The sequence below is a fragment of the Oryctolagus cuniculus genome, chromosome 16, assembly GCF_964237555.1.
Source record: "Oryctolagus cuniculus chromosome 16, mOryCun1.1, whole genome shotgun sequence".
NCBI lineage: Eukaryota > Metazoa > Chordata > Mammalia > Lagomorpha > Leporidae > Oryctolagus > Oryctolagus cuniculus.
In genome coordinates this window covers 61,081,829-61,224,316 of record NC_091447.1, presented here as the reverse complement: position 1 = coordinate 61,224,316, position 142,488 = coordinate 61,081,829, and the positions used below count along the sequence as shown (strand labels likewise).

The 142,488-nt window shown below is 47.0% G+C and overlaps 3 protein-coding genes, 4 long non-coding RNA genes and 3 pseudogenes across 12 annotated transcripts; 5 read left to right on the top strand and 5 right to left on the bottom strand.

Annotated features, from left to right (window-relative positions):
- The first annotated feature begins 12,248 nt into the window (after positions 1 to 12,248).
- LOC103345689 (uncharacterized) lies at positions 12,249 to 18,316 on the top strand. The gene is made up of 4 exons (XM_070059314.1): positions 12,249 to 12,331; positions 12,686 to 13,458; positions 13,533 to 15,242; positions 15,955 to 18,316. Exons 1-3 carry the CDS (start codon positions 12,249 to 12,251, stop codon positions 13,718 to 13,720), a joined length of 1,044 nt encoding a protein of 347 aa, XP_069915415.1. The 3' UTR covers positions 13,721 to 15,242; positions 15,955 to 18,316.
- Positions 18,317 to 20,160: 1,844 nt separating this feature from the next.
- LOC100350703 (5-azacytidine-induced protein 2 pseudogene) lies at positions 20,161 to 21,543 on the top strand (annotated as a pseudogene).
- Positions 21,544 to 37,392: 15,849 nt separating this feature from the next.
- On the bottom strand, positions 37,393 to 40,933 carry LOC100350453 (tRNA (cytidine(32)/guanosine(34)-2'-O)-methyltransferase). Of its 3 annotated transcripts, none has more exons than XM_051837865.2 (2): positions 40,778 to 40,933; positions 37,393 to 39,949 (listed from the first exon to the last, which is right to left on the bottom strand). In XM_051837865.2, exon 2 carries the CDS (start codon positions 39,659 to 39,661, stop codon positions 38,660 to 38,662), a length of 1,002 nt encoding a protein of 333 aa, XP_051693825.1. In that variant the 5' UTR covers positions 39,662 to 39,949; positions 40,778 to 40,933; the 3' UTR covers positions 37,393 to 38,659. The 3 variants fall into 3 exon arrangements, with proteins under 3 accessions (XP_051693825.1, XP_051693823.1, XP_051693824.1); XM_051837863.2 differs by having other exon boundaries at positions 40,572 to 40,824; XM_051837864.2 differs by having other exon boundaries at positions 40,382 to 40,784.
- A 33-nt stretch (positions 40,934 to 40,966) lies between these two features.
- On the top strand, positions 40,967 to 72,507 carry LOC138845632 (uncharacterized). 4 transcript variants are annotated; one of them, XR_011382835.1, is made up of 5 exons: positions 40,967 to 41,193; positions 47,273 to 47,420; positions 55,529 to 55,648; positions 56,956 to 57,188; positions 72,108 to 72,507. It is a non-coding gene; the product is annotated as an uncharacterized lncRNA (long non-coding RNA). The 4 variants fall into 4 exon arrangements; XR_011382834.1 differs by lacking the exon at positions 72,108 to 72,507 and adding an exon at positions 57,476 to 57,920 and having other exon boundaries at positions 41,040 to 41,193; XR_011382833.1 differs by lacking the exon at positions 47,273 to 47,420.
- Positions 53,436 to 54,075, bottom strand: LOC100348196 (OCIA domain-containing protein 2 pseudogene; annotated as a pseudogene).
- Positions 61,866 to 62,612, bottom strand: LOC127488460 (protein-L-isoaspartate O-methyltransferase domain-containing protein 1 pseudogene; annotated as a pseudogene).
- Positions 72,508 to 72,865: 358 nt separating the features above from the next.
- LOC138845631 (uncharacterized) lies at positions 72,866 to 80,217 on the top strand. The gene is made up of 2 exons (XR_011382831.1): positions 72,866 to 76,816; positions 77,728 to 80,217. It is a non-coding gene; the product is annotated as an uncharacterized lncRNA (long non-coding RNA).
- LOC138845630 (uncharacterized) lies at positions 77,308 to 80,369 on the bottom strand. Its single transcript, XR_011382830.1, has 2 exons — positions 80,227 to 80,369; positions 77,308 to 78,664 (listed from the first exon to the last, which is right to left on the bottom strand). It is a non-coding gene; the product is annotated as an uncharacterized lncRNA (long non-coding RNA).
- A 4,118-nt stretch (positions 80,370 to 84,487) lies between these two features.
- LOC138845629 (uncharacterized) lies at positions 84,488 to 104,390 on the top strand. Its single transcript, XR_011382829.1, has 2 exons — positions 84,488 to 86,052; positions 101,490 to 104,390. It is a non-coding gene; the product is annotated as an uncharacterized lncRNA (long non-coding RNA).
- LOC138845882 (female-specific lacrimal gland protein-like) lies at positions 87,311 to 95,443 on the bottom strand. Its single transcript, XM_070059766.1, has 7 exons — positions 95,369 to 95,443; positions 95,100 to 95,239; positions 94,307 to 94,377; positions 93,622 to 93,732; positions 92,864 to 92,965; positions 92,360 to 92,478; positions 87,311 to 87,484 (listed from the first exon to the last, which is right to left on the bottom strand). The coding sequence occupies exons 1-7, from the start codon at positions 95,441 to 95,443 to the stop codon at positions 87,311 to 87,313; spliced, it is 792 nt and encodes a 263-aa protein (XP_069915867.1).
- Positions 104,391 to 142,488: the final 38,098 nt, after the last annotated feature.

The following is a 142,488-nucleotide window of genomic DNA, read 5'->3' as shown; positions in this document are numbered from 1 at the left end:
GAAATAAATAAATAAATCTAAGGAAGGAAGGAAGAGAAAGAAAGAACAGGTGCATCTCTGCTGTCTCACAGAGTGAGCACTTTTTTTTTTAAAAGAATTTATTTATTTATTTGAAAATCAGAGTTACACAGAGAGAGAGAGAGGAGGAGAGGCAGAGAGAGAGTGAGAGAGAGAGAGCTAGTGAGTGAGAGATCTTATATCCTCTGGTTCACTCCCCAAATGACCATAATAGCTGGGGCTAGGCCAGGCTGAAGCCAGGAGCCAGGAGCTTCTTCCAGGTCTCCCATGCGGGTGCAGGGGCCCAAAGACTTGGGCCATCTTTTACTGCTTTCCCAGGCCATAGCAGAGAGCTGGATCAGAAATAGAGCAGCCAGGACTTGAACCATCACCCATATGGGATGCTGGCACTGCAGGCAGCGGCTTTACCCACTACGCCACAGTGCCGGCCCCTGAGCACTTTTTTAAAAAATAATTTATTTATTTATTTGCAAGGCAGAGCAATAAAGAGAGACATCTTCCATCCACTGGTTCACCCTCTAAAAGGCTGCAACTGCCAGTTCAGGGCCAGGTTGAAACTCGGGGCCAGAATTTCCGTCTGGGTCTCCCATGTGGTTGGCAGAGGCTGAAATACTTGAGCCATCTTCTGTTGCTTTACCAAGGCAATTACCAGGAAGCTGGATAGGAAGTGGGGCAGCTAGTGTTCGAACCAGCAGTCTGATAGGGGATACAGGTGTTCCAAGTGGTGACTCTACCTGCTGCATTAGACTGCCAGCCCCAAGTTAGCACTTCTCAATACAGAAGATCCACAAAGGGCTCTGAGTGTCCCAGGACAGGTGCTACAGCCCAAACAGCATCAGGAATAAACAGATACTAAGCCATCTTGCCCAGCCCATCAAGGAGTATGTTTGACAAACTTTTTTTTTTTTTAATATCTTAACTACTAGGTCACAGGCAATGCATCAGAAACTGGGAATAAAATAAAATATGGGGCTGGCATTGTGTCATTGTGGCATCGTGGATAAAGCTGCTGCTGCGATTGGTGCCAGTTCGTATCTTGACTGCTCCACTTCCAATCCAGCTCCCTGCTAATGGCCTGGGGAAAACCGTGGCAGATGGCCCAAGTGTTTGGGCTCCTGCACCCATGTGGGAGACCCAGATGAAGTTCCTGGCTTCAACCTGGCTCAGTTGGGAAGTGAACCAATGGACAGATCTTTCTCTGTCTCTGTAACTCTGACTTTAAAATAAATAAATAGATCTTTAACAAATGAATACAACACCGTTCCTAATTCAAGGAACCCACAGTGTGGCAAGAGTAACAAAGGCTTGGGTGGGCTAAAATAGATTATCTCTAAAGGCTTCCACCCTACAGAAACCTCCAGTTACTCCAATTTCTTCAAGTGCAGACCCAGCCTGACACCAATATACCCACAAGTGCTCAGAATAGTGTTGAGGGGTCTAGCACTGTGGTGCAGTGAGTTAAGCTGCTGCTTTGACATTGGCGTCTCATCAGGGTGCCAGTCTGGAGTCCTGGCTGTTCCCTCTTCCCATCCATCTCCTTGTTAAGATGCCTGGAAAAGCAGTGGAAGGTGGCCCACGTACATGGTCCCCAGGCAGCCATGTGGGAGTTCCTGGCTCCTGGCTTCAGCTGGCCCCAGTCCTGGCTGCTGAAGTGAACCAGTGGATGGAAGACCTCTCTCTCTCTCTCTCTCTCTCTCTCTCTCTCTCTCTCTCTCTCCTTCCCTCCCTCCCTCCCTCCCTTCTCTCACTCTGCCCTTCAAATACACACATATTTTAAAAGAACAGTGTCTGGCACTTCAGGAACATATAGAATCATTCTTACTTTCCTTATCTCATGAATCTGAGCCCTAGGTCTCCCTCTGCTGGGGTTTTCTTCCTTCTCACCCACTCTGCAGCCACTTCACCTGTAGTTTAACTCTCATCTATGCTAATTCTCGCTTGTGTGACAAGGGGAACTTTGCTTAGTGATCCTTTGGCTTGGTTTCCTCAATTTTAAATGGAGGCCGGCGCCGCGGCTCACTAGGCTAATCCTCCACCTTGCGGCACTGGCACACCGGGTTCTAGTCCGGTCGGGGCGCCGGATTCTGTCCCAGTTGCCCCTCTTCCAGGCCAGCTCTCTGCTGTGGCCAGGGAGTGCAGTGGAGGATGGCCCAAGTCCTTGGGCCCTGCACCCCATGGGAGACCAGGAGAAGCACCTGGCTCCTGCCTTTGGATCAGCGCGATGTGCTGGCCACAGCGCGCCAGCCGCGGCGGCCATTGGAGGGTGAACCAACGGCAAAGGAAGACCTTTCTCTCTGTCTCTCTCTCTCACTGTCCACTCTGCCTGTCAAAAAAAAAAAATTCTAAATGGAGACACCTAATTCCCGTGTCATAAAGGTGTTATAAAGATAGAATGCATGGTCACTTTCAATGCACTCAGGACAGGGTCTGACACCGAGACGGCACTCAAAGGCTGGGAGCTATCCTTATGAGGAGTGGCACAGTGTCTGCCTTCTCCTGCTCTCATTCCAACTGTAATAAAAAGACTGAATTGCAATGCATCTGCTCTGGTTCTTTTAGGGAGCATTGGACGTCTCTGGGACTAAACAGCACAACAGGTGCCCTGGGATATTGGAGGAGTAACCCTGGCACTTGCTCATCAAGGTCTTGATGAATGAAGCGGCTTCTTAAAGGTCTATTAAACAATCACACAAGGAAGTTTTACACCCAAGTAAAGCCTTTCCCAAATGCTTGCTCTCTCCAATCCTCCTGGCCCAGCTGTGTGACTTCTAAAGATCCCACCTAAGGCACAAGCCCTTCCAGATCTCATCTCATTACAGTGGCCCAGCACAGAGCCCAGCTATGCCTGCAGCCTAGGAAAGATCTCTAGGGCAGATTCTCTCTCCATCTGAGCTCTGTCTGTCATTCCTCGGGCCAAGGTGCTACAAACAGGAAACGCATCACAGACCCTGGACACAGAAAAACCAAGGTGCTGTGATTTCTATCGAGGAGAAAGTCAAAGGATGCGTTCATCTCAAAGGGGCTGTGACATAATCAAATGTCAGCTGAGATGTCACAGATCTGCATGGAACGGGGTCTGCTCACTTGCATTCACAAAGTCTCCAAAAGGTGCAGAATTCTGCCCCAAACCACCTAGGGAAGAAATGCTGTCCTAGGGTCAGGGACGAACTCTCACTGGTAGCCCAGTGTCATGTAAGAACCACAGATACGAGGGCTCCCTCCAAGTCATGTACTCAGCTGATGCAGACGCTATTTAGTCCCCTAATCTCCCTTCATTTTGGAGACATTCTGTGTGTGTCTGTGTCAGCACTCATATCCATACACATAGGGTGTATCTGTGGTGTGCATTTGGTTACTTCTAAGTTACAAAACACACCTGTGAAGCAAGCCTGTTAAGCTACCATCCATGGAGCCAGAGTGCCATTTTAAGTCCTGGTGGTTCTGCTTTGGGTCCGATTATCTGCTCATGCACCTGGGACGCTGTGGAAGACGGCCCCAGTACTTGGGCGCCTGCCACCCACGTGGGAGACGCAGCTGGACTTCCAGTCGTGTGGCTTTGGCATGGCCCAATCACAAGTTTTATGCAGACATTTGGGGGTTGAACCAGCAGATGCAAGATCTGTTTTTCTTTGTCTTTCCTGCTCGCTCTCTTTCTCTCTCTCTCTCACTCTGCCTTTCGAATAACTACATCTCTAAAACAATAACTGCGATAGCTTTTCCAACTCAGCAACCTTGTAAGGTATGGCAAGGATTATGCAACACCTCTCATTGTATATATGAGTGACTGGGGCTCAGAAAGACAAAGCGATTTACCCAGAGTCACTAGTGAGTACTTGACAAGCCCATAATTTCTTTCTTCTTTAAAATTATTTATTTATATATTTGAGAGGCAGAGTTACAGGGAGAGGGAGAGACAAAGATCTTCCTTCCGCTGGTTCACTCCAAACATGGCTGTAAGGGTAGGAGCTGGGCCAATCTGAAGCCAGGAGCCAGGACCTTCTTCTGGGTCTCCCATGTGGGCGCAGGGGCTCAAGCACTTGTGGCATCCTCTGCTGCATTCCCAGAGAGCTGGATCAGAAGTGGAGCAGCCGGCACTCGAACCAGCACCCATATGGGACGCTGCCTCCCCAAGTGCAGGTTTAGCCTACTATGCCACAGAGCTGAACCCAAGCCGTGTCCCTGAAGTGTTCCCCTCTTGCTAGGCACCACTTCCCACATGTCCATGACGTAGCAGGTGCTCAGCCCAGTGATTAATCCACGGAGAATCCTTCACACCATATCAAAGGGGGCGGAGCCAGCACACGACTCTCAGCAGAGCTCAGCAGTGTCAACAGAGACCTGGGGCTCGTGTATTCTTATGCCAAATACCTCTTGGGCCAGGCACTACATGAGGTGACACACTGGACAGAGTCACACAAGGAGACGGACAGGCACCCATGGGAGAGATCCAATGAAGCAACTAATTACAATGAAATGAGATAAGTGTTTTCCAAGAAGACAGGAAGTTAGTCTGGGGGGAAAAAAGTCCACCCCAAAGTCTAGACGCAAGGTTGATGAAGGCAGCCCCTAGTGCACCTGTATCTAGCCAACAGAACTTCACCCTGAGCCCTTTCTGTGGTTCCTCTAACTTTCCACCAGAGGGCACTGTCTCCAGAAAGGTGAAAGCTTGGAGCAGAAGGCCAAGCAACTTATGCTTGGGACCAATACTCAGAACTACTTCTAACCCTCCAACCCTTATTTCTCTACAGATGAGCATTTGAAAACCTAAGGACTGGCAAAGAGAAAGAAACAGCTGGCAAACTGTTTCCCCCCTCCTCCACCCTCTCCTGGCAGTATAATGGTAGCCCAAGCCACAGCAAAGTGTGCCCAGCCTCCCTCACATCTGGCTAAGCCCCCCGAGACCCTCCACGGGGCCACCTTCTAATTACAGTATGGCACCAAGAAGAGGAGGTGGAGCAAGCACTCAGCTTGTCAGCAATACAGGAAGACAACAGATCTGCATGTGGAGAATCAATGGCCACAAGGGGGCGACACTAGGCAGTTGGCCAGATCCTCCCCAGGACGGGAGGCTGGGTGGGCAAGACACTGCTAGGAGCAGGTTCTTCATTCTCACCCTTCCCAACACCTTGGTGGAAGGGCATCTTCTTCCTCTCCACTCTCCTCGTCCTAACTCGCATTCCTAAGGGGTTAAACTCATGCAAAGCCTGCCCTTTCACGCTGTTCCCACAGATGAGTGGCCCAGAAACCACAGCAGCCATCGCATCCCTGCAGAAGGGCACTGGGCAGCACTCCCACGATGCTCTGCAGGAGGATGAGTGCGGGCCCTGGGAATCTGATTACGCAGGACGATCCCCACACTCCCAGCCCCCGTCTGCACCACCACCACCACACATGACCTGAAGCCGGCAGTGCTGACATCACAGGATGACGCCTGCCCTGATGCTCAAACCCTTCCTGTCTGTCATTTGCTGTGGCCATTTCTTCTTCACACCCATACATCCTAGCTACTCACTTAGACCACTGGGTTCCAAGGAACTTGGAACTCTTTTGACTACCATGCAAAAATCATTAGGAAGAGTGCTCTCCACACAGGAGCCCAGGAAAGGAAAAACTACGAGATGGCAGAGTCAGAGACCTCAGCTGGGAGTGCCAGGCTGGAACAATGGTTTCCGGTGCCTTCTTTTTCCCTTTTCTTCAATGCTCTCGGCACTACACACCTGACCTGCCCCCTGTGAAAGTCAAGGCAGAGCAATGCACCTCCTGTGGAGAGCTTTGCCATGAATCCTGGGCTCTATACGGCTTTAGCTGGTGGCTGAGTGAGCACTCCAGGTCCTGAGATCCAGCATGTTTCTCTGTAGGGCAACACAGAGAACTGAACACGAGCTTTAGAAAAAAGACAGGACCCTTCGTGCACCTCAGTAACCTCAGCAGGGCAATGCCCTCCTAGACAGAACGTGTATTTCCTGAGCGTCTCCTCCGGGCCAGCTGTGATGATCACGAGACCATCCATCATCGGAAAGCGACTCCGGGTTAACAGTTCCTTAAGAGAGACTGTCGCTGGCGCCGTGGCTCACTAGGCTAATCCTCCGCCTTGCGGCACCGGCGCACCGGTTCTAGTCCCGGTCGGGGTGCCAGATTCTGTCCCGGTTGCCTCTCTTCCAGGCCAGCTCTCTGCTGTGGCCAGGGAGTGCAGTGGAGGATGGCCCAAGTGCTTGGGCCCTGCACCCCATGGGAGACCAGGAGAAGCACCTGGCTCCTGCCATCGGATCAGCGCGGTGCGCCGGCCGCAGCGGCCATTGGAGGGTGAACCAACGGCAAAGGAAGACCTTTCTCTCTGTCTCTCTCTCTCACTCTCCACTCTGCCTGTAAAAAAAAAAAAAAAAAGAGAGAGAGAGAGAGAGAGAGAGAGACCGTCTCTGGTGCCGGGTCCCAGAACCATGTCACACCCAGTGGAACATTCTGGAGCAGGGCTGGCTGCAGGATGGGTGCTGCAGAGATTCACATTCAGCTTCAAGCCCTGGCAGGGGGCAACTTTATCCTCATTACTCATGAGCAATCCTTGACAGATCTGGAGTTCTTATTTATTAATTTGAAAGGCAGAGACACACACAGAGAAAAGAGACAGGTCTTTCCATCCACTGGTTCACTCCCCAGATGGCAGCAATGGCAGGGGCTGGGCCGACCCAAAGCCAGGAGCCAGGAGCTTCATCCGGGTCTCCCACGTGGGTGCAGGGGCCCAAGCACTTGGGTCATCTTCCACTGCTTTCCCTGGTGCGTTAGCAGCAAGCTGGATCAGAAGTGGAGCAGCCGGGACTTGAATTGCATCCATATGGGATGCCGGCGCTGCAGATGGTGGCTTAACCTGCTACACCACAGCACTCGCCCACCTCAAATAAAATTTTAAGATCTTTAAAAAATGGAAAGAGAGGGGCCGGTGCTGTGGTATAGCAGGTAAAGCCGCCGCCTTCAGTGTCAGAATCCCATATGGGTGCTGGTTCGAGTCCCCATAAAATAAATAATTTAAAAACATGGAAAGGGGGAGAAGACCCACAGCAAGGCTGGCAGTTGTGCTGTCCCCCAGCAGCCTTCCGCCTTAAATGGGAAGTCTCCAGCTTAGAGACACGGACTTGAACAAACCACACTCACCACGTGCAGAAAAACCAAAGATGAGAAATTTACAAGGCAGGTTGATTTGACGATGACTCATTGAAGAAGTGCCCCAGGTCAAATTCAAGGTACACTGGGCTTAGGCAGCTGCCTTTCAGCACAGCGAAGTTTCACAGTGTCTCGTTCAAGGAGACAGCCTGATGGCGCAAGGAGCTGCAGTGTCCCTGTGATTGTTCCCATCATCATAAAGAGAAGAGAACAAAGGGGCCGGCGCTGTGGCATAGAAGGGTAAGTCTCCGCCTGCTGCACCGACATCCCATATAGGTGCCTGCAGGAGTCCCGGCTGTTCCGCTTCCAATCCAGCTGCCTGCTAATGCGCTTGGGGAAGCAGCAGCTGGTGGCCCAAGTGCTTGGGGGGGGGGGGGCAAACTCAGGGCAGACACATACTTAAAAAGTAGGAAATCACAAGTGGCAAAAGTGCCCGCCACCCCACCTTGCAGATGGAACAGAGAGGCGTAGGTGTAGGAACCACCAGTTTGAACGGCATATGCACATCCCAGTCTACACAGACAGATACACACACTGTGGGCTCATAGCTGCTGACAAGGGCATCACAGTCCTTGTCATGGATGTCATAGCCCACAGTCATGGATGTCAAAACCATCAGGGCTGAGGATGCCAAAGCGTTGGGAAAGAAGGACAAGTTATCCATTTTAAAGGTGCTGAGAGGCCTCTTGAATCAAAAGCATTGAATATTCCCGGGGAGTCATTCCCTTTGCAGATAAACAGAAATGGTAATGAGAAAGAGAATGGAGGGGCAGAAAAAAAAGGGGGGAACCTCAAGTGGCTGAGCCGCCATCTTTCTGGCTTCCAGATGTTCAGGTGAGAAACATCACAGGCCTTAGGAGCCAGTGGGCAGTAGCAGCACAGCACTGTCACTCAGGAAAACCCACAGACAGCGTCCTGGGATCTACACACAGCTGGCTTTGGTCTGCACACATTCCAGGTGAAGCATGCCTTAGCCAAGCAAAGAGGCAAATTCTCAAACCTTCCAATATGGTATTTCTGAAGAAAGTGGGTTTTACGAGGCCCAAGTCGCCCAGGAGAACAGGTGGGGGTCTCTGTGCTGGGCCTGATATTCAGAGCCCAGTTTCCAGCTGTGTGGTTCCCTGACCCATGAATCCTCTCTTCATCTCCCCAGACAAGGTCCAGACACGGAGGAATCCCCACATCACGCTCGTCTGCACAGGGAACATCTGTACATGGGAGTTGGCACCAATTGTACCCATGGACACCTCATACATACTGGCACAGACATCAACACACATCTTCCCGTGTCATCTAAGACACCCGTTTTCAGAAATAGCTCATACGTGAGCCAACAAATGCATTACTTTTCATGCACAGCCCTCTCTCATCACACAGGATTCCTATTCCTCTTCTTCTGAGAAAGAACAAAGCCCTTTCAATGCAATGCCTGGCATCTCTGACAATAGTTTAACGCGGGGGCTGGCGCTGTGGCATAGCAGGTAAAGCCACCACCTGCAGTGCCAGCAGCCATCCCATATGGGCGCCGGTTCGAATCCTGGCTGTTCCACTTCCAATCCAGCTCTCTGCTATCACCTGGGAAAGCAGTAGAAGATGGCCCAAGTGCTTGGGACCCTGCACCCACGTGGGAGACCCGGAAGAAGCTCCTGGCTCCTGGCTTTGGATCGGTGCAGCTCTGGCCATTGTGGCCATTTGGGGAGTGAACCAGCAATGGAAGATCTCTCTCTGCCTCTCCTTCTCTCTCTGTGTAACTCTGACTTTCAAACAAATAAATAAATCTTAAAAAAAAAAATAAGTGTATGGTGTCTTAGGCCTGTGTTCTCCACAAGTGTCTGTCTTCCAGAGGTTTAGTAATTGTACTTACTCATTCCCTTGAACACATTTGTAAATTGCCTTTGGGTTTGCCATGAACATTTTGCAGGGCCAAGGAGACATTTGCATATTTATGACCTCATTCACAGGCCACATAAAATCATCAAATTAAAAAGTCATTGCTCAGGACTGCTGTTGTGGTGTGGTGGGTTCAGCTGCCACCTGTAATGCCAGCATCCAATATGAGCACTGGTTCGAGTCCTGGCTGCTCCCCTTCCAATCCATCTCCCTGGTAATGTGCTTGGGAGAGCAGCAGGAAATGGACCAGGTCCTTGGGCCCCTGAACCCATGAGGGAGCTTCTTTTGGGTCTTCTGGCTCCTGGCTCCAGCCTGGCCCAGCTCTGGCCATTGCGGCCATTTGGGGAGTGAACCAGCAGATGGAAGACCTCTCTCTCTCTCTCTCTCTCTCTCTCTCTGTCTCTTTCTCTCTGTAAATCTTTCAAATAAATAAATCCTTAAAAATAAAAAAAAGGGCCTGGTCTTCAACACAGAGCCCAAAATAAGAAACCTCAGTGGCCCTCTTAACTGAAACAATATGGATTGTAATACAATTAGCCGAGTGCAGCACTGGAGTGACTGCACGGGCGAGGCGAAGGGCACGGCCACTCTCCTGCCACAGCTTAGCCATGCGCGGCATGAAATAGCTCCACTTATCATCGCCCCAAGCAACCAGACTTGCATTCACTTCACTTCACGTCTTCACTTTGCAAAGGGATCAGTGGCAGGTAATAGCAGTGACACCTGCGACAGGAAGACAGAAATGGAAAAGCAGCCACATACATCGTCGGAGGTGGTCCACGCACAGGGCTACCGCACACCCTCCCCGCTGCTCCTGCTAAGAGAAAGGACAGCTGGAGCTCGTAGCTGCCAGGTATGCAGACGGGGACCCCCTCCCTCGGATCCCCCCCACCCGCAGCGGGCAGATCCTTGTCTGATCCTCGCTACCCTGCTGATGGCCATCCCAAGACCCGCACGGGATCCGCCTGGAAGCCCCAATCGAAGTGCGTCCTGGCCACCAAGCCACAATGGGAACCGGGGAGCTTCTTAAAAGTTGGGACCACCGGCATCCCGCTGCTTTCCTTCGCTGTCCTCTCGCCTCCTCCGCTTGTCCAGGTCCCCTCGCCTTGTATCCGCTAAGCGAAACGCATCAAGGAAAGGCTGAGCGAGGTGGTTCAGAGGGGGACGCGCCGGTCGCGGCGAGACTGGGAGGCGGCGCTTGCAGACGCGAAAGCCGGGGTCTCAGCTCCTGCCCCTTGCTTGGCGGGAGCCATCCAGCTCGCTGCGCAGCGCACCCCGAGAGCGAGCCGGGTCCCCCAGCCCAGCCCTCTCCCACAGGGACGCGCACCCACGCCCCTCTCAAGTCTCTGTACTTGCGGTGGAAATCCACCCCACCCCAGGACTGCCCGGAGCCAGGTGGAACGTTTGGGGCCGGACAAGTCCTTGGCACGTGGCACCTGTGGCTGCAGAGGCGGCGGAAGCGGAAGGAGAAGCAGAGGTGGGGGCGGCCGGCCGGGTTGTCTGCTCGCGCACTGCCCTGGGCTTGCAGGTGCAGAGCTGCCTCTGCTCAAAGAACCTCTTGCGGTCCCGGGCACCTGCTGCCAAACTCTTGGGCGCGCGCGCGCGCGCGCACACACACACACACACACACACACAAGGCACTGGGAGCCAGGGATACACCAGGTCACCTAGGGCCTCTGGGAAGTGGAGTCCAGACCCAGCAGGGTCCTAGAGAACAGACCTGCTGCCCCTCCCTGAGGGCTTGGCAGACTCAGCAGGTGGAGGTAGAATGGAAACTCAACGCATGTGCTTTTGCTAACACCCCTCCTCCCCCTCCCAAATCTCGAAGGTTTGGTTGCTGTTCTTCTTCCTGAGTTGAATCAGAATCTTGAAATAGCAACACACCCGCTGCTGCTAACCAGCAGCATCACCAAATCCTGGCATCTTCATAAACTCTGCCGTCTTCCAGAAATATCTTACCTGCTGCTTTGTGCCTGGAAAGCCTCTCCCGGTCTTAACCTCTAAGGATCAAATGAGTGTGAATACGATGGAACTTCTACAAGGGGTGCAGTGGGCGTGGCTGAGCCTCCAGATTGAAGAGTGAAAATTTCCTTAGTGTTTTCTGAAGTTTCTAGTTCTCTTCAAATTAGTTGACATCACTTAATGCTTTCCCAGGACATCAGCAGAGAGCTGGATTGGAAGAGGAGCAGACGGGACTCGAACCGGCACCCATATGGCATGCTGGAGCTGCAGGCAGAGGCTTAACCTACTGTGCCACAGCACAGGCCCCCTTTGATGGACTTTTAATGGAGAGAAGGTGACCCTCCACAGAGTGTATAAACTGCTACATTCATTACCCTTCCATCACTGTATTCATTTTTTTTTTCAAATGACAATGACCCAAATGCCTACCTCACAGTGAATGTTCACAGCAAAACACTTTTGGTCTGCTTTTAGGTTCTTTTGCTTTTGGGATTTGTTTATTTATTTGAAAGGCTGAGTTAGAGAGAGGTAGAGAGACAGAGAGAGGCAGATACATAGACAGAGGCTGGGACCCAGGAGTTTCTTCCTGGTTTCCCACACAGGTGCAGGGACCCAAGCACTTGGGCCATCTTCCACTGCTTTCCCAGGTGCATTAGCAGGGAACTGGATCAGAAGTGGAGCACCTGGGGCTTGAAACAGCATCCCAGGCAGTGGCTTAACTTCTTGTGTCACAATGCTGCACCCCCATGCTTTTAGAATCTTAAGGAATTAAATAGTCTTTCAAGATATTTAATGTATTGAAACATGTTTAACATGTTGTTGGCAGTTCACAAATGTTGCCTAAACTGGGTAGCAAAAGAAAATGTAAAACAAAAAACAAAAACAAAAACAAAACAAACCACAAAACAAATTTCAAGCAAAGCAAACTTGCCAAGGACTAGCTGCGTTTATGTTCATTCAGCCCCATGGAGGTGAATTTTGTTTCTTTCCCTTCATAAGACTGGGGCACTGTGGGTATCAGGGACTTCAAGCTAAGTCTGGGCATGGTGCAATGTGCCTTCTCTTGGCTCCATCAACCATCCCAACATGGAGGCTCCAGCTGCTCTGAGGAGAGGGATCACATGTTTGGGTTCTGAATTCAATTGAGACCTAAAACCTAAAATAAGTGTTCATAACTTACATAGAAAAAGTGTAGGCATGCCACACATGTTTGGGGACGAATGATGAAATGGACAGCTGTGAGGACAGACGTCACTTACCTCAGTGCCAGCAGAGTGGAGATGCACCTGCCTATCCCACCATTCTTGTAGGTAGACCTGGTGATGATACCTGGACAGGAACCCTGGTTGCTCAGTGAGTCACCATATACTCAGAGTCCCTCTGCCAAGGGATTCAGCGGTGAATAAGACCAGATGTCTCTCCTCAAAGAGAGAGGGTGGAGGAAGAATAGAAAAATAGTTAAATAAGTAAATCTGTATAGTTCCAGAAAAGAAGCAGAGCAGCAGCCCAGCCTTGAGATTGGGGAGGGGCAGGAGAGGAGGGATGTAAACAAAGGCAAACTCCCTTAGTTTCCATTCCATTGCTCCCAAACTCCTTCAAACCCTTAGGGAGCACCGGCCAGCTCGCTAGGCTTGTGCTGGGTCTGGACTCCATTTCCCAGAGTTCCTCGGCGCCTAGTGCGTGGGTGCACGTCGGAGCGCGCCTGCGCGCTGGTGGCTCCGCGTCCCGGGGCAGCGGAAGTTCGCGCAGTGTTCAGAGCCGGGGCTATTGCTCCACACGTGCTTGCGGGGGTCTTTTGCTGTACACCTTCCATTCCAGGCAGTTTGCGAGCGCAACACCCGGCCGGCCCCGCTGCTTCTCCTTCCGCTGCTGTCGCTGGGTCCGAGGCCACCCCCACGCGCCGGGGACTTTGCCTGCCCCTCACGCTCCGCCTTGCTGCACCTGCGTGTCCTGGAGCGCGCCGCCGGGCTCCCCGCCAATTCCCCCGGCAAGTGCGGAGACCAGGGAGGGGCGTGGACGCGGGTGCGAGGGCGGCTGGCGGCTCGGGGACCCGGCTTTGGGTGCGCTGCCCAGCGAGCCGGCGCCCCGATCCGGGCTGTGGCGGCTCCGACCGCAGCCTTCCAGCCTCCCGGCGCCCCGCGGGCCCCGTCCGCTGCTTCCCTCCAACTTTCCGTCATGCATTTTGTTCTGGGGGAGCCTGGCAGGCGAGAGGACGGCGGAGGAAGGCAGCGGGACTCCCCTCGTCCATATTTTCATCGAGCCCCGGTCCCACTTTGGCTTCGTGGAGAGAATGCCCTCTGGCCGGGCTTCCTGGTCAACCCTGCGGCGGTTCCCGCGGCAGAGCGGGGCTGGTGGCCCCCAGCAAGGAGCCCGGGGCGGCGGGCAGATGGCTCAGCCTCGCTGCCCCCACTCCGCACGCGCACAGCCCGCAAGGTGGGGTTCCCACGGGCACTCGGGGCGGCTGGGGCTCCGCGGGCTCCGCTGACTTTCCCCCCTGTTCTTCACAGCCCCCGCAGTGCCACTCCCCGCTGGTTGTCCTACAGTCCCTGCAGCTGGAAGTAAGGGGGTCGCCGAGTTTTCTTATTTTCTGTTCGGTGCCAAAGCCCAAGACATTTTTAGCATTGGGGGCGCATTAACATCAGATTTGCACAAGGACTGTGGTCTGCGGAAGCCTCTGGACAAGTTGTTGGCGTGACATGTAGATGTAGCAGGAGACTGATGGAGGGGCGGGATAGCGAGGCTCTTAACAGGAAAACAGCTTCATTCATTCATTGATGGGTGGATGCTCGGCAGACCCAGAGGGGACTTTCTCCAGAATCTGGGCTCTACAAACAACTCTAAAGTTTGGCCTTCGTTTATGTTTCTTCAGTACATTTGGTTACATATTGACTGGATAGTGGCCAGCTGTAGGACTGCTCATACAGCCATTACAGCTGCCGGCATCAGATTAACTTCCGCTGACTAGTTGTGTTAATTGCATAGGCGGTGGTTCTCAGAAAGCCCTGGCTGCCCTACCGTTTCTGCCTTTAGCCGCTTTTTTTTTCTACCTAAGGGGAGAGAGTGTCCCTGCCATCATGAAGAGGTAAGAAAGAGGGAAAAGAGAAAAGTGCCTGGCTCATCCCACAGACACTTACATCGGATAAGCTATTGCTGACTGATTTTCTTTCTCTCTCTTCCTTTTTTTTTTTTTTTTTAATTTATTTATTCACTTGAAAGGCAGAGTTGCAGAGAGAACGAGCAAACTCTTCATCCACTGGTTCACTCTGCAAATGGCCGCAGCAGCTGGAGCTGCGCCGATCCGGAGCCAGGAGCTTCTTCCCTGTCTCCCACTTAGGTGCAGGGGCCTAAACACTTGGGCCATCTTCTACTGCTTTCCCAGGCCATAGCAGAGAGCTGGATCAGAAGTGCAGCAGCCGGGACTGGAACCAGTGCCCATGTGGGGTGCCGGCACTGCAGATGGGGGCTTTACCTGCTGTGCCACAGCGCCCGCCCCACTGACTGATTTTTGGTATAGCAAAGTTTTCACCTGAATAAGCAGGTTTGAGTGATTCACATGTTCTGTTAGAGTGCTTGGTGCTGTCACCAGATGGCTAATGAAAAGATTTATTTATTTCAGAGACAAAGGTAACAGAGAGAGAGAGAGAGAGAGGTCTTCCATCTGCTTGTTCACTCCCCAAATGGCCACAACGGCTGGAGTTGGGCCTCTCTGAAGCCAGGAGCTTCTTCCACGTCTCCCACGTGGGAGCAGGGCCCCAAGCACTTGGGCCATCTTCCACTGCTTTCCCAGGCCATAGCAGAGAGCTGGAATGGAAGTGGAACAGCCAGGATTTGAACCGGCACCCATAGTGGATGCCAGCACCACAGGTGGAAGCTTAGCCCACTACGCTGCAGCGCCAGCCCCTACCAGATGACTGATTTTTGAAGCTCAGTGAACAGGGTAAAGCCATCAGGGAGTCAAAATAGAAAGGTGCTCCTGGATTGGGGCGTGCTGTGGTGGCAGCGTGCCGCCGCCTCTCCGCCCTGGTGCGTTGTTTTTGTTCTTTTCTGCAGTATGTTTCCCACGGCAGTGCTCGTGTCCTGCTACTGTGTGAAGAGCTGCCTAGAGACAGCTGTCGGCCCACCTGCTGAAGAAGCGTATTGCATGGATGTTCATCTGACTGGGAGACGGCCGAGAATAGGATGTGTCAACTTGGCAGTTGTGCTCCTGGACTTGCTAGGCAAGTCATGTAACATCTGGGAGAGAGAATTGTTTTTTTTTTAAAAAAAAAAATGAGGTACATAATCTGGTCATTCAACATTGATGTCTCCAAGATGTCAAATGAGGAAGCCGTCTGATGATGTCCATTCATCTCCCCATTAGTAACAGTCATTTTTTTAAAGATTTATTTTATTTATTTATTTGAAAGGCAGAGTTATAAAGAGAGAGGGAGAGACAGAGAGAGAGATCTTGTATCTGCTGGTTCACTCTCCAGATGGCCACAACGGCCAGGTCTGGGCCATGATGAAGCCAGGAGCTTCATCTGGGTCTACCACATGGGTTCAGGGCCCCCAGGATATGGGCCATCTTCCACTGTTTCCCAGGTGCATTAACAGGGAGCTGGATAGGAAGTGGAGCAGCCAGGACTCGAACTGGTACCCACATGGGATGCTGGCATTGCAGGCGGCGTCTTACCCCATCACACCACAACGCCAGCCCCATGGGTTTCACCTAGAATGGGTCTAGACCAGAGCCAGCTATGTGTGGATCCCAGGAAGTTGTGGGTTGATGTTTTCTGAATGGGAATCCCCTGTTACTGCTGCCCACTGGATCCTGAAGCCTGTGGTGTCTGTAAGCCAGAAACATGGAGGCCCAACCACTCAGGGCTTCCCTTCTCTCTGTGGCTTTCTTCCCCGTCTCTCATTCTCTGCTGTTTCTGCTGGTCTGCACAGGCGGCCTTCACCCTTGTGATGCAAGACACCTCTTGGCCTCTCCACCTGGGAAGACTGCATCTGTGTGACCCTGTCCACTGGCAGAGCCTCTGATGGACTTGACACCGGGCACCTTCAACACGGACAACTTGTCCTACTTTCCCAACGCTCTAGCATTCCCAGCCTGGATGGTTTTGGCGCCCCTGGCTGAGGTCAGCCGGGACACTTCCAGGCCTTGTGAGCAGGCATGAGCCTTTGGTGAATCAGTCTTTGTAGACAACCACGCGTGTGTTCCATCCACTGGTGCTTCCTCTGCCTTTGCCTCTAGGTCCATCAGTGAGGTGGAGTTCCCAGGCACTTTTGCCGATGGGGATTTCCCCCTTTCCTGACTATATCTTTGCCTTCAGTTTGCTTCCCCAAGTCTAGATGGCACTGCAGTCAGCATGGTAGGGGTTTGCCATCCCTTTTCTTCCACTAAGGACCGGACAAGCTGTCAGTCAACTTTTATGCCAGAGCTGCTGTGAGCAAGTCCCCCCGTTTGCTCTTCTAGGGATATGGCTTGGGGTCACAAGTACAATCTAACTCCTCTGTTCAGCTACGTTGGTGAGCCCCAGATACTCTTATATAAAATGGGAAGTGGCAAATGATCCTTGCCATACCTTACAGGGCTACTGAGTTGGAAAACAGTATACAGATTTAAAAAAAATAGATATTTTTTAATTTGAAAGGCAGGCTTATAGAGAGGGAGAGACAGAAAGATCTTCCATCAGCTGGTTCAATCCCCAAATGGCCACAATAGTCAGGGCTGGGCTGGGTTGCAGCCAGGAGTCAGGAACTCCAGCTGGGTCTCCTGCATGGGTGGCAGAGGTCCAGGTAATTGACCCACTTCCAGTGCCTTCCCAGGCACATTAACAGGGAGCTGGATCAGAAGTAGGGCATCTGGGACTTGAAGTGTGTTTTGTAATCTACAAGTAACCAAAAAGCAGCTGCACATATACACTAAGTGTTTGGATATAAATATATACACACACAGATATGCTTGTCTAAAGAACAAAGTGGGGCTGGTGCTGTGTCTCAGCGGGTTAGTGCTCTGGCCTGGGGTGCCGGCATCCCATATGGGTGCCAGTTCAAGACCCGGCTGTTCACTTCTGATCCAGCTCTCTACTGATGGCCTGAGAAAGCAGTAGAAGATGGCCCAAGTGCCTGGGCCCCTGCACCCACGTGGGAGACCTGGAGAAAGCTCCTGGCTTTGGATCAGCACAGCTCTGGCTTTTGCAGCCAGTTGTGGAGTGAACCAGCGGTTAGAAGACCTCTCTCTCTGTCTCAACCTCTCTCTGTAACTCTTTCAAATAAATCTTTAAAAAAAAAAAAAAAAGAAAAGAAAAAAGAACAAAGCAGTACTTGGGGACTAAAATAGCTTCTGAAACACCTGAGTGTAAATGTGCAGGGAGGCCTCTTTTTTTTTTTTTTTTTTTTTTTTTAAGATTTATTTATTTTACTTGAAAGAGTTACACAGAGAGAGAGAAGGAGAGGCAAAGAGAGAGAAGTCTTCCATCCAGCGGTTCTCTCCCCAGTTGGCCGCAACGGCCAGAGCTGGGCCAATCCGAAGCCAGGAGCTTCTTCTGGGTCTCCCACGTGGGTGCAGGGGCCCAAGGACTTGGGCCATCTTCTACTGCTTTCCCAGGCCATAGCAGAGAGCTGGATTGGAAGTGGAGCAGTCAGGACTCGAATTGGTGTTCATGTGGGATGTGGGTGCTGCAGACGGCAGCTTAACCCGCTGCACTATAGCACCGGCCCCAATGGTAAATATTTTTAAATAATTCAAAAAATGCTGGGTTATAAGTTGTGGATCAATTCAAATATAGTATGAAGTGTTTATAGACTAGATAGATTAACCATTTGACCATTTATTCATGATTGTTAATGTGTTATTTGCTAACATTTTAAATGATCTAATTTATTCTATCTAGTTTTAACTAGCATATCTGTGATTATACATTATTAAATATGTATTATTCCTATTTTTATATTTATGCTGTGATACTTATACTGATTACTGCTGGTATATGTGTATTTCTCCTTGCAGTAGTATGTGTTTGTGACTCATGTAATTTGCTACCCTGTTTAGGTGCATACCTATTAAGAATTACCAGGTATTTGGAGAACTGCTTGAATCACTACATCCCATGTAATTTCCCTTAAAGTCTAAGCCTGAAATGGATATAGCTAGTCCAGATTTATTTGGATTAGTGTTATTATGGTATATAACTTTTCATCCCTTCAAAATGCCTATCTACCTTTTTAAGTTTGTCTTTTATTAAATTTTTTGTTAAATTGACAAAATTGGACATATTTGCCATATTAAAATGATGTTTGAAAGTAAGTATACATTGTGGAATGGCTACATTCAGATAATCATAGTCACTACATCACATCCCTATCACTGATTATGATAAGAATACTAAGAATATAATCACAATATTTTCCATAGAATACATTTTTAATAATTATTGTCACCATGTTGTACAATGGGTCCTTAAACATATTCTTCCTAGGTGACTGAGGTTTGTTAACCTTTGATCAACATTTGATGACTATACATTTAAAATGGGTTGCTCATTAGCTGTTGAGTAATACTACTTTTGATCAATGTCTAAGAAATTTATTTCAATCTCATTCTTTTCCTTAAGGCCTAGCAGTCAATTGAAATCCTTCAGTTTCATTAAGATTTTATATTTTAAGTAGTTCAATCAAGAAAAGTGGGTTGGAATAGTTTGCTGTTTGTAAGAGTAAGAAGTAAATATTCTACCTACTTCATCTAATCTTGGGCTAATAGATAGTTAACCCCTCATAGTGCTCCTGGATAGCATAACAAAGATGTGGAGCCACCTACTAATCTGTTCAACACATGTTTCAGGCCCCCAAATGATAGCAATGTTTTTCAAACATAATCAGTTTGTTGGTAAGGGAACAGTAAAATGAGCATTTTCATATGTTATTAGTGGGAGTATGTATTAATTATACTGCCAGAAAGCTGTCTAGGGGCTGCTGCTGTGGCGCAGTGGGTTAACACCTTGGCCTGCAGTGCCGGCATCCTATATGGCACTGGCTCGAGACCCAGCTGCTCCACTTCCCATCCAGCTCTCTGCTGTGGCTTGGGATAGCAGTAGAAGTTAGTGCAAATGCTCGGGCCCCTGCACCCATGTGGGAGACCCAGAAAAAGCTCCTGGCTTTGGATTGGCCCAGCTCTGGCCGTTGCGGCCAATTGGGGAGTGAACCATTGGATGGAAGACCTTTCTCTCTCTCTCTCTCTCTCTCTCTCTCTCTCTCTCTCTCTGCCTTGCCTTCTCGCTCTGTGTAACTCTGACTTTCAAATAAATAAAATTTTTTTAAAGCTGTCTAGAAATATGTCAGTAATTCCATTTTTCAGGTAACTATAGTATAAAAAAGTGAGCCAATGTAAACCAGGATTTGTGTACCGTTATTCATTTCAGCTTTGTTAACAAAAGCAAAAAATGTGTATTATCCTACACAGCCAGGAGTAAGATTAACTAAATAAAATAAAATACATAACGTGCCAGCACTGTGACACAGCAGGTTAAAGCCCTGGCCTGCAGCGCTGACATCCCATATGGGCACTGGTTCAAGTCCTGCCTACTCCACTTCTGATGCAGCTCCCTGCAAACGCACCTGGGAAAGCAATAGTAGAAGATGACGAGGCCGGACCACACGGGCTGGCCCGTCCAGCGCACGGGTTGCTGGGTACTCTCACGAGGCCAGCCAACACGGGCTGGCCAGGTCGACACACGGGTCGCTGGGTACTCTGATGAGGCCGACCAGCACCGGCGGGCAGGCCCCGCACGAGGGCTGCTGGGTGCTCTGACGAGCCGGCCAGCACCGGCGGGCAGGCCCCGCGCGAGGGTTGCTGGGTACTCTGACGACGCTGGCCAGCACCGGCGGGCAGGACCTGCGCAATGGCTGCTGGGTACTCTGACGGGGCCGGCCAGCACCGGCGGGCAGGCCCCGCGCGAAGGTTGCTGGGTACTCTGACGGGGCCGGCAAGCGCCGCCAGGCAGGCCCCGCGTGAGGGCTGCTGGGTACTCTGACGACGCCGGCCAGCACCGGCGGGCAGGCCCCGCGCGAGGGTTGCTGGTGCTCTGACGAGGCCAGTCAGCGCCTGTGGGCCGGGTCTCGCACGCGGGTGTTGCTGGGTAACGGGCCTTAGCTGGCGGCTCCTGCCCCGCTCGCCGCTCCTTCCAGAAGCTCCAGGGCTCCTGCCAAAGGGCGGGTCCGCGGAGGGTATGGAGCAGCGGCAGCTAAAGACATGAGCGTTCCTCCACGGCGCACCTACAGCAGTCGCCTTTGCTGGAGAAGCGGCCTGGTCTTCCAGGAAAGCGTGAGCCCTGGTGGCCCTTGGCGACCCTGGGTAAAGGAAGCCCGGTGGCCTCACCTGGGCCGCCGCAGGCTGTCATGGATGCGCTCGTAGACGATGATATCTGCATTCTGAATCAGGAGAAAGCTCATGAGAGAGATCCAGTGATTCCAGTCTCAGTATATTCGGGGGATGAATCTGTCGCTTCACGCTTCGCCCTTGTCATTGCGTATGAGGATATCAAAAAACGCCTTAAAGAGTCAGAGAAGGAGAACTCGTTCTTAAAGAAGCGAGTAAGGTTTTTGGAAGAAAAGCTTATAGGCACTCAGTTAGATGAAGAGACGTATTCTGTGGGACGAGAACAACTAAATAAGGCTTATCATGCATATCGAGAGGTTTACATTGATAGAGAAATTTTGAAGAACACGCTGGATAAAATGAACCAAGACAACTCTGAACCTCTGAAAGCATTGAATGAACAGCTACAGTCTAAAGAAGTAAAACGCCTTCAGCTAAGAACAGAAGTAGGAACTCAGTAGGTGATGAGAAATTCAAATCCTCCTTTAAGGAACTGGGAATTGGAAAAGTTGAACTGTGACCTGATGATCCATGGTTTAGAAAAAGAGCTGGAATTGGTGAGGAAAGAATGTAGCGATCTCAAAATAGAGCTACAAAAGGCCAAACAAATGGATCCATCCGAGGAAGACAACCTGAAGAACAGTGCTCTTCGAAGAGCAAGCATTTCAAGGGATAATATGCAACAGTGTACTGGGAACTGAAGAGGGAAATGTCTGACTTACATCTGATGACTCAAGTACAAGCTGAACGGCTAAGAAAACTGAAAATGCCAACTGCATTCAAGAAAGCCTGTGCCCCACTAACCTGCGCTGAAGACCTTGGGAAAGAGCACAAAACTCCACTTGACAAATTTTACTGCATCTTATAAAAGACATGTCTCTCTATCACCAAATAGCAAAGCTGTTTTCACACTACTTCTTCCCCTTTACCAGGAGATATAAAGATTTTATCAAAAAAAAAAAAAAAAAAGCAGTTCTCCAATCATGGATAGATAATGAGAGATCTATTCCTAACGGTAGAAGATAACTCTTGGGTGTTCCCAAGCCCTCCTAAGTCAGGTGAGACAACATTTAGGGAAACTAAAACTCTGCCACTACCCAATCTGCCATCATTGCAGTTCCTTGGATCGACATAATTAAAACTGCTTTTATAAGAATGAATTCTGAAGAGATTCCTGATTGTATCATGAGGATACTTTATTTCTCAGTAGCTCTCCCAAGAAATTATTTAGCAAACTGGATTTTTGAGTAAATTTTTGCAGGGTTCTTCAGTGTATATGTTTGAACACACTGCATATTATATACTTGATTTTTCCATTGTGAAAGAAGAGTCCCCTCCAGCTCAGTATTCAAAGAATTAGATATGTGTTACTATATTAATAAATAAGGTATGTTTCAAAAAGGCAGTTCTGCCTTTGATTATAATTGTAAAATTTTGCCTCAAAGGAGACATTTTTAAAAAAGATTTATTTACTTATTTGAGAGGCAAAGTTACAGAGAGAGGGAGAGACAGAGAGGTATTTCATATGCTGGTTCACTCCCCAAATGGCTGCAATGGCTGGAGCTGAGCCAATCAGGAGCCGGGTACTCCTTCTGGGTCTCTTGCATGGGTGCAGGAGTCCAAGCACTTGTGCCATCTTCTACTGCTTTCTCAGGCCATAGCAGAGAGCTGGATCAGAAGTGGAGCAGCTAGGACTCGAACCAGTGCCTGTATGGGATGCTGGCATTGCAGGTAGAGGCTTAACCTACTATGCCACAATGCCAGTCCCAGTAGACATGGTTTTACAAAGTGTATGAAATCCCTAAATATCCATTTATGAAAGTAAAAAAAGGCATTAATACAAGAAAAAGTGTGTATGTGGCTTCTGATTGCATATAGATCAAATGGGAATGCGATTATATTTCTGTTGACTTCATAATGCATAGGTATGAAAGATATCATAATAGAATAAAATATATAGGTTCAAAAAAAAAAGAATACAGGAACATGAGGATCTCAAGTCAAAAGCTACATCATAGTGAGACGCCTCAGTGCTGGCCAAATGTCTCCTGCTTACTTTTACTTTTCAAAAACAGGGGTCTGACCTTCGTGTTCTCTCCCACTCCTTTCAATATCCTCATGGGCAGCATCCACCTTGGCCACCCCAGATTTTGTCATGCTCTCTTTCCCAACACCACATCCTCTCTAATTTGCACTAGCTATTGATAGCTGTGTAGAAATATCATCCTACTACAGAATCAAGGGAAAGCAACTTAAGACTTTCTGTCCTCAGTCATCCCTCAGCCCTGTTAGACACCAGAAAAGTGAATCCCCCTAGCCTGTGCCCACTGACCTGGCTGCTATGCCCACCTTTTCACTCCAAATCCTGGTGTCTCTGACCCTAGTACAGTTGACCAACCTGGGAACACTAGGATGAGACGTTCTTATGCCTCTGCACCAAAGCTGTTTATAAGCACAGGGGATGTTGAATGGGCTGTAACAAGCCATAGCCAGGGCAGGAAGGAACCCCATAAATGCTACGAAATCTCTAAAGACCCATCTCATGATAAAGAATACCAAGGACACTCTTCATTTTGGTTTCCTGTGGCTGTGGAGTTCATTGGGGTAGTAGAGTGCAAGAGGTAATTATGAAGACCTGAGATAATCAAGGAAGCATATTTTGGTGGTTCTGGTGAGTGAATAGCATCAATGTGGTGGTTCATAGTTCAGGAGAGAATCATCAAAGGTTGCCATGGTTGGTGGATGGGGTTGTAGGAGGATTGTGACATTGACATAAACTCAGACTGTCTCCCCTTAAATACCATAGAAGTGTCCATACTGGCATGTCTAGATTTGAGGCTTCACTCAAGCTCCTGCCTCCAACTTATTGCTAATGCAGACCCTGAGAGGCAGAAGGTGATTGCTCAACTGTGTGGTTCCCTCTCACCTATTTGGGAGAATGGAGTGATTTCCTGGCTGCCAGCTTCAGCTCAGCCAACCATGGCTATTGTAGGCAGGTGGAGAATAAACCAATGGATAAACATTTCCTTTCTGCTTGTTTTTGTTTCCTGTCCCTTTCCACACAAACAAAATATCCTCCTTTACATTGAAGTGAAAATAGTCTGTGTGTTCACAGAGAATCCTGACAGAAATATCATCCATCTATCAAGTTCCCATCTCTAGTGGTAGGTGGGTGGGGTGACCCAATGTGGGCACACAGAGCTGGTTTGTCCTGATGACATAGAAATTCTCTTCTCTGAGTTAGACATTGGGCAGATCTGGGTTTGAATCATATGAGCTTGTTAACCTGTGAAGGGCAAGAAAGTGAGGGAGAAGCTTGAGATATGTTCCAGACTAAAGGGAAGAGGACCAGTTGGGAGGGAAGCGTTGGCTCAGCTGATAGAATTTTTCTGGGACCATCAGTTGAATGTGTGTTGAAATGATGATGTTTAGATTACAGGGTTTGATTACTGAAGAGAGTGTTGTATTTTGAGGCTATCTGCCCTATATTGAAGGGGCATATGTCAGTTAATCATGTAAACAGGGCAAGGGGCTTACAGGAGTTTATAGTAGAGCTACTGTGATTTTCCTATAGATATAAATTTCAAATGAAATATTTTCCAAAATAACTCTCTCACCACAGTGTCAGCAAGGCAGGAACTCAGTTAAACCCTGTTACGGAGGCTGAGTCTTACCCATGTCCAGTTGAACCAAAGTAATGAAACGTGTTGCCTTGAAATCTGAATGGGATTAATGAGATGATGCTTGGAGGGTAGATTAATGGCCACTATTTGTTCAGTGTCCAGGATGATTCTAGGATGCTCTAGACTGGTGGCGCTTTTCAAATTCCATTTTGCCACATGTACCTCTTCCTTTAAAAGGTATGCTGAGTGCTGCCTGCCTTTCGGCTCATGTGACAAGTGGCAAGCAAGGGTGTCTACATTACAGCCTCTCTGGGTAATGAGCCGTTTCACCCTAGGTACCCTTGTTCCATTTTCATCATGAACCTCAGACTTCTCAGTCTTGCATCTGAATTTTTGTGGACTCTGCTTTGTGTTCTCTCCTCCATGCAAACTTCATGGGTAAGACTCAGACACTTGGACAGCTTGTGAATCCTCCTGGTAGGTCTTTCACCTCAGTGATTCTGCTTTCATAAATTTCTCTCCCTTCATGTTGAAAATTTCTGCTTGTGGCCGGCGCCGCGGCTCACTAGGCTAATCCTCCACCTGCGACGCTGGCACACTGGGTTCTAGTCCCAGTTGGGGCGCCGGAATCTGTCCCGGTTGCCCCTCTTCCAGGCCAGCTCTCTGCTATGGCCCAGGAGTGCAGTGGAGGATGGCCCAAGTGCTTGGGCCCTGCACCCCATGGGAGACCAGGAGAAGCACCTGGCTCCTGGCTTTGGATCAGCACAGTGCGCCGGCCGCAGTGCGCTGGCCGTGGCGGCCATTGGAGGGTGAACCAATGGTAAAGGAAGACCTTTCTCTCTGTCTCTCTCTCTCACTGTTCACTCTGCCTGTAAAAAAAAGAATAAGATTTCTGCTTGTCTCAGCCTCCTTTAATATACCTCATAGTTTTCTAAGGTATGCATATTTCCAGTGTGTATCATCCTTTGGAGAATCTTTACTTGTTACTTTGGCAGACAAGTGCCTTCAGGGACACAAGGGATTAACTTGATAGTGATCAGACTTCTGTCCCCTCACCCACACTCCCACCCATAGCGTGGAGATGTGCTTCTGGATTGCAGGAGGTGGAATCAGTCTTCTGTTCTGGGTAGAGATGGAAGACAGTGCTATTTCTGCCTTGAAAGCTTGTGGATGCACAATACTTTCACCCACTTTTGGAACTGCAAGGGGGAGAATCATAACCAGAATTTTACTTTGTTCTTATAAAATACATTCTTGATTGTTATGAAGATGGGAGAACTGGGCCCAGTACCACTGTTGTCAAGGAAAGCCAGCAGTTCCAAGTGTAGGTCTGTCGCTCCCCCTCTTCGTGGAGGAGTGACACTAAACCCTGCCTAGGCTTCATATCCGAGTCACGGCACCATTATGTCGCTCCCCCTCTTGGTGGAGGAGCGACACAGGACCCTGCGCAGTTCTTTTGTCTGCTCGGCCCTCCCCGGGTTTGCTGCTGGTTCTTTCTGGGTTGGCTACCGTCCCTTCCACCTCCGTGGAAGGGCGGTTCCCCCTGCCACTTTCCCCACTTCCGCGGGGGAGCGGCACACCACCGGCTGGCTCTCTCGGGGGCTGCACAGGTGTTCCTTCAGATAGATGTTCCTGGTGCATGTTGTCTCTCTCCTCCTTTATAGTCCTCTTCCACCAATCCCAACTCTGCTACCCACATGCCAAGTACGCTGCTCTCCTCCAATCAGGAGCAGGTCCTGCTGTTTATTGGTTGAACTGGAGGCAGCTGAGTAGAAGCTGTTTCCTCCTCTCCCAGCGCCATATTGTGGGAGAGCAGATGCATAGAATAAGTCTTAATTCCAGTAACAGTCTAGTCCGAGTTGCTCCCCACCAGGTCCAGGGCTTTGACCTTCCAGGACTCAGGTAATAGTGGGTCAGTCCAGTCCTGAAGACTTCTTTTTCCATTGCTTAGGAAATAGACTTTTAAAAGAATTTTGCACATCATGGGTAAGCAGCAGGTTGAGTAGAAAGATCATAGTAGTCAAAATGCCAGGATTCAATTCTAGGGGTCGCTTGGGAAGCTGCATTATCTGTCTACACCAATATTTTCTTATCATTGACACCTCCTTTTCCATTTCATCAAGGATTCCCCTAAAATTTGCCATGTGCCCAAAGGAGTTATATTTTCATTTTATTTATAGAGATTATATACTCATAAATGTATGAATATCAAATATTTGAAAGATTTTTGACCAAAATAAACTCACGTTTTCATTTTATTGTACCACAAATTTTTGCAGTCCGCTCAAATAACCTTGATATTCTTATGAGGTGGCTTTATAATTATTAAGTTATATTGGTATTGAATTATATATCTACATGAAGATGAATTTAGTGAGGAGTTGAAATATTTTTTAAAATATTCATTTTTGTTTAACAGGGATCACATTTCAGTTAAGTTTCAACACTTAAAAATAACTGTGTATTAATTACAGAATTAAACCAGTCATATTAAGTAGAACAGACAAAAAAAAAACTACTAAGAGGGATAATGTATTAAGTTGTTCATTAGCAGTCAGGGCTATGCTGATCCAGTCACCGTTTCTCATAGTGTCGATTTCACTTCAGGAGGTTTCCTTTTTGGTGTTCAGTCAGTTGTCACCGATCAGGGAGAACATATGGTTTTTGTCCCTTTGGGACTGGCTTATGTCACTCAGCATGATGTGTTCCAGATTCCTCCATTTTGTTGCAAATGACTAGATTTCGTTGTTTCTTACTGCGGTATAGTATTCTAAAGAGTACATATCCCATAATTTCTTTATCCAGTCTACCATTGATGGGCATTTAGGTTGGTTCCAGGTCTTGGCTATTGTGAATTGTGCTGCAATAAACATTAGGGTGCAGACCGCTTTTTTGTTTGCCAATTTAAATTCCTTTGGGTAAATTCCAAGGAGTGGGATGGCTGGGTCGAACGGTAGGGTTATATTCAGGTTTCTGAGGAATCTCCAGACTGACTTCCATAGTGGCTTGACCAGTTTGCATTCCCACCAACAGTGGGTTAGTGTCCCTTTTTCCCCACATCCTCGCCAGCATCTGTTGTTGGTAGATTTCTGTATGTGAGCCATTCTAACCGGGGTGAGGTGAAACCTCATTGTGGTTTTGATTTGCATTTCCCTGATTGCTAGTGACCTTGAACATTTTTTCATGTGCCTGTTGGCCATTTGGATTTCCCCTTTTGAAAAATGTCTATTGAGGTCCTTGGCCTATCTCTTAAGTGGGTTGTTGGTTTTGTTTTTGTGGAGTTTCTTGATCTCTTTGTAGATTCTGGTTATTAACCCTTTATCTGTTGCATAGTTTGCAAATATATTTTCCCATTCTGTCGGTTGTCTCTTCACTCTCCTGACTGTTTCTTTTGCAGTACAGAAACGTCTCAATTTGATGCAATCCCAATAGTTGATTTTGGCTTTGACTGCCTGTGCCTCCCGGGTCTTTTCCAGAAATTCTTTGCCTGAAATGTGATCCCTGTTAAACATAAGAGCAGGAATAAGAGAGGGAAGAGATGTACAATTTGGGACATGCTCAAGCTGACTTGCCCCAAATGGTAGAGTTAGAAACATACCAGGGGACTCCAGTTTAATCCCATCAAGGTGGCATGTACCAATGCCATCTCACTAGTCCAAGTGATCAATTTCAGTTCACAATTGATCATAATGAAAGGACTAAGAGTCAAAGGGAGCACATAAACAAGTCTAGTACCTGCTAATACTAACCGATAGAATAAATAAAGGGGAGAGTGATCCAACATGGGAAGCGAGATACTCAGCAGACTCATAGAATGGCGGATGTCCTAAACAGCACTCTGGCCTCAGAATCAGCCCTAAAGGCATTCGGATCTGGCTGAAAAGCCCATGAGAGTATTTCAGGCATGGAAAGCCAAGACACTCTGGCAAAAAAAAAAAAAAAAAAAAAAAAAAAAAAAAAAAAAAAAACAACACCCTAAATGAAAGATCTCTGTGAGTGAGATCCCAGTGGAAATAACATGTCTTCAAAGAAGGAGGTACCTTTCTCTGAAGGGAGGAGAGAACCTCCACTTTGACTATGACCTTGTCTAAACAAGATAAGAGTCGGAGAACTCAAGGGGCTTCCATAGCCTTGGCAACTCATGACTGGTGCATAGGGAGATTACTGATGCCATAAACAGGAGTGTCAATTTGTAAAGTCAACAACAGGAGTCACTGTGCACTTACTCCTCATGTATGATCTCTGTCCTTAATGTGCTGTACATTGAGGCTTAATGCTATAACAAGTACTCAAACAGTATATTTCACTTTGTGTTTCTATGGGGGTGCAAACTGTTGAAATCTTTACTTAATGTATACTAAACTGATCTTCTGTTAAAAAAAAAAAGAAGAAATTAGCAATTCCCAACTTGACTCTCACTGGGATTAAACATGACAATAGGTCTGATCTGATTTCATCATCATTTAAAAAATCATCTATTATTTTTCACTTTATGTTTCTGTGTGGGAGCAAACTGTTGAAATCTTTACTTAATGTATGCTAAACTGATCTTCTGTATATAAAGAGAATTGAAAATGAATCCTCATGTGAATGGAAGGGGAGAGGGAATGGGAAAGGGGAGGGTTGCGGGTGGGAGGGACGTTATTGGGGGGGAAGCCACTGTAATCCATAAGCCATACTTTGGAAATTTATATTCATTAAATAAAAGTTAAAAAAAGAAAACCTTAAAAAATATTCATTTTTGAATATATATGTTTATTTGAAAAGCGGAGTGTCTCTCCCTCTCTCTTTCTCTCTCTCTCTCTCTCTCTCACACACACACACACAGAGAGAGAGAGAGAGAGAGAGAGAGGAGGGAGGAAGAGAGAGAATTTTTTTCTGGTTCACTTTCCAAATGGCCACAAAGATAAGACCAGACTGAATCAAGGAGCAGGGACTTCCATCACTCATGTGGGTGGTAGGAACTCAAGTGTTTGAGCCATCATCTCCTGCTTGACAGACACATTAGCAGGAATGTGGATTAGAAGTTTAACAGCCAGGATTCAAACCAGCACTCCAATATGGAATGCAGGCATACCAAGTGCAGCTTAACCGCCGTGACAAAAGGTCTGCCCCACCACTTCAAACACTCTTAATTAATATAAATGTCTGGTTCAGAGTACAATATAGTTTTGTGAATTAAAGCATGTTATGACTTACATACAAATGTAATTAATAGTTTATTTATATATATGAAAATGTATAAATATATATTTAAGTAGAAGAACATTACTGTTGGCTTCACTTACTAATGTGTTATTAATTTTATTTTGCTATTTTCTTATTTTTAGTATATATAGAATGTATAATGATCATATTAATTAGCATATTCATCACCACAAATATTTGTCATTTGTGTTGGGGACATTCAGAATCCTATTAGCTATTTTGAGACACACCATTAATTAACTTTTTAATCAGATACCTCACTGTGCTGCAATCATTACACGTCACTCCTCCCACCTATCTGCACCCTTGTACCCACCAGCCAATGCTTCTTCAGTTCTCTCCTCCCCTTTCCAGACTCTGGTAATCACTGTTCTACTCTCTCCTTCTATGAGATCACCTCTCTCAGCCTTCACTTGTACGTGGGAACATACAGTAACTGTCTTTCTGTGCTGACTTGTTTCACTTAATACAATGTCCTCCAGGCTCATCTGTGAGTTCTTTGCTTATAGATGAGTATTATTGCATTGTGTATACATAACCACATGCTCTTCATCCATGCATGTACCAATGAGGCCACTAGGTTGATCCACACCTGGCTGTGTGGGCAGTGCTGCACGAAACACTGGAGTGCAGGTATCTCTGACATCCCGATATCCTTTCCTTTGGATTTATACCCACAGTAGGATTGCTGGGTCCCATGGCAGTTCTAGATCTAGATTTCTGAGGAAACGCCATGCTGTTTCTCACAAGGGCTGCACTGATTTACATTCCCATCGACAGTGTACGAGAGTTCCCCTTTCTCTGCATCCTCACCATCATTGGTTTTTTGTCTTTTTGTTAGTAGCCATTCTAGCTGGGGTGAGACAGTATTTTTTTAAAGATTTTATTTAGGGGCAGATGCTGTGGCAGAGCGGGTTAACACCCTGGCCTGACGTGCCGGCATCCCATATGGGTGCTGGTTCAAGACCTGGCTGCTCCACTTCCAATCCAGCTCTCTGCTGTGGCCTGGGAAAGCAGTAGAAGACGGCCCAAGTTCTTGGCCACTGTACCTGCATGGGAGACCCAGAAGAGGCTCCTGGCTTCGGATAAGCACAGCACCGGCTGTTGTAGCCAATTGGGGAGTGAACCATCGGATGGAAGACCTCTCTCTCTGCCTCTCCTCTCTCTGTAACTCTTTCAAATAAATAAATGAATCTTTAAAAATAGCTTTTATTTAAGGTACACAAATTTCATGTATTTCACATATATAGATTTAGGAACATAGTGATACTTCCCACCTTACCTCCCTCCTGCCCACACTCCCACCCTTCTTCCCTCTCCCTCTCTTATTCCCACTCTTTAATTTTTACAAAGATCTATTTTCAATTCACTTTTATACTCAAAAGATTATCAGGGAGCTCTGAGCATGTGGAGCCACACACAGTGATTGTCCAGAGACCCAGCTACCCCCTGCACCCTCTCATGCAGTCACAGAGCTCCCACAGTCTCAGCATACAGGGCTCCCACTGTTAGGGTTAGGGTTAAGGTTAGGGCAGAGAATCCACTCTGCCCCACTAGCCTGTCCCATCCACAGAGAGGCTGAGAGGCTCCCAGAGCCATCTGCCTGTAGGTGTTTCATTTAGGTGGTATGTTGAGAGGTTGGGGACACCTCAGAGTCATATGTGGGTGCCTGACCTCCTGTCAATCCTCCCAGCCAGACTCAAAGTCAGTGGGGAAATGGATTTTTCCCTCTGGCAAAATCCCTGGATCACAGTGCTTGCACAATATCTGCTGGCCACAGCCCTACATGTTTCACAATCATGCCTTCTCCCCACCAGTTCCTGGGCATGTACAAGAGTCTCTGCATGGGCCAGCACTGTAGCGTAGGAGGTTAAGCATCCGGCTGCGGCTTCAGCAACTCATATGGGTGTCAGTTCAAGTCCTGGCTGCTCCACTTCCAATCCAGCTCCCTGTGGATGGCCTGGGAAAGCAGTAGAGGGTGCCTCAAGTGCTTGCGAACCTGCACCTGCCTAGGGGCCCCTCAAGAAGCTCCTGACTGCTGGCTTCAGATCAGCCCAGCTCTGGCCATTGCAGCTGTTTGGGGAGTGAGCCAGAAGATGGGAGACCTTTCTTTCTCTCCTCTCTAAGTCTGCCTCTCAAGTAAGTAAATTTCTTTTTTAATGTCTCTGCAGCTGGTACTGTCAGAATGGCTCTTTCTCCCCACCAATTGCTGGGTGCTTGCACAAGAGCTGCAACAGCTGTTATCTACTAATATCCAAAATGGTGCCCACTGTCTCTCAGCTGGTTGCCTGGCACTGTTGTGGGAGGAATGGGGAGAGAGAGAGAGATGTGCCCCTTTTCTTTTTCTCTGGGTGAATGGGCACCCTGATCTCAGAGCTCTGGGCTGGACTCAAAGACACTGTAGACTACTGAGCTCTGCCTCTGGCTATAGCACCAGTGGCATGGGCCACTGCAGTCTGATCTCACCTTGCTCTCCAAAGATGGTGCTCTCGCCAGCTCGGAGCTGCCAGGGTTGTGTGTTGTGTCTGTGCTGGTTGCTGCGTGTCTGCACCTTCCACAGAATCTCCACTGCAGCTTTCCCTCCAACTCTCCGAGAGTGCACTTTCTCCACTTTTTTTTTTGTTTGTTTTACTATTTTCCTCTAGGCTAGAGCAGTCTGCTTTGTCTCTATTCCACCACCCTGTAATCACCCAATATTTAAATTATTTAAACAATAGTATTTTTTAAAAATATTTTATTTATTTGAAAGAGTTACAGAGAAAGGGAGGGAGGGAGAGAGAGAGAGAGAGGTCTAGAGGTTCACTCCTCAGATGGCCGCAATGGCCGGAGCTGTGCCAATCCGAAGCCAGGAGCCAGGAGCTTCCTCTGGGTCTTCCAATGTTGAGTGCAGAGGCCCAAGGACTTGGGCCATCTTCTACTGCTTTCCCAGGCCACAGCAGGGAGCTGGATCGGAAGACAAGCAGTTGGAACTAGAACCGGCGCCCAAATGGGATGCTGGTGCTTCAGGCCAGGGCTTTAACCCACTGCACCACAGGGCCAACCCCTAAGCAATAGTATTTTAACTGAAGCTGAATAAAATGTGCCATGGGGAAAACATGATAGTGTTGCAAACTTCAGGGGCCGGTGGGTATCAGGCAACGTGGGAGGATATCTGGACATTTAGTTTTTTGTTTGTTTTTGGCTTAATGCTCTTTATTATTATTATTATTTTTAATTTTGACAGGCAGAGTGCACAGTGAGAGAGAGAGACAGGGAGAAAGGTTTTCCTTTGCCGTTGGTTCACTCTCCAATAGCCGCCGCTGCCGGTGCACCGCGGCTGGCACACCACGCTGATCCGAAGCCAGGAGCCAGGTGCTTCTCCTGGTCTCCCATGCGGTGCAGGGCCCAAGAACTTGGGCCATCCTCCACTGCACTCCCTGGCCACAGCAGAGAGCTGGCCTGGAAGAGGAGCAACCGGGACAGAATCCGGTGCCCCAACTGGGACTAGAACCTGGTGTGCCGGCGCCGCAGGCACCAGCTTAATCCTTTCTATTGAACACGGCTTATCCCCCTGCAACTCATGGGGAAATTTAATCCCAATTGTAAGAAATTAAGAGGTGGGACACATGGGACCTTATATGTAATGACTGGGACAAATCCAATCATGTGATTAATGGGTCAATGGGTTATCTGCAGCGGTGTGCTATAGAAGCCACTTTGCATTGGCCTCTTCTGCACTTCCTTTTATTTGGTCACATGGGCTCAGTGCCACTCCAGGCCTCGGCCAACCAGAAGGAGGACACAAGATGCTGCCACAGAACCTTGGTCAAAAACGTTGCCCCAAGTTCTAGCGTATGTGTTGTGTGTGAGAGAGAGAGAGGAGGGGGGGAAATATCTTCCATCCACTCGTTCACTCCTCAGATGGAAGCAATGACTGGGGCTGGGCCAGGAGGAAGCCAGGAGCCAGGAACTTCATCCAGGTCTCCACGTGGGTGGCAAGGGTCCAAATAGTTAGGCCATCCTCTGCTGCTTTTCCCAGGCCATTAGCAGGGAGCTGCATTAGAAGTGGGGCATCCAGGACTTGAACCAGTGCTCATATGAGATGCCAGTGTCACAGGTGGTGGCTTTACCTGCTATGCCACAATGCTGGCCCCACATTACCTCTTTTTTTAATTTCTCTGACTTCACATCCAGAACAATGTTGAAGAGAGATAGAGGAGGGAGCCTTCCAGGGAAACAGCCTTAAATGTTATGTGTTTATTATGCTATTTGGTATACATTTTTATAGACAGCCTTCATCCAAATAACGGAGTTGCTTATTTTTACTACTCTGCTAACAGTTTAATTTTATAGTGATATGCAAATAATAAACTAAATGTAATTTAACATTTAATCTAAATGATCATGTGATTTTATTCTTGTGTTAGTCACCCACTTGAATGACTTACATCATTTATTTTGGAATGCTAACCATCTTGTAGTGTATCTTGCTTGTCAATGATCTATTATGTTTTCATATTTGCCAAAAATTTTCCTTGAATATTTTAGCTGTTTTTATAAAAAGAGATTTTTTTATGTTCTTTTTATTTCCTGATCTATGTCATCTATGGAATGCTGGATTCAGAAAGGAAATTAAAATGTTTCTGCTTATTGCCATTGTGGGGAAATCTGTGAAATTGAGAATCTTTTTCGTCCTCAAAAGTCTGGAATGTTCTGTATGTTTGGCCCTGAAATTTTGTTTATGGAATTTTGTTATTTATTGCTTATTTTGATTTTTCAAGCACTAATTCAACTTATTTAATTTATACAGGAGTTTCCTATATTTTACAATATTTGGGTTTTGGTAGGTTGCCAACATTTAGTGACTTTTTTTTTTCTAAGTTTGAATTCTTAGAAATTTTCTTGTGTAATTTCTACTGGGCTAAGTTGATTTTTCATTTTAGATAGAAGTCTATTCTGTATGTTGAGTGAGTTTGTAAGATAGATGCAAAGCATGTGTCTCTTCTCTTTTTCCACGTGGTCATCCACTTGCACCATCCCCACTTGCTGGAGAGACTATATACTCCTCAGGGACTGCCCCTGTTCCTTTGACCAAGATCAGTTAAGTACAAGTATTTAGCTATTTATGCCATTCCACTTATCCACATGCATATTCTTTGTTCAACACCAAAGTCTCTTGATTACCACAGGTTTATGATGAAGCATGAAGTCAGGAATTACCTATTCCTCAAGGTTGCTCTTATTCAATATTTTCTAGACTTCTCAAGGTTTGGAAAAGTGTCACTTATTGGATTGCACCTAGATGGGAAGAATGGATATCTTAATAGTGTTGTGTCCTTTGGTCATTAAAAAGGCATATATTCCACCAATTTACATTTTCTTTTGACAGTTTTTCAAAGTTTTGCCATGTATATTTGTATATATTTTCCTGGATTTATATTTCAATATTTTTCCTCCTCCTTCTTCAACATCATCTTCTCTCTATATCTGTATCTGTATCTGTATCTATATCTGTATCTGTATCTCTATTAGACAGACAGATATAACAGCAGACCAAGATCTGCAAGTGACTCTGATGGAGGAAACACAGTTTGCAATCAGTTTATTTTTCCTACAAAGATACTCCCACCCTCTGGGGAATTATAAGGATACCATTTGTAAACAAGGTAAAAGACTTTTAGCAGCTTTGATGTTCCCCCTTTACATGCTAACTTCATTTCAACTTTTGTACAATTTTGAGCATTGTTCCTCAAAACATTTGCAACAAGAAATAGTTCTGCTTGATCAGCAAGATCCATGTTGTACCAGTGTCATCACATTTACAGACTGGTCATGTCTGCGCTGTGTTGTTTTGGTGTCACCAGCGTTTCTAGACATGTGATGCCAACTCATAAGTAAAATGAACTCTTGGGGGTTAATATTTCTCTGCTTTCTAATGTAGAGACTACTTATCTGTAGCTTTTGGGAATGGTTAGTGTTTTTTGTCTGTTCTGATAAACTGTTGAGAAAACCTATGCAGTAAAATTAATATTTTTGATTTTGTGCAATGAATTTAATTTTGGGTAATTTGGCAAATATTAAAAAAACCAGATCTCTACTTTTACATTATATCACTTTATATACCACATAATATAAATAAGAACTTACTTTTTTGGGTTATTTTTTTCATGAAAGACTTATTGAAATGGAAATACTCATGTGTAATTTATTAAAGAGACATGCTTTCTTAGGAAGAATATTTGACACGTTTTAACCTCTCTGTGTTTAGTGATTCATTTTATACACAACACTTAAACCATACTCTGTAAAAAAGATAATGCAGTTTGTTAAATTAAAGATGCCCACACTTCAGGGCATCAGCACTGTGGAGCAATGAGTTAAGCTGCTTGTGTTGTCCACACCCCTAATCAGAGTGCTAGTTTGAGTCCCAGCTACTCTGACTCAGCTTCCTGAGAAGGTGCCTGAGAAGTCAGCATAGGTCCAGTTTCTTGGACTCCTGCTACCCATATTGGGGGGCAAGATGAAGTTCCTGGCTCATACCTGGCTGTTGTGTACATTTGGGGGTGAACCAGCAGATAGAAAATCTCTCTCTCACTCTCTCTCCATCTCACCGCCCCTTAATATAATAATAAATATTTAAAAAGATGCCGTACATTGGCTGGTGCCGCGGCTCAATAGGCTAATCCTCCGCCTGTGGCGCCGGCACACCAGGTTCTAGTCCTGGTTGGGGCACGAGATTCTGTCCCGGTTGCTCCTCTTTCAGTCCAGCTCTCTGCTGTGGCCCAGGAGTGCAGTGGAGGATGGCCCAAGTGCTTGGGCCCGGCACCCGCATGGGAGACCAGGAGAAGCACCTGGCTCCTGGCTTTGGGTCAGCATGGTGCGCCGGCCGCAGTGGCCATTTTTTGAACCAATGGGAAAGGAAGATCTTTCTCTCTGTCTCTCTCACTGTCCACTCTGCCTGTCGAAAAAAAAAAAAAAAAAGATAAAAAGATGCTGTACAAATAGCAGAAGATAAGCCCCATTTGAGGAAATGTAGGCAATGCATTTAAAATTTATTAAGAATTTACTCAACAATAAGAAAAATAAATTCCCCAATTTAAAACTTGGTATATATATGAAAAGTCACTTTTGCACCAAACACAGACCAGAAATAAAGAAATAAGATGTGTTGAATTAGCAAATTATGAGAAGGAATAAACTGTGCATTAAGTGACTGCAAGTTAACACAGCAATGAGACAGATACACTACACATGTATAAGGGTGTTTATAATAAAAAAAAAAAGAAATAAACACCCATGACAATGACAATGGTTTACAAGGATAGAAAATATCGGGGGCCAGCACTGCAGCATAGCGAGCTAAGCCTGCAGCGCCGGCATCCCATAGGGGCGCCAGTTCGTGTCCTGGATGCTCCTCTTCTAATCCAGCTCTCTGCTATGGCCTGGGAAAGCAGCAGAAGATGGTCCAAGTCCTTGGGCCCCTGCACTCATATGGGAGACCCAGAAGAAGCTCCTGGCTTGGGGCTGTTGCTGCCATTTGGGGAGTGAACCAGTGGATGGAAGACTCCCTCTAACTCTACTTCTCAAATAAAAAATTAAAAAAAAAAACTTTTTTAAAAAAGGACAGAAAATATCATAAAAATCTCATTCATTTCTGCTTAGAATGTACAGTGGTAATTTACAAATTTTTTGAAAGATTATTTGAAAGGCAGATTAGTGAGCAACACACACACACACACACACACACACACAGAGAGACAGAGAGAGACATCTTTCATTCATTGGTTCACTCTCCAAATGGCTCCAACAGCTGTGGCTGTGCTGAGAAGAAGCCAGGAGCCAGGAGATTCTTTCAGGGCTCCCCCATGGTACAGAGGCCCAAGAACTCGGAGGCCCAAGAACTCAGACAATCCTCTGCTGCTTTTCCAGGAACATTAGAAAGGAGCTGGATCAGAAGTGGAACAGCTGGGACACAAACTGGTGACCATAGGGGATGTCAGTATCACAGGCGGCAGCTTGGCCTGCTATGCCACGACACCTGCCTGATTTCACAAGGTATCTTGACATGTTGTCATGAAGCCTACAATAGCATCACCATATGATGTAGCAAAGATGTCCTTCTACTTTTATCCAACTGGTATAAAAACAAAACTTAGGCCTCAAACAACCTGACATTAATAGGATATCTATAAATATACATACAGTACATAAAATGGCTTTATTCACAATGACGAAAGCTTTAGGAAATCAAGATTCCTTCAGCAGATCAACAGATGATCCAATTGTCACAGTAGTGAAGACTCCTGAGGCAGATCAGGGGATACAGACACACACATTCTGTGGGGTGAAGGCACCTGGCATGGGGACCAACAGGAAAGGCAGAAAGATAAAGACAAACTGGCTACAGGTAAATCGACCTAGAAGACTGGAATAAAAAAAAGATAACAGCAGGCATTATGAAATACAATAAAAACAAACAAGAAAAAAGGAGTTCTTAAAGCTGACACAATACTAACAAAAACTAGCAAACGTGATTAAGGAAAACAAAGAGAAAGGTAACACAAATAACCAATTTCAGGAATCAAAATGAATAATTATTTAGAGTTTATAGACCTTCACAAAGTACTAAGAGGATTTTCTTCACTAGGAGTAACATTTTTAAAACAGACAAAAATCTACTGAATTTTGGAAGCCAATTTATCAAAACAAAAATATACAAAGAACAGGAAACTCATATAAAGTAAGTTTAATCTATATTGGAAAAATCACAGCAACCAACTAATAAAAACACTGACCAGCAAAATTTCAAGGGTAGAGTTACTGAGCGTTCCAAACTTTTTTTTTTTTTTGCAATAACATTAGTTAGAACATCAAGTTATAAAATCTGCTATCATTCAGAGTGGTGACAAATATGAACAATATTGTCATACACATCCAACTGGAACATAACATAAAAATGGTATTTTGTTTTCGTGGGAAAATCACAGGTACTGTTTTTCCTGTTGTGATTTGTTACCAGCAACGGTATCACAGGCGGCAGCTTGGCCTGCTATGCCACGACACCTGCCCGATTTTACAAGGCATCTTGACATGTTGTCATGAAGCCTACATCATAGGCTATTATTATGATGATGCCTATTTAGCATCCGGGAATCAAGCTAAATTTCAGTCATTCATGAAAATAGGTAACTTTTTCCTCCATCACATTCACGCATACCCTGATTTCCATCCGGCTGAAAAATCTGTGCTTTCAGGGGAAACTGTGGACATAATTAGGACACCCTGGAGAGGCAGAGATCAGGGGGAGGCCTCAGTCTTCAGGCTACTTCTTTCCTTAGCGTCTTCATGGTGGCCTTGCAGATTCCAACACGTGGCTTGTTTTTTGGACCCCATGATGACATGATCTTGAAAACAGGCTCAACTCCAGTTCTGGCTTTCCTGATAGCAAGCAGCTTTGGCGTTGTTATCAGCTTGCCAGCTGACCACGCCAACATGAACAGTTTGTTTCAGTTTCATTGCCTTCCATCTCAGGGGCTAGCTGGGTGTCCAGGGGCTGGGGCATTGTGGCTGCTCTGCTGATGGGGCCATCCTCAGGGCGGACCTCCTTAGCTAGCCGGCCCATCTTCTTCAACGTGCAGGCCTCCTGGTATGGGGGTGAGATGGGGGGCTGTGTGGGCGGGGTGTACCTGTACTTGGAGCCATCCTGTAGGTCCAGAGGGTAACTGCAGTCCGAATCATAGGCGCTGAGGTCCCCACAAGTCACAAAAGGCACAATGACACGGGTGGGTCCATCCAACTGGTTGAAATCTGGGTCGTATGAGTGGTCCAGCAGGGGCTTGCTCAGGTCTGGCTTGAAGCCCTCAGGAGGGTCATAACCCTGGCAGACAGCGAAGGCCTCGATGCTGGAGTTCCGGCTGCTCTTTGGCTTGGCACAGAGCACGCTGGAGAAGAAGATGCGCAGCTGGCTGTAGAGCAGCGTCACATCCCGGCCTCGGAAGATCTTGGCCACGAAGCAGCCCCCCGGCTTTAGGACGTGTGTGGCAATGTTCAGAGCTGCGAGGAGGAGCTGGGCCTGCATGTACTCATCCACGTCATGCAGGCCAGTGACGTCGGGAGCCCCGTCGCACACCACCAGGTCTGCAGGGCAGCCCTGGAAGTGCTGGATAATCTCCTTGGCAGTGGACAGCTGGGTGATGTCCCCCTGGATCTGGGTCACACCTGGTAGTGGAGCCATAGCCTGCAGGTCCACAGCCAACACTTGGCCACCCTCCTGGCCCCCAGTCTTCTGGCTCAGCACCTGGCTCCAGCCGCCCGGGGCTGCACACAGGTCAACGGCCCGCGTCACACCTCGGAAGAGCTGGAACTCCTCATCCAGCTGCAGAAGTTTGAAGGCACTGCGGGCACGCCAGCCGTTCTCCTTGGCCAGGCGGTAGTAGACGTCACGCTTGTCTTTCGAGGTTCGCCCCATCTCACGACACTGCTTGCCCAGGCACCTGCGATGGTCAGCGGATGCCACCCTGGCTCAGTAACCAGGTGACTCTGCCACCACCTACTCTGGGGGGACTTGTACTACCCACCAGGTAGCAGCCCCCGAGCCTCAGCAAGAGCACAAACAGGTAAGAAAAGGCAGGGCTTTGCTGGTCGCACACACCTAAAGGTTATCGTGGCTGGTCTAGTGGGGCACAGTGGGCAGCCCACACAGCAGCGAGACCTGGTCCCAACCTGAACGTAGTGCGTATGTTTTCTGCGTTCCAAACTTTTAAGGAAGAAAAAAAGACATTCATAAATTTCACAGATTCACCCAACGTGGAGATAAACAGAATATGTCTGACTCTCTTCTGTGCATCCAACATCACACGGATGAAACCATCAGTTCAGGACATAAATGGTACTTAAGGAACAACTGTTTTTATAAACAGAGCCGTAACTATTTTAAGCAAAATATTATTTTAATTAAAGCATATGCAGATGCATAATAGACTAATAGCAAAATGGATACAGTAGAAAATGCATACGTGGATTACAATCTAAATTATATAAATCATCCATGTAGATGGGAAATAATTATGTAAAAATAAATTATGTAAATAATAGTTAAGTCATGATAAAATAAATTTTGTGAATCTCCCACGTGGATGAGAAATGCAAGACACATGGTCACTTGGACTAAATGTTCTAGAGAAGTTACCTCCTGTCGCTCTCCTTAGCATGTACTGGAGTCGTCGCCAGGAAAATAAAACACAAAGGAAACTTAAGAAAACCAGTCAGTGAATGCGGATGACACTATTACATAATCCCACATAATCCAAAGTTAAAAAAAAAACCACCGATAACAGAACCAGGCGAGACTACATACAAGCAAGCGGGTTACTACGTACCAGCAAGAAACAACGTTAAACGACCAAATACAGACTAGGAAAGAAATGAAGGATCCGCCGATGTAATATATTTAAGCACTATTCAAATCGCTATGTAAAAAAAAAATCAAAACAAAAAAACCTTGTAAATGGCCCAAGAGAAAAAGAATCCTGGAAAAAGAAGGGCTCTGAACCCAGCAATCAAATATTTGGGAATTGTAACTCACCGGAAGCGGATTACCAGACACCTCCTCCCCGCAAGCTCACAGGTAGTGAGGTCGTCAGGGAGGTGATGGCGCCCCCTGCCGGCTGGAGGCCCGCATCCCTGGCGGATAAGGCGGCTTCAGACAGGCCTCCTCGCTCACCTCCCCGACCCGGAAGACACCTCACGGGAACCGCCCCCGTGCTGGGGGCGATGCTGATTGGCTGCGTCTTCCCTGACGTCGTGCGTGCTCACGGGCTGTGGAAACGGGCCACTCAGGCGCGCCAGGAGGCGGTGCTGCGGTAATCCCGCGAGATCTTCCTCATCATGGCGTTGTCCGCCTGTACAGTTCAGAGGGGACTGGGTGGCCCCGGCGCTGGTGTTCTGTGAGCTTCCCGCGCTGCCGGAAGCTGCGAGGAGCATCCGGGGGCAGCTTGGAAGGTGGGAAGTCGTGAGTGTGTGCGGCCGGGGCCCTGTGGGCTGCAGAAAGTGAGCTGGGCCGGCAGCCGGGACCCCGCCCCGGGCGATTTCAGCTCAGAACTAGAACTTTCTCCGTGCTGCCCGGGGCGGGGGACTTGTGAGCTGCGTCCCCCTTGATATGCGTAACTGAACTTCTGTATATGTTTTTTTCCGCCAGAGAATAGCCAGCAGCTCTTTGGAAAGTTTATTTTCTGTTGGTGCGCATTTCATGGGAGAGAGAGGCCGAGCATACCCATGTGATGCTACAGCGTTAAAAAAAACTCTTGTGGTTGAGCGGATGCTAGATAAAGGCGCTGCTTGGCGTGGCCACAGTCCTGTATCGGAATGCCCGAGTTTGAGTGCTGGCTCTACTTCCGGTTTCTGCTAACAGGGCTTGGCCTGGGAGACAGGCCGGTGAGGATGGATCGAGTTCTGGGGTCCTTTGCTGTCCACGTGGGAAATGCAGATTTTAGTCGTGAGCGCCTGTCTGCAGCCGGCCCCAGATTTGGCCCTTTGGGGAGTGAGCCAGTTAGATGGAAGATCTCTCTTTGTCGGTGTCTCTCTCTGCCTTTCAAGTAAGCAGAACTACATTTAATCTAAAATCTTTGCCCGTCTCCCTTTCCTTAAGGACAGACACTTCATAGAGGGGTATCTCGGCAGCACACCTCTCTTTTCCTTGTCTCAGGTAAAGACATCATGATGTGATGGTGCAGGATGTCCCAAGGGGTCAGAGTCCCTAGGAGTTTGGAGTGATTGGCAAGCCCCTGTCATTCTTGGGGAACGTGGAAGAAGGAGAGGTTTTCGTGGGAGTAGCGGTGCCCTGAGCCCGGGGCCTCTGCTGTGTCCCTTCCATCTCTACTGCTAACACCTTGGGAAAGTAAAATTTCTCCTCCTAAATATAATCCCCGTCCTTGGAGACATATAATTATCAGCTACCTTAGCGGATGCTGGGATTGAAGGGGAAAAAAAAGCCGAAAGTGGTTCATGGAGTCTGGATTCTCTCAGCCTTGTGAAGGGAGGAAAAACTTCCATGAAGATGGAAAAAAACCCACCCCAGTTAAGTGACGTGAGACCCGAAAAGCAAATGCACTCTGGGCACACAGCAGTTTGGTTTTGCGTCCATGGAGCTGGTTCTGTCAGGATACAGTTTGTGCCAATTGGGAATGTCTGGGGAACATCAGATTCTGATGACAAAAAGTTTATGAATTTAAGAGGTTTTTTTGGGGGGAGGTTTCTGGTCTAATAAAATATTTATTTGGATTTGCCCTCACTTTCTGGCACAGAGATCCCAAGTCCCATTGAGTTTTTTGAGTGATAGGAGTGGCTCTGATTCTACCTAAGACACACCCCTTTCAGACAGTAGCTAAGCTTGCATTAGTGACCTGGTTGGATGGGATCCCTGGATAACTTTGGAATGAGGAGAGGGGAGCAGAAAGAGCCAACACATGGACTGGACTGCCCTCTGCGTGGGACTGTGTGGTGGGAGTGAGCCTTTATCCACTGCTAAGTCTAGGTGGACTGGCATCCGCAGTGGCCCTTAGCCACTGAGGTCCCTGCTGAATCTAGCTGGTGTTAGAACTGCATTGCTTGGTGATTGGTGGGAGTGGGAGAATCGGTGGGTGATCAGCCAGCATCACACATTGAGTGTTAAAAGTGATGTCAAACAAAGGCAGCCCTAGGTGAGAACCTTAAGCTGATTTTGGGTGAGACTTGGGGCCTTCTAATTCTGCTTTCCCCACTGATTTCTGAATTATGTGCCGTGATTTGAGTGTTGGATTTTTATTTTCTTGCATGGAACCTGGGTTTACTCAATAATGCCTGAAAAGGGAAAGAGAATTCTTGACATCTTTCTTTTCTGCTGATTTTCAAGAACGATATAAACACCCGTAGAGTTGCCACCCAAGTGAATACATGGGCCTTGGTCAGTTCGGGTGGCTTCCTGCTCTCTTCTACCCCTGCCCCCAGGAGTGACCAAGCCCTGATTCTTTTGGTGTTTTTTCTAACTTATTGTCTGTTTTTTCCAAAGGAGAGGTTTGTTTGTTTTTTTGCCTTTTGTGAATTTTCAAGGCGTTGATGTTACCTTTTGATACTATACTCTTTATTATTATTATTATTATTATTATTATTTTAGCTCAGGCTTTTGCGTACACAGCATGCTGCTGTGGTTGTGAGTCACCTAATTCCTTCACTGCTTCTGCTGTTTACGGAACTTAGATTGTTTGAAGTTTATTTTTGATGTTGGTGACGATGTCTGTCTTTTTGTTTTGATTTCTTAAGTGTTAATGCATAGTATTTGTATCTTTTTACATAATGGGAAAATATTGTTTTTTTTAGATCGTAAATAAATTCAGGCTTCAAAGGAAGCGTTAGTAGAGTAGGTGGATTAACCATATAACCTTCAAACTTGTGCAGTTTTTTTATTTTACACTTTGGTAAAGTTTTGAATTTGTTTATTGATATTTTTTTTCCTTGCAGTGGTATCTGTGTGATTAATCATTGCTAATAAACACTTAGTGTGTATACTGGTGTATTTATTTATACTATTTAGATACTGGTATATTTATTTTTCTCTGCAGTTCTATAAGCTTTTGCCTTATGTAGTTTGGTACTCTGTTATGTTCAGAGACATAAAACATTTTAATGTCTTTTTAGAGAACTGCCTGCTGCATTTTATGTAACCTTTTTATATTTTTCTGACCTAAATCCTGATTAGTCTGAAATGGATATAACTATTCCAGTTTTCTTTGGATGGGTGTTTGGTTTTTCTTTTTTGATTTTTAAACAATTCTATTTAAGCTATACAAGTTTCATGTATTCCATCTATACAGATTTAGGAACATAGTGATACTTCCCACCCTACCTTCCCTCACACCCTTGCTCCAACCTTTCTTCCTCCTGTCTCTCACATTCCCACTCTTAATTTTTACAAAGATCTGTTTTCAGTTAAAGTTAACCCTACACTAAGTAAAAGAGTTCAACAAATAATATGAAGAAAAAAAACACTGTTCCTCAACGAAGAGACAAGGGCTATAAACAATCATCGAATCTCAGAATTAGACTAGTGTTATAATGGTGTATATTTCTGTATATATTTATATTTAATCTGTGTCTTTTTTTTTTTTTTTTTTTTGACAAGCAGAGTTAGACGGTGAGAGAGAGACATAGAGAAAGGTCTTCCTTCCGTTGGTTCACCCCTCAAATGGCTGCTACAGCCAGTGTGCTGCGCTGTGCTGCGCTGATCCGAAGCCAGGAGCCAGGTGCTTCCTCCTGGTCTCCTATGTGGGTGCAGGGCCATCCTCCACTGCACTCCCTGGCCACAGCAGAGAGCTGAACTGGAAGAGGAGCAACCGGGACAGAATCTGGCGCCCCGACCAGGACTAGAACGCGGGGTGCCGGCGCCACAGGTGGAGGATTAGCTTAGTGAGCTGAGCCACAGCACTGGCCTAATCTGTCTTTTTAAAAGGTTTATTTATTTGATAGGCTGTGTAACAGAGAGACAGAGATCTTCCATCCACTGGTTCACTCCCCAAATAGATACAACAGCCAGGGCTGGACCAGGCCAAGACTGGGAGCCAACAGCTTCTGCCACATCTCCCACATAGGTGTAGGTGCCCAAGGATTTGGGGCCATCTTCTGCTGCTTTCTCAGGTGCCTTAGCAGGAAGCTGGATCAGAGTGGAACCTGAGCTGGTGTCACAGGCAGTGGCTTAACCTGCTATGCCACTATCTAGGCCCCTAATCCATTTATGTTTATCTTTTAAAAATACTTATGTATTTTAAGTTTACAAACAGGTCTTTAGCATATAAAATGAAATTTGGAAATATTTATATGCTGCAGACTAGATAAATCAAGCTAATCATGATATGCATTTTTTCACATAACTTTTTTTTTTTAATTTATTTATTTGAAAGTCAGGAGCGACAGAGAGCGAGCGAGCGAGCGAGCAATCTTTCTTCTGCTGGTTCACTCCCCAGATGGCTGCAATGGTTAGGGATGGACCACACCAAAGCTAGGAGCCTGAAACTCCATCCAGGTCTCCTACATGGGTGGCAGAGGCCCAAGTATTTAGGCCATCTCCTGCTGTTTTCCCAGGTACATTACAAGGGAGCCATAGCCAGGATTTGAACTGAGGCACTCCAGTGAAGGACCCAAGCTTCTTTGCTATTGGGCTAAATATCCACCTGCAATCTGTGTTTTAACTGAGAGGCACAGATACAAGGTTGAACGCCCTGCCTGTAAATTGATAGCAGTGTTAACAATGAATAAACAGCATAACCATCCTTCCATCTGGCTTCAAGATTAGTTTTAAAATAGTGGCATTTTCAGAATTTCAGAATACTTAGTTGTAAATCATATAAGGGCTAATCAGAAAATTTAAGGGGCTGAGAAAGCATTGTGACAGAACAGGCAAAGCCACTGCCCAAGGTGCCACCTTCCCATATGAGCACCTGTTTGAGTCTTGGCTGCTCTGCCTACAATCTAACTGCCTGCTAATGTGCCTGGGAAAGCAGCAGACACCCTTGCCACCCACATGTAATGCCCAGATGGAGATCTAGGCTCCTGGCTTTGACCCAGTTCAGTCCAGGCCTGGCAGTTGTGGCCATTTGAAGAGTAAACCAGTGTATAGAAGATTTTTTTTCTCTCCCTCACCCTCTCTCTCTGTAACTCTGCTTTTCAAATAAATAAATAAATGTTTAAAAAATAGAAAATTCAAGAGAAAATTCCACCTTGACTTACTGATGATAGAACTGGGTATTTGATTAACTCCCTGACAGTACTGGTAGATATTGGCTCCTAACTGATAATTTATACTGTTATAAATGGGATTGTTTTTCTAATTTCTATTAAAGATAGTTCATTTGTTAGTATATAGAGATGCTTCTGATTTTTAAAACATTTATTTAAGCAATTTTTAAAAACATGCCCTACTTTTACATTACTATAGGATATTGCACAATATTTGTTTTTAGAAAATTTTATTTATTTGAAAGGTAAAGGGGCTGGCATTGTGGCATAGTGGGTTAAACCGCCGCCTGCAACACCAGCATTCCATATGGACACTGATTCAAGTCCTAGGTGCTCCAACTCCAATCCCTGCTAATGCACCTGGGAAAGCAGCAGAAGATGGCCCAAATGCTTGGATCCCTACACCCTAGTGGGAGGCCCAGAAGAAGCTCCATGAAGCCATGGAGCCAGCCCCTAAAAGTAAAATCTTAAAGAAAGATAGAGTTAGTTAGAGTTAGAGTGAGAGTGAGTGAAGAGTGATAGTTAGAGTTAAGAGACAGAGATCTTTCATCCACTGGTTCACTCACCAAATGGCTGCAATGGCCAGAGTTGCAAATGGCCAGGCTGAAATCAGGAGCCAGGAGCTTCATCTGGGTACCGCACGTGGGCAGCAGGGACCCAAGTACCTGGCTATCTTCTGCTGCTTTCCCAGGCACAGTAGCAGGGAGCCAGATCAGAAGTAGAGCAGTCAGGACTTGGACCAGTACTCATGGGATGCTAGCAAATTAGGCAGTGGCTACGGTGCCAGCCATAGTGCAGTATCTGAACATAAGCTTGTATTGAATATAAGCTGACCAAGCCAGATACCCAGCCTTTCCATTTTCGACTAGCTCCTCTCCTCCAGTTTTTCACACAGTATAAATATGGTGAACTGTGGTCACTATATTGCACCATGGAACACTAGAATTTACTTCTACCTTATTGTACTTTGGCACCTGAGAGCCAACCCCCTCAATCCTCAACCCCCAGCCTGTTCCATGTTCAGATGCATTATTTTTTCACTTTCCTATATGACAAACAACGTGATATTTGTGTTTTTGTGTCTGGCTTATTTCACTTAATGATCTGCAGTTCTACCCATTTTGCAGCATTTATGTCTGAATAATGTTCCCTTATCCATATCTTTGATACATTGATTTCATGTCTTTCTGACACACAGTCAGCCACAAGGTAGTTATGCCATATGTTAGACCAATTTTTATCCTTATTTTATGAATGTGCTGTTCTCCATAATGCCTGGGATAATTCACATTTTCTTTTCTTTTTTTTTTTTAAGATTTATTTTACTTATTTGAAAGAGTTACAGAGTGATAAAGACAGAGAGGTGGTCTACCCGCTGGTTCTCTCCCTAGATGGTCGCAACGGCTGGAGCTGTGCTGATCTGAAGCCAGGAGCCAGGAGTCTCTTCCAGGTCTCCCACGCAGGTACAGGGGCCCAAGGACTTGGGCCATCTTCTACTGCTTTCCCAGGCCACAGCAGAGAGCTGGATTGGAAGAGGAGCAGCTGGGACTAGAACCGGCGCCCATATGGGATGCCGGCACTTCAGGCCAGGACGTTAACCCGCTGTGCCACAGCGCCGGCCCCATCCTCTATTTTGATCTTTGATTCACTTTGAGTTGACTAAGTGTAAAAGGTGTAGGGGTGTAGTTTCAGTTTTGTACATTTGGATTTTCAGTTTGCTCTGCACCATTGGCTGAAGAGACTGTTCTTCACTGTATTTTTGTTCCTTTTCTCTTTAATTAATTATTTATTTGAGAGGCAGAGTTACAGAGAGAGAGAGGTCATCCATCTGCTGGTTTACTCCCCAGATAGCTGCAGCTGCCAGGCCCACAGGCTGAAGCCAGGAGCTTCTTCTGGGTTTCCCACACAGGTGCTGGGGTAGCCTTCTGCATGTTCCCAGGCACATTAGCAGGGAGCTAGATAGAAGTGGAACAGCCAGGCCTCAAACTGACACTCATGTGGAATGCTGGCACCACAGACAGAAGCTTAATCTAGTAGGCCACAGCACTGGCCCCTTGGTTCTTTTTTATAAAGATCAGTTGCCTGTGGGTATGTGGGTTTGTTTTGGGATTTCTGTTCTGTTTTGCGTGTCTGTTTTTATGCCAGTGGTGATACTACCTCTGTAAGTGTATTGAAAACAGATATTGTGGTGCTTTCAAATTTGTTACATTGTTCAAGATTGCTTAGGCTATTTGGGAGTTTTCTGATTCCGTGTGAATTGTAGGTTTGTTTTTTCTAGTTCGTTGAAGAATTTCTCTTAAAAAAAAGATTTATTTTACTTATTTAAATGGCTGAGTGAGAGAAAGAGAGAAACAGACGTCTGTCCTCTGATTCAGTCAGCCACAATGGCTGAAGCTATGTCAGCTCAAGACCAGGAGCCTGATATTCCATCTGAGTCTCCCACATTGAAAGCCAGGCTGAAGCGCTTGGACCATTTTCTGCTGCTTTCCCATGGACATTTGCAGATAGCTGGATCAGAAATGGAGCTGCTGGGACTTACACTGTTGCTCTGATATGGGATGTTGGCATTGCAGGTGGCAGCTTGGTCCACTGACCCGTAACACTGGTCCCTCTGAAGAATTTCATTGGTGTTTTGACACAAATTCCATTAAATCAGTAAATTATTTTGGATAGCATAAAAACTTCAACCATAGCAATTGCAACCCAGGAGCTTGGGAAGTCTGCAGTTTTTGTGTCTTTGTGTCTTCCTAAATTTTTCTTCTTCTTTTTTTTAATAGCTAGGGGCCATGAGTTTGCTCTCTTGCTTTTTTTATTTTATTTTTTTTTATTTGACAGGTAGAGACGTCTAGAGAGAGAGACAGAGAGAAAGGTCTTCTGCTGGTTCACTCCCCAAATGGCCGCTATGGCCGGCGCTGCGCTGATCTGAAGCCAGGAGCCAGGTGCTTCCTCCTGGTCTCCCATGTGGGTACAGGAGCCCAAGCACTGGGCCATCCTCCACTGCCTTCCCAGGCTACAGCAGAGAGCTGGACTGAAAGAGGAGCAACTGGGACTAGAACCCAGTGCTCATATGGGATGTCAGTGCTACAGGCGGAGGATTAACCAAGTGAGCCATGGCGCCGGCCCCCTAAATTTTTCTTATGAAGATTTATTTATTTATTTATTTGACAGGCAGAGTTACAGAAAGGCAAAGGGAGAGAGAGATTGATTGATTGCATCTGCTGGTTTACTCCCCAAATGGCTACAGTGGTTGGAGCTGGGCTGATCTGAAGGTAGGAGCCAGGAACTTCTTCCAGGGTTTCTCACACAGGTGCAGGGGCTCAAGCACTTGGGCCATCTTCTACTGCCTTCCCAGGCCATAGCTGAGAGCTGGATTGGAAGTGGAGCGGCCAGGCATTTGGCACCCAATATGGGATGCTGGCACTGCAGGCAGTGGGCTTTACCTGCTATGCCACAGTGCCAGCCCCATATCCTCTTAAATTTCTTTCTTCAGTGTTTTGTAATTTTTATTATAGAGGACTTTTGCAATTTGGGTTAAATTTATTCTGAGGTATTATATTTTCTGGTCACTGTGTAAATACTGTACGTACAGTTTATTTTCTCAGTGGGTTCACCATTGGTGTACAGATGTGCTACTGATTTTGATTTTGTTTTTGATCATGCAATTTTATGGAATTAATTTATTCATTCTAGCATTCTTCTGATGGTGTTGCTAGGTCACCCTGTATATAGATTCTGGTCATCTGCAAACAAATAACTTGAATTCTTCCTTTTCTGTTTGAATCCATATTATTTCCTTCTGCTACCTAATTGCTTTGGCTAAACTTTATGGTGCAGTGTGCAATAACAGTAGTGAGAGTGGACAGCTTTGTCTGGCTCCTGATCTTACAGGAACTACTTTCAGCTTTTCCTCATTCAGTGGGATACTGGCTTTGTGTTTGTCACGTGAAGCTTTTATTGTGTCTAGATTGAAAAGTTTTGTTCAGAGTTTTAATCATATATAGCTATTGAATTTTATTGAATAGTTTTTTTACATCTATTGTGATAATTATAATTTTATTTTTCATTTTATTGATGTGATTTATTTGGTTTATTGATTTTTCTGCTTTTTTAAAAGAGTTATTTATTTGCATGGTGGAGTGAGAGAGAGAGACACACACACACACACAGAGAAAGATCTTCCATCTGCTGGTTCTCTCCCAATTGACTGCAAAAGCTGGGGCTGAACCAAGCGGAAGCTGGGACCCTGGAACTCCATCTGGGTCTCCCATGTGTGTGACAGGGACCCAAGTAATTTTACCACCTTCTACTGCTTTTCTAGGTAGAGTAGCAGGGACCTGGATGGGAAGCAGAGTAGCTGGGACTGCAACTGATGTTCATACAAGACACTGGCACCACTGGTGGTGGCCCAACCCACTGTGTCCCAATGCTGGCTCTTTTTTTTTTTTTTTTTTTTTTTTGACAGGCAGAGTGGAGAGTGAGAGAGAGAGACAGAGAGAAGGGTCTTCCTTTTGCCGTTGGTTCACCCTCCAATGGCCGCCGTGGCTGGTGCGCTGTGGCCGGCGCACCATGCTGATCCAAAGGCAGGAGCCAGGTGCTTCTCCTGGTCTCCCATGGGGTGCAGGGCCCAAGCACTTGGGCCATCCTCCACTGCACTCCCTGGCCACAGCAGAGAGCTGGCCTGGAAGAGGGGCAACCGGGACAGAATCCGGTGCCCCGACCGGGACTAGAACCCGGTGTGCCAGCACCGCAAGGCAGAGGATTAGCCTACTGAGCTGTGGTGCTGGCCTTAATTTCTTTTTTTAAGATTCGTTCTATTTATTTGAAAGAGTTACAGACAGATGCAGAGGCAGAAAGTTCCTCCATCCACTGGTTTGCTCCCCAAATGGCTGCAGTGGCCAGAGCTAAGCTGATCTGAAGCTAGGAGCTTGGAGCTTACTCCGGGCACCCCACATGGTTGCAGGGGTCAAAGGTCTTGGGCATCCTCAGCTGCTTTCCCAGGTACAATAGCAGGGAGCTGCATTGGAGGTGAAGCAGCCGGGGACCCAAACTGGCGCCCATATGGGATGTGGGCACTGAAGGCTGGAGGTTTTTTTTTTTTTTTTTTTTTTTTTTTACACCAGGCAGAGTGGACAGTGAGAGAGAGAGAGAGAGAGAGAGAGAGAGAAAGGTCTTCCTTTTTGCCATTGGTTCACCCTCCAGTGCAGGCCGGAGCTTTAACCTGCTGTGCCACAGCACCTGCACACACCCCCACCCCTTTACATATGCTGGTACATCCCTGTATCCCTGGGATCATTCCCATTTGATTAGGATGCCTGACCTTTTAGATAAATGTTATTGGATTCAGTTTGCTATTATTATAGTGAGAATTTTGGCATCTGTGTTCACCAGGCATATTGGTCTAAATTTTTATTTGAAAGAGACAGAGAAAGATTGAGAGAAAGATTGATTGAGTGATTTCCCATGTGCTGATTCACTCCAATTTTTGAATCTGGGAAGTGTCTCAGTGTTTGCAAAGGTTCCCTCATTTCAAATTTTTGGAATAGTTTGAGAAGGATTAATGTGATTCCATTTTTAAAATTTTATAGAGATTGGTAGAAAAATCCCATGCTACTGTCTATTCCTGTATGGAGACTTTTCATTCAATCTTTTCATTTTTTAAGATTTATTTATTTATTTGAAAGCCAGAGTTACAGAGAGGCAGAGGCAGAGAGAGAGACAGAGAGAGGTCTTTGATCCATTGTTCCATTCCCCAAATGGCTGCAAGGGCCAGAGCTGCACCAATCCAAAGCCAGGAGCTTCTTCCAGGTCTCCCTTGGGTGCAGGGGCCCAAGGACTTGGGCCATCTTCTACTGCTTTCCCAGGCCATAGCAGAGAGCTGGACTGGAAGTGGAGCAGCTGGGACTACTAGAACAGGTGCCCCAATGGGATGTTGGCACTACAAGTGGTGGCTTTACCAGCTATGCCACAGCGGTGGCCCCTAATTCAGTTTTCTCATTCATTATTGAGCTGTTCATATTTCTATGTCTTTGCAACTCAGTTTCTGTAAGCTATATGTATCTAGAAATTAACCATTTCTTTTAGGTTTTCCAGTTTGTTAGTTTATAGTTAGTTAATAGTTCTTATTGATCTGTTGTGTTTGTGTGGTATCAGATGTAAAATCTTATTTTATTCTTTGATTTTATTTATTTGAATCTTTTCTTTTTTCATTATTGTAGCTAAAAGTGATTATTTTGTTTCCAAAAAAATCAACTCTTCATTTTATTAATTTTAATAGCATTTAAGATTATTTCTTGGGGCTGGCGCCGTGGCTTACTTGGCTAATCCTCCGACTGCAATGCTGGCATCCCATATGGGCGCTGGGTTCTAGTCCCAGCTGCTCCTCTTCTGGTCTAGCTCTCTGCTGTGGCCAGGGAAGGCAGTGGAGGATGGCCCAAGTGCTTGGGCCCTGCACCCGCATGGGAGACCAGGAGGCTTCGGATCGGCGTAGCCCCGGCCGTAAAGGCCATTTCGAGGGTAAACCAATGGAAAGAAGACCTTTCTCTCTGTCTCTCTCTCACCGTCTAACTCTATCTGATAAATAAAATTAAAAAAAAAAACAAAAACAAAAACAGATTATAGCCGATGCTGCGGCTCAATAGGCTAATTCTCTGCCTTGTGGCGCCAGCACACCGGATTCTGTCCCAGTTGCCCTTCTTCCAGTCCAGCTCTCTGCTGTGGCCAGGGAGTGCAGTGGAGGATGGCCTAAGTGCTTGGGCCCTGCACCCACATGGGAGACCAGGAGAAGCACCTCGCTCCTGCCTTCGGATCAGCACGGTGCACCGGCCGCAGTGCACCAGCCACGGCGGCCATTGGAGGGTGAACCAACCGCAAAGGAAGACACCTTTCTCTCTGTCTCTCTCTCTCACTGTCCACTCTGCCTGTCAAAAAAAAAAAAAAAAAAAAAGGTTACTTATTTCTTATTTTTCCTAGTCTGATTTTGTTTTCCACAGGGCAAACTTTTTTTTTTTTTTTTAAGATTTTATTTATTTATTTGAGAGGTAGAGTTACAGACAGTGAGAGGGAGAGACAGAGAGAAAGGTCTTCCTTCCGTTGGTTCACTCCCCAAATGGCCGCAACTGCCGGAGCCACACCAAACCAAAGCCAGGAGCCAGGTGCTTCTTCCAGGTCTCCCACATGGGTGCAGGGGCCCAAGCACTTGGGCCATCTTCTACTGCTTTCCCAGGCCATAGCTGAGAGCTGGATCCGAAGTGGAGCAGCCAGGACTAGAACTGGTGCCCCTATGGGATGCTGGCCCTGCAGGTGGTGGCTTTACCCTCAGTGCCACAGCGCTGGCTCCCCTAACACATTATTAACAGAGCAGGGACACAGATTGTGCTTCGTTCTATGGACGGCCTTCCACAGAAAGCCTTTCAGTGGAGTGACAGATTCACAATGTTTTTATTCCTCTACAAGTATATTTTAAAGTGTACTTGAAATTTTTAATGCATCCAAATTCAGAAGTTTAAAATCTTCAAAAGCCGTGGACACAGTTTAGGAAGCTGCTGGCTGTGAGTTCCCTTCTGGCTTAATCTACGCCTTGTTTTGCATTTCTCACATTTAAGCAGGCATGTAAGCCTGTTGTGATGTGGACTATATCCAGCCCCTCACAGCTGATTTTCAAAGGAATGGAATTTACTCTGGCAGACTCCATGTAGGATGCCTTTCCCGGGCCTAATCCCAAGATACCAGCAAGTGCCACTTTAGGCAGTGATCCAGATCTTGGATTCGCTGCTAAGTAACCTTGGTGGACTAGTCCCTGGGTGACAAGCGAGCTTACAAGAGAAGTCAGAGCTGTCTTCCAGAGACTTTGTCCTTGACATTCTCAGATCTTTGCAGCCTCTCCATTTTGGATCTGCGGTTCTGATTTCGGACAAAACAGCAGGCTCTTCTTGTTTAATGGTGGCCAATGTGGACTTTTCTCCCGGCTTTCATGAGTCGACACGGATGCCATTGTGATTTGTCCTGGCTGCTTTTCTAGCTGGGTGTGCTCTTGCTACTCCCTTACTCTTTGAGATGGGTAGTTAGGTTGCTTATTTCATATCTTTTTTTTTGTTATTTTATTTTTAGGTGGCTACCTGAATTCGTAATTTTTAGTTCCTGTATTTTCCTCATAAGAGGGGAGACCTTTTAGGTGACTGGAGGAAATGTTGGCAAAAATGAGAATGTATTGATTTGCCAACAAAATACCACCAGCTGTGTGGCTTAAATCGTGGAAATTTGATTCTCTTGGTTGTGGAGTTTGAAAATTCAAGATCAAAGTCATGGCGGGTTTGGTTTCTTCAGAGGCCTCTCTCTGTTCATGGCCACCAGACGGCCATCAGCCTGCTGTGTTCTCACATGGTGTTTCTCTGTGTGTATCCTTCCTGTCTGTGCTTATAAAGGCGTGGGCCAGTTTGAATGATCACTTCACATGTGTGATATCATTTGACTTCAGTTACCTGCCTAAAAGCTCTGTAGTTAACACTTCAGTGTATGAGGTTTCTTTTTTAAAGATTTATTTATTTGAGAGACAGAGTTACAGAGAGAGAATATCTTCCATCTGCTGGTTCACTCCCCAGAAGACTAATGACTGAGGCTGGGCCAGGTTGAAGTCAGGAGGCAGGAACTTCTTTCAAGTCTCCCACGTGGGTGTGGGGGTGCAAGGACTTGGGTCATCTTCTGCTGCTTTCCCGGGTGCATTAGCAGGGATCTGGATTGGAAGTGGAGTAGCCAGGACTCAAATTGGCACCCATATGGGATGTTGGTGTTGCAGACTGAAGCTTTTACCTGCTTAGCCACAGTGCCGGCCCCTCAATGTACGTGTTTTAAGGAGACAAGTTTCAGTTCATAGCAGTGAAAAGGGGCCCAGTGGTTTGCCCCATAGGCAGCTGTCTCTGAGGAGGACTTAGTTTTTGGAGTGAGTGTTAAGAGTTTCTCACAGTGTTATTTTCAATTCTGTCTTCTTTTGGAGTGAGTGTTAAGAGTTTCTCACAGTGTTATTTTCAATTCTGTCTTCATCACAGCTTGAATATACGTGCACACACACATACACATGAACATCCATACACATGCTGACGTTGGAATACCCAGTGGCTCTCTGTAGGTAATATCAGTATAGTAATCCATAAGAGGGCATACTAGCAAACGTTAAAACAGGAAGAGATCAGAAAGAATGATAATAAAACCTGCAGTGAAACAGAAATATATATGATATTCGATATTTACAGTTGCTAAAAGAAAAACATTGATGTATGAAAAATGAAATATAAACCTTACAGGTTAGTCAGCATCAGGACGTATTCTTAAGCCCTTTCAAATCTTAAATCACTGTTACACAGAACTAGAATTTAAGACTGTAATACACATAGGAGAGATATATTCTGCAAATGGTCAATCTAGTGCCATTATAACAAAGATTTTAACAAATGTTTCTGATTTTCTTAGCATTATCTACTAAATCACATTAGTGAGTCACTGTGGGATTTTCAGTTCTTTGACAGCCTCTTATAATACTTACTAGTTTATCAAATCTATCATTATTTGTGTTTTCCAGCACGTGCACTGGGCTTACCAGATTAATGAACTTGAAGATGCCTGTTAGAGGATTTAAAATAAAAATTTTACATCATCTGTGCACATCAGAGCACCAGGATGAAGCAGGTGGGGCTTCCAGGTGGGTCATGATGGGCTTGGTGGCTGCTGGCAAGGAGGCGGGCTCAAGCTCTGCCCCAGAGTCCCTCTTTCTGCCTCTGGCTCCTAACTAGGGTGTGTGAGTTTTGGGGGAATGGGATGTGGGTGGACTTCAGGCCCCCAGGGTCTCTAGGGAAGCCCTGAGTATCTGCTTGCTTCCTCCTCTGGCTGTGGACTTCTGTGACTGCCCCCAGAAGGGGAGGTTGATCCAGGCTTAGAGGTGGCTGGGCCCCTACCCACCCAGGAAACTCAAAACCTGCACCAGCCGCCAGTGGTGGGTTAGGGCAGGTACAAAGCGGGCCTCTGTGCAGCCGAGCCTGACTGTCAACTGGATTCTGGGGGAGGAGGCTGGCGCTAGTTTCTGTCCTATTCTGCTTCCTGTGAAGATGGCTGGAATGCTTGGAACTCTGGCCCAGCCTGGTCTGTCCAGCCCACCCATGGGCCCCTCCCCTGTGGTTTCCTGGGCCTTGGGATGCAGCTCCAAACTTGTCGGCATTGTGGCCCTAATGTGGTTTGCCCAACTTTGAGAGCCACCCCAGGGCCCATGGAAAACCTAGGAGCTCCCCAGGCTCAGAACTGAACTGGGTCTCCTCGTCCTGCCAGAGTCCCTCCATGTGCCTAGGAGCTAAGGTTGGAGTGCCAGGCCCAGGAGTCAGACAGACCTGGGTTCAAATCCTGCCTCTGCCACTCGTTGGCCTTGGTGACCCTAGGCAGGGGGCTTTACCGCCCTGGGTCTTAGTTACCACACCTGTGGAATGGGGCCACTAATAGATGCAGGGTTGTAGAAAGAGTCCGATGAGTGAATGCGGGAACGTGTGAAACAGTGCCTGGCAAAGAGCGTGTGCCAGCACTGGGACCTGCAGAAGTGGGTGGGGAGGGCCTCCATCCTCCTGGGCCCCTCCTCATCCGAGCTCAGGCTCAACCCTGTGCCCCTGCTCACAGCCTTGCTCGCCAGATCTGCTTCCCCACCTGCAAACCACATCGCAGGAGGTGTGCCCACCCCCTGGGGCCCTCCCCCTGGTACTTGGGGGTTGGCAGGGGTCAGTATCTGTATATATGTACACACACACACACACACACACACACATAACTCTGTAACTATGCCTCTCAGATAAAAGAAAGTGTACAGGTCATAGTAGGAGACACTTTAAAACTCCACTGAGATTTGAAAGCAAGTGACAAGTAGGAGTACAGCCAAGACACAAAACGGAAGTAGTGAGTAAACGTGGAGAGGTCTCCAGTATTAGCTTAGAATTCCCGGTGCTGATTTTTATTGATGTTTCCCACCAGGCCAGGGCACAGCCGAGCATGCTGAGTGCACAAGCTGACTTGTGAGCTGGAGGAACACATGGGACTTGCCCGAGCCCAGGCTGTGCCCATCCCAGGAGAGGAGTTGCAGAGCTATGGCTGCTCCCACCCAGGAGCTTCTTCCCCACAGGGGCTTCCTGCAGGCTGTGGAGCTCTAGTGCTGGAGCTGGGCCGATTCGAAGCCAGGAGCCAGGAGCTTCCTCCGGATCTCCCACGTGAGTGCAGGGGCCAAAGGATCTGGGCCTTCTGCTGCTGCTGTCCCAGGCCATAGCAGTGAGCTGGGTTGGAAGTGGAGCAGCCGGGACTTGCACCGATACTCATATGGGATGCTGGCACTGCAGGCAGCAGCTTTTACTCGCTACACCAATGCCAGCCCCAATCCTATCACATTTTCTAAATTCATTGTGATTTCTTCTATGACCTGCTGGCTACTTGGGAGTATGCTAGTTATTTTCCATGTATATTACAACTTCTCAAATATCCTTTGGGTTTTGGTTTTCAGGTTTTGGAAAAATTTTTTCTTTAAGAGCCGGAAAGACAAATAGATGATCCATCTGCTGCTTTGCTCCCCAAATCTCCACAACAGCTGAACCAAACAGACCACACTGGGAGCTGCGAAATCAATTGAGGCCCACACATGGGTGTAAGGGACCCAACCGCCCAAGCCACCACCTGCTTCTCAGGGTTTGTGTTCAGAGTATGCTGGAAATGGAGCAGAACTGGATTTGAACCCAGGCACTCTAATGTTGGACACAGACATACCAGGAGACACCTTTACCACTTGGCCATGCACCTCTGAGTTTCAGTTGAACTCCCTTGTGTTCAGAGAAATGCTTTATGGTTTAAGTCCTTCCAGATTTATTTAGGCTTTTATATGATCTAGCAAGCATTCTTCTCTGGAAAATGTTGCATATTCACTTGAATATAAATATTCTTTTTTTAAAAGATTTTATTTATTTTAAAGATTTATTTATTTATTTGAAAGAGTTACAAAGATGCAGAAGCAGAAAGAGAAAGACAGACAGACAGACAGATATCGTCCATCCATCCGCCTGTTCACTCCCTAGATGGCCACAAGGGCTGGAGCCGTGCCAATCTGAAGCTAGGAGCCAAGAGCTGCTTCTGGGTCCTCCACACAGGTGCAGGGGCCCCGAGCATTTGGGTTATCTTCTGCTGATTTCCTGGGCGCACCCGCAGGGAGCTGGATTGAGGTGGAGCAGCCAGGACTCAAACTGGTGCCATGATGGGATGCCGGCACAGCAGCCAGTGTCCTCATCTGCTACACCACGGTGCTGGCCTGAAATTCGAGGCTGTCCATTGTTTGCTTGTACAGCCGTCACTCTTACACGTTGGCAGATTGTTTTTCATTCTTTTAACTTTTGAACCTTTCGTATCTTTGAATTTGTTTTCTCTTGTACATGATAGCTTGCTTGATTTTATCTTATTTTAATTTAATGAGACAAAATTAGCCTCTGTAAAAGATTTGAATGATGGAGTGACACTGAGAGTAAGGTGGGGAGGAGGAGAGAGAATCTTTCATTACTGGTTCACTTCTTTTTTATTTGACAGTCAGAGTTAGACAGTGAGAGAGAGGGAGACAGAGAGAAAGGTCTTTCTTCCATTGGTTCACCCCCCCAAATGGCCGCTACAGCCAGCGCTGCACCGATCTGAAGCCAGGAGCCAGGTGCTTCCTCCCGGTCTGCCATGCGGGTGCAGGGCCCAAGCACCTGGGCCATTCTCCACTGTACTCCTGGGCCACAGTAGAGAGCTGGACTGGAAGAGGAACAATTGGGACTAGAATCTGGCGCCCCAACTGGGACTAGAACCCGGGTGCTGGCGCCGCAGGTGGAGGATTAGCCAAGTGAGCCATGGCACCGGCTATTGGTTCACTTCTCAAATGACCACAACAGCCAGGGACAGGACAAGCCTAAGCTGGGAGACAGGAGCTCCATCCAGGTCTCCCACATGGGTGGTGGGGGCCCAAGTACTTGTGTGATCATCTACTGCCTTCCAGGTTTATTAACAGGAACCAAGATCAAAAGCAGGAAGGGTCTAGAACTCACGCCAGGTCCTGAACTGTGGAAAGTGTGTATCAAGCAATAGCTAACCTCACTGTGCCACAACACCTACCCCAGTTTTTGCCTTCTTAAAAATTTCATTTTCAGCTGTAAAATAATTGTATATATTTGTAGGCAAAACATGACATTTCAGTGAATGTGTTCTGGAATTATCAAATCACGCCAAGTAATATATCTATCCCATTATCTACTTTTAAGTTTCGTTTATGGTAGGTATATTTAAAGGCCATTTTAACCACTTCGAAAGATGCATTACCACAGTCTCCTGCTGTGCAGTGCGGCAGGGGAACCCATTCCTCCTGCCTGTCAGAAACTGTACCCTCTGCCCAGTGTCTCCTTTCACCCCTGGCCTTCCATTTCTACTTTACCTTGTGGTAGCCACCCGTGTGCTCTCTGCTTGATGAATTTGTGGTTGTCAGAGTCCACATGTTACACAGAGAATGGATCTGTCTATCTGGCTTGCTTCCCTTAGACAATGTTGTCCCTTTCCCTTTAAGGTGGCAATTTTTTTCCTCCCATGAGACCATCATCTCTCACCACAGCATTTATGTCCTGTTCTGAACACGTGTTCTCACGTTTTGGAGACTTAGGCTGAGAATTTCTCAAACTTTTACGTTCTCGTTGCAGTTCGCTGTCAGTTCCTCCGATTCATGGCTCTCCTGCGTCTTACTGTAAGTAGTCAGGGGAGATCAAGCTGCTGCTTCAGTACTCTGCTTAGACATTGTCTCAGTTACATGTAGATCTTTATTGCTCACGCTAGACCTTCCACAGAGGATAGAACCAAGTTGCTTTAGAAGAAATGCCTTTCCTCCAGGTTTTGCTAACATGTTTCCCATTTCCTTCTGAGACACATGTGAATCACCCCCATGTCCATATTTCCTGTATATGCCTTAAAATCCTTGCAACCCGGATACCAGTATCCAGTTTCGGAGGCACTTCCTTATGTTTATGTAATTGTGACAAAAATACCTTACTTTTGATAATGTAATGTTTCTTAATCTACATGGACTGCCAGAGCAAAATACCATAGGCTGGGGTGTTTTGACAAAAGAAATTTTTTTTCTCACAGTTCTAGGAGCTGGGCAGTATGGTATGAAGCTGCTGACTGATTTGGCTTCTCATGAGAGCCAGGAGCTAGGCGCTTTCCCGTCATGTCCTCAGAGGCTCTTTGGGATGTGTGTGCAGTGGAAGGGTAGAAAGTTCTCTTTTTTCTTATACATCTTCTTCTTATACACTAATCCTACCAGGAAGGCCTCACCTCATAGCCAGCTATAACATGAATTCCCTTACAGAGACTTCCTCCAGATACCAGCACCATCGGGTAAAGGGCTTCCATTCATACATGATGGCACAGCCATTTTTTGGTGAAAAAATGAAATAAAAAAGTAAACTCATTTTGGTGCAGAGAATTCTGTAGCCATACATGGTTTTTCATAGTAAATGTTTTTCATGAAATTTTTGGAAAATCTTTTATATATGTGGATATGTGGATCCAATTTTTTTTTTTTTCAGCAAAATAAACATATCTTTGAATTCTGTTGTCCACAGTTGAGTTGAAGTAGCCGCATATTTGTGCGGGGCAGAAACCTTCCAGGAAAGGTGTGCTTGTGGTGATCCTGATTGGAGGCTCAGGGAAGGGTGTCATGATGGGAGCCAGCGGAGTGGAGTCGGGGAGGAACTGGTGAAGAGACCCTTTCCCCTGGGAGTGGAAAGTTTACTGACAGGAGACAACTTGCCTCTTGAAAGCACCATTGACACTGGCACAGAAAGGGCAACTCCTACCAGATTTCTCCTTTAGGGGTGGGATCATGGGGTCTTTGTATTGGGAGAATTCAGAGTAGACCAAGAGCACGAGCAGTTGCATAATATGAAGGCCACACTGGATGTGGGAGACGGGTTTGCAGTTTCTAGATTTCCAGTTGGATCAAGTTCTGTACTTTTCAAAAATGTGTATAACACTTCTGTAACTAGATTTTTTTGTTGTACTTTGTACTCTTGTGTGTGTGTGGCTGAAGTCTTTAGGAACCAAAGCCACGGTTTGTATTTCTGTGTTTTCTCTGATAACTCACTGTGAGGAGCAGTGAGGTGGCAGCAGCTGTAGTAGGCAGGGGAGCGCATACTTTAGTTTCCCAGGGTAAGCATGGCAAATCGCCACAGGTGGGGTTGTTTAAACATGGATTGATTTTCTCGTGATTCTGGAGGTTTGATCAAGGTGTGTGGTTGTGTGTTTTCTGGCATCTCTCTCTGGCTTCCGTCAGACATGATCTTGCCGTGTCATCTCACTATTTCCTTTGTTCATACGCATCCCTTGTGTCTCTTCTTACAGGACACCGGCGTGGGTTGAGGTCTCATACTTTTGTTTTCATTTGACTTTAATTATGTCTGACAATGATTTAAACCTTACGTAGAATCACATCTGAACCTTATCTACAATCAGCATAAATCTGAAGGAGTCAGAGAAGCATTTACAGGGCCCAAGGTCTCGAGTGTGGTTGCATTCCACTTTCAATTCACTCTGAGATGAAACAGCATTTTCCCAAGATTTAAAGAAAGATTTTTATAGAAGACACGCTTTTTAATTACTAAATATGTCATTTTCATACTGACAGAAATACTTTTTTCCCCACTATAAGTCACTCTGATGAGAGAATTCTTTTAACTCCTGAGGACTAAAGGAATTACCAGTCGGTGCTGTTTCTTGTCAGTCTAAGCTGTTTGTCTCTGACATATGTCAAGTCAGCTTTTAGAGGCCCGGGGAAGGGCAGCTTCCTGGTTTTCTCTGAATTCTGAGGCAGCTCTCCTGGCTTTGTGGTTTCACTGTGGGCTCTCTCCTCGTCTCATGCTCCTCACTGGAGACCGAGGAACAAGATTGCCCTCCAAGACGTGCGTGTTAGTTCTCTGTTTCACGTGCTTCCTCCTGGCTGGAGCCCTTTGAGGAATCTCCTTTCCCTGCGCCTCATCATTTGTGAGTTTTCCAAGTGTGGCCTGCAGGTTCCTGACAGCACGTGGGGCGTGCCGTTAGCATTCTTTGCCTGCTCGGGTGAACCTTCCAGACCCTGGTAAACCGTTATCATTCTTACTTGGCTGTGCAAGTGGAGCAGATGAAACAGCAAGGGTGTCTTGGCTGTCCCTGGTGTTTTGTCCAGTTGGCGTTGTCCGTGCTAACTGATCTGTAGGCGTGCTGGCGTGCCTCCCACCTTCACTGAGACTTTCGTGTAGTTTTCAGGGCGTCTCTGAACTCCAGCACCACAACATTCAGTCACACAGATGACTGTTGGAGGCAGTTACCAACCACAAACACAGGTTCACAGAACTCGACTTTCTCTAAGCTGCCCCTGTTTTTGATGAAGCTCTCCAGTGTTTCCTTGGCCTATCCCGACACGTCGAAGTTAAGCTCAAGCCCATGATTTATTCCAGCAGGACCTCAGATGCAGCCCACCATCATACATCAGTATCCAGTTCCACTTCCAAGGTTGAGAAGAGACACTCCTGGGTGAGCCTCAGTGCCTCCATAACGTCAGAATAAATGCAAGGTGCTGGCAGGTGTGTGTTTCCATGCATCCAGGCTGTTTTTATTTTAATGATGTATTCATTTATTTATTTGAAAGAGTTACAGAGAAGGAGAAGCAGAGAGATACATTCCATCCTCTGTTGGCCTCCTCAAATGGCCACAATGGTCAGGGCTGGGCCAGGCCGAAGCCAGGAGCCTCATCCGGGTCTCCCACATGGGTGCAGAGGTCCAAGGACTTGGGTCATCTTCCACCGCTCTCCCAGGCACATTAGCAGAGAGCTTGATCAGAAGTGGAGCAGCCGGGACTCAAACCAGCACCCGTATGGCAGGTTCCAGTTACCTGCTACACCACAGTACCAGCCCCCAGGCTAAGTCTTTGTAAACATTGTAGCCTTCCATGATCACTTGCTCTGAAGGCTTTCAATGTGGATATACTGAGCTGCTTTTTATCAGTTAAGTCGTCATTATCTTCTTTGCTCCTCCATGATAGTTTTCATATCAAATTATAAATTTTAAAATCTTGAAGAAAATTAGCAGAAATGGCTCTCCATAGTGTAGTGGGGTTCCTTTTTCTTTTAACATTGCAGTTGATTTCCTGATATAAACTAACCTTGCGGCACAGCGGTCAGGTCAGCCCACTGCAGTTAGGACTCAGCTTCACGGCAGCTGGCTGCTGCCACCACCACAGCTTGCTAGCTTTCATTTGCAGTGTGGCAGTTTTCTGGCAGAACTCCCATGGCCACTCATGCCCTGAGCTGGACTGTGGGGTAATGGCACAGGCAGGGACCTCACAGGGAGGCCCTGGCCAGGCAGACAACCAGATCCACGTGTGGGAGGGCGGCCACTTGTTCCTGGTCTTTGACTCACAGTCAAGCTTGCAAGAAGAATGAAAGTGCAGTGGCAACTAACAGTGCCAGAAGTGTGATGGAGAGGAGTGAAGTGGGCATTTGGAGATTCGAGGACTGACTACAGCCCCTGTCTCCACTGTGAGGAACAGCATGTTTTTCTTCTTACTGTTGAACTCTTTACTTGGGGTAAAGTTAATCTGATGAGTATAAAGTATACTGAAAGTAGATCATTATAATAATTTTTAAAGATTTATTTATGTACTGGAAAGAGTTTGGGCTGGCGCTGTGGCACAGGGGGTTAACGCCCTGGCCTGAAGTGCCAGCATCCCATATGGATGCCAGTTTGAGTCCCAGCTACTCCACTTCTGATCCAGCTCTCTGCTATGGCCTGGGAAAGCAGTAGAAGATGGCCCAAGTCCTTGGGCCCCTGCACCCGCTTGGGAGACCAGCTGTTGCAGTTAATTGAGGAGTGAACCATCGGATGGAAGACCTCTCTCTCTGCCTCTGCTCTCTCTGTGTAATGCTTTCAAATAAATAAATTAATTAAAGAAAGTTACACAGAGAGGAGAGGCACAGAGAGAGAGAAAGAGAGAGGTCTTCTACCCATTGGTTCACTCCCCAGTTGGCTGCAATGGCCAGAGCTGCACTGATCTAAAGTCAGGAGCCAGGAGCTTCTGGGTCTCCCATGCGGGTGCAGGGGTCCAAGACGTTGGGCCATCTTCTACCACTCTTCCAGGCCATAGCAGAGAGCTGGATTGGAAGTGGAGCAGCCAGGACTCAAACCAGCTTCCATATGGGATGCCGGCACTGCAGGCATTAGCTTTACCTGCTGTGCCACAGTGCCGGACTCCAACCCCTGTAATAACTGAGAGGGAATGAGAGGAAGGAGGGGGAAGGGTGGGAGCGTGGGTAGGAGGAAGGAAAGAATACAGAGTACCACTGTATTCCCAGCCCTCTATATATGAAATACATAAAATTTGCTTACCTTAAATTTAAAAAATGATAGGAATTAAAACTCAAGAAAATATTGTAAACTCTTTCAGTGTTGATGAAAATGAACAATTGAATATCTTTATTTAAAATACATCTAGGGTGGACATTTGGCCTGGTGGTGATGATGTAAGTGATGACACTCACACCCAACATCAGCTTCTGATTCTTGCTCCCAATGCTGTGTTCCTGGTAATGCAGTGCATGGGAGGCGGCAGCTTTGGCTTAAGAGGGTCCGTGACACCAACATGGAAGACCCAGGTTGAATTTCTGGCTCCTGGCCAGACCATACTGGTCCAGGACCATTGTAGGCATTTGGGGGAGTCAAGTTATTACCTGCCAGAATTAAGTGTCTCCCAGCCATGTATGATTTCTTTTTCTTCACTTAAAAGAAAAATACTTGATTGTGTTTTTTGGGAGAAACAAGTAAATAAAATACTTTGGGATCATTTTACAAAATTGAAGCCCATAAGAACTCTAAAGCCATTGCAGAAATATTATATAAACATGTACTCATACATTTTTAAAAAAATTTATTTGTTTGAAAGGCAGAGTTACAGAGAGAGAGAGAGAGAGAGGGGGGTCTTCCATCTGCTCCTTCACTTCCCAAATGACTATACAGCCAGAACTGAGCCAATTGGGAGCCAGAAGCTTCTTCCAGGTCTCCCACATGGGTGCGGGGGCCCAAGAACTTGGGCCATCTTCTACTGCTTTCCCAGGCCACAGCAGAGAGCTGGATCAGAAGTGGAGCAGCCAGGACTCGAACTGGTGCCCATATGGGATGTTGGCACTGCAGGTGGTGGCTTTACCCGTTAACACCACAGCGCCAATTCCAGCCCCAGGGACTAGAGATTTCAGAGGAATGTTAATACCCAGTAGAAGCTTCTGGTACAACAAGTGTCAGAAGAAAGGAAACAAATGGGAACAGGACACCTGCCAAGTCTCCACAGATACATGCCATAGATGGACTTCTAAACACCCCTGGGGAAGAAGCTGCCACTGAGCTAAAGGGAATTGCCTGATGTTGGAAGTGTGTCTGTGACTTCCAGCTGAGGAGTTCAAGGTGTGTTGCAGTGTGTGACCGAGTGTGTCTTGGGGCACAGCACATTTGTTGTGTGCCTTTGTGAGGAAAAAGTTGAGATAGAGAAAAACCACTCAGGGATTCTCCTGGTGACCAGTGAGAAAGATGCAAGACTCTGACTTAGAAAGGCCTCACGTTTCTCCCTACACCTTCCATGGCTTCCTCTTGTACCCTGTGTGTTACCCAGGAACCCCAGGGTCTGCAATTGCTTTAAAAAATGCATCTCACCAAGCTGCTGTCACAGGTAGCCCCTCCTATGCCCCGTTTCTTTTTCTGGGTAGGTGGGCTGGGGGTAGACATTGGGAACTAGAGTCAGGATCCTACGCAGCATCCCAAAGCTTTGCTCCTAGACTTTGGAAAATTTGGTCGTGGCCCTGAGTCACCTTCTGACTGCACAGGCGCGTGCTCTGCTGACCTTGCATGGGATAGCGGCTGCAAAGGGAGCCCGTGATCTCTGTGTGTGTGGGGGGGTGGTTAACTGCACCCACCTAGACCATCACTGCAACCTCTTGAACTGCAAAAGCTCCCGGTGCTTTGTGTGTTGACCCAGAAAGAAGGGTGAGAGCCATGAGCGCTTCATTGTTGTACCCGCAGGGCATTTCATGGCTGCCCTGGCCCCAGTATGGAGGCTGCGATGTGTGGGAGCACTTGGCGGCACTCACAGGCTGCAGGGACGTCTGGAGACCCACGCCTGGCGGGTACTGAGCAGCCCTGGTGCTGGGCAGCCATGATGTCTGTCCACCACGGGAGATTGCAAAGGCAGCAGAGTGCCCCAGCCTCTCCCGCCTGCCTGTATCCCTTCTTGCCATCACCCGCACTCTGCTTGGCTGCCACAGGAGACCCTGGCATGTGCCTGTGGCTGTGGTTAGAATCCCCGCACACTGGCCCTCAGCTTCTTGCATGTCAGCCCCAGTCCTCCCCATAACAGTATGGATGCAGGCTAGGGTACAGCTGCATGGAGCCCGGAAGGGGGGCATCCCAGTGGCCCCCTCTGCTCCATCACCTTCCCAAGGAAGGCACTTAGGCAGTCGGGGTGCTGTGTAGGTACATGGTAGCCGACAGCATGGGCACAGTGTTTTGGCGTACTACCCCAGGGGTCTGGCTCCTTACCTGAATGACAAGGACTTCAGCAACCACTCCTCATGAGACCCTCTGCAGGTAGCTAATGAGCTCCGCAGGCCAAGCTGGAGGCGCTGTGCCACCCACTGCACTGCCTGCTGCTGCACTGTGCCCTGGGTGCCCCCACAACGTACTTTGTGTGTGACTCATATTCTGTTCCCAGTTTGAAGACAAGCCCATGCCAATTCTTCCTGGCCCACATTATCCCCTTGTGCCCCTTGGAACCACAATTAAAGAAGATGGGTGGGGGCCTGGCTCTGTGGCATAGCAGGTAAAGCCGCTGTCTGCAGTGCTGCCATCCTATATGGGTGCCGGTTCGTGTCCCGGCTGCTTCACTTCTGATCCAGCTCTCTGCTATGGCCTGGGAAAGCAGTAGAAGATGGCCCAAGTCCTTGGGCCGCTGCACCCACGTGGGAGACCCAGAAGAAGCTCCTGGCTCCTGGCTTCAGATCAGCACAGCTCCAGCCATTGTGGCCAATTAGGGAGTGAACCAGTGGATGGAAGACCTCTCTCTCTCTCTCCCCACCCCCTCCTCTCCTTCTCTGTAACTCTTTCAAATAAATAAATGACTCTTAAAGGAATGATTTGACTGTTGAAGCACAGGGTTCGTGCAGGAAGACTCGCGAGGCCCACGCGGTCCAGTGGCATCCCTAGAGTCACACGTTGGTGAATGTCAGATCTGCCTTAGCCCTGTACTGGTCCCACTGGCTGCTGACATCCCATACCAGCCCTGCTGTCCTCACTCATATCAGACATAGGCAAAGAAGGCACAGCAGCCTCTTGTAAACCAGTGTCATTCACCACTGACCACCCTTCTGGTCTCCAGTCAACTGCCCACTGCCTGGCTCTGCTGAGTGGACCACAGCACAGTCTGAGGTCAGAAGTGGTGACAGCTAAGGAAGGAATCACTGAATCGTGCCATTCCCAGCGTAGGACAAAGTATATGGAATCAAGTTGGAGTTGTGGGAGTTTCTGTGACCCCCCTCCCCAGCCAAGTCACGTTGTGTGGATCGTGTGTCCACTGAGAAGACCCACTGTGGTCTGGTGGTATTTTATCTCATTGTGGGAATGAGTGTCCTTAACCCAGAGTGTAAGGCCTTGAAACATCTCCTCACATGTCACCCCTTGCTTTGTCACCACTCTTGGTCACTTTCTGAATAATTTCATTCCTAATTAGCTTCCTTTATTTTTAAGGGCCATCAGGACATCTTCCAGTTTTCTTTTTCACTTCTACTCTCCTTTCCACTAATCTGTTAGTTCTTTGATTTGAAGATCTTCTACAAGTGCACTGTAAAAGTTTATGGAAAATGGATTTTTAAAAAATATTTATTTGAAGGCCAAGCCAGAGAGAGAGAGACAGATCTTCCATCCACTGGTTCACTCCCCAAATGGCTGCAACAGCCAGGGCTGGGCCAAGCTGAAGCCAGGAACCAGGAGCTCCCCCTGGGTCTCCCACGTGGTTTCGGGGACCCAAGCACTTGGGCCATCCTCTGCTGCCTTCCCAGCCGCATCAGTAGGGAGTTGGGTCAGAAGTGGAGCAGGCAGGACTCGAACCAGCACCATGGGATGCTAGCACTGCAGACAACGGCTTAACCTTCCCTGCCACAGTGCCGGCCCCAGAAAATGGATTTTAAAAATAATTTTTGGTGCAAAGCAGTTTGAATTGACACAGGTCTTTTCTTCCCCGAAATATCCTTCATTACACTTTGGAAGACTCTTGATATTCATGACTTTGCACAAGATTTTCCCAAAGATTAACATCATCCAAATGCATTTAACAGAAACTTCTTGAGGTACCCTTGTATTTATTCTATCATAAGATAAGTAGAGCTAGTAATCTAGTGCCAGAACTGATTGAAATGGGTGTTTTGTGGGGCTTACATGTATCTGTTTGTAGAAGCAAGTGTGACCAGAGATTTCTATCTAAAGTGTTGCTCTTGTCTGGTAACCTTGTTAGGTGGGTCCCGGCCTCTCCCAGGACCAGCTTGGAGGAACCTTTTTCACCTTGTTTCAAGGGTACTGTTGGCTTCATTATGAAGTTCTGGGAGGAATATGATGAATTTAATGCCCAGAAAGACTTCCACCCAGTAATGTCCCATCTTGGAGCAAAATGGAGGGCTCATACCAAATACTTAAAAACTCCAGTGTGAATACAGACTGGGCTCTTGGTCTTTTACTGAGGTGTCTGCTTGGTCTAGCAAGTGTACTCTTCTTTAGACTTGGCTAACAGACTTACTGCTCTTCCCTGTCTCACGTTCGAATTCTCTCTTGTGCAAAGAAAGCCATCTCTGATCAGCCATCTCTGATGACGTGTTGACTTTCATTCTCACAGTTCTGTGAGTTGAAGGTTACACTTTCTTATTCACTAAGTTAATGAGTGCAGCTTGGTTTTAAATCCCAGATCACATGGGCAGCAAGAGAATGAGTCAGAATTCTATATCAACTCTCAGATGTATCACATATCATCTGCCTGTTCCCTCTTAGTCTCCCCACTTTTTTAGTTTGTTTAATATGGCTTTCAAATGGGTTAGCTCATTTGCTGATAACATTGCCTGATGAAATAAATGGGCAGGTGTACTATCATTTAAAATAGAAACTGATTCAGAAAGGCTAGCTTACAGGACTGGTGCTGTGGTGTAGTGGGTAAAGCCGCTGCCTGCAGTGCTGGCATCCCATATGAGCGCTGGTTCGAGACCCGGTTGCCCCACTTCAGATCCAGCTCTCTGCTATGGCCTGGGAAAGCAGTAGAAGATGGCCCAAGTGTTTGGCTCCCTGCATCTACATGGGAGACCCGGAAGAAGCCCCTGGCTTCGGATCGGCACAGCTCCAGCCATTGCAGCCAATTGGGGAGTGAACCAGTGGATGGGAGACCTCTCTCTCTCTCTGCCTCTGCTGTCTGAGAGTCTGTAACTCTCACTTATAAGTAAGTAAATAAATAAATCTTTTTTTAATTTATTTTTTTATTTTTTATTTTTTGACAGGCAGAGTGGACAGTGAGAGAGAGAGACAGAGAGAAAGGTCTTCCTTTGCTGTTGGTTCACCCTCCAATGGCCGCCGCAGGGCCCAAGCACTTGGGCCATCCTCCACTGTACTCCCTGGCCACCAGCAGAGAGCTGGCCTGGAAGAGGGGCAACCGGGACAGAATCTGGTGCCCCGACCAGGACTAGAACCCGGTGTGCCGGCGCCGCAAGGCGGAGGATTAGCCTAGTGAGCCGCGGAAATCTTTTTTTTAAAAAGGCTAACTTATGTCGTGCCATGGAGCCATGAATGAAATTGAGTGAATTTCTAACACAGTGGTTTGAGACTACCAGTGCCAAGTGAGAGGCATTCCTGTGAGGCAGAGAAACTCCAAATGCTGGAGCTCCCTGCAGATTTTTTTATTGGAAACAAATTTTTGAAAAAATGTAGTTAACCTTGTAGAGATGAAGGTAAAAAAATAAATGAATACCATGGTAGGGGAGGGGCATGTCAGCTCTGGGGCAGAAGATGGCACCAGTCGTAGGGGACGGCTGGCACTGACCTTGTAGCTATGGTGAACTTGAGCTCTGGGGCGGGGGAGCAGGTGTTCCTGGCATCAGCCCTGCTATTAACGGAGCTGCTGTTTTGGCTGTGGTCCAGACCCACAACTGGTGCCAGAGCTTGCAGTGGCTCCGGAGTTGCTTCTGCTGAACTTGACTAAGCTTCTGGATCTGGAATTTTTGGTAGAGTTTTCTGGCGCTCTGGAGCTGGTTGCCGCAATGGGTTTGGCTTTAGATCACAGCCCCTTAGATTTACCTACACCTGGTATCTGCCCCTAATCTGGTGGTGGAGTTGGAGTTGGGGGTGGCCCACGGTCTTGGTGTGGTTTTGAGCTTGGGCTGGCCCTGGCCCTGAAGCTCCCTGAGGAGTAATGGTCACAGCCTGGACTGCCTTTCTGTTGCCTCCTGACAACAACCAGAACTCTTCCTTATGCTTTCACTGAAGCCTCAGTCCAGAAATCCCACACCTACACTCAGGAAGTCTTCCCAGACAGCAGTAAACACAAGAGTGATCTGGGGCGCTAGTTTGAGTCCCGGCTACCAACTTCCTATCCAGCTCTCTGCTGTGGCCTGGAAAAGCAGTAGAAGATGGCTGAAGCACTTGGGCCCCTGCACCCACATGGGAGACCCGCAGGAAGCTCCTGGCTCCTGGCTTTACATTGGCTCAGCTCCAGCTGTTGTGGCCATTTGGGGAGCGAACCAGCAGATGGAAGACCTTTCTCTCTTGTCTCTCCCTCTCACTGCCTGTAACTCTACCTCTCAAGTAAATAATTTCTTTTCTTAAAAAGTGATCTGAATGTGTTATTGCTCCTGAACTCTGTCACCCCTACAACTTTGGGAACCTCTGCTCTGTGTGGCTCGGCCCCATCCCCACTTTGCACTCTTCCTGTACCCATGATAGTCCTCTTCACCTTTGTATTCTGTCTGCCTCAGTGAGCTCTGGATGCTCCAGCTGCCATAGGAGAAAGTGAGCCCTGCACTCCCAGCCAGAGCCAGGCATGGTAAAGCTGCGGGTAGGCCACCAGCGCTTTGAAACTGCAAAATGCTGGTGGCTGTTAGAAATCCACTGGGTATCGCTAGGACACCTCTGGTGACCTGGTATCCAGCCACTCCTACCCTAGAGTGTCCAAAAGTACAGATCCAACTCAAGATCACCCCAAATGTACAGACCTTTCAGAGAAAGACCTTTCACTATGAAGAGTATGGCAAAGCCTCCATAGTGGGGGCCAGAACCATGGCCCACTTGGCTAATCCTCTGCCTGCGGCGCCGGAAACCCACATGGATGCTGGGTTCTAGTCCCGGTTGGGGCGCCAGATTCTGTCCCGGTTGCCCCTCTTCCAGTCCAGCTCTCTGCTGTGGCCTGGGAGTGCAGTGGAGGATGGCCCAAGTGCTTGGGCGCCTGTACCCATGTGGGAGACCAGGAGGAAGCACCTGGCTCCTGGCTTTGGATCGGCACAGTGCTGGCCATGTTGGCCATTTGCGGGCTGAACCAACGGAAGGAAGACCTTTCTGTCTCTCTGTCTTACTGTCTGTAACTCTACCTCTCAAATAAATAAATAAATCTTAAAAAAAGAAGCCTCTATAGCGGGAAGTCAAGAATTAAAGATCTGGGGCCAGCGCTGTGGCGTAGCAGGTAAAGCTGCCGCCCACAGTGCCCAGTGCTGGCATCCCATATGGGTACTGGTTCGAGTCCCGGCTGCTTCACTTCCAATCCAGCTCTCTCCTAAGGCCTGGGAAAGCAGAAGATGGCCCAAGTCCTTGGGCCTCTGTACCCACACAGGAGACCTGGAAGAAGCTCCTTGCTTCTGGCTTTGGATCAGTGCAGCTCCAGTTGTTGTGGCCATCTGGGGAGTGAACGAGTTGGGGGAAGACCTCTCTCTCTCTCTCTCTCTGCCTCTGCCTTTCTGTAACTCTGCCTTTCAAATAAAAAAATAAATAAATTTTTTAAAATTAAGAATTAATGATCTGATACTCTCTCCCTTCTTCAGGGTATCCTGACATATCTGTGTGCCTGCCACCCCACCCTCTGGAATGTCAGTTCTGTGATTAAGAAATGGCAGTGTTGGGGCCCACACTGTGGCGCAGCAGGTTAAAGCCCTGGCCTGACACACTGGCATTCCATATGGGTGCTGGTTCTAGTCCTGGCTGCTCCTCTTCCAATCCAGCTCTCTTTCTATGGCCTGGGAAGGCAGTAGAAGATGGCCCAAGTCCTTGGGCCCCTGCAGCTATGTGTGAGACCCAGAAGAAGCTCCTGGCTCCTGGCTTTGGATTGGCGCAGCTCTGGCCATTGTGGCCATTTGGGGAGTGTACCAGTGGATAGAAGACCTCTCTCTCTGTCTCTGTCTCTTTCTGTAACTGTATCTTTCAAATAAATAAAATAAATCTTAAGAGCCGGCGCCGTGGCTCAATAGGCTAATCCTCCACCTTGCGGCGCCGGCACACCGGGTTCTAGTCCCGGTTGGGGCGCCGGATTCTGTCCCGGTTGCCCCTCTTCCAGGCCAGCTCTCTGCTATGGCCAGGGAGTGCAGTGGAGGATGGCCCAGGTGCTTGGGCCCTGCACCCCATGGGAGACCAGGAAAAGCACCTGGCTCCTGGCTCCTGCCAGGATCAGCGCGGTGCGCCGGCTGCAGCGGCAGCCATTGGAGGGTGAACCAACGGCAAAAGGAAGACCTTTCTCTCTGTCTCTCTCTCTCACTGTCCACTCTGCCTGTCAAAAAAAAAAAAAAAAAAAAAATAAAAATAAAAAAATAAAAGAAATGGCAGTGTCAGGTCATTGCACCAGCACTCAGTAATTGCTCTCTGACAAACAGGAGAACAAAAGCCTATGTTCTGGCCTGGACTCACTGGCGTGGTTTACCTGGAGGGGTGCTGCCCCTGTGGAACAGCACTGAACGTGGAACAAGGACACTGGGTTAGAGATGGAATGTTTCTCACTGGGATGTGAGATCCCTTTGCACTCTTGTCCCTAAACCCAGCATCCGTGTGCTGAGAACTTGACCCAAGGAGCACTATCAGCCCAGTTGTCAGTGATCCACTGAGATTGGCCACCTTGTTCACTCAAGGTTAGGGAGGAGGCTGGCCTCTTCTGACAAAGTCGGCCTACAGCAGTTCCCAGCTGCTCTGAGAAATGCTCTATCACTCAGGAACCTAAGGGTCAAGACTCCTGACAACTGGCTTAAGGAAACATCTTCCATATCTAGGGACACAGCAAATGATTGCAGAGACATGGATTATTCAAAAGTCAGAATTACACACACACACACACACACACACACAGAGAGAGAGAGAGAGAGAGAGAGAGTCAGTCTTCCATCTGCTGGTTCATTCACCAATTGGCCACAACAGCCAGAGCTGAGCTGATCCGAAGCCAGGAGGCAGGAGAGAGAGAGAGATAGAGAGAGAGAGAGAGAGAGTCAGTCTTCCATCTGCTGGTTCATTCACCAATCGGCCACAACAGCCAGAGCTGAGCTGATCCGAAGCCAGGAGGCAGGAGCCTCTTCTGTGTCTCCCATGCAGGTGTGGGGGCCCAGGACTTGTAGCACTCAGGAACATGCTGACAAAGGAGAGAAGCAATGGGAATGTTACAGGCAGGGTTTGTGCCTGAATTAATTTTCCAGACGCTTGTCTTTTACTCATATAAGAATTCTAAGCACAGACCCAAACACAGCATGCGGTGTGGTAAACTTTATTTTTTACCAAATGGGAAAAATACACAGGCCCATTAGGGCTTCATTTGGGGAGAATGAGGCCAGAGAAAGGGGATTATCATACCCTGCTCTGCTCGTCCTGAGTCCACATGGAGGAGAGAGCATGCTTCCATTCTTCTTAGCTTTTTATGCGCTTGGAAGCATGGAAGTGTTGACACGGTACCACTGCCACATCCCCAGTAAGAGGAGATACTTCCTAGGGGAGGGGTCCTCTGATTGACAGGTTGATGAACATGACAAAGCTCAGCTCATGACCTTAAACTGATCTATCTAATCTTTACTACATCAGGAAGAGTCTCCCCCCAGGGGCATGGTTTAAGGAAGACCAATCCATGAGGCTTGAGTTACGACAATGAAGGCAACCAGTGTGGCTCTGATCTACTTTACAGTGTGGAATTGCATCCCCACGTAGTCATAATTTCAAGACAGAATTGGGCTAGTGTTGTAAAATCTAGGAACGATGGTATAGATGGGAAAGTATACATGGTGGGCAGACAGGAGAAGGGTTGCAGGAAATAGCAATTGCTTGTCACTTCATTTTTCTTCTGAGACTAGTTCTCTTGGGTCAATGTCAGGACGTGGCACTGGTTTTGTTTTAGTGGGACTAAGACAGATGGAGTCCTGGTCCTATTGAGCCATAACTGTTTGGCTGTGTACAGGACAGGGGAAGGAGGCAAGAGCACCTGTGTTTGCCTTCATTCTGACTCTGCCTCCACCTTCTGCCCTGCTATGAGCTGTGGGTCTCTCAGTTCTCCTTGTTCATTCCTCTGCATCTGTTATCTGTCTCTCTCTCTCTGTTTCCAAGGTCAGGTGGTTGGGATTTGCTGATTTATTTATGTTTTCTGTGTTGTAAGAATTTGCAGTCTGCCTGCCCAGGAACACACTAGCACGGGAAGTGCTGGTTTGCTCTGTGTACTCTTTTGTTTGATGTCTTTGGCTGGATGAGTGCAGTAAGGAATCAGGGCTAAGGCCAGGTGATAAGCAGAGACTGCTGATTATGTATTTCAAAGCTGAACTTCTCAGCTTTTATCAACTTCCCATCCATCTCCTCCCACTGAGGTTGGAGAGGGGGCAGAGAGAAAGCAGTTACCACTGAGCTATGGAATACAAACTACATGCCTCCAGCTATACCATGCTTTTGCTTCACTTAATGCTCAGAACAGCACCTTGAGGTCGCTACTATCATTCTTCAGCTCATAGTAGAGAAAGCTGGGCTCCAAAGATGATAGATGAATTTCTCCAAGGTCTGCACGCAGTAGTCTGTGGAGCCGAGATGAAAACTTTTCTAGCTTGCTTTGACCTTAGCTGAGATGTCCCTAACCACAGAGCTCCCCTGACAGGTGCGCTAGGTTTTGCTCCTGGCCATGTCACCAATGTGTGTGACTACTAATGCAGACATTTCCCTGGGCCTCAGTTTCTCCTGGCGAACTCCAGGTATGATGGCACTTGTCCTGCCCTACTTCTGAGACTGCCATGAAGGTTAAATTCCTTGGGGGAAATGGAATAATAAGGAGCCATTATCCTGGTGTGTGTGGGTGGTGGGTGTGGAATAGCTGATCCATGAGTTGGGCTGCCTGGGGTCCAGTCATGGCTGTAGCCATCCCTGCTTCTGTGATGTTGGATGAATGAATTCAAGTTTCCCGACCTCAACTGCGAAATGACGGAGGTGGCCTCCAAGGGGCCATCCAGTTCTTTGGGTCTGTGATCCCTTACCCTCTCTCAAGTCCAAGGCCCTGTACCTGCTGCTGGAGTGATCTGGCCCCACTAAGCCATCTTCCTGTGCTATGCTCGCATTGCCTGGGTCTGAAAGGCTGTGACATGAACAAGAAGCCAGAGTCAAATGGTCTTTGTGTCTGACGATCCGCAGCAGCCGGCTACCTTCACAGTGTCGGTTCCAGGCATGCCCCTTGTCTTAATGGGGACTGAATGTGCTTTGACTGCCTGTCTACAAGTAGCACCACCCCACTCCCATTTCTCCCTTCTAAAGAAAACTGAGTGACACTGGCTTCACTTGGATTCTTCTAATGCTGCTCTTAGGAACTAGAGGAAGGGCTTGGTCCAGGGTTTGGGCTGTAAAGCAGCTCATGGTAATGGCGGCTTGACAGCATCTGCATTCCTAAAATGCCACATTCCCAGCAACGTCTCGAATTCACAAAGCACCACTGTATTGGGAATCAACCATGTGCCAGGTTCTGTACAAGACACCAGGAAGGGTGCAGTCAGGCTGATGAGAAGCTCACAGATTAATAGATGAGCTTAATTATGTGTATCCCTAAGACACAAGGGCATCCAGAATATTATATCCTCAGATTCTCAAAACTTCTAGCAGATAACGCAGGGCACTATCATTTTCATTTTACAGATGGACAGACTGAGTCATGTGAGAACCTGTGGGACCATAGGGCTATTAAAGGGGAATAAGAATAGAGGTGATGGCCAGCGCCGTGGCTCACTAGGCTAATCCTCTGCCTTGCGGTGCCCGCACACCAGGTTCTAGTCCCGGTTGGGGCGCCAGATTCTGTCCCGGTTGCCCCTCTTCCAGGCCAGCTCTCTGCTGTGGCCAGGGAGTGCAGTGGAGGATGGCCCAAGTGCTTGGGCCCTGTACCCCATGGGAGACCAGGAGAAGCACCTGGCTCCTGCCATTGGATCAGCGTGGTGCGCCGGCTGCAGCGGCCATTGGAGGGTGAACCAGCGGCAAAGGAAGACCTTTCTCTCTGTCTCTCTCTCTCACTGTCCACTCTGCCTGTCAGAAAAAAAAATGAATAGAGGTGACAATGTTAGAGCATCTGGTGATAGGATGTGGACAGGTTCTCACCACACAGGATGGGGAGTCACTGGGAGAGGAGCATCATGGGAGGACCTTGCTCTCACGGTCAGCTTGCTCTCGGGACTGTACTTCTGTGGAGAGATTGGAAGCCCAAGGATCTGATGCAGACTAGCTCTGTCCCCAGGTGACCTACTGGTTGAGCAAGATGGAGCTGTTCTTCAGGGTAAGCAGAGTCACAAGGGAATGAAATTGGTTTCAAATATTCCTAGCAAACCTGCCTTAGGAAGGTTCCAGAATGGTGAGCTAGGGCTTGATTGGTAGCCCAGGAGATCTCCCCCAGAGCTTTGCTCCAGTATCCTGAGTGAGTTGGCTCTGCAGAGCAGCTGAGTGTCTTCCCAGCACATCTGCCCTCTCTGGAGGGTCTCACTGGAGTCCCTGGGGTGTTGCAGCATCTTGACTTCTTTCAAAAGCAGAGCTGGAAGGCACCTTTGCCAAATTCCTTCGCTAACAAGCAGTCTTTTCTCTGGCATCCCTGGCCTTCTGCTGGAATCATTTAGCACAGGAGTGAGTGCACACATACACACAGAAGTAGGAGATGCTGGGGCGGTGTGTTTTGTTGCATGGAGAGAGGAAGCGATTCTCTCCCACTTTCCAGCTACCTCTCTCCAGATACCTGGTTTTGCCACCCTTGCTCTTTCCTTTCCTGGCCGCCTTCAGGTTTCAGGAAGGACTCCCTGCTCTGGGCCCTGAGGCCGCATTGTCCCAGCATCCTACAAGGCAAACACTAGGATTTTCTGTGAGGCAGGTCAAGCCTCCAGGGGCTGAGAATCAGAGGGGAGAAGGAGTAGATCAAGAGGTGGGGGCAGGACAGGGGTTCATTAGGCAGGTGTATGTAGAGTTGTTAAAGTATGGGATCTAGAGGTGGATTATCCCAGCTCAGAACACTGCAGCTTCTGTGCCTCTGTTGCCTTTCCCACAAAAGGGGGACATTCTACAGATTCAGTGCTTGCTTATCTATGAATTAATTGAAACAGAACTGGAGATATAGCACGCATGCAACAGCTATTAGCCATAAGTGGTTTTTAGTGTGGCTTCTAGGAACTGGGCTTAGGATGACTTGTTTCTGACTCCCAGGCTTCTGCCCGTCCTGATAAGGGGCCATGGAACATTCTCAAGTGCTCTCTCCATGGATCATCGGCTCAGCCTCAGACCAGTGTGGTCAGCCCCGCGGCCTTGGAGAGCTCTAGAAAGTACCGCCTGTGCCTCTGTGGTTCCCTGAGGGCTTATTTCCCAGTGGTCTTCTCCACACGGGGTGCATAATGGACTAGTGTGGGGAAGAATGGTAAGGTGTCCCTGTGCGTCATAGTCAAGAACAGCTGCGCCTGCCAGGGGGAATTGGGGCAGGTCGACGAGGTTGGCAGCACCCGAGAGAAGGCGCTTCACGCTTCCAGCAAGAGCAACCTCCCCACCAACATCCAGCAATGCAGCCAGACAAAGAGGCTCAGGAGGCTCAGCAGCCCAAGGCACAGGGAATCACTGAGATTCTAATCATTGAAAACTCTGGTATACTGGGAAAGGAAACGAGAGTGGAAAGATCCAGGCCAACTCTGGAGAAGCAGAGAATTAAAAATAGTGGAACTTTGGATCTTTTTTTCTTCTCTCTCTGGATGGTGGAGGCAGACTGAGGATGGCCGGTGCTGTCCGGGACACAAGAAGCATGTGTTTTGTCTTCTCCGGGAGGAGAAGATACATGTGAATGAAATTTTCTGGGTCACTGCCCAGAGCACTCACTCACTGCACACAGATCAAGGGCTCCCTTGTCACCAGAATCCCCTATGCCCCCACCAGCCTCTGCCTACAGGTGACACTTGAAGAATTTGATCCTTGTGCACCTACAGTAGCATTAGACTGGGCACTGAGGAATGACGAGAACACCATTCCAGGCATAGGAGGGGATTGAGGCTGAGAGACTGGGTATAGGAGACAGACATCATTCTTAAAGATTTTTAATTGACACATGATAATTGTCCATATTTATCAGGTCTGGTGTGATGTTTCAATATATGAAGACCTGGAAGGAGTTACCACTCAAGTGGCTGCAGCCCTGGAACTGAGACTCTTCTGGGAGAGTGGAAACATCGGTCCCCAGTTCCTCTCCCCTCCTGACACAATTCCATAGGGCGGGAAGGCAGACAGCGTCTGACTTGTCTATGAACTGAGTGTCCGGTATGGGCTGACTCTTGGTTTACATTTGCTAGGGAACCTCAGCCGCCCACCCGCCTCCCTTCCTTCCTGGGTTGGCCACAGTGCCAACACCCCAGGCTAGTTTGGACTCTACAGTGCACGCCTACGGCATCTCACCCTCACAAGGGCTGAGTCTGTCTCTCTCTCACACATACACACACACACACACACAAGCCCGGCCCCTTGACTGCTGGGGGAAGCAGGATGGAGTTTTCCTGGAGACTCAGGTTTGGGACTGATCTCCAATGGAACCCACACCTCCTCTTCCTCTTCCAGCACCCAGCTCCCAGCCCCTGCCCACATACACACGCTGCTTCCTCTCTCTCTCTCCAGAGCCAGGACCCGTGGGTCTCTTCCTCCCAGGGTCAGTGGACTAAGGACCCCACCCCACCAAATGGGCTGTGTTCTTCCCCATGTTTGCCAGCCTGGCCTTCTTGGGAGGGGGCGAAGTGGACCCTCCCAGAAAAGAGGGGCAGCATCCTCTTTGTGGGACCCTTCCAGGGCCCCTTCCTATTTCTGCAGCCCCACCTGCCCCAGCGTACAGACCAGGAGGAAAGTAGGGGCGGTGGCCAGGACTGGCTCCTGGACAGCCATGAGACAGGTCTGGCCCACGTCGTAGGCTAAGCCATTTTCCACACTGTTGTGTGTGGTGCTGCTTTTGAAAACAGCATCCATGAAAGTGAGACAGCTGGCCCTGCGTGCATCCACTGTGTTAACACAGGGATGAGTGCCGGGCCTGCAACATTTTTGATGCTGTGATTGGCTTGGTTGGGTCTCTTTCTCTGTTCAATTAGCTGCTGTATATTTGCATTGCTCTCAGACGAGACAGAGTCTCTGGTCTCCGGGGACTGTCTTCTACTTTGCGGGGACCCTGCCCCAGCCTAGCCCAGCCGAGGGGTATGTGCAGCCTACTCCAATGCCTGGAGCCCTTCTTAGAAGAAAACTTCACATGCTGGGGACCTTGGAGAAGCTTCCAGCCTCACCTTGGTCCTGACCTTGCAGCCTGGGGTCCAGGGCTGTCTGCAGCCCAGCTTCCCAGCACCTGTGCCCAGCCCTGGGCTCTCCATGGTGCCCTCTGAGCACCCAGCAGTGTTACAGTTGCTCCAGCCTTCTGCCAGCTTTACAATCCGTAACTTGAGCAGCTTTGCTGTACATGTGATGAAAACGTCACGTATGATGATAGAAACCCATGTACATAGCTCCGTGTACATATTTATACAGACACACGCATTCCTATTCCACAGACAGCACGCACGGCATCTCTTCGGCATTCTAAGTTCATGTTTTTTTAAATCCTTGGAAATACGGCTTTGGAAACCTTTTCTTCCCCTCCCTCTTTTCTATGTAATAAACATTCATGTGACCTTTAAAAAAAAAAAATATGAAGACCGAATGTAATGCTCAGAACAGAATAATAGGCATTATCTATCACCTCAGACCTTTATCAATTTGTTATGGTGATTAGAACATTCAGAATTCTCTCTTAATAGCTACTTTGGAATACATAATAAATTATTATTGTTAACTGCCGTTGCCCTGTTATGCTATAAAATGCTAGAAACCAATTCTTCTATATAACTATGTTTGTACCCATCAAGCTGGTGTACATAGTTTTTTCTCCCCATTCCCAGGACCTGGTAACCATTCTCTCTGCTTCTGTGAAATCAACATTTTAGCTTCTAGATATGAGACAGCACATGTGGTATTTGTCCTTCTATGGCTGGGTTATTTCACTTAGCATGCCCTGCAGTTCCATCCATGCTGCAAGTGACTGGATTTTTTAAGATTTATTTTATTTATTTGAAAGGCAGAGTTACAGAAAGAGAGAGGAGGACAGTGTGTGCGAGAGAGAGCAAGAGAGAGACAGAGAGAGATCTTCCATCTGCTTGGTTCACTCCCTAAATGGCTGCAATAGTCAGAGCTGGGCCAGGCCAAAGTCAGGAGCCTGGAACTCCACCTGAGTCTCTCAAGTGAATATCAGGGGTCCAAGCACTTGGTCCATTTTCTGATGTTTTCACAAACACATTCACAGGGATCTGGATCAAAAGTTGAGCAGTCAGGACTGGAACTGGAGCTCAAATGGATGCCAGAGTTGCGGGCAGTGGCTTAACCCACTGAACCACAACAGCAGCCCCCAGAATTTCATTCATTTTTCTAACTAAATAGGATTCCATTGTATATAATATTCATCTGTTCGTGTGTCAATGGACACCTAGGAAACTTCTCTGTCTTAGCCATTGTGAATAATGCTGTGATAACAATGAGATCACAAGTATCTACAGAAGAGGGACAGTATTCACTGCACAAGGCATTCTCAAGGGGAAGGTGCTCAGCAGAGTGGTTTCACCTGGGGCTTTGGCATTTGGGGTAGGGGAAGATGGGTCATGGACCAGCTCTTAAGAGTGAGGGAAAAGATGCCACCAAGAAGACGCTGGCCAGGATGGAGCTGGGAGAGCAGCAGTCCAGCACAAGGTGCCTGCCAAACTAAGCCAGCCTATAGGCATCAGAGTGGAGAAAGGAGTTAGGGGAATTACTATCAATCAGGTCCTCATTATGCCAGGCAGGTGCCATGGTCTCCCTTTCACAATAGCTACCTTTGAATGAGCATCCATTGAGTCTCAGGTACTTTCTGTCCATGAACTCACTTACTTCACAGTGATTACTCTGTGATTACTCTGTGAGTTGGTCATTAAAATCTCCACTGTTAAATTAGGCAACAGGAACTCAGAAAAGTTAAGTGGCTTGCCTGAAGTTACACAGCTGGTGCAGACCCAAAATTTGAAACCAGTTCTGACCGACTTTAAAGTTAGTGTTTGCTATGTTAGTCAGTCAGTCATTCCTCAGTGCCAACACTCCCCCAGATCTTGGGCACAAGAGATTCCATAGGAAAAAAGGACGTCCTGACTGTTAGTCATGATAGGACAGCATAAATTCTGTAACAGGTACCATCCAAATCTCAGGGGTTTAAGGTAATCAATAACTCTAGTCAGTGTCACAGTCTGGTGCTGCTTGGAAAGGGTGGGGGTGGGTTTGGTTGATGGACTACTTGTGCAGTCATTCTGGGGTCCAAGTTCATTTCATGGTGTTTCTTGTCCATCTTTTACATCCTTAGAATCTCTTATTGAGTCCTCTGTAATCTGCCAACAGATAAGGGAAAAGGGAATATAAAGGCAGGCATTTGGCACAGCAGTTAAGCTGCCCCTTGGCACACCCTCATCCAATTCCAGAGGGCCTGGTTCAAGTCCCAGGACTTCACCTCCAATTCAGATTCCCTCTAATGCACACTCTAGAAGGTAGCAAGTGATGAGATTAAGTCCTTGGGGCCCTGACCCCCCATGTGGGAGTTTCAGTCTCCCAACTTTGGCCTGGCCTATCCCTGGCTGTTGGTGGGTATTTGAGAGTGAAGTAGCAGATGGAAGATTCTCTCTCTCTCTCTCAAATAAATACATACATAAAACTCCAGAGTATAGGGTGTGGGCCCATCTGTTCAACTTCCAAAGGGCCTGGGGAATGTACTTCAGTGGTGAGCCCAATGAGAAGAGGAAATGGATTCAGTGAACATCTGTGCAGTCCCCAGAGTATCAGCTCTGCTGATTTCTTGTTTGCGATCTTGGATGGGGTACTTAACCACTCAATGCCTTCACTTCTTCATCTATATAGCATTAAGGTAACGATATCATCTATGTTATGTGACAAGATTAAGCAAGGATTAATACACGTGAAACATTTAACACAGAGGCTAGCACACAGTGAGCACTTGATAAATGATATCAAGCTGTACTCGCGCCATCTTTTAGACACCATAATGCATGTTAGTGTAGAAGTCCTCAGAAGTCTCAAAAGAGAGAGACTGTTTTTTTTTTTTAAATGTTGATTAACCCAGGCTTTCCCAAACATGTTTGTCCTGCAAAACTGTCTTTTTTTTTTTTGTATGACACCTTTCAGCATCCAGTGAAACTGGTATTCTCTGAAACATACTTTGGGAAACTACACTCTCCTTCTGGTCATAGACTCCAATAAAGATGGTCAGCACCTTGGAAATATTTCTGTTGGATGTTAACTTATTCTTTCTATTCATTATCTCCTGTTTGCAGGAGTGGTGGAGGAATGTGGCTTTTAAAAAATGCAGACTCTATCAGCACTTTTACCTCCTCCTCCTCCTCCTCCCTCCTCCCTCTCCACTCCTTCTCCCCATCCCCCTCCTCTTCCTTCTCTTCCTATTCCCCCTCCCCCCTTCTCCCTCCTGTTGGGGGAAGGGACAGAGAGATGGTGTCTTTGTAGGGGCTGGGCTTTCCAGGAGGAGATGCAAACTGGACCCATGGCTAGGGTGGCCGTAGTGTAAGCAACAGCATGGAAGTCCAGATGGACCAAGTCAGTCCTCCTCTATAACCTTCCAGATGGAAGCTTTGAGAATCTGCTCTCAAGCTCGCCACAGATCATTCCAATGACCTCACTCTCTTCCTATGCCTGTGAAGGAAGGTGGGAAAGTGTTCTCTGCTGGTTCTCAGGTAGAAACAACTGTTTCTGAGACGCTGTGACCCCATAGTTGACCCCTTCTCAAGACCCTAGACCCTTCTTGGTTGCATCTCTCTGGCTTCCTCTGTTTCCTGCATGGCCCAGGGAATGAGCTGCTCTCATGACATCTGGGAGTCAGGGTGGCTGGAAACAGATGTAGTTCTATTCTCATTGCGGTGAGCTGCCACCTGCTCACCAAGCCATCCCAAATGGAAGCATAATTAAAAGAACCTTTTATTTTATTTATTATTATTTTTTCTTTTTTTAGATTCATTTTACTTATTTGAAAGAGAGGGTTACAAGTTACAGAGAGAGGTAGAGACAGAGAGAGGGGTCTTCCATCTGCTAGTTCACTCCCCAGATGGCCACCACTGTCAGAGCTGTGCCAATACAAAGCCAGGAGCTTCCTCTGGGTCTCCCATGTGGGTGCAGGGGCCCAAGGACTTGGCCATCTTCTACCACCATCCCAGGCCACAGCAGAGAGCTGGATCAGAAGAGAAGCAGCCAGGACTAGAACCAGTGCCCATATAGGATGCCGGCACTTCAGGCCAGGGCTTTAACCCTCTGTGCCATAGTGCTGGCCTCCCAAAGAACCTTTTGAAAAAGATTCATGCATTTATTTGGAAGTCAGAGTGACAGAGATGTGAGAGGGGAGAGGGGAAAGGGGAGAGGGGGAGGGGGGAAGGGAAGGGGGGAGGAGGGAGAGGGGAGAGGGGAGAGGAGGGGGGCAAATTTTTTTCTTATCCCAAAATGGGTGCAACAGCCGAGGCCGGGCCAGGTGCCTGGAACATCATCCGATTTTCCCACATGGGTGGCAGGGGCCCAAGCACTTGTACCATCTGCTGCTGCTTTCCCAGGTGCATTAACAGAGAATTGGTTTACATGTTGAGCAGCAGACTTGACCCAGTACTGCAATATGTTATGATGGCAGCTTAACCTGCTTTGACATAGTACTGCCCCCCAACAAAAAACTTTAAAAAGCAACTTACTGACACACTCCTCCAACACACAACATTGTCCTTAAGTTTCTGTTTCATGAAAATGACTGGAATTTTATTTGTTTTCTCTCTCCCTTTCTTCCTGCTCCTCACTCTTGAAGCCTCCTTCCTTTCTCTTTCTTTGTCTCTTTCTTTCAGATTTCTTTATTTATTTGAAAGGTAGAGCTACACAAAGAGAGGAAGAGAGAGAGAGATTTTTCATCTGCTGAATCCAGGAATCAGGAACTCTTAACACCTGGGTCTCCAACAGGAGTGGCAGAGAGCTAGGCACTTGTACCTCCCCCGCCTCCCTCTCTGCCTCTTCCCCCTCTGCCTCCTCCCCATCCCCCTCCACCTACCCCTCCTTCTCCTCTTCCCCCTCCCCTTTGTCCTCCTTCCCCCCTCCTTCTCCCCCTAACTTACTCCCCCCTTCTCCCCATCCCCCTCCTCTCCCTCTCCTCCCCCCCTCCTCCCCTTCCTCCTCTTCTTCTTTTCTTAGGCACATCAGCAGGGAACTAGATGGGAAGTGGAGCAGCTGGGACTTGAATCGATGCTATAATGGCAGACAGTGGCTTATCTGGTAATTATCCTGGAGCAGCCATGGCCAGATCACTGAGTGTTCATACTTCATCCGAGGGACCTTGATTGCTGGGCTTTGTACCCATATCAGCCAATGCATCTGTCCCCTTAACTACAAGACTGTATTCTTTAGCATCCCATCACTTGGTCAATAACTGTGTAGTGGCTTTTGAAACTCCGTAAGGACACATCAGCCAACTGCAAGACTAACAATGACCAAAAATGAAATTATTATTACTTTGGGGGAACAGATGGATTTATCCCCAGCTATTTTACCTCTCTTATGGTATATAGCCATAGTAAGCAGTGTTTGCTATAGCACAGAGTTCCCCGTGCCTAGAAGAAATCAAGGTGTGAAGTGAATACTCAGACAACCATAGATACTAAATGTACAACCATGTAGTGGTCTTCCAGAGTAGAAGTTATATTATTTATGATTTTTGCTTGAGTCAGAAACAAGTTCTGCACATTTTTGCCAGTTGTTAGTCTTTACACAGGAATCACAGCTTGCACAATAGGCATGAAGAGCCAGTCAGGGACTTCTTTGGGGAGTTTTCCAAATTAGCCTACCCATATCCCATTGTGGGCGTCATTGGGTAATTTGAGGATAAATTTAAAAGTTAATTTTAGAGAAACATGGTCTGCTGGAGGAGTGGTGATTTTCAGTACCTGAAAGTCTCTAAAAACTATCCACACACACAGATTAAATTCAAGTGGGGCACTGATGTTTGATGTCCGCCTGTGAGAGGTAGAGCTACAGACAGAAGGAGAGACAGAGAGAAGGGTCTTCCATCTGCTGGTTCACTCCCTAAATGGCTTCAACGGCCAGAGCTGAACTGATCCAAAGTCAGGAGCATCTTCCAGGTCTCTTACGCGGATGCAGGGGCCCAAGGACTTGGACCATCTTATAGCATATGCAGAGAACTTACAGTTCCCAGACCATAAGCAGAGAGCTGGTTGGAAGAGGAGCAGCCAGGGTGCTAACTGGTGCCTATATGGGATGCTGGCACCACAGGCGGAGGCTTAGCCTGCTATGCAACAGTGCTGGCTCCAATCGAACAGCACACCCCCGATCGGGGCCCCGAAAGTCAGAGATGCCGGCGGCGGAGGCAGCCAACAGGACCTGCAGGACAGACAGTGGCTGGTAAGCTCCCACGGCTTCCTGAGGAGGAGCATGGGCTGGGAGGGGGCGGGGCCTTGGAGAGGAAGGGGTGGGCCTCGGACAAGAAGGGGCGGGGCCTCAGAAAGGAGCATGTGCAAGTGAGGGGGCGGGGCCTCAGAGAGGAAGGGGCGGGGCTGTGGACAAGGGCGGGCCTTGGACAAGAAGGGGGCGGGCCTTGGACAGCAGGCTCTGGGGTGGTCACCATTGGCCCCCACTCACCTGCCGCTTGCCCTCGTGGTGGCTGTACTTGGAGAAGAGGCCACTGAAGAGGTTCCCACAGCAGCAGGCCACATGCACCAGGGGCCCCTCCTTGCCCAGGCTGAGCCTGGACGACACCATCAGCACCAGCGTCACAGTCTTGATTAGCAGCGTCCACTTGCCCAGGTAGCCCCGGATCACGAAGCCTCTCAGGATGGTCTTGACCTGAAGTGGGGGATGATGGGAGATGAGGGTCAGGGACAGCGTTGGGAGCCATGCCCACCCACGGAGCCACACCCACCCACAGGATCCACGCCCACCACATCCACCACTCACCTCCGGGATCCCAGAGCCGCTGGTGTAGGATGTGAACACATGCACCACGGACAAGGTCAGGAAGGCAAACAACAGCGCCCACAAGACGTACATCAGGTAATTGAGGACGTAGGTGCTGGCCCCTGGATGGTGGACACAGGGGATGGACATGGCCGATGCTGAGGGTGACGCCCTCGGGTCCCCTGGCCCTGCCCACCCCCAATGCCCTCGGTCCCAAGGCCCCGCCCCCGGCCCCGGTCACCTCAGAGCAGCTGACCAGCAGCTACGCCCACGTCTGCCATAGTGGGCAGTGGTTCGGGTCCTTGAACGTGGTCTCGTTGGACATCCAGCAACACTGCTTGTGGCTGAACCAGAAGGTGGACAGGCACATGCCCTCCTTCAGGTTGATGACCCTGGTCCACAGTCAGATCGATGACTCAGGCCAGGGTGCCTGCAGGGGAGCAGTGGGGGGCCAGACATCACCAATAGATCAGGACCCACTCTACAGGACTCACTGCCCACAGCAGACATCACCAATAGATCAGGACCCACTGTAAGGGACTCCCTGCCCACAGCAGACATCACCAATCGATCAGGACCAGGGGCAGTGAGGGCAAGACATCACCAATCAGGACACACTCTACGGCGGGCGCAGTGACGTCAGCAGGGGCAGGCGGGGAGGGGAGGGACTGGGAGAGGAGGTCGGCGCAGAGACCCGGCTTCCATGTCAGTGGTCAGTGGGGACGCGGGCGGCTGAGGCGCTGAGAGCGCGCGGGACGCGGGAGACGCCGGGGACGCGGGCGCTGAGGGCGAAGGTGGCGGCGGCTGAGGCGCTGAGGGCGGCTGAGGGTCCGGGGAACGCGGGCGGCGAGGGCGGCAGGGGCGCGGGCGGCGACGGCGGCTGAGGGATGCCGGTGGGGGCAGCGACTCCCGGGCGGCTTCGCCCCTTAGGCCCTGTCCCCGCTGCGCGCCGCCATCTTGCGCCCTCGGCGCGGCCATGTTGGGTCCTTGGGAGGGGTCGGGGCACACGGAGGCCACTCCCCTTCTTCCACCTTTGCTCCGCCCCCTGCGCGCTGCTGCCCGCCATCTTGACTCTTCCATATTTTTTCCTGTCATAACAACCCCACATAAGGGTTATATTGCATTAGGTGTCATAAATCATCACCCCAGTGTTAAATCCATGACAGGAGCTCCATCTGGGTCCCCGCTGGCCCCCTCTTGTGTTTTTTCTGTCACCCCGTGCATGTATTCCCTCCCTGGGGGCCGGTGCACCTGCTAGAGACCCGGATGGAGCTCTGGGGACCCAGATGGAGCCCTGTGCTAGAGGCCCGGATGGATCTCTGGGGTGTGCCGGCCTGCAGCACAATGAACCGGGTTTCCTGAAACAGAGAGTGGGAATGTGGGGACAAGGATGCAAAGAATGGAGCCAAGACAAGTCCTGAACAAGGCTTTTTTTGTTTGTTTGTTTATTCAACAAATCCAGTAGTATTTAAACATGACCAGTTGTTTACAAGAAGGAGCACAAAAGATTTACATATCAAAAAGGCTTTTAAGGTTACAAAGAGTTCCCGATAAGGTTCTTAATTATTGACTACACTTAGGTGATAAATGCAGGTTTCAGGTGTGACTGATTATCTATATCATCTCTTGTGAAAGGTTTAGGTTCTTCCTGCCTCTTCCCAGAATCTCCCTAGCCTAATTGTCTGTGCCAGGAAGTCTCCATTCATATGTTTAAGTGTAAACAAAGGGAGTTTGTGGCTGCCCACACTGGGGGGCCAGATGGAGCCCTCCAGACCTGGATGGAGCCCCTGGGGGCCCTGTGCACCTGCTGGAGACCCGGATGGAGCCCCTGGGGAACCTGTGCACCTTCTGGGGACCCGGATGGAGTCCCTGTGGGCCCCGTGCATCTGCTGGAGGCCCGGATGGAACACCTGGGGACCCCGTGCACCTGCTGGAGGCCCGGATGGAACCCCTGGGGGCCCCGTGCACCTTCTGGGGACCCGGATGGAGCCCCTGGGGGCCCCGTGCCCCTTCTCGGGACCCGATGGAGCCCCAGGGAGCCCCGTGCACCTTCTGGGGACCCGGATAAGCCCCTGGGGGCCCCGTGCACCTTCTGGGGATGCGGATGGAGCCCCTGGGGGCCCCGTGCATCTGCTGGAGGCCTGGATGGAACCCCTGGGGGCCCCGTGCCCCTTCTGGGGACCCGGACGCAGCCCCTGGGGACCCCGTGCATCTGCTGGAGGCCTGGATGGAGCCCCTGGGGCCCCGTGCACCTTCTGGGGACCCGGATGGAGCCCCTGGGGGCCCCGTGCATCTGCTGGAGGCCGGGATAGAGCCCCTGGGGGCCCTGTGCATCTGCTGGGGACCTGGATGGAGCCCCAGGGGGCCCCGTGCCCCTTCTGGGGACCCGGATGGAGCCCCAGGGGGCCCCGTGCACCTTCTGGGGACCCGGATGCAGCCTCTGGGGGCCCCGTGCACCTTCTGGGGACCCGGATGGAGCCCCTGGGGGCCCCGTGCATCTGCTGGAGGCCTGGATGTAGCCCCTGGGGGCCCTGTGCATCTGCTGGAGGCCTGGATGGAACCACTGGGGACCCCGTGCACCTTCTAGGGACCCGGATGGAGCCCCTGGGGGCCCCGTGCATCTGCTGGAGGCCTGGATGGAGCCCCTGGGGGCCCCGTGCCCCTTCTGGGGACCCGGATGGAGCCCCTGGGGGCCCCGTGCACCTTCTGGGGACCCGGATGGAGCCCCAGGGAGCCCCGTGCCCCTTCTGGGGACCCGGATGGAGCCCCTGGGGGCCCCGTGCATCTGCTGGAGGCCGGGATAGAGCCCCTGGGGGCCCCGCGCCCCTTCTGGGGACCCGGATGGAGCCCCTGGGGGCCCCGTGCCCCTTCTGGGGACCCGGATGGAGCCCCAGGGAGCCCCGTGCACCTTCTGGGGACCCGGATGGAGCCCCTGGGGGCCCCGTGCCCCTTCTGGGGACCCGGACGCAGCCCCTGGGCCCCCGTGCATCTGCTGGAGGCCTGGATGGAGCCCCTGGGGGCCCCGTGCCCCTTCTGGGGACCCGGATGGAGCCCCTGGGGGCTCCGTGCATCTGCTGGAGGCTGGGATAGAGCCCCTGGGGGCCCCGTGCACCTTCTGGGGACGCGGATGGAGCCCCTGGGGGCCCCGTGCATCTGCTGGGGACCTGGATGGAGCCCCAGGGGGCCCCGTGCCCCTTCTGGGGACCCGGATGGAGTCCCAGGGGGCCCCGTGCACCTTCTGGGGACCCGGATGCAGCCCCTGGGGGCCCCGTGCACCTTCTGGGGACCCGGATGGAGCCCCTGGGGGCCCCGTGCATCTGCTGGAGGCCTGGATGTAGCCCCTGGGGGCCCTGTGCATCTGCTGGAGGCCTGGATGGAACCACTGGGGGCCCTGTGCACCTTCTAGGGACCCGGATGGAGCCCCTGGGGGCCCCGTGCACCTTCTAGGGACCCGGATGGAGCCCCTGGGGGCCCCGTGCACCTTCTAGGGACCCGGATGGAGCCCCTGGGGGCCCCGTGCACCTGCTGGAGGCCTGGATGGAGCCCCTGGGGGCCCTGTGCACCTGCTGGAAGCCTGGATGGAGTGCTCCAGGCTCCTGACTCCAGCCTGGCCCCACCCCCTGGTTGTTGCTGTGGGCGTTGCAGGCATGAACCCTGTGGATGGCAGAGGGCAGAGGATGCTGTACTAGGACAGGGACTGGGTAGACAAGAGCCGCGATGCCAAAAAATTCTTTAAAAAGGGCGGGGGGAGCTCTCAACCCAGGGGCAGGGCTCTCAGCCCAGGTTGGGGGGGGGGTTCTGAGCTCAGTGGGCTCCCTCCTTCCTTCCCTGCACTTCTGGGTTCCTAAGTCACTTCTGGTCCACTTCCGTCCCTTTTATACCCATTTTTGGTACTTCTGGTCCACTTCTGAGTTCTTACAGTCACTGCAGGGTGTCTCTGGGGGTTTCTGGGGGGTCCCTCATGGTCTCAGCATCTCTGGGGGTCACTCGGGGTCCCTTGCATCTTTTGGTGTCTCAGGGGTCTCAGGGGGTCCCAGGGGTCTCTGGGGATCTCTGGGTCTCTCAGCATCTCTGGGGGCCACTTGGGGTCCCTGTGTGTCTCTCGGAGTATCAGGGGGTCTCTGGGAGCTCTGTGGGGTCTGTGAGGGTCTCAGGGGTTCTCTGGGTGTCTCAGGTTCTCTGGGGTCTCTGAGTGTCTCTCAGTGTCTCTGGGGGTCCCAGGGGTCTCAGTGGGGACACCTGTCAACACCGATTACCCCTGCCCATCACTCAGAAACCTGTCACTCAGGAAAAACATTTTAATTCTCATACAAGTTTCTGTCAGTAGATCGGTCCTGGGTCTGAAAGGCAACTTTCCTTGACAGGGACGCCCTCGAGTTTCTGTCAGAGAAGTTTTGCCAGAATCCAATATGGCTGCCACTGCTGTCCAAAATAATTAAAAATAAATTCATTAAAAATTAATTTTAAAAATTCAAAGATTAATTGAAAATAAATTCAATTAAAATTCATTTAAAATTTTATTTAAAAAATTAAAAATTCATTAAAGAATTAGTGCGCCTGCTAGCGTTGCCTAGAAACTGGGTTAAGCCCAGAGGTCCGGGTTGTCTGTGGCTGTTGCCTAGCAACAGAGAGCTGGCCAGAGGCCCTGAGGGCGCCTGCATGGGTTGCCTAGCCATGTTCCTACGGTCCTGGCCGGAGGCTTCGGGGGTCCCAGGTGGACCGGAAATGGAGCTCCTGGGGCCCCTGGGCACCTGCTGGGAACCCAGATGAAGCCCTGTGCACCTGCTAGATACCCGGATGGAGCCCTGGAGACCCAGATCCAGGGGTGGGGGAGGGGCGGGGGTCTCCGCCCTTAGGGACACTCACTGGGGCTGGGCGATCCCTCCCTTCCCCCGAATCTGGGCTCCACAGCCCAGAGGTGCCAGGGCACCATGTTTTCCCACGGTTCCCGGATTGTCCCATGGTCCTGGCCTGGTGGCCACTGGGTTGTCCCAGCTTTGTTGAGGTCCCAGCTGGACCAGAAATGGAGCTCCTGGGAGCCATGAGCACGTGCTGGGGACACGGATGGAGCCCCGGAGACCCAGATGGAGCCCTGGAGACCTGGATAGATCCCTAGGGACCTCTGGAGACCCAGATAGATCCCTGGGGACCCGGATAGAGCTCCTGGGAGCCCTGTGCACCTGTTGGGGACCCGGATGGAGCCCCTGGTGGAAGCTCAGGGCCTAGAGATGGGGCGGGGTTATCATGATTGGCAGCCAGAAAGAGGCGGGACTATGGTGATTGACAGTCCTGATCCCCAAACCTGTGTCCCCACAAGGCGCAGGTGGTGGGGAAGATGGTGCTGGAGTAGGAGTCCCAGGGGTTTCTGGGAGCCAGAAGTGGGGTCCTGGCTTCTCCCAGGGGATTCTGGGAGCCAGATGTGGTGATCCAGCCATGGAACATTCCAGAAAGACCACAGAACCCACAGTCGTGTGCAATGCAGTTTATGGCGTAAGTGAGAGAGAGGAGCAGAGAGAGGGTGAGCTGGGGACAGAGGCTTCCAGGACATTCTAGAACATTCCAGAACATTCTGGAAGCTTCCAGTGGCGATTGCGTCCGAGGGGCAGGGAGACGTCGGTGAGAGTATCTCGGCTGTTCTGTTGCGGGGGGGGGGAACGGAGAAAAAAGGGATGTTTTGGAATGTTAAATAATGTTCAAGAACATTCCAGAGAATTCTAGAACATTCTGGAACAGTCTGCAACATGGCCACACCCACTGGGGCGATCGTGGCCGTGTTGGGAGCATCTAGAATGTTCCAGGGCATTCTAGAATAATCTGGACAATCTAGAACATGGCCCCGCCCACTGGGGGCAATTGTGGCCTTGGTGGGAACATCTAGGGCATTCCAGAACATTCTGGGATATTCCGGAATGTCCAGAAAGCTCTCCTGGGGAGGTGCGGGGACCAGCTGGCACCATGGCTCTGCTCACCGGGGCCTCGGCATTGGTGTCACTGGGGACAGGTGTCTGTCAGGGAGAGAGAGACACAGCTGAGTCAGCACAGGGCAGCCCAGGGGCTGCACAGAACGTTCCGGAATTTTCTGGGACTCCCTGGAACATTCTGGATTTTTCTGGAGCCCCTTGGAACGTGCCAGCCATGCCCCCTCCACCCAGCTCTCACATGCTGGCCCCGCCCCTGACTTATGGCCATGCCCACCATGGCCACGCCCCCACTCCCACCTGGCCATACCCCCTCCACCCCGGCCACACCCCAGGCTCACCCGTGCCGGCCACACGATCCACATTCTCCCTGGGGATCCCAGTCTTCTCCGTCAGCGCCGTGAACCGTGCCAGGTGCTCGTCACTCAGCTCCTGGTCCCGGGCTACAGGGAATGCTGACTGTATACACTCACCCTGTCTAGTTGGCGCCCACTGCATACCGCCAGGTTCAGTGTTGACTGTATACACGTACCCTGTCTAGTGGGTACCCACTGCTTAATGCCGGGGCAGCACAAGGTCAGCACTGACTGTATACATTCAGGGTGCCTCTGTCTAGTGTGCATCAGCTATATGCAGTCAGGGTGCCTCCATCTAGTTGGTGCCCTCAGTGTACCACTGGGGTTGGCGCCAACTGTATGCACCCAGGCTGCATACTGCTGGCCGGACCCACCCGGGGCAGCATGCGGTTGGTGCTGTCTACACTCAGGGTCAGGATGGCTCTGCTAGTGTGTGCTGACTGTATACAGTCAGGGTCATGATGGCTTTCTCTCTCCAGTATGCACCGGCTGTGTACAGTTGACCAAATGCACCCAGGATAGGATGGGGTCAAGATGGCTCTGCTTAGTAAGTGCTGACTGTATACATTCAGCAAAAACCATCTGGATATCTAGTAGGTGCTGACTGTATACACTCGCCCTGTCTGGGGGTGCCAATTGTATATGTTCACTTTATCTAGTGGGTGCCAAATGTATACAGTCGGGGGCAGGCTCTCTCTGTAGTGGGTACTGGCTGTATACATGCGTGTGTGTAGGGTGCTCACCGGCGGCAAGGGTGATGCGGCTGACGGTGCCATCAGCACCCACGTTCTGGCTGAGGAAGACAATGTGGCCGTTGTCCTGCTCCAGGAACTTGAAGTAGTTCTGGCCCTCAACTGTGGGGAAGAGGTGGGCATTTGGGGCATGCCAGGGCATGCTGGGACATTGTGGAACATTTCAGGGCATTATGGAGCATGCTGGGACATTCTGGGGCATGCTGGGACATCCCAGAAGCTTTATCTAGAACATTCCAGAACGTTGTGGTATTGTGTAGAACATTCTGGAACATCCTGGAATTGTCTGGCGCAAAATTGGAAGATTCTGGAATGTTCTAGAACATTCCAGGAGATTCAGAAATGTTCTAGAACATTCCAGAAAAGCATCATGGACCATTTGTGGAAACATCTGGAAAATGCTAGAACACTCTGGGACATTTCTGGAAGACTGTGGAACATTCTAGAGCAAATCCGGGATATTCTGGGAATTTTCTGAAATATTCTGGGACATTCTGGAACATTGTAGAACATTCTAGAACATTCTGCAAAGCTCTCTTCCTGGAATATCACCTGAAGTCACCTGAGACCCCCCCCAGGGCTGTGCACAGACAGTCCCACCCCCACCCCCTGCCCCTGCCCCATGGAATGTCCTGAAATTTTCTGGAACGTCCCAGAATCCCCCCCCTGCACTCACAGTCAGTTGCGTAGACGCCGTCTGCGTTCCTCTGGGCCACAACTGTGTGTAGGGTGCAGACCCCGTTTTCCCTGGGTGGGGGGATGGGCCGGGAGGACAGTTCTGGGATCCATTACTCCTGCCTGCCTGGTCTCTGGGCTCAGCTGCTCCTGCCTGGCCTGCTCTCTGGGATAGATTGCTCCTGCCTGGCCCACCCACTCGATGGCTCTGGGATCAACTACTCATGAATGCCTGGTCTCTGGGATTGATTACTCCTGCCTGCCCTCTCTCTGGGCTCAGCTCATCTTCCTTGTGTCTCTGGGCTTGACTGCTCCCCCGGGCCATCTGCTCTCTGATTCTGGGCTCCACTGCTTTACCCGTCGCTCTCTCTGGGTTTGACTGCTCTCCCCTGACTCTCTGGGTTCGACTGCTCTTCCCTGGCTCTGTCTCTTGGCTTGACTGCTCCTGTCTGCTCTCTCTCTGGGCTTGGCTAGTCTTCCCTATGTCTTTTGGATTGTTCCCCCTGGGCCATATGCTCTGTGACTCTGGGCTTGACTGCTCTCCCCTGGCTCTCTCTGGATTCGATTGCTCCTATCTTCCCTGCTCTCTATCTCTGGGCTCCACTGCTCCCCCCGTCTCTCCTTCTGGGTTCGGCTAGCCCGCCTGGCCCCACCCCCACTCACTTGACATCTAAGCGGACTGTCAGCTCTCTGACTCGGCTTGACTGCTCTCCCGTCTCTGGGATCCACTGCTCCCCCCTGTGTCTCTGACTCTGGGCTGGGCTCGTCTCCCCTGGCCCCGCCCCCATGCTCACCTGACGAAGAAGCTGATCGTCAGTGCGTTGCAGCCTTCGTCGCACTGAATGTTTCGAAGCAGCACCCGCAGGGGGCCGCCGTCCGCGGTCAGGGCGGGGTTGTCAGAGGCAATGGCGACGGTGCGCCAGGGCCCAGAGACCTGAAGAAATGATGCAAATTGATGATGCAAATTAATGATGCGAATTAGTGATGCGAAGAAATGATGCGAACTAATGACGTGAACTAATGTGAATTAATGATGCGAATTAATGACGCAAATTAATAATACCTGGGTGGGGTCAACGTCGGCACAGGCCACGCCCACCACGAGGGCGAGGAGGAGAGCCTTCATCATCGTCCTCATCCTCGTCTTCGTCCTCGTCTTCGTCGTCTTTGAAGCCATCTGGAGCCGACTGGGACCCGGCGTCTATTTATAATTGGGGCTGGGGGGGCGGGAGTAGGCGGGGCCGAGGTCGTGCAAACATTTGGGTTGGCGCCGGGGACGGGAGGAGGTACCTGAACGCTCCTGGAGATTTCGTCATGGATTTTGTGGGGCTTGGAATTTTCCAGAACACCTGGTGGGTGTTTCCAGGGTCTTAGAATGTTCTAGAATTCTATGGAATTTTCTAGAATGTTCTTAAAACTTTTTAGAATAGTTTGGAATGTTCTGCAATGTTCATAGAATGCTCCGGAATGCCTGGTGAGTGTCCTCAGGGTCTTGGAATGTTTCTAGAACATCTGGGGAATATACTTAGGATTTTCTAGAAATCTCTAGAATGCTTTTAGAACTCTCCAGAATGCCTGGTGAGTGTCTTGGCGGGGGAGGCCTTGGAATTCTCTAGAATGTTCTAGAATGTGGAGTTTTCTAGAAATTGTAGAATGTTCTAGAACATCACAAAGCGCCCAGTGAGCATCCTGGGGGGTCGAGTATCTCTCCTGATGGGCTGGAAATTTCCACAGCCCCCAGAGATGGGCACGTGATGTCCTGGGTTGGCCTTAGCCTCAGGCCCCCCCCCCACACTGTATGTGTGCACTTGGGTTGTGTGCCCTGTGTAAATGTCAGCTGGGCTGGGTGCGGTGCCAGGAGGCCCATGACACCCAGCCGGGGAATTTCCACTCAGACCTGCATCCCAGAATCCCCCCAGACTCACTTGGTGGCATTTTGGAGCATTCTAGAACATCCTAGAAAATTCTAGAACATTCAGGGAAAAGTCTGGACTAGCCTAGAACATTCTGGGACATTGTGGAACATTCTGGAACATCCAGGGAAATTCTAGCACATTCTGGAGAGGAATGTTCCAGAGTTGTCCAGAATCCAGATTTTTCTGGCATCTTCTGTGCCTGGGCGCCCAGGCATGACCTCGAGATCTATGGGGAGGTCACTCCAGGTATCTGTGTCTCAGTGAAAAAACTGGCTCAGACCAGTTCCACAGCATGAAATCCTTTAATCCGATTGCTCGCTCTACTTGCCCTGGGCTCAGCCTGGCTCCGGCCAGAACAAAGTGGCCAGGGGAAGCATGGGAGTGTGTGCCAGGACCTGCCTGAGACCACCTGGCACCAAATCTGGAAGATAGTATGGCATTTCTGGCTTCTGGAATTTTCTAGAATGTTCCAGAATGCTCTAGAACATAGCTTTTTTTTGGGGGGGGTGGTCAGGAAATCAGGTTCTCTGACAGAAGTTGAAAAAAGGCCAAAGGTGAGTCTTTCATGAAAGAAAATGCTTTAAAAAAATTTCTGGAATATTCCAGAATGTTGTAGAGCGTTCTTTCCGTCAAAAATCCATTTTTCTAACAAAAAAAGTCAATAAATGACAAGAAATGGCCTATGGAGAAACAACATGGAAGCAAATTTCTAGAACATCCTAGAATGTTCTAGAAAATTCTAGAATGATGTTTCTGTCAGGAAACCTGTTTTAGAACATTCTTTCAGTGAGAAGATCCATTTTTCTGACAGAAAAGTGTCAAAAACATGACCCAAAATGAGGTTTCCATGGAAAAAAAATTTAAAAAATTCCAGAATATTCTGGAAGGTTCTTTCTGTCAGAAAACCTCTTTTACTGACAGAAAAAATCTAAAAACATGAGAAAAAATGGCCTAGGGATCTACAATCAACACACAAAAGCAATTTCTAGAACATTCCAGAGCATTCTAGAAACATTCTTTCTTAAAACCTGTATTTCTGACCAAAAAAGGTAAAAAAATAATCGCCCAAAAATGATGTTTCCATGAAAGAAATCTCAAAAAAAAATTTCCAGAATGTTCCAGAATGTTCTTTTAGTTAGGGAACCCCTGTTTCTGACAGAAAAAGTTTAACAAAAAAGAGAAAAACTGGCCTAGGGAATATCAACAAGAAATCAATTTCTAGAACATTCTTGAATATTCTTTCAGTCAGAAAGTCCATTTTTGTGACAGAAAAAGGTCAAAAAAAGATAAAAATCTGTTTCCCCAGAAAACAAATCCTCAAAAAATTTCCAGAATATTGTAGATTGTTTTAGAAGGTTCCAGAATGTTTCTTTCTGTTAAAAAACCTGTTTTTCTGACAGAAATTTTTTAAAAAGGTCAAAAAAAAGCCTAGGGAGAAACAACATGGAAGCGACTTCTAGAAACATTCCAGAACTTTCTAGAACATTTTTTCAGTCAGAAAACATGTTTTTCTTACAGAAAAAAGGTGAAAAAATGAGCGAAAATAAGGTTTCCATTAAAAAAAATCTTAAAAAAACCCAGAATGTTCCAGAATTTTCTAGAATTTTTTTTTTTCAGTCTGAAAACCTGTTTTCTGACAAAAAAAGTTTTAAAAAATGAGAAAAAATGGCCTAGGGGCCAACAATCAACATGGAAGCGATTCCTAGAACACTCCAGAACATTCTAGAATATTTTTTCAGTCAGAAAATCCGTTGCTTTGACAGAAAAAGGTCAAAAAGCAACAAAAAAATGAGCTTTCCATGAAAAAAAATCTAAAAAAAAATTCCAGAATGTTTTGTCACCCCCAGAATCTGCCCCAGGAGCTCCACCCGGGCCCCCCCGCGAGCTCCCAGCAGCTTCCCGGGTCCCAGGCCGACCCCGCGAGCTGCGTCTGGGTCCCACAGGGGCTCCATCCTGGTCCGCAACAGCTTCCTGGGGACCCGTGCACCTGCCAGAGGAGACCCGGATGAAGCCCCTCTGCACCTGCTGGAGACCTGGATGGAGCCCCCAGAGCCCTGCTGGTGCTGCGGTGCATGCCGGGAGTTGGCTATGGGGCGGAGTCAGGACCCGTGAACCCTGGGGCTGTTTTCGGGGGGTCGCTGTGCCCCCACCCCGGCGCCCCTGGCGCCCCTGGCCACACCCCAGCTCACTCTGGGCGTGCAGCCCCGTGCTCAGCAGCAACAGCAGCAGCCCCAGGTGCACGGCGCTCGGCCATGGCGGGGCGGTGCCTGGGGGACACTGCACATGCGCAAAATCCGTGAGTCATAATGGGCATGAGCTAACATGGCCCAGGTTCACAATGTGCATGCGTCAAATTGCCCAGGGTCACAGTGCGCATGTGCGCTGGGTATGTTTCCTACTGCACATGCACCTCATTCCTGGCCATGGCGGCCATTTTACACTGTGCATGCGTCGAAATGTCCGAGATCATGCTGCGCATGCACACTGGGCGGATTGCTTGCGCACAGTTCCTAAACATGGGCACGGGGTTCACAGTGCGCATGCTGTAGAATCATGGGAAAATATAAACTAGCCTGTGGGTAATGAACAACTGTCGTTAAAAATGTGAAAATGTTGTAAACTGCGAATTTTATGCACAATATGAGACAAAATGGTCACGGAGGTATTCAGTAGCTTACATATATAAGGATCCTTTGGAAAAACAACAGTGATAAAGTGGCACCAGTGCTGAGAACTCGTGGGCGGTTAGAATTGGCATGTGGATTTCTATTTTGGGGTCTGTTGATTTCAGTAGAAGGTAGTTGCTTCATTTTCAGGTCTTTCACTAGAACGTCTAACACCAAGTCTCTCTCTGAGTTAGTTACTGCTTTTTTCTTTAAAGATATTATTTACGTATCTGAAAGAGTTAGGCAGAATTAGAGAGAAAGGGGGAGAGAGAGCGAGAGCGAGCGAATGAGAATTTGTTTTCCATCCACTGGTTCACTCTCCAGATGGCTGCAACAGCTGGAGCTGGGCTGATCCAAACCCAGGAATTAGAAACAACTTCTAGATCTCCCACGTGAGTGCAGGGGCCCAAGGATGTGGGCCATCATTTACTTTCCCAGGCCATAGCAGAGAGCTGCATTGGAAGTGGAGTAGTCAGGACTCAACCCAGCACCCATATCAGATGCTGGCACTGTAGGTGGCAGCTTTATCTGCTACACCACAAGGCTTTTCCCTGAGTTACTACTTTTGAGGTCGGTAGGCTTGTGTGCATAACTTTTCTACTGGTCAGTAGGTAAAAGGACTCAGTGAAAATCCAAGTTAAATCAAAAAAGAACCCAATAAAGTCAACAAGGGAATATGCATATGTTGATGTTGAATTTTCATAGGCCACTGAGAGATGGACACTTGTCTCAAAAGCTACATTCATGTGACTTTGCACATGTGCAGGAAGAGTTGGGTTAGCTCACATGGACTTGTAGGAATCAGAATACACAGGTGAGTCAAAGTTCTTCAGAACCTGGGAGACCTGTTTGCCTCTTCAGAGTTGCAGTCCTGCACCCTGTGCATTCGACAGGGTGGCACAAGTGACACACCAACATTTGAAAGGCCCTGGGGGAGGGTGGGAATCCCTTGATTCCAGTTGGAATCATCATGGAATATTGTAAAATTTTTTTGATTATAGAAGTTTCTGATTTCTTCCAGACAAAACATCAGAAAAGCCCCTAAGAATGTTCTCAGACCAATCACTCTTCATTCCCCATGGAACAGGAAGAAGATGTACACAAGACTGATAGGCCCAAGGGCTGCAGCAGTCCTGCTTTTTCACTCCTCCTGCCTCCTCAGTTTTTACCTTGACCTTCTGCTCAACCTTAGGATCTTCTCCAGAGTGATCATAGTTTTGTTCATGTACTAGTAGAGCTGGGAATGTCTGTCGCAAGAGAGGGAATGTGGTAGACTGGGGGTGTGGGGGGGAGCTCAGGCTACTGTGATCCAAAACTTTACTGTTGGCCCTTTCTGCAACAGGAGAGGTAGGAATGGAGTCTCTCCTTTCAACCATCTCCTCCACCATGCAGGCAAAGAAGGTCATGGGTATTTGCATGTTTCTCTGCCCTAAGGACTCACTGGAGTCTTTCAATTGCCTGTTTTTTTTTCTTTTTATTTTCTTAAGATTTATTTATTTAAGCCGGTGCCGTGGCTCAATAGGCTAATCCTCTGCCTTGTGGCGCTGGCACACCGGGTTCTAGTTCTGGTCAGGGCACCGGATTCTGTCCCGGTTGCCCCTCTTCCAGGCCAGCTCTCTGCTGTGGCCAGGGAGTGCAGTGGAGGATGGCCCAAGTGCTTGGGCCCTGCACCCCATGGGAGATCAGGAGAAGCACCTGGCTCCTGGCTTCGGATCAGCGCGGTGTGCCAGCCGCAGTGTGCCGGCCACGGCGGCCATTGGAGGGTGAACCAATGGCAAAAGGAAGACCTTTCTCTCTGTCTCTCTATCACTGTCCACTCTGCCTGTAAAAAAGGTATTTATTTATTTATTTATTTGAGACAGTTAGAGAGAGGCAGAGGCTGAGAGAGAGAAAGAAAGTTCTTCCATCCACCAGTTCACTCCCCAATTGGCCACAATGGCTGGAGCCAGGCCAGAAGCCAGGAGTCAGGAGCTTCTTCCAGGTCTCCCACATGGGTGCACATGCCCAAGGAACTGGGCTATTTTCTACTGCCTTCCCAGGACATAGCAGAGAGTTGGATCAGAAGTGGAGCAGCCAGGATCAGAACTGGTGCCCCTATCAGATGTCGGCACTGCAGGTGGCTGCTTTATCCACTATGCCACAGTGACACCCACCTTTTGAAGATTTTATTTATTTGAGTGGCAGCGTTACAGTTAGGGATGGAGAGAAAGAGCGTCCATCCACTGGTTCACTCCCTAAATGGCTGCAACAGCCAGTCGTGCTCTGATATCTCTATTCTTGCTAAACCATAAGCTCTACCAATAACATCCGCTCCATTAAAAAAAAGATAATCACACCAGAGGCACAGGTGTCAGCATAGGGACAGGAGACTTGAAGAAGCAAGGTACATGTGGCCCCCAAAAAACCACAATGGTTCTCCAGAATTAGATCCTGAAGTAAGGGAAATCCATGAAATGTCAGAAATAGAATTTAAAAGAGGATGGCGGAATAGTGAGGGCGTGCACCGATAGTCCAGGAAAATTTAGTTTAGTAAAAGGGGAGTTACGGTAGCCTCAGAAAAAAGACCAGGAAAAAGTCACAGGGGAAACTCTTCTGGATCTAGTGGCTGTGAATTGGAGGACCTACTGGGAGAACAAGGTTGCCCACCGCGCGGAAGCTGAGCTGCGGGAGCTGCAGGGTCTGCGCGCCAGTGCAGGAAGGGGAGTGCATGTCACACAGACACCAACGTGGAGAGCAGGGATGCCCTGGGCTCCGAGTCCACACATCGGTGCTGGAAAGGAGGTGAGCTCAATAACCCAAGACATTGGCGGGGAAATGGGGGTCAGAATCTAGAGGGGAGCCAGAAAGTGCACCAGACGCACTACCGGAGAGAAGGAAAAAAAAAAGGTGGGGGGTTTCTCTCTCCTCCAACCTTGCAAAGGTTGCAAGGCTGCAAGGCTTGCAAGAGTTTACAAGAGTTTGCAAGAGACAAAGAGCAGGCCGCCTCTCTGGATTTACATAACAACAGGGGAGAGCTAAGGAACTGAGTCACTACAATTCAGTAGCCTAGGCAACCCAGTGGGAGTCCAGAGGAGAAACAGAGCCTGCACAGACTCTTTGGGTAGAAGCCAGAGATTGGAAGCTAAATACCATCAATTCTGCACAGCCGTGCAGTGCGGTGTTACTTATCCTCTGAATAAAGTAAATAAATAAATAAATAGAGAGAGAGAGATTTACCACGCATAACCTGAGGGTGTCACCTTTGCACACCCGTAACTCGGAAGAACAAAGCAGAGCTCTCAGGCCACACTCATCTCAAGCTTCCAAGTCTCCTCCAACAGCAGGTAGTCCACTTAACACAGACATAGTATAAAATAAAAAAATAAAAAAAACACAGTGACGAAAGAAGAATTAACTATGCCAAGCAACAAACACAGAAATCGAGGGAACAAGATCAACGATGACACTATGATGCCTCCAAATAAACAAAACACCCCAAGCCAAGATTATGAAGATGATGAGATAGAAGAAATGCAAGATACGGATGTCAAAAATTTATGATAAGATCATTTAGAAGTTTTCAAAAGCAAATCCTTAAACTACAGAAATCCTTATTTGACAGGATTGAAAATCTCTCTCGTGAAAATGAAATTTTAAGGAAGAATCAAAATGAAATGCAGAAACTAGTAGAACAGGAAAGTGTGATAGTGAGGAGAAATCAAAATGAAATGAAGAGCTCAATAGATCAAATGACAAACACATTAGAAAGCCTTAAAAACAGAATGTGTGGCAGAAGAGAGAATATCAGACTTAGAAGATAGAGCACAGGAAAACATACAGTCAAACCAAAGAAAAGAAGAGGAAATTAGAAATCTAAAAAATATTGTTGGGAATCTACAGGATACTATTTAAAAAACCAACATTCGAGTTCTAGGAGTTCCTGAAGGCATGGAGACAGAGAAAGGATTAGAAGGCCTTTTTAGTGAGATACTAGCAGAGAACTTTCCGGGTTTGTAGCAGGACAGAGACATCCTAGTAGAGGAAGCTCATAGAACCCCCAATAAACATGACCAAAAGAGATCCTCACCATGACACGTGGCAATTAAACTCACCACAGTGAAACATAAAGAAAAGATCCTAAAATGTGCAAGAGAGAAACGTCAGATTACTCTCAGAGGATCTCCAATTAGACTCACAGCAGACTTCTCATCAGAAACCCTACAAGCTAGGAGGGAATGGCGAGACATAGTACAGGTGCTAAGAGAGAAAAATTGCCAGCCCAGAATATTATATCCTGCTAAGCTCTCATTTGTGAATGAAGGTGAAATAAAGACCTTTCGTAGCAAACAGAAATAGAAAGACTTTGCCGCCACTCATCCGGCCCTGCAAAAGATACTTAAAGATGTGCTATACTCAGAAACACAGAAACATGGCCATCAATATGAAAGAAGGTAAAGGAAGAAAACCTACCAGTAAAAGAGCATGGGAAGCTCAAAGCATATACTAGAAAATATCTCCAGGAAAATGGCAGGGCAAAGTCACTACGTATCAATAGTCACATTAAATATTAATGGTCTTAATTCTTCAGTTAAAAGACACCGATTGGCTGATTGGCTCAAAGAACACAACCCAACTATTTGTTGCCTACAAGAAACACATTTCTCTAACAAAGATGCATGCAGACTGAAAGTGAAAGGTTGGAAAAAGATATTCCATGCCAACAGAAACCAAAAAAAAAAGCAGGTGTATCCATACTAATATCAGACAAAATAAACTTTAATACAAAAACTGTTAAGAGAGACAAAGAGGGACACTATATATTGATTAAGGGTTTAATTCAACAGGAAGATGTAACTATTATAAATGTATATGCACCTAATTACAGGGCACCGGTCTATTTAAAAGATATGTTAAGGGGCTTAAAGGGAGATTTAGATTCCAATACAATAGTACTGGGGGACTTCAATACTCCACTCTCAGAAATAGACAGATCATCCGGACAGAAGATCAACAAGGAAACAGCAGATTTAATTGACACTATTGCCCAAATGGATCTAACAGATATCTACAGAACTTTCAATCCTACACCTAAAGACTTTACATTCTTCTCAGCAGTGCATGGAACCTTCTCTAGGATTGATCACATACTAGGTCATAAAGCAAGTCTCAGCAAATTTAAAAGAATTAGAATCATACCACGCAGCTTCTCAGACCACAGCGGAATGAAGTTGGAAATTAGCAACTCAGGAAACCCAGGAAAGTATGCAAACACATGGAGACTGAACAACATGCTCCTGAATGAACACTGGGTCATTCAAGAAATCAAAAGAGAAATCAAAAACTTTCTGGAAGTAAATGAAGAAACAACATAACATATCAAAACTTATGGGATACAGCAAAAGCAGTATCGAGAGGCAAATTCATAGCAATAGGTGCCTATATCAAAAAATTGGAAAGGTACCAAATAAATGAGCTTTCAGCGCATCTCAAGGACCTAGAAAAACTGCAGCAAACCAAACCCAAATCTAGTAGCAGAAGAGAAATAATTAAAATCAGAGAAGAAATTAACAGGATTGAATAAAAAAAAAAACACTACAAAAAATCAGCCAAGCGAGAAGCTGGTTTTTTGAAAAAATAAACCAAATTGACACCCCATTGGCCCAACTAACTAAAAAAAGAAGAGAAAAGACCCAAATCAATAAAATCAGAGATGAAAAAGGAAACATAACAACAGACACCACAGAAATAAAAAGAATCATCAGAAATTACTACAAGGACCTGTATGCCAGCAAACAGGAAAACCTGTCAGAAATGGATAGATTCGTGGACACATGCAATCTACCTAAATTGAACCATGAAGCGATAGAAAACCTAAATAGACCCATAACTGAGACAGAAATTGAAACCGTAATAAAGGCCCTCCCAACAAAGAAAAGCCCAGGACCAGATGGATTCACTGCTGAATTCTACCAGACATTTAAAGAAGAACTAATCCCATTTCTTCTCAAACTATTCAGAACAATCGAAAAAGAGGGAATCCTCCCAAATTCTTTCTATGAAGCCAGCATCACCTTAATCCCTAAGCCAGAGAAAGATGCAGCACTGAAAGAAAATTACAGACCAATATCCCTGATGAACATAGATGCAAAAATCCTCAATAAAACTCTCGCCAATAGAATACAACAACACATCAGGAAAGTCATCCACCCAGACCAAGTGGGATTCATCCCTGGTATGCAGGGATGGTTCAACATTCGCAAATCAATCAATGTGATACACCACATTAACAGACTGCAGAAGAAAAACCATATGATTATCTCAATTGATGCAGAGAAAGCATTCGATAAAATTCAACACCCTTTCATGATGAAAACTCTAAGCAAACTGGGTTTGGAAGGAACATTCCTCAATATAATCAAAGCAATCTATGAAAAACCCACGGCCAGCATCCTATTGAATGGGGAAAAGTTGGAAGCATTTCCACTGAGATCTGGCACCAGACAGGGATGCCCACTCTCACCACTGCTATTTAACATAGTTCTGGAAGTTTTAGCCAGAGCCATTAGGCAAGAAAAAGAAATTAAAAGAATACAAATTGAGAAGCAAGAAATCAAAGGATCCCTCTTTGCAGACGATATGATTCTTTACTTAGAGGATCCAAAGAACTCTACTAAGAGACTATTGGAACTCATAGAGGAGTTTGGCAAAGTAGCAGGATATAAAATCAATGCACAAAAATCAACAGCTTTTGTATATACAAGCAATGCCACGGCTGAGAAAGAACTGCTAAGATCAATCCCATTCACAATAGCTACAAAAACAATCAAATACCTTGGAATAAGCTTAACCCAGGATGTCAAAGATCTCTATGATAATTACCTTAAAGAAAGAAATAGAAGAGGATACCAAAAAATGGAAAATCTTCCATGCTCATGGATTAGAAGATTCAGTATCATCAAAATGTCCATTCTCCCAAAAGCAATTTATAGATTCAATGCGATACCAATCAAAATACAAAGACATTCTTCTCAGATCTGGAAAAAGTGATGCTAAAATTCATATGGAGGCACCGAAGACCTCGAATAGCTAAAGCAATCTTGTGCAAGAAAAACAAAGTTAGAGGTTTCACAATACCAGATTTGAGGACATACTACAGGGCAGTTGTAATCAAAACAGCATGGTACTGGTACCGAAACAGATGGATAGACCAATGGAACAGAATTGAAACACCAGAAATCAATCCAAATGTCTACAGCCAACATATATTTGATCAAGGATCTAAAACCAATTCCTGGAGCAAGGACAGTCCATTCAATAAATGGTGCTGGGAAAACTGGATTTCCACATGCAGAAGCATGAAGCAAGACCCCTACCTTACACCCTACAGGAAAATGTACTCCACATGGATTAAAGACTTAAATCTATGACCTGACACCATCAAATTATTACAGAGCATTGGAAAAACCCTGCAAGATATAGGTACCGGCAATGACTTCTTGGAAAAGACCCCAGAAGCACAGGCAGTCAAAGCCAAAATTAACATTTGGGATTGCATCAAATTGAGAAGTTTCTGTACTGCAAAAGAAACAGTCAGGAGAGTGAAAAGACAACCGACAGAATGGGAAAAAATATTTGCAAACTATGCAACAGATAAAGGGTTGATAACCAGAATCTACAAAGAAATCAAGAAACTCCTCCACATCAATAAAACAACCCACTTAAGAGATGGGCCAAGGACCTCAATAGACATTTTTCAAAAGAAGAAATCCAAATGGCCAACAGGCACATGAAAAAATGTTCAAGATCACTAGCAATCAGGGAAATGCAAATCAAAAGCACAATGAGGTTTCACCTCACCCCGGTTAGAATGGCTCACATTCAGAAATCTACCAACAACAGATGCTGGCGAGGATGTGGGGAAAAAGGGACACTCACCCACTGTTGGTGGGAATGCAAACTGGTGAAGCCACTATGGAAGTCAGTCTGGAGATTCCTCAGAAACCTGAAGATAACCCTACCGTTCGACCCAGCCATCCCACTCCTTGGAATTTACCCAAAGGAATTTAAATTGGCAAACAAAAAAGCGGTCTGCACCCTAATGTTTATTGCAGCACAATTCACAATAGCCAAGACCTGGAACCAACCTAAATGCCCATCAACAGTAGACTGCATAAAGAAATTATGGGATATGTATTCTTTAGAATACTATACCGCAGTAAGAAACAACGAAATCCAGTCATTTGCAACAAAATGGAGGAATCAGGAACACATCATGCTGAGTGACATAAGCCAGTCCCAAAGGGACAAATACCATATGTTCTCCCTGATCGGTGACAACTGACTGAACTCCAAAAAGGAAAGTTGTTGAAGTGAAATGGACACTATGAGAAACAGTGACTTGGTCAGCCTATCCCTGACTGTTAATGAACAACTTAATACATTATCCCTCTTAGTATTTTTTTGTCTGTTCTACTTAATATGACTGGTTTTTTTTTATCTTTTATTTAATGAATATAAATTTCCAAAGTACGACTCATGGGTTACAATGGCTTCCCCCCCCATACCGTCCCTCCCACCCACAACCCTCCCCTTTCCCACTCCCTCTCCCCTTCCATTCACATCAAGATTCATTTTCGATTATCTTAATATACAGAAGATCAGCTTAGTATACCTTAAGTAAGGATTTCAACAGTTTGCTCCCACACAGAAACATAAAGTGAAAAATAATAGATGATTTTTTTTAAATGATGATGAAATCAGATCAGACCTATTGTCATGTTTAATCCCAGTGAGAGTCAAGTTGGGAATTGATAATTTCTTTTTTTTTTTTTTACAGAAGATCAGTTTAGTGTACATTAAGTAAAGATTTCAATCGTTTGCACCCCCATAGAAACACAAAGTGAAATATACTGTTTGAGTACTCGTTATAGCATTAAGCCTCAGTGTACAGCACATTAAGGACAGAGATCGAGCCATCAGACAAGAAAAAGAAATCAAAGGAATACAAATCAAGAAGGAAGAAGTCAAACTATCCCTCTTTGCAGACGATATGATTCTGTACTTAGAGGATCCAAAGAACTCTACTAAGAGACTATTGGAACTCATAGAGGAGTTTGGCAAAGTGGCAGGATATAAAATCAATGCACAAAAATCAACAGCCTTTGTATACACAGACAATGCCATGGCTGAGGAAGAACTTCTAAGATCAATCCCATTCACAATAGCTACAAAAACAATCAAATACCTTGGAATAAACTTAACCAAGGACGTTAAAGATCTCTACGATGAAAATTACAAAACCTTAAAGAAAGAAATAGAAGAGGATACCAAAAATGGAAAAATCTTCCATGCTCATGGATTGGAAGAATCAACATCATCAAAATGTCCATTCTCCCAAAAGCAATTTATAGATTCAATGAAATCCCAATCAAGATACCAAAGATCTTCTTCGCAGATCTAGAAAAAATGATGCTGAAATTCATATGGAGGCACAAGAGACCTCGAATAGCTAAAGCAATCTTGTACAGCAAAAACAAAGCCGGAGGCATCACAATACCAGACTTCAGGACATACTACAGGGCAGTTGTAATCAAAATAGCATGGTACTGGTACAGAAACAGATGGATAGACCAATGGAACAGAATTGAAACACCAGAAATCAATCCAAACATCTACAGCCAACTTATATTTGATCAAGGATCTAAAACTAATTCCTGGAGCAAGGACAGTCTATTCAATAAATGGTGTTCTACTTAATATGACTGGTTTAATTCTGTAATTAATACACAGTTATTCTTAAGTGTTGAAATTTAACTGAAATGTGATCCCTGTTAAAAATAAGAGTGGCAATAAGAGAGGGAAGAAATGTATAATTTGGGAGATGCTCAAGCTGACTTGCCCCAAATGGTAGAGTTAGAAACATACCAGGGGACTCCAATTCAATCCCATCAAGGTGCCATGTACCAATGCCATCTCACTAGTCCAAGTGATCAAATTCAGTTCACAATTGATCATAATGAAAGGACTAAGAGTCAAAGGGAGCACATAAACAAGTCTAGTACCTGCTAATACTAACTGATAGAATAAATAAAGGGGAGAGTGATCCAACATGGGAAGCGAGATACTCAGCAGACTCATAGAATGGCAGATGTCCTAAACAGCACTCTGGCCTCAGAATCAGCCCTAAAGCCATTCGGATCTGGCTGAAAAGCCCATGAGAGTATTTCAGGCATGGAAAGCCAAGACACTCTGGAAAAAAAAAAAAACCTAAATGAAAGATCTCTGTGAGTGAGATCCCAGTGGAAAGAACAGGTCTTCAAAGAAGGAGGTACCTTTCTCTGAAGGGAGGAGAGAACCTCCACTTTGACTATGACCTTGTCTAAACAAGATAAGAGTCGAAGGACTTAGAGGGCTTCCATAGCCTTGGAAACTCATGACTGGAGCATAGGGATATTACTGATGCCATAAACAGGAGTGTCAATTTGTAAAGTCAACAACAGGAGTCACTGTGCACTTACTCCTCATGTAGGATCTCTGTCCTTAATATGCTGTACATTGAGATTTACTGCTATAACGAGTACTCAAACAGTATATTTCACTTTGTGTTTCTATGGGGGTGCAAACTGTTGAAATCTTTACTTAATGTATACTAAACTGATCTTCTGTAAAAAAAAAAAAGAAATTATCAATTCCCAACTTGACTCTCATTGGGATTAAACATGACAATAGGTCTGATCTGATTTCATCATCATTTAAAAAATCATCTATTATTTTTCACTTTGTGTTTCTGTGTGGGAGCAAACTGTTGAAATATTTACTTAATGTATACTAAACTGATCTTCTGTATATTAAGAGAATCGAAAATGAATCTTGATGTGAATGGAAGGGGAGAGGGAGTGGGAAAGGGGAGGGTTGTGGGTGAGAGGGACGGTATGGGGGGGAAGCCATTGTAATCCATAAGTCGTACTTTGGAAATTTATATTCATTAAATAACAGTTAAAAAAATAAAATAAATGCGTTTGAAGGTTAAAAAAATAGGTAGCTGGATCAGAAGTGCAACAGCCAAGATGCGATTAGGTACTCCTACATGGGATACTGGCATTGAAAGTAGCAGCTTAACCCACTGTACCACAACACCAGCACCAGCAATTATTCCTTGAGCATGTACTTTGTCTTTAAATAAATTTTGCTTTCTGACCACCTTCAAAAAAAAAAAAAAAAGAAAGTATAAGAAAAAGGTCCAGGAGAAAAACAAAATCAAAGAAAAGTTTCTATTCTTTGATCGCTTCCTGCAATCCATACCCAAAACACAAAGAGGAAAAGCTTACTTTCTTTGAGCAAAAATTTTACACAATCATTTGTTGTGTAGTATGTGGTGCTTCAGAAATTGTTATGAGATGCTTTGAGTTGTATTATTGCATTGTAGATGCACACAATGGACAACTAGAAATCATAAAATCCCAGAATCCGTGCCTGGAAAAGTTACCATTTAGACAAGACCCTTAAGGAAACAGAAGATCATACTGAGTCCAAGTATATTCTACCCATTCCCCCTGGCATGGAGTTGGACCACAGCTCACTGGAACTTATATCAGGGCAGAGTGATTAGAGGAAGTGATGACTCCTCACTGCTCCAGGACTGTCATTCTTCTCCTGGTTTGCAAAGGATATGGGGCAGATTATTTGACTTTTGCTTTCTGGAAAAAAAAATTATAAAGTTTTCTCATTGTCTCAGATTCCAAGACAGTGGTGAGAATAAGAATCACAAACCAGCTTTTTGCTCATAACAAATCCCTTCCTTGGCTCTTGATAGTCTTTTTGCTTATTTTCCCCAATTTTTTCATTTATTAAGTTTAGTAAAGTAAGTAGGTTTTAAACTGAATATCAGCTAGTTTTAAGCCTGTTTTGTTTTTATTCACCAAATGAATGAACATCACCAGCTTGCTTAAATTACCATACTCTGAATTTGTGGTGGTTCATTCACAATGTACACATATATCAACACAAATATTATACATAGCATGTATATTTGATTTTCACTTGTCAATTGTGCCTAAATATAGTGGGGAGATAAAAATTTCAGAATTTACAGTTAGACTTCCAAGACTAAATTGATTCCCATCTCAACATTTGCACCTGTGTTTTAAATGCCTATACCCTTAATTTAGTCTTTTCCTGTTTCCATTACCTGCCTTTACCATTTAGCAATAAATTCCATTAAATGTAAAAAAAAAAAGAATTCAAAAGAAAGATTGTCAGAAAACTCAATGCAATGCAAGAGCATACAGATAGGTTAAAGAAATGAAGAAATCAATAAATGGCATAATGAAAATATCACTAAGTAGATAGAAGTCATTAAGGAGAACCAGGTAGAAATTTTAGAGATGAAATCTTCAATCAGTGAAATTAAAAATACAATTGAGACCTTTAACAGCAGGAGAGACCAAGTGGAGGAAAGAGTTTCAGACTTTGAGGACAAGACAACTCAATCAAACAAAAATAAACAGGAAAGAATTTTAAAAGTCTATATGAAGTTTGGAATACCATTATATTCAAATTACAGGTATACATGAAGGAGAAGAGAAGAGGCATTGAGAACCTGCTAAAGAAAATAATAGTTGAAATGTGGGTGGATCGAATGGACAACATTACCCAGCCCAAAAGAAGGAAACTTTCAGCTTTGGCTTTGCTGTCTCTCCTGCCATCTGATAACAGTGTTATCCAAGATAAATTCTGTGGGATTATAAACATCTCAGTGGAGGGCCTGCATGATGTCATGACGGAAGATTCCGAAACAGGCACTTACAAAGACTGTATGTTAATGTCTCATCTGGAAGAACCAAAAGTAACAGAAGACGAAGAACTGCCCACAGAACAAGATAAGAGGAAGAAGATGCTGGCCCTGAAGGACCCTGTGCACACGGTGTCACTGCAGCAGTTCATCTACGAGAATCTCAAGGCCCAACAGGAGTTACTGGGGGAACAGGGCTTCCAGTCCCTCATGGAGACGGTGGACACAGAGATTGTCACCCAGCTGCAGGAGTTTCTACAGGGATTCTGAGAGCACACTGCGCATGGCTGCCTCCCCTTTCTTGCTCACGCTGAGTGACACAGCCTGCCAGCTCCATGTGAGAACCTGCTGAGATGAAGAAATGCCCATATATGAAAATAATGAAACGAAGACCACATGGTCTTTTTTTATGACAAAATATAAAGAATAAGTATAAATCGTGCATAACTAAAATCACAAACCTATTCCTCAGAAGAATTTAATTTTATATTTATGAGGGGCCTGTGTTTGCTAGAGGTACAGTTGGTGACAGTAGCTGCTTCCTTTCCAGCTGAGAGAAGAAGCTGCCTGGTCACCATTTAGTCATGCACTCTTAACACTTGAGAAGAGGAAGGTTAATGTCTGCGATGTTTGCCTGCAACCAACATTAGTTACATTTGGCTGCCTTATCCTGCTTTTAAACTAAAGAAACACAAGTTTGAAAAATGACAGAGCTGTTCAGATGGTGCAGTCAGAGAAATGTGTGCATCAGGCAAAAATATGTGGATAGTGACAAATATACATTACTAAGATTATCTTGCAAGAGAGTGGTTTTCATCCAACATAGAGAACATGTTTTATCCAACAGATGCTTTTATTTTCAGTCTAGTCATTTGATACAGGAATTAGTAAAGGCATTTTTTCCTCATTTTATCTTCAGCAAATTCATTTAGTCTGTGACTGTGCATAGTAAGGCCCACAGAAGTGAGTGTGTGGTACCGCAGTGCCAGGTGGGAGATCTCTGGCCGTGGCGGCTAGCAGCCCTGTGAGTGCTGAGAACCGCAGCTGCCAGTCCGCCCTTCGCCACGCGGGCCCCACAGGGCTGTGACAGACTGCTCCGTGCTTGCCAGCATCTCAGGTTCCTCGGTGCACAGGTGCACCTTGGAGGACCCTGCAGCCATCCCCAGGGTACCAACACTGACATAACCAGTCTTCCTTAATCCTCCAACACGCAGTACCCAAACAGGGACAAGGAGAACATCAAGCCTTACTTTGTTTTACTTGCCATTTATTGTAAGGAACCTTTAAAGCATTTTTTAGGAAATACTCAAAAGCAAGGTTGGAAAATGTCTTATCTTTCTATAGAAAGTTGGGTACAGTATGTGACTGTGGGACACCACTGCTGCTTTATAAGCTGTGGAGCCCAAAATGTGTGGGGGATATTTGATGTTTTCAGCAAGAGAAAGAAAATATGGTCCAAATTAAATTTTCCAAAGATATCTCATCTAAAAAAAAAAAGTCTATACGAAATTTGGAATACCATTATATTCAAATTACAGGTATACATGAAGGAAAAGAGAAGAGGCATTGAGAACCTGCTAAAGAAAATAATAGTTGAGGGGGATTTCACTGTGGCATAGTGGGTTAAGCTGCCGCCTGCAGTGCCAGCATCCCATATGGGTGCTGGCTTGAGAGCTGGCTGCTCCATTTCCAATCCTGCTCCCTGCTAATGCACTTGGGAAAGCAGTGGAGGATGGCCCAAGTCCTTGGGCCCCTACAGCCACATGGGAGACCAAGAGGAAGCTCCTGGCTGCTGGCTTCAGACTGGCACAGCTGCAGATATTGTGGCCATTTGGGGGAGTGAACCAACAGGCAGAAGCTTCTCTATCTGTGCCTCTGCCTCTCCATCTCTGTAACTCTGCCTTTCATATAAATAAATCTTTAAAAAAGTAGTTGAGGATTTCCTAGGTCTTGAAAGAGACATGTACATCCAGATACAAGAAGATCAAAGGACACCAAAAGCAGACTTAACCTTAACTATTGTTGAGGTTTTTAATCCCCAGAAGAGGAAAGTTTTTTAAAGATTTATTTATTGGCCGGCGCCGCAGATGAATAGGCTAATCCTCCACCTTGCGGTGCCAGCACACTGGGTTCTAGTCCTGGTTGGGGCGCTGGATTCTGTCCCGGTTGCCCCTCTTCCAGGCCAGCTCTCTGCTGTGGCCCAGGAAGGCAGTGGAGGATGGCCCAAGTGCTTGGGCACTGCACCCCTGGGAGACCAGGAGAAACACCTGGCTCCTGCCTTTGGATCAGTGTGGTGCGCCGGCCACAGTGCACCAGCCGTGGCGGCCACTGGAGGGTGAACCAACGGCAAAAGGAAGACCTTTCTCTCTGTCTCTCACACTATCCACTCTGCCTGTCAAAAAAAATTATTTATTTATTTTAAAGTATAATTACACCATGAGAGAAGAGAGGCATGGGGGAGGGTGGACCAAGGACTTGGGCCATCCTCTACTGCTTTCCCAGGCCATAGCAGAGAGCTGGATCAGAATTAGAGCAGCTGGAATTTGAACCACTGCTCATATGGGATGCAGGCACTACAGGCTGGGGCTTTAAACCACTGAACCACAGTGCCAGTCCTTGAAGGAAAACTTTAAGTACAATCTCCCCTCCCAAAAAAATGTCAGTGATTCACTGAGAATCCATGGATTCATGTAGCCTTGGTAACCATATTCTCCTGATTCTCTCAGTTAGTTTAGCACCACCCATTTCCTTTTGCTTAGTGTCTCAATTTCTGATGTCATAATACAGAGGCGTCTTTTGCTGTTATTTTTACTTCTTTCCTACTCTTGATTTGAGATCTAGAGAGTAGCACATAGGAAACCAGAACCCATCCACTGGTTTACTTCTCAATTATTGCCAACAGTGTATTATTTTTCTTACATATTTATTTGAGAATCAGCGACCGAGAGAGAGAGAGAGAGAGAGAGAGAGAGAGAAGACAGAGAAACATGAGAGAGAGAGGGAGGGAGGGAGAGGGAGAGGGAGAGGGAGAGGGAGAGGGAGAGGGAGAGGGAGAGGGAGAGGGAGAGGGAGAGGGAGAGGGAGAAGGAGTTAGTTCTCATTCACTGGTGCAGTCCTCAGATTTAGGCAACACAATGCCTTTGCCTGGCTGAAACCACAAGTTAGGAGTTCAGTCTCTGTAAGAAACCAGTGCCTATGACTTTCCAGCTAATAAGCATTGAAAGAAGTAACAAATACATAAATGGATGTCTAAAAAGAAGCCAGGTGTGTAGTAGAGACAAGGCTGCTGTGGAGGAAATGGGCTTTTTCCCTCTTACTATTTGCTGAACTCTTAGTGTAGGGTTAATCTTATGAGTATAAAGTAAACTGAAAATAGATCATTGTAAAAATTGTACAGAAATAAGAGAGGAAGGGAGGAGGAACAGGTGGGAGAGTGGAGAGGAGGAAGGGCAGGAGATGAAGAATCACTATGTTCCTAAATCTGCATATATGAAATACATACACTCATGAAATACATGAAATTTGTTTACCTTAAAAAAGTAGAGAGAAGGACAAGGTAGAATGTAAGGGCTCTGTCTAATCTAGAAAACAGCCTTATTAGAGCCACAAATTGATTGAATTAAAATTGATTGAATTAAAAATCTAAGATAATATTCACTAAGAGCAGAAAAGCAAGTAGATGAACATACCCATGGGAGCCTTCCTTGGAGACTGCAGAATCCCTGTGTCTGGTGCATGATACCAGCTGTTCTCAGAGCAGGGATGGGGAAAAATTAGTGATAAGAGCTCTACACAGTCATCATCTGCTGAGTTCTTTCTGCAGTTCTTTTAGTCCCGGCCTCCCTGCCCATTGTGTGTTGACTGACGTGAGAGGCTCTGATTGATGGATTTTGCCACCACACAGGGCTCTTCTCCTTGCTCCAGCTTGAAGACCTCCTGATGTTTGGTGCTGTAACACCCTGCTCCTAGAAAATGATGCTGGTTTTGTGAAATCAGTAAGTTAGAGTGCTGAAGGACAATATTTGGTCGTAGAATTTATGCAGCAAAAGTGCCAATTTATTTTTTAAGGATTTATTTTATTTATTTGAAAGACAGAGTTACAGAGAGAGGTGGAGACAGAGAGAGCGGTCTTACATCCACTGGTTCACTTCCCAGGTGGCCACAATGGCCAGAGCTGTGCCAATCCGAAGCCAGGAGCCAGGAGCTTCTTTTGGGCCTCCCACAAGGGTCCAGGGGCCCAAGGACTTGGGCCTTCTTCTACTGCTACTGCAGGCCATAGCAGAGAGCTGGATTGGAAGAGGAGCTGCTGGACCAGTGCCCATATAGGATGCCAGCACTTCAAGCCAGGGCTTTAACCCACTGTGCCACAGTGCCAGCCCCAGCAAAAGTGCCCATTTAAATGCTCTGCTCACCCTTCATGCACTCAATTCCTAAACCTACCCAGCCCAAAACCTTGCAAGGTGTCCATTTATTTGTCAAATGGGAATAAAGTTGTCCATTTCAGGGGAGTTTCACTCACCCAAAGACTGTGGTGAGTTTTACTCACCCAAAGACTGTAGTTCTCAGCATCACATCCCTCTACAGGGTCCTCCTAGCATTGTTCACATGCTGCCACTCTTCCTAGCTGAAGCCCACAGCCAGATCTTCAAAAGACACCAGCATCTCCTGATTATATCTGCTCTCATCAAAGATTGGGATTGCATTCTGTGTGCATATTATTTTCTTTTGATAAGGTGCAGCTTAGTTTGTAATCTACCTAGCAACAGAAAGCATAATCATAGGGAAAAAATCTTGCTTCTATATTAATTTTCTAATTCCAAAACCAATACAATGGAGTTTCCCTTATTCTGGAGCTCATTTTTAGTGATTGTGAAAGGAGCTCAGACTGTGGTCTGTAGACTCAAGTATAAACACAGGACTGAATTAACATTCTCGACAAACTACAGGAGAACATCTTCAATTAGGGTAGAAAATAATTTCTTTATTTTATGTTTTAAAGATTTATTCACTTGAAAGGTAGAGATACAGAGAGACAGAAAATCTTCCACCTGCTGCTTCACTCCCCAAAAGTCCAAAACAGCCAGAGCTATACCAGACTGAAGCCAGGAGCCAGGAGCTTCTTCTAGGTCTCTCATGTGGGTGCAGGGATCAGGGACTTGGGCCACCTTCCACTGCTTTCCCAGGCACATTAGCAGGGAGCTGGATGGGAAGAGGAGAGCTGGGACTCAAATCAGCACCCATATGGGATGTCGGTGCTACAGGCCATGGCTTAACCTGCTATGTCATGGTGCAGGATGCAAGAATGTTTTTAAAAATGGATTTTTCTTTATTATCAGGTTTCAGTTCACTCATGCAAGAATTGCTCATAAGACTATGATGCAGCCAGTCAGTTGTTAAAAGCACAGAGAACCCAGACCAGGCCTAAAACCTGTAGCATTTTTAAGTGAGTGGCCTTGGGTTGTGAGGTGGTAAAAGTAGAAAGGTGTTTAAAGAGCTGATACTTAGGTGACACTTTATTTATGTGCTTGACCTAATTCCAATGAGTTTTATGCACTTGCTATTTCTTAAAAAATTGTTTATAAAGTATGTTAATATGTATCTTTCTATTTCCTACAAATATTATCAAAATACTTGTTGTTTTTTACATGAAACTAATTTGCTGTAAATAATGAGACCAATAAAATCTGGCAACTACTCGGACAGATTGGTATATTAAATGTCCTCCCCAGTGAAGCAAATGGAGAAGAACTAAATGATAGAGGGAAGCAAAACAGACTGAGACATGACCAATTTACATCAGGAAACAGAGCAATAAGAACAGGAAAACTGAGTGTACATGAGAAAATGGAAAAAGGGCAAGAGGAGAATTCACTGCTGTTTGTTGTGAGGGGCCTGAAATGTAGACTTTAATTCCACTCTGTGTGTATGACGAGTGGGATAGGCACTGGCTCTGCAAACTGAACTTGGGGGAAAAAGGGCAAAGAATGTGATGGAAAGACGTGGAGTTGGGGCCAGTGCTGTGGCACAGTGGGTTAACACCTGGGCCTGAAGTGCAGGCATCCGGTATGGGTGTCGGTTTGAGACGTGGTTGCTCCACCTCTGATCCAGCCCTCTGCTATGGCCTGGGAAAGTAGTAGAAGTTGGGGAGGAGGCAAGATGGTGGAATAGGAAGGGAGCACACTGATAGTCGGGGGAGAGACAATTTAATAAAAGTGGAGATACTGCAGATTCAAGGAAGAGTAGGGGAGGAAACAGCAGAAGAAACTCTTCCGGAACGCGTGATTCACAGTGGACTTACATGGAGAGCGTGGGAGCCCACAGTTCGGGACACCAGCGGCAGACTCAACACACCAGCGCTGGAACACGAGGTGAGCCGAACCTCAATAGCCCGAGACACCGGCAGGCAAGCAGAGAGAGGAGACTAGAGGGAACGACCCCCGGGGGGGAAAAGTTCACCAGGCTAACTGGAAGAGAGAGAGAGAGAGAAAAAAAAAAGGTGACTGGTACGGACACGGGTTTCTCTCTCTCCACTCACCTCTCAAGGGCAAGCAAGACAAAGAGCAGGTGCCATCTTGGACATACGTCATAAGCAGAGCGACCTCAGGTCTGCACCGGCCCTGAGCCTAGCAGAAAAACCTGACTCTAGGCGGGGTGAATTAACAGGAGATTAGGACCTAGTAAATTTGTGGTGCTACTGAACTGAGACTGTGAAAAAAGAGATGGTGGGGGAGAGAACTCACAGAATTCACGTGAGTGCTCTCCAGAGATGCTACAATTCCGTAACTTTGGCAACCCAGTGGGAGGCTGAAGGAGAATTTGAGCCCACCCTGAGGGCCGAACAGATTCCCTGTGGGGTTCTTGGGAAAGAACTTCCGATCTCTGGCTCCTGTGGGTATATCATTTGCCTGCTAACTACCTCCAACTTCGTTCAGCTGTGCGGAATTACTTCCCTTTTGAATCAAAAAAAAAAAAAAAAGAGAGAGAGATTTACCACGCCTAACCTGGGAGTGTCACCTTTGGCACACCAAACAGAGCTCTCAGGCCACACCCATCTCAAGCCTCTGAGGCTCCATCAAAAACAGATAGTCCACTTAATCTAGAGTCATAGTATAACAAGAAAAAGCACCACAGTGAAGAAACCAAATATCTCCAATATGCCAAATAACAAACGCAAAAACTGAGGTAATAAAAACAAGGAAGTCACCATGACGCCCCCAAATGAAAAAGACACCCCAATTCAAGATTATGAAGATGATGAGTTAGAAGAAATGCAAGAAGCAGATCTCAAAAAATTGATAAGAACATTAAGAAGTTCTCAAAAACAAATTCTTGAACTACAGAAATCCTTAATGGACAAGATAGAAAATCTCTCTCGTGAAAATGAAATATTAAGGAGGAATCAAAATGAAATGAAGCAACTAATATAACAGGAAATTGTGATAGTGAAGAGAAATCATAATGAAGTGAAGAATTCAATAGATCAAATGAAAAACACAATAGAGAGCCTTACAAACAGAATGGGTGAAGCAGAAGGGAGAATATCGGACTTAGAAGATAGAGCACAGAAAAGGATACAGTTAGACCAAAGAAAAGAAGAGGAAATTAGAAATCTAAAACATATTGTCAGGAATCTTCAGGATACTATTAAAAAACCCAACATTCGGGTTCTAGGAGTTCCTGATGGCATGGAGAGGGAGAAAGGATTAGAAGGCCTTTTTAGTGAGATATTAGCAGAAAATTTCCCAGGTTTGGAGAAGGACAGAGACATCCTAGTACAGGAAGCTCACAGAACCCCTAATAAACACGACCAAAAGAGATCCTCACCACGACACGTTGTAATTAAACTCTCCACAGTGAAACATAAAGAAAAGATCCTAAAATGTGCAAGAGAGAAACGTCAGATTACTCTCAGAGGATCTCCAATCAGACTCACAGCTGACTTCTCATCAGAAACCCTACAAGGTAGAAGGGAATGGCGAGATATAGCCCAGGTACTAAGAGAGAAAAACTGCCAGCCCAGAATATTATATCCTGCAAAGCTATCATTTGTGAATGAAGGTGAAATAAAGACTTTTCATAGCAAACAGAAATTGAAAGAATTTGTTGCCACTCATCCAGCCCTGCAAAAGATGCTCAAAGAGGTGTTACACACAGAAACACAGAAACATGGTCATCAATATGAAAGAAGGTAAAGGAAGGAAAGCTCACAGCAAAAGATCACAGGGAATTCAAAGCATATATTAGAACTTATCTTTGGCAAATGGCAGGGCAAAGTTACCACTTATCATTAGTCACATTGAACGTTAATGGCCTGAACTGTCCAGTTAAAAGACACAGATTGGCTGATTGGGTTAAGGAACAAAACCCATCTATTTGCTGCTTACAAGAAACACATCTTTCCAACAAAGATCCAAACAGACTGAAAGTGAAAGGCTGGAAAAAGATATACCATGCCAACAGAAATGAAAAAAGAGTGGGCGTAGCCATCTTAATATCAGACAACATAAACTTTACCACAAAAACTGCTAAGAGAGACAAAGAGGGACACTATATCATGATTAAAGGATCAATTCAACAGGAAGATATAACAATTATCAATGTATATGCACCTAACTACAGGGCACCGGTTTATCTAAAAGATTTGTTAATGGACTTAAAGGCAGACTTAGACCCCAATACAATAGTACTGGGGGACTTCAATACTCCACTCTCAGAAATAGACAGATCAACAGGACAGAAGATCAACAAGGATACAGTAGATTTAAACGACACTATAGCCCAAATGGACCTAACAGATATCTACAGAACTTTCAATCCTACAGCTAAAGATTTTACATTCTTCTCAGCAGTACATGGAACCTTCTCTAGGATTGACCACATACTAGGCCATAAAGCAAGTCTCAGCAAATTCAAAAGAATTAGAATCATACCATGCAGCTTCTCAGACCATAAAGGAATGAAGTTGGAAATTAGCAACTCAGGAATCCCTAGAGCATACGCAAACACATGGAGATTGAACAACATGCTCCTGAATGAACAATGGGTCATAGAAGAAATCAAAAGAGAAATCAAAAACTTTCTGGAAGTAAACGAGGATAACAGCACAACATACCAAAACTTATGGGATACAGCAAAGGCAGTGTTAAGAGGAAAGTTTATATCAATAGGTGCCTACATCAAGAAATTGGAGGTTCCGGCAAGATGGCGGAATAGGAAGGGAGCACACTAATAGTCTGGGGAGAGATAGTTTAATAAAAGTGGAGATACTGCAGGTTCAAGGAAGAGTAGGGGAGGAAACAGCAGAAGAAACTCTTCCGGAACGCGTGACTCACAGCGGACCTGCGTGGAGAGCGTGGGAGCCCACAGTTCGGGACACCAGCGGCAGACTCAACACACGAGCGCTGGAACACGAGGTGAGCCGAACCTCAATAGCCCGAGACACCGGCAGGCAAGCAGAGAGAGGAGACTAGAGGGAACGACCCCCCGGGGGGGGAAGTTCATAAGGCTAACTGGAAGAGAGAGAGAGAGAGAGAGAGAGAGAGAGAAAGGGTGACTAGTACGGACACGGGTTTCTCTCTCTCCGCTCACCTCTCAAGGGCGAGCAAGACAAAGAGCAGGTGCCATCTTGGACGTACGTCATAAGCAGAGCGACCTCAGGTCTGTACCAGCCCTGAGCCTAGCAGAAAAACCTGACTCTGGGCAGGGCGAATTAACAGGAGATTAGGACCTAGTAAATTTGTGGTGCTACTGAACTGAGACTGTGAAAAAAGAGACGGTGGGGGAGAGAACTCATGGAATTCACGTGAGCACTCTCCAGAGACGCTACAATTCCGTAACTTTGGCAACCCAGTGGGAGGCTGAAGGAGAATTTGAGCCCACCCTGAGGGCCGAACAGATTCCCTGTGGGGTTCTTGGGAAAGAACTTCCGATCTCTGGCTCCTGTGGGTATATCATTTGCCTGCTAACTACCTCCAACTTCGTTCAGCTGTGCGGAATTACTTCCCTTTTGAATCAAAAAAAAAAAAAAAAGAAAGAGAGAGAGATTTACCACGCCTAACCTGGGAGTGTCACCTTTGGCACACCAAACAGAGCTCTCAGGCCACACCCATCTCAAGCCTCTGAGGCTCCATCAAAAACAGATAGTCCACTTAATCTAGAGTCATAGTATAACAAGAAAAAGCACCACAGTGAAGAAACCAAATATCTCCAATATGCCAAATAACAAACGCAAAAGCCGAGGTAATAAAAACAAGGAAGTCACCATGACGCCCCCAAATGAAAAAGACACCCCAATTCAAGATTATGAAGATGATGAGTTAGAAGAAATGCAAGAAGCAGATCTCAAAAAATTGATAAGAACATTAAGAAGTTCTCAAAAACAAATTCTTGAACTACAGAAATCCTTAATGGACAAGATAGAAAATCTCTCTCGTGAAAATGAAATATTAAGGAGGAATCAAAATGAAACGAAACAACTAGTACAACAGGAAACTATGATAGTGACTGAAGTGAAGAATTCAATAGATCAAATGAAAAACACAATAGAGAGCCTTACAAACAGAATGGGTGAAGCAGAAGAGAGAATATTGGACTTAGAAGACAGAGAACAGGAAAAGATACAGTCAGACCAAAGAAAAGAAGAGGAAATTAGAAATCTAAAACATATTGTCAGGAATCTTCAGGATACTATTAAAAAACCCAACATTCGGGTTCTAGGAGTTCCTGAAGGCATGAGAGGGAGAAAGGATTGGAAGGCCTTTTTAGTGAGATATTAGCAGAAAATTTCCCAGGTTTGGAGAAGGACAGAGACATCCTAGTACAGGAAGCTCACAGAACCCCTAATAAACACGACCAAAAGAGATCCTCACCACGACACGTTGTAATTAAACTCTCCACAGTGAAACATAAAGAAAAGATCCTAAAATGTGCAAGAGAGAAACGTCAGATTACTCTCAGAGGATCTCCAATCAGACTCACAGCTGACTTCTCATCAGAAACCCTACAAGGTAGAAGGGAATGGCGAGATATAGCCCAGGTACTAAGAGAGAAAAACTGCCAGCCCAGAATATTATATCCTGCAAAGCTATCATTTGTGAATGAAGGTGAAATAAAGACTTTTCATAGCAAACAGAAATTGAAAGAATTTGTTGCCACTCATCCAGCCCTGCAAAAGATGCTTAAAGATGTGTTACACACAGAAACACAGAAACACGGTCATCAATATGAAAGAAGGTAAAGGAAGGAAACCAAGGAAGGAAAGCTCACAGCAAAAGATCACAGGGAATTCAAAGCATATATTAGAACTTATCTTTGGCAAATGGCAGGGCAAAGTTACCACTTATCATTAGTCACTTTGAACGTGAATGGCCTGAATTGTCCAGTTAAAAGACACCGATTGGCTGATTGGGTTAAGGAACAAAACCCATCTATTTGCTGCTTACAAGAAACACATCTTTCCAACAAAGATCCAAACAGACTGAAAGTGAAAGGCTGGAAAAAGATATACCATGCCAACAGAAATGAAAAAAGAGCGGGCGTAGCCATCTTAATATCAGACATCATAAACTTTACCACAAAAACTGTTAAGAGAGACAAAGAGGGACACTATATCATGATTAAGGGATCAATTCAACAAGAAGATATAACAATTATCAATGTATATGCACCTAACTACAGGGCACCAGTTTATCTAAAAGATTTATTAATGGACTTAAAGGGAGACTTAGACCCCAATACAGTAGTACTGGGGGACTTCAATACTCCACTCTCAGAAATAGACAGATCAATAGGACAGAAGATCAACAAGGATACAGTAGATTTAAACGACACTATAGCCCCAATGGATCTAACAGATATCTACAGAACTTTCAATCCTACAGCTAAAGATTTTACATTCTTCTCAGCAGTACATGGAACCTTCTCTAGGATTGACCACATACTAGGCCATAAAGCAAGTCTCAGCAAATTCAAAAGAATTAGAATCATACCATGCAGCTTCTCAGACCATAAAGGAATGAAGTTGGAAATTAGCAACTCAGGAATCCCTAGAGCATACGCAAACACATGGAGATTGAACAACATGCTCCTGAATGAACAATGGGTCATAGAAGAAATCAAAAGAGAAATCAAAAACTTTCTGGAAGTAAATGAGGATAACAGCACAACATACCAAAACTTATGGGATGCAGCAAAAGCAGTGTTAAGAGGAAAGTTTATATCAATAGGTGCCTACATCAAGAAATTGGAAAGACACCAAATAGATGAGCTTTCAATTCACCTCAAGGATCTAGAAAACCTACAGCAAACCAGACCCAAATCTAGTAGGAGAAGAGAAATAATTAAAATCAGAGAAGAAATCAACAGGATTGAATCAAGAAAAACATTACAAAAAACCAGCCAAGCAAGAAGCTGTTTTTTTGAAAAAATAAACAAAATTGACACCCCATTGGCCCAACTAACTAAAAAAAGAAGAGAAAAGACCCGAATCAATAAAATCAGAAATGAAAAAGGAAACGTAACAACAGACACCACAGAAATAAAAAGAATCATCAGAAATTACTACAAGGACTTGTATGCCAGCAAACAGGGAAACCTATCAGAAATGGATAGATTCCTGGACACATGCAACCTGCCTAAATTGAACCAGGAAGACATCAAAAACCTAAACAGACCCATAACTGAGACAGAAATTGAAACAGTAATAAAGGCCCTCCCAACAAAGAAAAGCCCAGGACCAGATGGATTCACTGCTGAATTCTACCAGACATTTAAAGAAGAACTAACTCCAATTCTTCTCAAACTATTCAGAACAATCGAAGAAGAGGGAGTCCTCCCAAATTCTTTCTATGAAGCCAGCATCACCTTAATTCCTAAGCCAGAGAAAGATGCAGCACTGAAAGAGAATTACAGACCAATATCCCTGATGAACATAGATGCAAAAATCCTCAATAAAATTCTCGCCAATAGAATGCAACAACACATCAGAAAGATCATCCACCCAGACCAAGTGGGATTTATCCCTGGTATGCAGGGATGGTTTAATGTGCGCAAGACAATCAATGTGATACACCACATTAACAGACTGCAGAAGAAAAACCATATGATTATCTCAATAGATGCCGAGAAAGCATTTGATAAAATACAACACCCGTTCATGATGAAAACTCTAAGCAAACTGGGTTTGGAAGGAACATTCCTCAATACAATCAAAGCAATCTATGAAAAACCCACAGCCAACATCCTATTGAATGGGGAAAAGTTGGAAGCATTTCCACTGAGATCTGGGACCAGACAGGGATGCCCACTCTCACCACTGCTATTCAATATAGTTCTGGAGGTTCTAGCCAGAGCTATTAGGCAAGAAAAAGAAATTAAAGGGATACAAATTGGGAAGGAAGAACTCAAACTATCCCTCTTTGCAGATGACATGATTCTTTATTTAGGGGACCCAAAGAACTCTACTAAGAGACTATTGGAACTCATAGAAGAGTTTGGCAAAGTAGCAGGGTATAAAATCAATGCACAAAAATCAACATCCTTTGTATACACAGACAATGCCATGGCTGAGGAAGAACTTCTAAGATCAATCCCATTCACAATAGCTACAAAAACAATCAAATACCTTGGAATAAACTTAACCAAGGACGTTAAAGATCTCTACGATGAGAATTACAAAACCTTAAAGAAAGAAATAGAAGAGGATACCAAGAAATGGAAAAATCTTCCATGCTCTTGGATTGGAAGAATCAATATCATCAAAATGTCCATTCTCCCAAAAGCAATTTACAGATTCAATGCAATACCAATCAAGATACCGAAGACCTTCTTCTCAGATCTGGAAAAAATGGTGCTGAAATTTATATGGAGGCACAAGAGACCTCGAATAGCTAAAGCAATCTTGTACAACAAAAACAAAGCTGGAGGCATCACAATACCAGATTTCAGGGCATACTACAGGGCAGTTGTAATCAAAACAGCACGGTACTGGTACAGAAACAGATGGATAGACCAATGGAACAGAATTGAAACACCAGAAATCAATCCAAACATCTACAGCCAACTCATATTTGATCAAGGGTCCAAAACCAATCCCTGGAGTAAGGACAGTCTATTCAATAAATGGTGCTGGGAAAATTGGATATCCACATGCAGAATCATGAAGCAAGACCCCTACCTTTCACCTTACACAAAAATCCACTCAACATGGATTAAAGACTTAAATCTACGACCTGACACCATCAAATTATTAGAGAGCATTGGAAAAACCCTGCAAGATATAGCTACCGGCAATGACTTCTTGGAAAAGATCCCAGAAGCACAGGCAGTCAAAGCCAAAATCAACTATTGGGATTGCATCAAATTGAGAAGTTTCTGTACTGCAAAAGAAACAGTCAGGAGAGTGAAGAGACAACCGACAGAATGGGAAAAAATATTTGCAAACTATGCAACAGATAAAGGGTTGATAACCAGAATCTACAAAGAAATCAAGAATCTCCTCCACATCAAAAGAACAACCCACTTAAGAGATGGGCCAAGGACCTCAATAGACATTTTTCCAAAGAGGAAATCCAAATGGCCAACAGACACATGAAAAAATTTCAAGATCACTTGCAATCAGGGAAATGCAAATCAAAATCACAATGAGGTTCCACCTCACCCCAGTTAGAATGGCTCACATTCAGAAATCTACCAACAACAGATGCTGGCGAGGATGTGGGGAAAAGGGACACTCACCCACTGTTGGTGGGAATGCAAACTGGTCAAGCCACTATGGAAGTCAGTCTGGAGATTCCTCAGAAACCTGAATATAAACCTACCGTTCGACCCAGCCATCCCACTCCTTGGAATTTACCCAAAGGAAATGAAATTGGCAAACAAAAAAGCAGTCTGCACATTAATGTTTATTGCAGCTCAATTCACAATAGCTAAGACCTGGAACCAACCCAAATGCCCATCAACAGTAGACTGGATAAAGAAATTATGGGACATGTACTCTATAGAATACTATACAGCAGTCAAAAACAACGAAATCCAGTCATTTGCAACAAGATGGAGGAATTTGGAAAACATCCTGCTGAGTGAATTAAGCCAGTCCCAAAGGGACAAATATCATACGTTCTCCCTGATTGGCGACAACTAACTGAGCACCAAAGGGGAAACTTGTTGAAGTGAAATGGACACTATGAGAAACAGTGACTTGATCAGCTCTTGTCCTGACGATTGATGTACAATGTAATACTTTATCCATTTTAGTATTTTTCTTTGTTCTAGTACCATTGGTTGGACTCTGTAATTAACACACAATTATTCTTAGGGGTTTAAATTTTAACTGAAAAGTGATCCCTGTTAGGAATTTGGAAAACATTCTGTTGAGTGAAATCATCCAATCCCAAAGGGACAAATACCACTTGTTCTCCTTGATAGGTGACAACTAACTGAGCACCAAAAAGGAATCCTGTTAAAGTGAAATGAACACTATGAGAAACGGTGACTTGATCAGCCCTCACCCTGACTGTTGATGAGCAGCTTAATATGTTATTCCTCTTAGTATTTTTTTGTTTGTTCTACTTAATACTTTTGGTTGAATACTGTAATCAATACACAATTCTTCTTAAGTGCTGAAACTTAACTGAAAAGTGTTTGCTGTTAAATATGAGTGGGAATAAGAGAGGGAAGAGATGTGCAATTCGGGACATGCTCAAGCTGACTTACCTCAAACAGTAGAGTTAGAAACATACCAGGGGATTCCAATTCAATCCCATCAAGGTGGCATGTACCAATGCCATCTCACTAGTCCCAGTGATCAATTTCTGTTCACAATTGATCATAATGATAGGACTAAGAACCAAAGGGATCACATAAACAAGAATAGTGTCTGAAAATACTAGCTGATAGAATCAAAAAGGGAGAGAATGATCCAACATGGGAAGTGAGATACACAGCAGACCCATAGAATGGCAGATGTCCTAAACAGCATTCTGGCCTCATAATCAGCCCTTAAGGCATGCGGATCTGGCTGAAATGCCCATGAGAGTATTTCAGGCATGGAAAGCCAAGACACTCTGGGGGAGAAAAACCTAAATGAAAGATCTCCACGAGTGAGATCCCAGTGGAAAGAATGGGTCATCAAAGAAGGAGGTACCTTTCTCTGAAGGGAGGAGAGAACTTCCACTTTGACCATGGCCTTGTCTAAAAATGATCAGAGTCAGTGAACTCAGGGGGCTTCCATAGCCTTGGCAGCTCATGACAAGAGCCTAAGGTGATTACTGATGCCATGAACAAGAGTGTCAATTTGTTAAGTCCACAACAGTAGTCACTGTGCACTTACTCCTCATGTAGTATCTTTGTCCTTAGTGTGCTGTACATTGAGATTTAATGCTATAACGAGTACTCAAACAGTATTTTTCACTTTATGTTTCTGTGTGGGAGCAAACTGTTGAAATCTTTACTTAATGTATGCTAAACTGATCTTCTGTCAATAAAGAGAAATGAAAATGAATCTTGATGTGAATGGAAGGGGAGAGGGAGTGAATAAGGGGAGGGTTGTGGGTTGGAGGGACGTTATGGGGGGGAAGCCATTGTAATCCATATTCTGTACTTTGGAAATTTATATTCATTAAATAAAAGTTAAAAAAAAAGAAAAAAAAAGAATGTAGTAGAAGTTGGCCCATGTTTTTGAGCCCCTGCACCTGCATGGGAGACCTGGAAGAAGCTCCTGACTCCTGGTTTCAGATCAACACAGCTCTGGTCTTTGAAGCCAACTGGGGAGTGAACCATTGGATGGAAGACCTCTCTCTCTCTCTCCCTCTTCCTCTCCGTGTAACTTCTCTGTGACTTTCAAATAAATAAATAAATAACACTTAAAAAGAAAAAAAGACGTGAAGTTGATATTGAACACCTTATGTCCAAAGTTTCTGTGTCAAATATGTATGGACGTCCAAATGGGAACTGAAGAAATGAGCTGGAATTCAGGAGAGAGATCCAAGCTGCATCCAAATAAGAAACTAGGGAAAGGCATATAGTTTACTCTCTGTCCTCAAGAAACAAACAACAAACAATGCAAAAAGGACTATAAGTTTATGAAAAGATGGATAAAACATGGTAAAAACTGAAGAATCACACAATAAAATTACACTCAATACACTGTTCACCTAATATATTTGACAAAACTCATTGATCACTGAAGGATCACTTAATTATTTTTTAAGATTTATTTATTTGTTTGAAAGAGTTACAGATAGGCAGAAGCAGAGGCAGAGTGACAGAGACAGAGAGATAGAGAGATAGAGAGACAGAAAAAGAGACAGAGACAGAGTGGGAGAGAGAGAAGCTTGATTTTATCCAGCATTCAAGAGGAGGAACAGATGGAGGAAAACTAGAAGAGCAAAGTCATCTATCAGTTTCCCTCAGACCTGGAACCAGACAAAGATATCAACTCCCAACATCCTTATTTCATGCAGTATTGGAAGCATTATCAAGAGCAGGTAGAAAAAGAGAAAGCCAGCGGGAGTCACATATGGGGCTGTCACTCTCAGGGGGGCATGACCAAGAAGGGCTGTCACTCTCAACGAGCAGGACAACGCAGTGTGGTCACTACAAGATGGTCAAAGCAGGGCTGCCATGCCCAGAGGGGCGGTACAAAGCAAGACTGCCACAGCCATAGGGCCGGGACAATGCAGGGCTGTCACTCTGAGAGGGGCTGGACAAAGGAGTGCTGTCACTCCCAGAGGGCCAGGAAGAAGGAGGATTCTGTCCCAAAGGGGCTGGATAAAGCAGCGCTGTCACTCCCAGGGGGATAGGACAAATCAGGGCTGTCACTCCCAGGGTTGGGACAAAGCAGGGCTGTCAGTACAAGAGGGCGGTACAAAGCAGGCTGTCACTCTCTGAGGGGTGGGATACAGCAGGCCTTTCACTCTCAGGGGGCAGGAGCAAGCAAGATGGTCACAACCTCAGGGGTGGTAAAAAGCAGGGTTTCCATGCCCAGAAGGGCGGGACAAAGCAAGACTGCCACAGCCAGAGGTCCGGGACAAACCAGGTCTGTCACTCTGAGAGGGCTGGACAAAGCAGGGCTCTCACTCACAGGGTGTGAGATAAAAAAAAAAAAAAAGAAACAGGCAAAAAAGGCATCAAATTTCACAAGAGGAAACCAAAAGTCCATATCTGCAGAAGACATGATTAGACCCTTGGAAACACCTGCACAGCCCATCAAAAAGCTGTGAAAATGGATGAACTATTCAAGGAGCAGATAGGTCACGTAGTCCCTACCTAGGGTGGTCTTGGGCCACTTCCCCCACGCTGACAGACCTCAGACTGGGATTTCATCCTACCCACAGTTTTCACACATGATTCCCCTTCCGAAAGGGGAAGGAGTAAGGCTTTTTTGGGCCGAGACTAGCCCCGAGGACTGAGGAACCTGTGGCAGCTCTTTGCAGCAGCAAGCCAGGGGCTCAGGGCGCTTCTCTGAGCACCCAGTAACTGTTGCCAAGCAACGCCTGAACACGTAACTGCGCAGGCGCTCCTGGCTCGCGAGCTCTGTGGGCTGCGCATGCACACAGAAGTCTGGTGGCCAGGAGTGCTCAATGCACATGGGCAGGGGGAATCAGAGCACTTGGGTTGTTTTCTAAGGTCAGTGGGACTTGACTAAGCATTGGTGACGTTTTGGGAAAGCGGTCCCTGCAGCCAGCACGACTAAACTGGTGAAGAGTGTCAGGGCACTGAAGGCCTCATGCAGAGTTTACTCCCTTGAAACCCCTCTCTCAGAATCGCCTGATCCCAAAGCAGATTCCCCCTCCACATCCCCCGGGGTCCTAGTTGGTTTCCATGGGAATTCTAGAAAGGAAGCCATGATTTTAAACATACTCATAGTATAGATACCACAAAGGCAGTCACACATTTCATTTTCAGAAATGGTTTCTTCCGCTTATGCACTACTAATCCAAACTTTTGTTCCTGTCTGCCTTTCATTTCACATTAGGAGAATGATTGTTAAAACTCCAGCCAGTGATTGTCAGTTCCTCAGAGTCACAGGTTGATGTCATTCTCCTCCTCTTCTCCTAATCCTCATCTGGATGTCACATCTATAAAATGTTGTTATTGATCCATTCGTGAAATCATTGATTCCTGTGAATGTGAAATCGATGCACACACCTATCCTCTATTCACGAATATTCCAATACAGAAAAGCAGTCCCAAGAAAGACTTCCAGAAGTTTGAAGCAGTTAAAGAAGCAGAAGTTGCAGCAGGCGTGAAGGTGCAGCAGGTGAAGCTGCCACAAGAGACAATGGCATCCATATGCAAGTGCCACTGGGAGTCCTGGAGACTCCGCATCTAACCCAGATTGTTGCTAATACACAGGAGAATGAGCTGTCTCATGATCCTAGTTCTTTAGTCCCTGCCACCGCCACACCAGTCGGAGACCTGGATAGAGCTCCAGGTTCCTGGATCCCACCTGGCCCAGCCCAAGTTCTTGAAGGAATCTGGGAGAGTGAACCAGCAGATGTGAGATCTCTCACTCTTTCACTCTCTCACTCTTCCATTGAGGTAACTAAATGTCTGAGAAAATGAGAAAAATGTTACAAAGAATAAATTCTAAGAATAATATCAAAAAGAAATGAACATCCTATTGGGATCTGCCCACTCTAGTGTTTTGATCCTTTAAGCATAGACAAAAAGGTATAGAGATATAATGAATTGCACCCAGATTATTTTTTCAGGTTTAATCAACTAAAGGAAATTTGTCATTATTTCCTTTTCTCACAGAAAATTTTCATGAATGTCAACATTTTTCCAATGACTGGTTTGGTCACTGGATCCCATTACAGGGAAATAATATGACTTAAGGTAGCAGTGTGTTGATTCACTCGTTTACCCACTCACTCAGGAAAGCAACACTTCCTGGGACTATCAAGTCACAGTCACAATCCTAAGAGAAGCCAAAAGGACGAAAGGTTGATTTTACCCTATATTCAAGTGGAGGAACAGATGGAGGAAAAGTAGAAGAGCAAAGTCATCTGTCAGTTCCCCTCCAAGCTGGAACCAGACAAGGATATCAACTCCCATGGCTCTTATTTCATGAAGTATTGGAAGCTTCACCATAGCAGTTAGAAAAAGAGAAAGGCAGCGGGAGTCAGACATGGGGCTGTCACTCTCAGGGGGGCAAGACAAAGAAGGGCTGCACTCTCATGGAGCAGGACACAGCAGAGCTGTCACCCCCAGAGGGGTGGAACACAGCATTACTGTCAATCCCAGGGGTCAGGAAAAAGCAGGGCTGCCACGCCCAGAGGGGCGGGACAAAGCAAGACTGCCACCACCAGAGGGGCAGTACAAAGTAGGGCTGCAAGAGCCCAGAGTGGCAGGACAAAGCAAGGCTGCTGCAGCCATAGGGCTGGGACAAAGCAGGGCTGTCACCCTCAGGGAGCAAGACAAAGCAGGGCTGTCATTCCCAGGTGACAGGACAAAGCTGGGCTGTCACTCCCAGAGAGTTGGGACAAAGCAAAGCTGTTACAAGCAGAGGGGCGGGGCAAAGCAAGGTGGTCAGTCCCAGGGGCATGACAAAACAAGGCTGAGATGCCCAGAGGGGTGGGACAAAGCAAGACTGCCACAGCCATAGGGCCTGGACAAAGCAGGGCTGTCACACTGAGAGGGGCTTGACAAAGCAGGGCTGTCACTCCCTGGGGAGAAACAGGGCTATTTCTCCCAGGGGCCGGGACAAACAGGGCTGTCACTCCCAAAAGGCCGGGACAAAGCAAGGCTATCATTATCAAAGGGTGGGATAAAGCAGTGCTGTCACTCCCAGGGGGGCAGGATAAAGCAGGGCTGACACAACCAGAGGGGAGGGGCAAAGCAGGGCTGTCAGGCACAGGGGGTGGGACAAAGCAGGGCTATCACTCCCTGAGGGGCGGGACAAAGCAGGGTGTCAGTCCCTGGGGGCGGTACAAAGCAGGGATGCCATGCCCAGAGGGGCAGGACAAAGCAAGACTGCCACAGCTAGAGGGCATGCACAAACCAGGTCTATCACTCTGACAGAGGCTGGACAAAGCAGGGCTGTCACTCCTGGGGTTGGGAAAAAGCAGGGCTTTCACTCCTGGGGTCGGGAAAAAGCAGGGCTGTCACACCCAGAGAGGCAGGGCAAAGCAGGGCTGTCAATCCTAGGGGGATAGGACAAATCAGGGCTGTCACTCCCGAGGTCTGGACAAAGCAGGGCTGTCAGTACAAGAGGGCAGTACAAAGCAGGCTGTCACTCCCTCGGGGCGGGATACAGCAGGGCTTCCACTCTCAGGGGGCAGGAAAAAGCAAGATGGTCACAACCTCAGGGGTGGTAAAAAGCAGGGCTGCCAGGCACAGAGGGGTGGGACAAAGCAAGACTGCCACAGCCAGAGGTCCGGGACAAACCAGGTCTGTCACTCTGAGAGGACTGGACAAAGCAGGGCTCTCACAGGGTGTGGGATGAATAAAAAGAAAAAGAGGAAAACAGGCATCAAATTTCACAAGAGGTAACCAAAAGTCCATATCTGCAGATGACATGATTAGACCCTCGGAGGCAGCTCCACAGCCCATCAAAAAGCTGTGAAAATGGATGAACTATTCAAGAAGTAGGTAGGTCACGCAGTCCGTACCTAAGGTGGTCTCGGGCTGTTCCCCCCGTGCTGACAGACCCCGGACTGGGATTTCATCCTACCCACAGTTTTCACACATGATTCCCCTTCCGAAAGGGGAAGGAGCTAGCCTTCTTCCGTGCTGAGACTGGCGGCCACCTCTCACAGACTCCGAGGCCTGAGGCACCTGTGGCAGCTGTGTGCAGCGCAAGCCGGGGTCTCAGGATGCTTCTCTGAGCTCACAGTAACTGTTGCGAAGCAACACAACTGTGCAGGGGCTCCTGGCTCGCGAGCTCTGTGGGCTGCGCATGCACACAGAAGCCTGGTGGCCAGGAGTGCTCAATGCACATGGGCAGGGGGAATTAGAGCACTTGGGTTGCTTTCCAAGGTCAGTGGGACTTGACTAAGCATTGGTGATGTTTTGGGAAAGCAGTCCCTGCAGCCAGCACGACTAAACTGGTGAAGAGTGTCAGGGCACTGAAGGCCTCATGCAGAGTTAACTCCCTTGAAACCCCTCTCTCAGAATCGCCTGATCCCAAAGCAGATTCCCCCTCCACATCCCCCGGGGTCCTAGTCAGTTTCCATGGGAATGCAAGAAAGGAAGCCATGATTTCACACACACACGTAGTATAGATACCACAAAGGCAGTCACACATTTCCTTTCTAGAAACGGTTTCTACTGCTGATACCCCACTAAACCAAACTTTTGTTCCTGTCTACCTTTCGTTTCACATCAGCAAAATGATTGTTAATACTTTCACCAGTGATTGTCAGTCAGTTCCTCGGAGTACTGGGTTGATAACATTCTCCTCCTCTTCTCCTAATCCTCATCTGGATGTCACATCTATAAAATGTTGTTATTGATCCATTCATGAAAACATTTGATTCCTGTGAATGTGAAATCGATGCACACACCTATCCTCTATTCACGAATATTCCAATACAGAAAAGCAGTCCCAAGAAAGACTTCCAGAAGTTTGAAGCAGTTAAAGAAGCAGAAGTTGCAGCAGGCATAAAGGTGCTGCAGGCGAGGCTGCCGCGAGAGACAATGGCATCCATATGCAAGTGCCACTGGGAGTCCTGGAGACTCTGCATCTAACCCAGATTGTTGCTAATGCACATGAGAATGAGGTGGTTCCTGATGTTAGTCTTGAGTCCCTGCCATGGCCACCCACGTCTGGGCCCTGAATAGAGCTCCAGGTTCCTGGATCCCACCTGGCCCAGCCCAAGTTCTTGAAGGAATCTGGGAGAGTGAACCAGCAGATGTGAGATCTCTCACTCTCTCCCTCTTCCATTCAAGTAAATACATGTCTGATATAATGGAAAAAAGTTTTTCTTCTCTCTCTGGATGGTGGAGGCAGACTTAGGATGGCCGGTGCTGGCTGGGACACAAGAAGCATTTGTTTTATCTTCTCCGGGAAGAGAAGATACGTGTGAATGAAAATTTCTGGGTCACTGAGCAGAGCACTGAATCACTGCACACAGATCAAGGGTTCCCTTGTCACCAGAATCCACTATGCCCCCACCAGCCTCTGCCTACAGGTGACACTTGAAGAATTTGATCCCTGTGCACCTACAGTAGCATTAGACTGGGCACTGAGGAATGACGAGAACACCATTCCAGGCATAGGAGGGGATTGAGGCTGAGAGACTGGGTATAGGAGACAGACATCATTCTTAAAGATTTTTAATTGACACGTAATAATTGTCCATATTTATCAGGTCCGGTGTGATGTTTCAATACATGAAGAGCGAATGTAATGCTCAGAACAGAGTACTAGGCATTATCTATCACCTCAGACCTTTATCAATTTGTTATTGTGATTAGAACATTCAGAATTCTCTCTTAATAGCTACTTAGGAATACACAATGAATTATTATTGTTAACTGCCGTTGCCCTGTTATGCTATAAAATGCTGGAAACCAATTCTTCTATATAACTACTTTTGTACCCATCAACCAGGTGTATGTAGGGTTTTTCCTCCCCCTTCCCAGGCTTTGGTAACCATTCTTTCTGCTTCTGTGAAATCAACATTTTTAGCTTCTAGATATGAGACAGCACATGTGGTATTTGTCCTTCTATGGCTGGGTTATTTCACTTAGCATGCCCTGAAGTTCCATCCATGCTGCAAGTGACTGGATTTTTTAAGATTTATTTTATTTATTTGAAAGGCAGAGTTACAGAAAGAGAGAGGAGGACAGTGTGTGCGAGAGAGAGCAAGAGAGAGACAGAGAGAGATCTTCCATCTGCTTGGTTCACTCCTCAAAGGGCCTGGGGAATGTACTTCAGTGGTGAGCCCTATGAGAAGAGGAAATGGATTCAATGAACATCTGTGCAGTCCCCAGACTATCAGCTCTGCTTATTTCTTGCTTGTGACCTTGGATGGGGTACTTAACCACTCTATGTCTTCACTTCTTCATCTATAGCATTAAGGTTATGAACTCATCTATGTTATGTGACAAGATTAAGCAAGGATTAATACACGTGAAACATTTAACACAGAAGCTAGCACACAGCTAGCGCTTGATAAATGACATCAAGCTGTACTCGTAACATCTTTTAGAGAACATAATGCATGTTAGAGTAGAAGTCCTCAGAAGTTTTAAAGGAGAGAGACTGTTTTTTTTTTTTAAAGTTGACTAACCCAGACTTTCCCAAACATGTTTGTCCTGCAAAACTGTCTTTTTTTTTTTGTATGACACCTTTCAGCATCCAGTGAAACTGGTATTTAATCTTTCTGACAAGTACATTTCTTTGGCTCCATTGGAAAGATAGGTGGGTTCTGGGGGAAGTTTAGTAAACCAAGGTCTGAAAAGTATTGATTCTAGAGAGCATTAAAATTCATCCTCTACTTGTTAAATGCTTTTGAAGCATTTTCAGACATACTCTGTTAGCTCACTTGGTTATTACTATTCTTATTATTGTGCCTTAGCATAGGCATTGTGTATATTAAATATATGTAATATATATATTCATAGGTATAAAAAAAGGGAGGCTCAGCGAGGTAAAACCAGTGCCTTAATCCCAGAGCCGGTAATTGCTAGAGCTGATATCCAAGCCCAGATGTATCTGAACTTGAGAGTCTATGGATTTTTTTTGACAGGCAGAGTGGACAGTGAGACAGAGAGAAAGGTCTTCCTTTTGCCGTTGGTTCACCCTCCAATGGCCGCCACGGCTGGCGTGCTGCGGCCGGTGCACCACGCTGATCCGATGGCAGGAGCCAGGTACTTCTCCTGGTCTCCCATGGGGTGCAGGGCCCAAGTACTTGGGCCATCCTCCACTGCACTCCCGGGCCACAGCAGAGAGCTGGCCTGAAAGAGGGGCAACCGGGACAGAATCTGGCGCCCTGACCGGAACTAGAACCCAGTGTGCTGGCGCCGCAAGGTGGAGGATTAGCCTAGTGAGCCATGGCACCGGCCATGAGAGAGTCTATGGATTTTTAAAGAACTGGTACTGCAGCCAGGCTCTAAAAACATAGCTCTCCAGTGTCCTTTAAAGAAAGCTGGACCTCAGCACTAAGAAAACACTACAACAGCCTGCTGCTTTTTGTCAGCCTTCTTGGGGAAGGATAATAGGTTTGTGGTTACCAGTGAGCTCTTTGACATTGAGATGTAGAAGAATTTAGAGCACTGTTGTGGGGAGCAATTGAGACTAGATTAAGTTACTGGAATTAAGACTTATTCTATGCATCTGTTCTTCCACAATATGGCGCTGGGGAGGAGTAAACAACTTCTACGCAGCTCCCTTGCCAATTTGACTGATAAGCTGCAGGAGCTGATCCTGCTCCTGATTGGAGGAGGGCAGTGTGCTCAGCGTGTGGGTAGCAGAGTTGGGATTGGTGGAAGAGGACTATAAAGGAGGAGAGAGACAACATGCACCAGGAACACCTGAGGAACATCTGAGCAGCTCCCAAGAGAGCCGGCCGGTGGTGTGCCGCTCCTCCACAGAAGTGGGGAAAGCGGTGGGGGGTGCCACCCCTCCGCAGAGGCGGGGGGCCTACAGCTAACCCGGGATGGCATCGTTCTTCTGCGAGTGAGGGAACGGCAGCTAACCCAGGAAGAGCCTGGCAGAAAGAACAGTGCAGGGTCTAGTGTCGTTCCTCCGTGAATGGGGGAGTGACATAATGGTGCTGTGACTCGGATATGAAACCTAGGAGGGAAGAAGTGGGAAAATACCGGAGAGAGACTAGGGAAGAGCCTGGGGAAAAGCTGGACAGAAAAAGTGCCGGAAGAAGCCAGTGAAAGCCTAGGCATAGACTCAGATACGGACTGTGGGGAAAAGCTATGAGAAATCTAAGATTGAAAGCGAAAGTGAAAGCTAGAAGAAACATAGACTCAGATACGGACTGTGGGGAGAAGCTAGGAGTAATCTAAGGTTGAAAGCGAAAGTGAAAGCTGGGAAAAACTTAGACTCGGATACGGACTGCGGGGAGAAGCTAGGAGAAATGAGAGAGAAATATTACTGGAAGAAAGCTAGGAAAAGTACCGGGTAGAGAAAAAAATAAGCTAGGGAAAGTGAAGCCACAGGGGTAGGCTGAAGTGGAGACCTAAGCTAGGTTGGGATTTGTCAAGTTAGCCCGGGGAGCAAAAGGTGAAAAACTAAACCGGAAGCGGAGACATAAGCTAGGTTGGCATTCGTCAGATTAGCCCGGGGAGCAAAAGACTGGAAGCCAAACCAGAAGCGGAAATGTCAACTAGGTTGGAATTCGTCAGGTTAGCCCGGGTAACTTAGACTGAAAACTAAACCGGCAGCGGAAATGTGAGCTAGGCCGTGATTCGTAGAAGCCGCCGAGCGCAGAGAGAGCGCCCAGGGCACGAGCGGAGAGAGCGCACGGGGCACAAGTAGATAAGAGTGTGAGGCTAGTGCAGAGACCGTGGGGGCAAGTGCGAAAGGCGCAAAGACCACGGAGCGCATGCGAAGCCAGGAAGCCGCACAGATGAGAGAAGCATGGGCTGAAGCCACGCAGAGCCTGGAAGCCGCTGTGGTGTGGGTCGCCGGGAAGCTGCCGTGGAGCGGGCACCAGGAACCCGTGGGGATAAGAGAAATAAGAATGCTGGGAGATAGAAGTAAAATGAGAGAAATAAGAATGCCCAGAGATAGAAGTAAAATGAGAGGAATAAGAATTCCCGGAGATAGAAGTAAAATAAGAGAAATAGGAATGCCTGGAGATAGAGAGAAATAGAGAAAAATAAAAAAGGCCTCCCCACAACACGGCAATGAGAGGGCTTGGATTTGGTCTGCCTGATTAGTAAGGTGGTAAGCACCTGCGGGCGGCTAGCAGCGTATGCGCCGCAGGTCACCGAAGATAGGCACGTTTCAACACCAATAAGTCTCCCCACAACACAGCAATGTGAGGGCTCGGATTCGGTCTGCCTGATTAGTAAGGCAGTAAGCACCTGCGGGCAGCTGTAGCAGAGCAGAGCAGAGTATGCACCGCAGGGCACCGAACACAGGCACGCATCAGTGCCTAGAAGTCTCCCCACAACATGGCAATGAGAGGACCCGGATTCAGTTTGCCTGATTGGTAGGGCTGTAAGCACCTGTGGGCACCTCAAGCAGAGCAGAGCAGAGTGTGTGCCATGGGGCACTGAAGACAGGCGCATATCCATGCCAAAGAATAAAAAGAAAGGGGGAACTGTGGGGAGCAACTGAGACTAGACTAAGTTACTGAAATTAAGACTTATTCTATACATCTGCTCTCCCACAATATGGTGCTGGGGAGGAGTAAACAACTTCTATGCAGCTCCTTCGCCAATTTGACTGATAAGCTGCAGGAGCTGATCCTGCTTCTGATTGGAGGAGGGCAGCGTGCTCGGCGTGTGGGTAGCAGAGTTGGGATTGGTGGAAGAGGACTATAAAGGAGGAGACAACATGCACCAGGAACACCTGAGGAACATCTGAGCAACTCCCGAGAAAGCTGGCCGGTGGTGTGCCGCTCCTCCACTGAAGCGGGGAAAGTGGCAGGGGGTGCCGCCCTTCTGCAGAGGTGGGGGGCCTGCAGCTAACCCGGGACGGCGTCGTTCCTCCGCGAGTGAGGGAATGGCAGCTAACTCGGGAAGGGCCGGGCAAAGAGAACAGCGCAGGGTCTTGTGTCGTTCCTCCATGAATGGGGGAGTGACAACTGTGATTTAGGAATTTTGAGGGGATGTCAGAGGGTTCAGGGTCTGAATTACAGATAAAAGAATATATATAGCTTACCAACTTAAAGAAGGTTATCACAATGTCCCTGTTTGAAGTATATATGTTCCTCTTTCTTTTTTCAACTCTTCAATGTACTCAAGAAACTTTAGAAAATAGAAATGGATCAATTTAAAGTTTTATTTCTGAAAAAAATTTTGCTCTTTGTAATGTGCAGGACCCTTCTCCTTTGATGGGAGACACAGATACTTACCTGAATCTAGGTTGAAAATGTGATGTAAAAAGGAATTATGATAAATAGATACTTTGCAATTAAAAAAATCTGGTGCTGGACAACTATTTTTGCTATATTCATCAGATCCAAATAGGATGTTCATTTATTTCTCAGAAACAGGTGCCTACTCTCATACACAGTGCAAGGATCCGAAACAGCAACTTAACTCATTGAACCATAACAACTGTCCCTGTTTACCTCATATATTACATTACTTGCACTGTAGAATCAGGAATGGAAGGATATTTTCCTTTAATAGAGTGAAGAATGTATTTCCATTGTTATCCTTTAAGCATGGAGAGAAAATGCATGGATATGTAATGAATTACACCTAGATTATTTTTTCAGCTTTAATCAGCTAAAGAAAATTTGTCATTATTTCCTTTTCTCACAGAAAATTTTCATGAATGTCAACATTTTTCCAATGACTGGTTTTGACACTCCTTCCCATTAAAGGGAAATAATTCGACTTCAGGAAGCAATGTTTTGATTCACTCATTTACCCACTCAGGAAAGCAACACTTACTGGGACTATCAAGTCGAAGTCACAATCATAAGAGAAGCCAAAACAAAGTTCCACTATTTTTAATTCTCTGATTCTCCAAAGTTGGCCTGGATCTTTCCACTCTCATTTCCTTTCCCAGTATACCAGAGTTTTCAATGATTAGAATCTCAGTGATTCCCTGTGCCTTGGGCTGCTGAGCCTCCCGAGCCTCTTTGTCTGGCTGCATTGCTGGATGTTCTTGGGGAGGTTGCTCTTGCTGGAAGCATGAAGGGCCTTCTCTTGGGTGCTGCCAACATTGTCAGAACTGTGCAGCATCTGTGCCTTGGTTGCCTTTCCCACAAAATAGGGACACTGTACAGATTCCATGCCTACTTATCTATGAGCTATACAGAGCAAAGTTTCCAAAAGTTGTAGGGGTGACGGTGTTCAGGAGCAATAAGACATTCAGATCACTTTTGTAAGAAATAAATTATTTATTTGAGAGGTAGAGTTATAGACAGTGAGAGGTAGAGACAGAGAGAAAGGTCTCCCATAGCACTCATTTGGCCCCATTTACTTTTCTCTTTGTTTTTAATATGAATTTGTTGAAAATTTCAGTGACCAAAACCAAGTGCAGCAGCACATTGGTGTTTCTACAGACCTGCAAGTGCCTAGAAAGCTGCGGGCTTGGGAATGCACGACCTCCCTGGGAGACCTCTCATGGCAAGGGTGAACTCCCTGGGGACACATATGCTGCAGTTCAATATGTTTTCTAAAAATTTATTTATTTCACTGTCAGAGAGAGAGAGAGAGAGAGAGAGAGAGATTGAGAGATTTTCCATCCACTGCTTCACTGCCCAGATGGTTGCAATGGCAAGGGCTGGGCTGTGCCAAAACCAGGAGTCAGGAGCTTCTTTCAGGTCTCCTATGTGTGTGGCAGGGACCCAAGCACTTGGAGCATCTTCCACTGCTTTTCTGAGACCATTAACAGGAGCTGGATTGGAAGTGGAGCAGCCAGGACTTGAATCAATGTCCATTTGGGATGCTAGAGTCATAGGCAATGGTTTTACCTTCTATGCTACAAGCCAGTGCAATATATATATATATATATATATATATATATATATACACACACATATATATATATACATATATATACAATATATATGTATATATATTGCAATATATATATAAAATTATTTATTTGAATATCAGAGTTACACAGAGAGAAGGAGACACACATACACACACGCACACAGAGAGAGAGAGAGAGAGGGAGAGAGGGAGAGAGAGAGAGAGGGAGAGAGAGAGAGAGGGAGAGAGAGATAGAGAGGTTGCTTCACTCCCCAATTGGCCACAATGCCAGAGCTGAACCAATCCGAAGCAAGGAGCCAGGAGCTTTTTTCAGGTCTCCCACACGGGTGCAGGGGCCCAAGCACTTGGGCTGTCTTTTGCTGCTTTCCAAGGCCATTAGCAGGGAGCTGTATTGGAAGTGGAGCAGCCAGGACTTGAACCAGTGTCCATATGGGGTGCCAGAGTCACAGGCAGTGGTTTCACCTGCTATACTACAATGCCAGTGCCCAATATATTTTTTAAATTAGCCTTTTTCTTGTTGGCTTTACAAACCTCCCATTTGATCAGAAACCAAAGGAAGCCACCTGCCAAGAGTGGAGCTCTTCCTCTAGCTGCTCCACACTCTACTTCCTGTGTCTCATCTAGTTCTCACCTCTTTTCCTCACCTCCTCTGTCGTCATTCAGCCAACCTTGCCCGCTGGTCCAGAGTGGTGTATGCACATGCCCCAGAGGAATGGGTGACAAACTCAATGAAGCCTACAGCCTGTCCCAATGCACAAGGCCTGCTTGAGCTATGCATCCACTGGCCATAGACTATGCATCTCTAGAAATGTTGGAGCCCAGGGTCCCTGAGCTACGGGGCTCACAGGGGAAGAAAGAAGCAAAGGTTTACTTTTTCCAAGGCAGCCAATCCTGTCAGAGTTTATTTTCTCCTCCTAACCCAAGAATTTGCATCCTTCCTTCTCATATCAACAGTGCTATTCCACTGTCAACCCGAGCTCAAGAGCCCTCTACTGCCTTGTCCTCAGGTTGTTTTGTTTATGAGCTGTCGCTCCCCGTCTTCGTGGAGGAACGACACAGGACCCTGCGTTGTTCTTTTGTCTGCTCGGCCCTTCCCGGGTTTGCTGCTGGTTCTTCCCGGGTTGGTTACCGACCCTTCCACCTCCGTGGAAGGGCGGCTCCCCCTGCCACTTTCCCCACTTCCGCGGGGGAGCGGCACACCGCCGGCTGGCTCTCTCAGGGGCTGCACAGGTGTTCCTTCAGATAG

Bases quoted from the DNA above. Each gene is read 5' to 3' on its own strand.
- LOC138845882 (XM_070059766.1), bottom strand. From the start codon at position 95,443: ATGAGGACGATGATGAAGGCTCTCCTCCTCGCCCTCGTGGTGGGCGTG. The intron at 94,378-95,099 runs GTGAGCATGGGG...CCCCCCACCCAG, and splicing joins ACGATCAGCTTCTTCGTCAG to GGAAAACGGGGTCTGCACCC. The intron at 92,479-92,863 runs GTGAGCCTGGGG...GGAATGCCCTAG, and splicing joins GGATCGTGTGGCCGGCACGG to ATGTTCCCACCAAGGCCACA.
- LOC103345689 (XM_070059314.1), top strand. From the start codon at position 12,249: ATGAAATGGACAGCTGTGAGGACAGACGTCACTTACCTCAGTGCCAGC. The intron at 12,332-12,685 runs GTAGGTAGACCT...TCCATTTCCCAG, and splicing joins CTGCCTATCCCACCATTCTT to AGTTCCTCGGCGCCTAGTGC. The intron at 13,459-13,532 runs GTGGGGTTCCCA...TGTTCTTCACAG, and splicing joins GCACGCGCACAGCCCGCAAG to CCCCCGCAGTGCCACTCCCC.
- LOC100350453 (XM_051837865.2), bottom strand. From the start codon at position 39,661: ATGGGGCGAACCTCGAAAGACAAGCGTGACGTCTACTACCGCCTGGCC.